The sequence below is a fragment of the Somniosus microcephalus genome, chromosome 19, assembly GCF_052327205.1.
Source record: "Somniosus microcephalus isolate GS21.2 chromosome 19, FLI_Smic_1.0, whole genome shotgun sequence".
Taxonomy (NCBI): Eukaryota; Metazoa; Chordata; class Chondrichthyes; order Squaliformes; family Somniosidae; genus Somniosus; species Somniosus microcephalus.
In genome coordinates this window covers 40,645,580-40,767,475 of record NC_141005.1, presented here as the reverse complement: position 1 = coordinate 40,767,475, position 121,896 = coordinate 40,645,580, and the positions used below count along the sequence as shown (strand labels likewise).

The 121,896-nt window shown below is 44.1% G+C and overlaps 3 protein-coding genes across 4 annotated transcripts in view; 1 reads left to right on the top strand and 2 right to left on the bottom strand.

The window, feature by feature from the left end:
* Positions 1-351: 351 nt before the first annotated feature.
* On the bottom strand, positions 352-46,399 carry ccdc62 (coiled-coil domain containing 62). 2 transcript variants are annotated; one of them, XM_085961680.1, is made up of 15 exons: positions 46,295-46,399; positions 41,259-41,352; positions 41,085-41,125; positions 34,898-35,059; positions 34,148-34,340; positions 31,216-31,382; positions 31,026-31,127; positions 30,314-30,485; positions 26,395-26,496; positions 25,471-25,559; positions 21,341-21,441; positions 14,556-15,509; positions 13,294-13,477; positions 12,325-12,465; positions 352-3,327 (listed from the first exon to the last, which is right to left on the bottom strand). In XM_085961680.1, exons 1-15 carry the CDS (start codon positions 46,334-46,336, stop codon positions 3,310-3,312), a joined length of 2,562 nt encoding a protein of 853 aa, XP_085817806.1. In that variant the 5' UTR covers positions 46,337-46,399; the 3' UTR covers positions 352-3,309. The 2 variants fall into 2 exon arrangements, with proteins under 2 accessions (XP_085817806.1, XP_085817807.1); XM_085961681.1 differs by lacking the exon at positions 14,556-15,509 and having other exon boundaries at positions 46,295-46,398.
* Positions 46,400-46,600: 201 nt separating this feature from the next.
* denr (density-regulated protein) lies at positions 46,601-98,230 on the top strand. Its single transcript, XM_085961682.1, has 8 exons — positions 46,601-46,742; positions 59,410-59,515; positions 60,922-60,941; positions 64,348-64,432; positions 71,904-71,981; positions 74,322-74,438; positions 74,775-74,914; positions 97,930-98,230. The coding sequence occupies exons 2-8, from the start codon at positions 59,419-59,421 to the stop codon at positions 97,972-97,974; spliced, it is 582 nt and encodes a 193-aa protein (XP_085817808.1). The 5' UTR covers positions 46,601-46,742; positions 59,410-59,418; the 3' UTR covers positions 97,975-98,230.
* A 23,296-nt stretch (positions 98,231-121,526) lies between these two features.
* LOC147104377 (hydroxycarboxylic acid receptor 3-like) overlaps positions 121,527-121,896 on the bottom strand; it is a 1,109-nt gene continuing 739 nt past the window's right edge. Inside the window, exon 1 of the mRNA XM_085962140.1 lies at positions 121,527-121,896. This exon is cut by the window's right edge and continues 739 nt beyond it. Coding sequence (XP_085818266.1) covers positions 121,527-121,896 — 370 coding nt within the window.

Here is a 121,896-nt window from a genome sequence, read left to right as displayed (position 1 = left end):
ACACTTGTCTATACAATGGAGGCAGAGTTCGAATGTTAGTTGAGGCTGGGATTTGAACTGTGCTGCGAGCTCAAACAGAATATTCCATCACTAGGGCGCTACTGGTTCCCTTAAAAAAATAAAATAACGTACTGCATTTGCAAACTGTCAAGTATAAGAAACCTCTTCAGTTTGAAAAAACAGTTGTGTATTTAAGCAGATTTACATTAATCATTAACAATAGTGAAATGATGCAATTTATTTATGTAGTAATGTAACTGATGGTGTGCCTCAGTTATTCAATTATGGGACCACATTACAATTTTTGCATCAAAAATAAACACATACTTTACAATTTGTACAAGGAGTTAAAAAAAAGTTAATAGTTCAATATTTACAGGCTCAATTTTGAAGACTAATTCCAAAATAAAGCGTACATATTTTAAAACCTCCATTAAAAAAAAATCATTCAGAAAGAGTAATTAAATAAAGCTCAGTTAATAATTCAGGGTGCTATGGAGCTGTATAGACCAAGAATGAACCCCATCAGTCCCTAGCCCGTGCTAAATTCCTGATCTCAGCCCGAACATTGGTGGGATCACTACAATTGGCCGCTAAGCTAGAGTGAGGGAAGAAGAAAAAAAATCAACTGGCAAGAACCCCACTCGTGATCACTATCCAGGACTCCTGCTGGAATGTGCATATATGAATATCAAGTGAAGAGAGGGTCAGGCTTGCCTATGATGCCCCGGCCTCTCTGTTGACCTGCCAAATAGCCTACTCATTTTCACATGTGGAGAACAACTTCTTGGACAGGGTATCGAAGGGCTACTAGTGCCCGTTTCCCCTGGCTGGAGAGTCTAGAACCAGGGGGTCACAGTCTCAGAATAAGGGGTTGGCCATTTAGGACTGAGATGAGAAGAAATTTCTTCACTCAGAGGGTTGTGAATCTTTGGAATTCTCTACCCCAGAGGGCTGTGGAGGCTCGGTCGTTGAGCATATTCAAGGTGGAGATCAATAGATTTTTGGACACTAACCAAATCAAGGGATATGGGAATAGGGTGAAAAAGTAGAGTTGAAGTAGAAGATCAGCCATGATCTTATTGAATGGCGGAGCAGGCTCGAGGGGCTGTATGGCCGACTCCAGCTCCTGCTCCTATTTCTTATGTAAAACCATACCTCAATACAAGTGACCACTTTCAGGAGAGGGAGGGAAAAGTAATTACAGCAAAGATTAAATCTTCCCTGTGGATCACTCACATTTTCAATAGAATGTAATGGTAAACCTCCAATATGGGTTTTGCATGCAAATATGTTTATGGTATTTTGCATAACGAAGTAGTATTTCATTAACTGACATGATCAATGGCCCAAGTGTACTGTCTTTCTGAATCAGAGTCCTTCCTTAAAATCCTTTCAATAAGTTACACATCAGAAATGGATTCATTTTGCAATGTTTACATTTCAATAATGAAAGCCAGAGGCTTAGAAGGACAATGTTATGGACAGAGCCTTTTTTTAAATATAGAAGAACTTAAAAAGTAAAAAGAAAATAAAAAGTTAGATTGCAGCTCAAAGAACAAGACTGCTGTTTACATCTAGAAATACAAATTCACATTCAACCCAGTTTTTTATAGGTTGAACTACAGCATTCAAAATGAACACAAATCTGGAAGATCGGGAACAGTACTTTTTCAAATGGATCACCCACACTGCAGAGAGACTCATCTGCTGGGACAGTAGCAGCAATGCAAAAGAACAGGAGAAGTCCTCTACACGTCGATGGTTCATTGGAGTTTTTCTTTTCAGCTGATGCTATCACACACGCTTCATAGCTATGGTTGAAACTGAAAATCTTCAAAGTGTAACCAGCTGATTTGCTTAGGCCTCCCAGAATTCCTCCCAGTGAATTTCAGCTTTTCCATTTATTGGAATTGTACCTGCACATTAGGAGTCACAGTCAGAAGCATGTAAAACCAAAAATCTATGGTAAAGGAAAATTCTTTTGACTCTCTAGTACAGGAAACTTTCTGGTATCCGGCACTGATGGGACCGAGCTGGTGCCGTCACATCAAAACTGCTGTAGAAACCAGCGCCAATGTTAAAACATACGGAGCTTCTGAGCTCCGTCTGAAGCAACAAACCCTGTGCTTCAAAACAGTCGGCGCAGCTTGCAAGCGTCTCTGTAGCTAAGCAACAGCTTCAGCTAGACGCTTGCAGAGCCTGACTGGAGGAAAAAAAGCGACTAAAAGTAAAAAAAAACTTATCTGCACCAACTCCTGAATTTTGCCGGTGGATAGAGCTTTCCGGACATTTAACCTCCGGTTAAACGAAAGTTTCCTGTACTTCCTCTCCCATTCATCACTGAACACTGTGGTATGTTGACCCAACTATTGGACTGTAATATATACCACAGTCCCTGAACTTTGTGAATTGATCAAACTGATGCACCTATTCTCCATACTTAAAATTGCAAATCATTAAACAACTTAGCTCGAATGGAGGTATTGGGCAGATTTTGAATCTATACATTCAAAGTCTGGTCTTTTGGACTGGACTGGGGGCATTCGCCATAAATTGATCGTATGGATTTAGTTGTCTCTTAGACTTAATTGTAAGTCATAATTTGAGGAAATAGATTGCCTATCTCACTTTCCTTATTTTCTTTTGCCTTCATTCACTTATAGGAATTGCAACTAACTATAATGACTAACAACTTCATACTGACTTCCTTATTGGGGTTGAACCTGCAGTGTCAAAGAATACTGACTCCATCATTTAAAGAAACAGGGCACTCCCTCAACATTAGCATTGTCAGCTCTTCATTTGCGTATCTTTTAAGTACCCCAATCATATAATCAAGTATTGATTGAAACAGATTACACAAACAATAAAAATTATATATCCTAGCTTGTAAACAGCAACCTCAGTTTGTAGAAATGTTGTGATATTGCTCTTAAAGCACCACTTTGAACATGATTTTTTTTCCACATCTAGTTTCAATAGAAATGCTACTGTTAATCTGATCAGTGCTGTGATATTCACATGAAAATGAAACGTCTGCAGCTTGAAATGCCATTAGTATAGTTATCATTGCACACAAATAACTGTTTCCATGTATTTATTTGCAATTTTCATATCTGCATCCTAAAACACATCAGAATCTAGTCCATTGGTAAATATTAAGTAATTGTCACCAAAACTGGCAGTGTAATGTCCTTTCCATTGCAGTCAAAGGATCTTGTTACAGCATTTACTCCACTTTGCAATTTTCTGTCATTTTACCTCGTCAAGCAGGAGTATCATTTATTGAATGGATTTTCTCCTATATTAGAGTGAACCGCCATCCTGCAAAAACAAGATTGTATCATAATATTTTAGTCGGAAAGGATTTAAATATAGATCCCACAATACCCAAATTTACAACACATTGAATGATGCAACCTGACCTAAAATATGCCAAACCTCTTAACCGAGTCGTACCATTTCCCCATAAGTAATCCTCTGACTCCGACACCTCTGCTGTCTGATTTTTTTTTAACTAAATGTAATTAAATAATATTAAAGTCCGGGCATGGCATCACAAATGGTAGGTAACAGGTTTGATTCCCCACTCAGCTAAGTTTCCCATCTCAGCTATTGTGTTGAATAAGTGTGAAGTGAAGGTTTGGTCTCACCCAAAGATACTGGGGAAGGGAGAAAGATGGTTATGAAACAAAAATAAATTAGTTGGAGAATCTGAACTGGCCGTTGTTAAACAGCATTAATTCTTTGGACTATGTTCTTCTTTACACGCCTTAGAATTCAAGGCTAAGTCCACTGGATTGCTCTCCTACCAATTTAGTTAACTCATCCAAGAATTCTAGTAGATTTGTGAAGTATGATACGTGACTTCTAAATCTATGCTGACTACAGCTATGGAATCTGTTCTCATTACATCAGCAATGATAGCATCCCCTAAATTAGCTGCTCCGCTAACATGAAAACCTCACTGCCAATTACCAATTAGCGAATATATACCAACAGTTGCTGATCATGGTATTATACTTGCTGATCATGGTATTATACTAAGTTTGTACTAAATAATTTTAAATGGGGTGATGTTTTCCTCAAAAAAAAAAGCATAAAATGTAATGATTACATTTATTGAACAATCCAGCTTCCAATACAACAGATGTCAACACTTATCTGCAATGCTACAGTACTTTTTTTTATATTCGTTCATGGGATGTGATAGTCGCTGGCAATACCAGCATTTATTGCCCATCCCTAGTTGCCCTCGAGAAGGTGGTGGTGAGCCACCTTCTTGAACCGCTGCACTCAGTGTTGTGAAGGTACTCCCACAGTGCTGTTAGGGAGGGAGTTCCAGGATTTTGACCCAGCAACGATGAAGGATCGGCGATATACTTCTAAGTCAGGATGGTGTGTGACTTGGAGGGGAACTTGGAGGTGGTGGTGTTCCCATGCGCCTGCTGCCCTTGTCCTTCTAGGTGGTAGAGGTCGTGGGTTTGGGAGGTGCTGCCGAAGAAGCCTTGGCAAGTTGTTGCAGTGCATCTTGTAGATGGTACACACTGCAGCCATGGTACGCCGGTGGCGGAGGGAGTGAATGTTTAAGGTGGTGGATGGGGTGCCAATCAAGCGGGCTACTTTGTCTTGGATGGTGTCGAGCTTCTTGAGTGTTGTTGGAACTGCCTTCATCCAGGCAAGTGGGGAGTAATCCATCACACTCCTGACTTGTGTCTTGTAGATCTTGGAAAGGCTTTGGCGAGTCAGGAGGCGAGACACTCGCCGCAGAATACCCAGCCTCTGACCTGCTCTCGTTACCACAGTATTTATGTGGCTGGTCCAGTTAAGTTTCTGGTCAATGGTGACCCCCCAGGATGTTGATGGTGGGGGATTCGGCGATGGTAATGCCGTTGAATGTCAAGGGACGGTGGTTAGACGCTCGCTTGTTGGAGATAGTCATTGCCTGGCACTTATGTGGCGCGAATGTTACCTGCCACTTATCAGCCCAAGCCTGAACGTCATCCAGGTCTTGCTGTATGCGGGCATGGACTGCTTCATTATGAGAAGTTGCAAATGGCACTGAACACAGTGCAGTCATCAGCGAACATCCCCACTTCTGACCTTATGATGGAGGGAAGGCCATTGATGAAGCAGCTGAAGATGGTTGGGCCTAGGACACTGCCCTGAGGAACTCCTGCAGCGATGTCCTGGGGCTGTGATGATTGACCTCCAACCACCACAACCATCTTCCTTTGTGCTAGGTATGACTCCAACCAATGGAGAGTTTTCCCCCCCGATTCCCACTGACTTCAGTTTTACTAGGGCTCCTTGATGCCATACTCGGTCAAATGCTCACTTGATGTCAAGGGCAGTCACTCTCACCTCACCTGGAATTCAGCTCCTTTGTCCATGTTTGGACCAAGGTCGGGAGCCGAGTGGTCTTGGTGGAACCCATAGTGGGCATCAGTGAGTAGGTTATTGGTGAGTAAGTGCCATTTGATAGCACTGTCGACGACACCTTCCATCACTTTGCTGACGATTGAGAGTAGACTGATGGGGTGGTATTTGTCCTGCTTTTTGTGGACAGGACATACCTGGGCAGTTTTCCACATTGTCGGATAGATGCCAGTGTTATAGCTGTACTGGAACAGCTTGGCTAGAGGCGCGGCTAGTTCTGGAGCATGATAGCAGGGATGTTGTCGGGGCCCACAGCCTTTGCTGTATCCAGTGCACTCAGCCGTTTCTTGATATCATGTGGAGTGAATCGAATTGACTGAAGACTGGCTTCTGTGGTGGTGGGGACCTCAGGAGGAGGCCGATATGGATCATCCACTCGGCACTTCTGGCTGAAGATGACTGAAAACGTTTCAGATTTGTCTTTTGCACTCACGTGCTGGGCTCCACCATCACTGAGGATGGGGATATTCATGGAGCCTCCTCCTCCCGTTAGTTGTTTAATGGTCCACCACCATTCATGACGTGGCAGGACTGCAGAGCTTTGATCTGATCCGTTGATTGTGGGATCACTTAGCTCTGTCTATAGCATGCTGCTTCCATTTTTTAGCATGCATGTAGTCCTGTGTTGCAGCTTCCCCAGGTTGGCACCGCATTTTTAGGTATGCCTGGTGCTGCTCCTGGCATGCTCTTCTACACTCCTTATTGAACCAGGGTTGGTCCCCTGGCTTGATGGTAATGGTACAGTGAGGGATATGCCGGGCCATGAGGTTACAGATTGTGGTGGAGTACAATTCTGCTGCTGCTGATGGCCCACAGCGCCTCATGGATGCCCAGTTTTGAGCTGCTAGATCTGTTCTGAATCAATCCCATTTAGCACGGTGGTAGTGCCACACAACACAATGGAGGGTGTCCTCAGTGTGAAGACGGGACTTCGTCTCCACAATGACTGAGGGGTGGTCACTGCTACCAATGCTGTCATGGACAGATGCATCTGCAACAGGTAGATTGGTGAGGACAAGATCAAGTAGGTTTTTCCCTTTGTGTTGGTTCTCTCACCACCTGTCGCAGGCCCAGACTGGTAGCTATGTCCTTCAGGACTCGGCCAGCTCAGTCAGTAGTGGTGCTACCGAGCCACTCTTGGCGATGGACATTGAAGTCCACCACCCAGAGTACATTCTGTGCCCTTGCTGCTCTCAGTGCTTCTTCCAAGTGCTGTTCAACACGGAGGAGTACTGATTCATCAGCTGAGGGAGGGCAGTAGGTGGTAATCAGCAGGTTTCCTTGCCCATGCTTGACCTGAAGCCATGAGACTTCATGGGGTCCAGAGTCTATGTTGAGGACTCCCAGGGCCACTCCTTCCCGACTGTACCGCCACCCCTGGTGGGTCTGTCCTGCCGGTGGGACAGGATATACCCAGGGATGGTGATGGAGGAGTTTGGGACATTGGCTGAAAGGTATGATTCTGTGAGTATGAATATGTCAGGCTGTTGCTTGACTAACCTGTGGATCAGCTCTCCCAATTTTGGCACATGTCCCCAGATGTTGGTGAGGAGGACATTGTAGGGTCGACTGGGCTGGGTGTGCCGTTGTCGTGTCCGTAGCCAGTGTCGAGGTCGATGCCGGGTGGTCCGTCCGGTTTTTTTATTCTTGTTTTTCGTAGCAGTTTTTTTACAACTGAGTGGCTTGCTAGGCCATTTCAGAGGGCAGTTAAGAGTCAACCACATTGCTGTGGGTCTGGAGTCACATATAAGCCAGAGCAGAATGGCAGATTTCCTTCCCTGAAGGACATTAGTGAACCAGATGGGTTTTTACGATAATCCAATAGTTTCATGTCGCCATTACTGATACTAGCTTTTTACTCCAGATTTATTTAATTAACTGAATTTAAATTCCCCAGCTGCCGTGGTGGGATTTGAACTTACGTCTCCAGATTATTAGGCCAGTCCTCTGGATTACTAGTCCAGTAACACCCACTATGCTACCATTCCCGTGAAAGGTGTGGAACAAATACAGCAGGAATTGTGATCATTCTGTACCTCTTTTGTGCCAAGAAAAAAACAACAGTATCTGCTAAGTAAGATGCTGTCTTACTGTTCATTTCTTTGCTTTCCATTTTGGGAAACATATTACAGGGAAAGGAGTGAAAGTACCTTTAAAAGAACAGCATCATAACAAGACTAATGCCATTGTTAAAACAATGGGATTCATATTTCACATCCCACATACAATGATATTACACAAGTAATTTGTTTGGAAATGACTTTTATAGCTATTCCTTTCCGATCCATTCTGTCCTGTATATTGTGACAGAGAATAGCACAGCACTGAAGGAGGCCATTCGGCCCGTCGAGTCTGCAGCAGCTCTTTCGAAGAGCAGTGACAATGACACACTAGCAGTGAAAATATGGAAAACACTCTTGTCTAACTCAAAAGGTGTAAATTTCAGTTTCATTATCTCCACCCAAACTAACTTCAACCTTTATGAAACCAGGGGAAAACAATCAATATAACTGGAAAATAGACATTCCCTTACAATTCAAAACCTGAAGGTTTTATAAAATGATAGTACCGATAATTGCATTAAACCAGCTTTAGGCAATTTCTATATTACTACAAGAAAAGTAACATGGCAGACATTTCCTATCTGTCACATCACATTTTCATCTCACACTTTGGCTCAAGTTTCTTAAATCAACAAATCAGAAGCAAAGCACCAACAAATCAACCATAAGCAGCAACCGTAATCAATAAAATAAAGCAGAACCTGTACCAATCAAATCACATAAAATCTATAATATTAAAAATCTTAGGTCTGCCCGCACTTCCCGTCAACCTTTTACATTATAAATTCCTATGTCCACACTTATAATGGAAACCACATATGTAAAACTTATCGTGCTGTAACTACATGCTCCCCTCCAGTGAAGGCAATGCAGTATGTTTTACATTATTCAAGTGACAGGTGGTTTCCAATAGGCACATAAGTAGGAGAGGTGGATCGTTCTGAGCACACCCATGTTTAAAATAAAGGCCATTTTAAACGAGTGAAAACTTACATTTGTTTAAAATCTGGGCACACATTTTTAAGTTATAGAGGCAATAAATTAATGTTCACAGCACAAACGAAATCCATCCCTCACACTTTGAGAGGAAATAAATGCTTCTAGTTGAAAATAGTTGCCAGCAGTGAGTTACAATCAAAAATTCAATCGAGTAATTTGGGAGCTAGCACCAGAAATAATGACCGTAAAAGCTGGCGGATTATCATAAAAATCCAATTGGTTCACTAACATTCATCAGGGAAGGGAATCTGCCACCCAGTCTGGCCTTAATGTATCTCTAGCCCAACAATATGTGGCTGACTCTTAATGCTTTCTGGAGTGAGAGTGACCTAGCAAACCATTCAGTTGCCAAGGCAACCAGGAATGGGCAATAAATGCTGCCTTGCCAGTGTCATCCATTTCCTGGAACAAATTTTTTTTTAGCAATTTGTGAAAGTTACAAACCAAAAAACTAAAGCTTGAGTGGAATTTGAGCAGGAGCAGAGCTCCAACTGAATGGCTGCCTAAAGTTATTTCCAAAGATACTATTCTTTACAATAGAGCCTCAATTTTTTTCTTCTGGTGGCAGATAGGAACTATCATCGATTTTGCAACAAATTTAAGATTTTTTTCCCCTTTGAACTCGCACCAAATAGTTAGAAGGTTTAGAGATTGGGCGTACTGTTTAATTCATTCATTTACAAATAAAATTACTGATTTCAGGTTCCATTAATTGGCACGACTGTGCCTTAACTAGATTACTGTTCAAGCTTTACAAATACAGTTTACCATTCCTACAAGTCCTCATCTAGCCAAAGCTTTAGAATCAAGAAATTTTAAACCACAGAAACCATACGCTATTACAAATCCCATGGGTAAAAGAAGACACCAGCTTTACACACTGAATGGAGAAAGACAAAGGAGCAAAAAGGTGAAACCATTTTCATTTATCAAATCCAAATCTTCCTAAAGTAGATTAAAAGAAGTCACACTGAAAGCAGCTTACAAAGATTTACCCAACAGATTTTGTTTAGGAAGTGACGAGAGGGAATACAATAAGAAAACTAGGTCAATGTGGTTTTAGGTTGCCGTTTCCTTTAAACAATAGACTATTATCTTCTAAGGGGACTCTGAAAATGAAATAAAACTTGAGTTGTATGGTAAATTATGTCAAAATTTGAGCAGTTTAGGTATCTTTCCCCATGACTGTTCACTCTCCTCGTCTCCAATCTCCCCTTCAAAATTAACTCCTGGAGTCATCATGATATTTTCCTTGGTCAAGGGCTCAGGATTGTCCAACCTGTGAATCTCCACAGAGTGTAATTTTTCTGCCTCAGTTGACCAGTCAGAATGTACTCCAGTGATGTGCAAGGGACCCCTCTTCTGCCATGAGTTTTGCAAATTTGCTTCTTAGGGGAAAACCCAACTGTAAGTGTCAGTCAATACTAGCATCTAATATCGATGCATTTAAGGGGAAGCTAGTTAAGTACATGAGGGAGAAAGGAACAGAAGGATATGTTGATAGGGCGAGATGAAGTAAGGTGGGAGGTGGCTCATGTGGAGCAAACACTGGCATAGACCTGTTGGGCCGAATGGCCTGTTTCTGTGCTGTAAATATGAGGTACAACTACGTAAACTCTGGTATCCTATTTTAGAGTGCAGGGCCAGAACAGTAGCTAACAAGTCACTTACTAAGCATCTATATTTTAGGAACCATTCATAAAGTTTATTTACATGAATACACTGAATAGCTAAAAACTTTGTCACCTACAAATAATGTAAAAAAATCTAATTTTGCACCTATATTTCAACATTTTCTTCCATACAAATTTCTAATATTTAGTGTCTTTTTAAAAGCTACTAGCTCATTACCTGTGTCAAAGTTCACAGATAAAAATTAAAATTAATTTGGGAAAATACTTTGTGGTATACTGTATCTCCTCCCTGTATTGTGATGTGGTGAAACATGGGGATCCAGGCAGTCTTTCTTTGGTTAAAATCCATGGTAAGCAGTAGCTCTGAAACTTAAAAAAGCACCTCCCACCCACTTTAAAAAACAAAAGACATGATGTCTCCCCACCCCAGTTGTTACTGAATGAAACAAAAGCAGAAAATGTAAAAGTACTCCATTTTCCAGGCATACCATACACAATATAAAAAATGATTTTACCGTATTTGTACCCGTTTCTCTAAAATCCACAAGTGTCCCAGTCTAGCTCTCACACCAACACTCATAAATCGGGTGGGGGAGAAGAGAAGAGGGATCTTGCTTTTTGCAGGGTTGTTTGGTCTAGTGAGTGGGTGGCATTGAGCAATTCTCAGGAATGGGGAGGAAACTGGTTTGTTGGGCAGAGGGGTGGTGATGGCATCTGTGCTGTGTTCATTAATGGCCCCTGAAGAGTGGGAGCACGTCTTAAGTCGGTGCACAGGTTGACTTCGGATCAGGATTGAGAAGACAGTCGAATTCTCGAGGCTGAACCGTTTGGCCAACGTTCTCACGAGCACTGCTGTTTTTTTCATTTGTTGAAATAAAACAAGCAGGTACCCTAGCTCTTAACATTTTGCTTTCCCTCAAATTTCCTTTTTTTGTACAAGGGATTTACACAATCTTTCAGGGCATGGGTTGATACAAAGTTATTTCTATATTACAGACTACATAAAACTTGCAGGTTGAGACATTTGCGGTCCACATATAGTTATATACTTGTGTACGTTATTGTGCTCGGTGATGGGGTTGAGGTCCTTCTAAGTCAGAGGGCTGAGGGTTTAAATGCTTACCTCCAGATTCTGTCTCCTTCTCAAGATGGTGCGTGAAACCAGGGCAGTAAATGCAAATGTTCATCAGCAACCACTTTTCCCTGGTTTGACTCATGATTTGGTGGCTAATCTGCAGTATTAGGATGGGAAGAGATGCCTTACAAACTTGAACTTTCCCTGGACAGGGAAATTAAAGTAGCGAGAGCTTGACAGCCCGATGTAAAGCAACTCATCGCCATCCGTGCACGCTGTGACATCGGTTTGGTCTTGCAATTCCACAGGAGCAATAAAACATTCACGGTCATGTGTTATTAGAGCCCAAATCAGATCCAAGAAAGGGGGTGGACAGAATATTTTAATTGTAGTATAGATACCAAATTTTCAACATAAATTAACTTTTAACTGGGATGGCAGGAATGACGTATGAGGAGAGATTGGGTCAATTGGGCTTATACTCACTGGAGTTTAGAAGAATGAGAGGGGATCTCATTGAAACTTATAAAATTCTAACAGGACTAAACAGACTAGATGCAGGAAGGATGTTCCCGATGGTGGGGGAGTCCAGAACCAGGGGTCACAGTCTAAAGATAAGGGGTAAGCCATTTAGGACTGAGATGAGGAGGAATTTCTTCACCCAGAGAGTGGTGAACCTGTGGAATTCTCTACCACAGAAGGCAGTTGAGGCCAATTCATTAAATATATTCAAGAAGGAGTTGGATATATTTCTTAAGGCTAAAGGGATCAAGGGATATGGGGAGAAAGCAGGGACAGGGTACTGAATTTGGATGATCAGCCATGATCTCATTGAATGGCGGAGCAGGCTCGAGGGGCCGAATGGCCTACTCCTGCTCCTATCTTCTATGTTTCTATACTTCAAATCATGCTAAAGAGCTGTTTGGGGAGGACAGAGTGAAGAGAAATCAAATAGTGGGAAGTTTAAAAAAAAAAAATCTGCAGTTTAATTATTGTGATGGCATCATTTTTTGGTCGCGAAGTACAGCCTATATGAGGTAGGTTTCTCAATTTACATATCATCGTTCTTTACCTTCAAAATACAGAAATAATTTTGTGGAAGCTCACTTACCCGTACATTGCTGTTGCTGCTCGTACAGGATGACAAGCCAAGAGGAAGCTGAGTGCTGCGCTCTAGGCTAGCGACCATCTGTCGAGATTCGGCCAGCAGGCGTTGCAGTTTAGTAGTTGGTGAACAGTCCTCTCGATAAGTCTTAAGAGAATTTGACAAGCCTCATTAACTTAGATCAACACAAAGGCACATTGTTTAGTAGTTCTTATTCACAAAATATATCTTGCATAATGAATGCAAGTTAATTTGCGACCCATCCTGTTCGTTCGAACAAAAAAACTGCACTTAACGTACAAGAGTATCTAGCTCGGCAAGTAAGGAATTCAAAGATTCCAAAATAAACTCCGTTCTAAGTTGATCACTGAAAGATTTTGTTAAACAAAAATAAGTTTAAATATCTGAGGACCCTCCCCCTCCCATTTAACACACAGTTATATAAATAATGCAAGCTTTGGCTTCCAGAAGCTGTTTTTCAGCAGTTACTGTATTAGCATGTAGTTTGTGTACATTCAGGTCAAAACTCAACAGGGTACAAGGCCTTTTCAAATACACTGTCATAAAGTAGAACATTAACTGCTTATATATTCTGACAAAGGGACGACACCTGAAACGTTACCTCGTCTGTTCTCTGCACAGATGCTGCCTGACCTATTGAGTGTTTCCAGCATTTTCTGTTTTTGTTTCCCATTTCTAGCGCATGCAGTTTTTTTTTGCTTTTTATTAACTGATCCTTGTTGGTTGGTTTCATGGTTGTATAATAAAAAATTCAGAATGTACTGTTTTGCAAATATTATCCATATAGGCCTTTTAAGATTGCCATTGGGCTATGTCTAAGCAATTGTGTACTGTACTTGAAAATTACCCATACTAGTAAATCTTTCTAAGGATACCAGTGCTGGCAAAGGCTCTTACTGATTATAATTGTTTCCTTCTCTAGTGATAAATCTTTAGTAGACTGTAAAAACTTACATTATTAGCAGACACCATTCCACTGTCCTCATTAGCATTCACTCTCACTGGTGAAACAGAGTCATTCGCGCAAAGGTCACCGTGGAGGCTGCTCTTTCCCCTTGGCCTTTCTCTGATTGGCGATGAATTCATGGAACGCAGTGGTGACTCCAGACCAAATGAGTTCAGTTCCAGCCTTTCCTCACTGTTAGTGGTATAGGAAGAATAAATGTAAAGGGAAACGTTGTTTCAAAGTTACTGAGTTCTATCTATCTCCCATAAATGGCCCCGATTTTAACTAAGTGGATTCCCCGCTCAGGCCCGAGTTAAAATTACAGTCGGGTCTCAATGGTGTCATTGGGCCACAACATGCATATGTAAAGAAGGACCCTGTGGCTCCAGGTGCCTGTCTTGCTGCCAGCTCAGGAGAGCAGGTTAAAATTGCAGATGTTGCGATTATGGCAGCTTTTGGACAGGTAAGAGCCAGGGTGATTTTAATTGTCCACCCGCCAGGTTTCTGCTGAGCGAGTAGGGTTAAAATTCCATCGACTCAAGTCATAAAATGCAACAACATGAGAAGTAATGCAGGGTGAAATCCAGCTAGAAAAGTTCAAAGAGCCAAACTCTGCTTGACCAGATCTCCTAGCTAATTTCTAAAGAAGCAGTGGCTTGAATTTTTCTCTCTCTCCAATGTTCTCTTATTGTCTGCAGATAGTGGTGACAAATTATAGAGTAAACAATTCCACAGGCACCTGGTAGCACTCCAATACCTAAGTGCTCATTCTTGATATGTGAGCCTAAACAGCAGCAGTAGGCGATTCAAACACAGAGGGAATGACTTTCAAATCCAATTAGTCCTCACCCAATGCTTCCAAAATGCACTTAGCAAAAGAGATTATGTGCTCAAGTCTCTAGAGTGGAGCTTGAACTCACAACCTACTCACTCAGAGGCGAGAGTGCTAATAGTGAGCGTAGTCTGACACCTAAAACGGTGATCAGTCAAAAAATTCATACAACTCAACATTCTCCCTCCCAATTAATGTACAGGGAATAAAGTAGTGCATCAGCAAATACAGGTACTTCCAAATAAGTGGTACATACTGCACTGAACCCATATACATTTGCAACATTTAGTCTGGATATGCCTTGCTGTGGTGCAGTTCAGAATCCTACTATGGCTTTCCTAAGATTTAAAATGAAAGTCATCCCAAAGTGCTCTGCTATCGATGGCTGCCCTTTTAATCCTTAGACAATTTTTTTTTTTACAACTGAAGTTATCGCACCTCTTTTTCTCCACAGTAGTAGGACTGTCTAACCCACGTGAGGATCCCGAACCATCATTTAGGTACAGCCACCACAAGTCCTTTACATCTACAGCTGGCTGAAAAGGCTTTATCCAATCTTGTTCTGTGATCAGAGGATCCTGTTCGGTGTCATTCCTTGTATGAGGCCGAATCATTTCTTCACTCATTCCACATTCATTCAGTTCATGACTGTATTTGTCTTCTGAAGCCTTCGCTGCTTCTTTGGATGACACAATAGAAGTTGCACTTGGCTTGGAACCAAGAGAGTGATGGTTATCTACTGAAATAGTGGTTAAGATGGCTTTGCAATGGCAAGAGTTGCTGCAGCTAGGACTGTGATGATCAGTGTTTATATAAGCTATATTATTATGTTGTTCCATACATTCTGTGATATTGGGATTAGGAGATCCTTCAAATTTCCATTTTTGCTTCTTTGAAGCTTGCTGTAAATTGTCATCTCTTGCCTGAGGTGAGCTACAATTGTTTGCAGTTGTATATTTGAAACTTTGTTTTGGCATAACATATTTTGTAGGTTTTTTAATAGAATCATTAGCATTAGTTTGAAGTGTATAGGTCTTGAATGTCAGATTTCCATTAGCAGACTGATCAAAGTCAATAGGAAAGATAGTTTGAGCATTTACACATTCGGACGAGGTACAAGTTCTGCAATTGAGAGTGTTGCCCACTTGTGTGACCAATAAGTGGCCCTGCTGTTTGGTATTATTTGGAATTAATTCACCATTGTGGTTCTGCATTGATTTGACTGTTTCTTCTTTGTGTCTATTGGTCATGCAATCTTTTTTATGTTCTTTGCTTGCCTCCTTTTTCCATTTTTTAATGACCATGTCATTTTTGTGTTCTTGTCCCTCTATCTCATTCTGTCCATTCCTGCTCTGTGCCATACAGTTGGAGCCTGAGAGAAGTCTACTTGAACTTAAAGAAAAAAAGTACATCAAACAGGATCAACGGCAAGAGCTCGTGATTAAGTTTTCATAGCCCCTTTATTGAATTTTTCAAATTTTAATACTGCACAACTCTTAAAAGCACCAAGTGAAGATCTTAAAAGTCAATTGGTGCTGAAAGAACCAGATAGATAAACATAAAAATGTCACTATAATTAGAAAATCTGTATTTGTGATTATACTATAAATTCAGAGAAAGTTTTCAGCTTTATATTCTACTAGCTGGAGTGCCCGGCGGTGCCGAGGCTTTTTCGAGGGCATGTTGTTGTTGGAAGAGAGAGAGGGGGCGAGCGGCTGGGGGGGAAGAGGGGGCGAGCGGCTGGGGGGGAAGAGGGGGCGAGCGGCTGGGGGGGAAGAGGGGGCGAGCGGCTGGGGGGGAAGAGGGGGCGAGCGGCTGGGGGGAAGAGGGGGCGAGCGGCTGGGGGGAAGAGGGGGCGAGCGGCTGGGGGGAAGAGGGGGCGAGCGGCTGGGGGGAAGAGGGGGCGAGCGGCTGGGGGGAAGAGGGGGCGAGCGGCTGGGGGGAAGAGGGGGCGAGCGGCTGGGGGGGAAGAGGGGGCGAGCGGCTGGGGGGAAGAGGGGGCGAGCGGCTGGGGGGAAGAGGGGGCGAGCGGCTGGGGGGAAGAGGGGGCGAGCGGCTGGGGGGAAGAGGGGGCGAGCGGCTGGGGGGAAGAGGGGGCGAGCGGCTGGGGGGAAGAGGGGGCGAGCGGCTGGGGGGAAGAGGGGGCGAGCGGCTGGGGGGAAGAGGGGGCGAGCGGCTGGGGGGAAGAGGGGGCGAGCGGCTGGGGGGAAGAGGGGGCGAGCGGCTGGGGGGAAGAGGGGGCGAGCGGCTGGGGGGAAGAGGGGGGCGAGCGGCTGGGGGGAAGAGGGGGCGAGCGGCTGGGGGGAAGAGGGGGCGAGCGGCTGGGGGGAAGAGGGGGCGAGCGGCTGGGGGGAAGAGGGGGCGAGCGGCTGGGGGGAAGAGGGGGCGAGCGGCTGGGGGGAAGAGGGGGCGAGCGGCTGGGGGGAAGAGGGGGCGAGCGGCTGGGGGGAAGAGGGGGCGAGCGGCTGGGGGGAAGAGGGGGCGAGCGGCTGGGGGGAAGAGGGGGCGAGCGGCTGGGGGGAAGAGGGGGCGAGCGGCTGGGGGGGAAGAGGGGGCGAGCGGCTGGGGGGGAAGAGGGGGCGAGCGGCTGGGGGGGAAGAGGGGGCGAGCGGCTGGGGGGAAGAGGGGGCGAGCGGCTGGGGGGAAGAGGGGGCGAGCGGCTGGGGGGAAGAGGGGGCGAGCGGCTGGGGGGAAGAGGGGGCGAGCGGCTGGGGGGAAGAGGGGGCGAGCGGCTGGGGGGAAGAGGGGCGAGCGGCTGGGGGGAAGAGGGGGCGAGCGGCTGGGGGGAAGAGGGGGCGAGCGGCTGGGGGGAAGAGGGGGCGAGCGGCTGGGGGGAAGAGGGGGCGAGCGGCTGGGGGGAAGAGGGGGCGAGCGGCTGGGGGGAAGAGGGGGCGAGCGGCTGGGGGGAAGAGGGGGCGAGCGGCTGGGGGGGAAGAGGGGGCGAGCGGCTGGGGGGGAAGAGGGGGCGAGCGGCTGGGGGGGAAGAGGGGGCGAGCGGCTGGGGGGGAAGAGGGGGCGAGCGGCTGGGGGGGAAGAGAGAGCGAGCGGCTGGGGGGGAAGAGAGAGCGAGCGGCTGGGGGGGAAGAGAGAGCGAGCGGCTGGGGGGGAAGAGAGAGCGAGCGGCTGGGGGGGAAGAGAGAGCGAGCGGCTGGGGGGGAAGAGAGAGCGAGCGGCTGGGGGGGAAGAGAGAGCGAGCGGCTGGGGGGAAGAGAGAGCGAGCGGCTGGGGGGAAGAGAGAGCGAGCGGCTGGGGGGAAGAGAGAGCGAGCGGCTGGGGGGAAGAGAGAGCGAGCGGCTGGGGGGAAGAGAGAGCGAGCGGCTGGGGGGAAGAGAGAGCGAGCGGCTGGGGGGAAGAGAGAGCGAGCGGCTGGGGGGAAGAGAGAGCGAGCGGCTGGGGGGAAGAGAGAGCGAGCGGCTGGGGGGAAGAGAGAGCGAGCGGCTGGGGGGAAGAGAGAGCGAGCGGCTGGGGGAAGAGAGAGCGAGCGGCTGGGGGGAAGAGAGAGCGAGCGGCTGGGGGGAAGAGAGAGCGAGCGGCTGGGGGGAAGAGAGAGCGAGCGGCTGGGGGGAAGAGAGAGCGAGCGGCTGGGGGGAAGAGAGAGCGAGCGGCTGGGGGGAAGAGAGAGCGAGCGGCTGGGGGGAAGAGAGAGCGAGCGGCTGGGGGGAAGAGAGAGCGAGCGGCTGGGGGGAAGAGAGAGCGAGCGGCTGGGGGGGAAGAGAGAGCGAGCGGCTGGGGGGAAGAGAGAGCGAGCGGCTGGGGGGAAGAGAGAGCGAGCGGCTGGGGGGAAGAGAGAGCGAGCGGCTGGGGGGAAGAGAGAGCGAGCGGCTGGGGGGAAGAGAGAGCGAGCGGCTGGGGGGAAGAGAGAGCGAGCGGCTGGGGGGAAGAGAGAGCGAGCGGCTGGGGGGAAGAGAGAGCGAGCGGCTGGGGGGGAAGAGAGAGCGAGCGGCTGGGGGGGAAGAGAGAGCGAGCGGCTGGGGGGAAGAGAGAGCGAGCGGCTGGGGGGGAAGAGAGAGCGAGCGGCTGGGGGGAAGAGAGAGCGAGCGGCTGGGGGGAAGAGAGAGCGAGAGAGACTTGGGGGAAGAGAGAGAGAGAGACTTGGGGGGAAGGAGAGAGCGAGAGAGAGACTAGGGGGAAGGAGAGAGAGTGAGGGAAGGGGCTGGACTCAGAGCCCGGTGGGTGAAGGGCGGCTGCCATTTTGTGAGGTCGGCGGGACGGTTGAGACTGCGGGGAAGGGCTTGGACTTAGAGCCCAGCCGCGATGACTGTGTTATAGGACAATTAATTGTTTATTAAAAACAATTTAATAAAAGCAATTTTTTTTTGCTGGAAATGTAGATTTGAAAAGAAACACGCAGAAAGCGGGAAAAAGAAATGAACAGTTTGGAATCAAGATGGCGGCCGCTCACCTTGGTTCAGAAAGATAAGGCCCGCCAACACACGCACCGATTGGTCGACCGTCATGTCACCGAAGCGTAGGATTGGTCAATCGTCCTGTCGCTCGACTCTAGGAGGGCCCGTCCGCACGCGTGACAAACCCGCCCCCGCCACGCAGCGATTGGTCGACCGTCGGGTCACTCGACCGTACGATTGGTCGACCTTAATGTCACTCTATGCTGTCACTCTATGCTAATGAGCGGAATTTTTAACGTTTTTTGGATACCGCGGCCGCAATTTTTGTCTCGCCGAAACGTAAATACGCTTATGACCGTTCTGGAATCGTAAGCTTTCTTTTGATGTAACGCACGTGTAGGTACGCTCTATAACTTTAGAGTGTATAGCCGGACAGACACACCAAAGGACGGACAGACAGACAGACAGACAGATCCTTTTATATATGACAAAAATATAAGCTTCAAGAACATTACAGACTGGAACAGGCAAAATGGAAGAGTCAAATCTGGATACAAGTGCAATTTTGGCAGTGTCTTGACATCTAATTTTCAAGTTGTTCTTTGTAGTCCAACATTCAGTGTCCAACACACATTAACATTAAACCAATTCTCCACTTTTATGAAAGGACATTCCAAATATAAAAATATATTCAAATATACACCATATATGTTTCACTAAAAAAGCAAACCACAATCATTCCCAAAACTACCGTTTCTTTTTGAAAGACATTTTCTACTGTCTTATGTTATCAGTTTAAATTACAAAAGTTAGGGACATTATGCCTTAATTATAATTGCTAAGTATTTAATAATTTAATGGACAATTGGCTTCAAAATTTCTGGACCCAAGAAGAAAAATATCAATCAGGGTTCCCATTCCCAATTGCTGTCCAGTGACCACTGCTAGAATGTGCACATGTGGATAACGGCAGAGGACAGAATTGTGCTTGGCCATGATCAGAGATGGACTGGCTCCACCAAAAGGGCATGGGATTCTTCAGGATTTTCATGGAAAAGGGGGGCGTTGGTAATACATAGTAACATAGAGATAGGAACAGGAGTAGGCCCTTCGAGCCTGCTCCGCCATTCAATGAGATCATGGCTGATCCTCGTCTGAGATCATAGCTGATCTTACCAGTTCAGTACCCCGTCCCCGCCTTTTCTCCGTAACCCTTAATCCCCTTAGCCTTCAGAAATATATCCAATTCTCTCTTGAAAATATTTATTGAATTAGCCTTCACAGCCCTCTGTGGCAGGGAATTCCACAGGCTCACCACTCTTTGAGTGAAGAAATTCTTCCTCATCTCTGTTTTAAATGATTTGCCCGCTATTTTTAGACTGTGACCCCTGGTTCTGTGCTCCCTGGCCATTGGAAACATTCTCTCTGAATTCAGCCTGTCCAGGCCTGCCATAATTTTATATGTTTCGATGAGATCCCCTCTCAATCTTCTAAACTCCAGTGAGTACAAGCCCAAACTATTTAATCTCTCTTCGTAGGTCATTCCCGCCATTCCAGGTATCAGCCTGGTGAATCGCCGTTGCACTCTTTCCATGGCAAGAACATCCTTCCGCAGATGGGGCGACCAAAACTGTACACAATACTCCAGATGCGGTCTCACCAGCACCTTGTACAGCTGTAGTAAGGTATCCCTATTCCTATACTCGAACCCCCTTGATATGAAGGCCAACATACCATTTGCCTTCTTAATCGCCTGTTGCACCTGCATGCTCTCCTTCAGTGACTGGTGCACAAGAACACCCAGGTCCCTCTGCACTTCCCCATCTCCCAATCTATTGCCATTTAGATAATCTACCCTCCTGTTTTTACCCCCAAAGTGGATAACCTCGCATTTATCCACATTATAGTGCATCTGCCACGTATCCGCCCATTCCCCCAACCTGTCCAAATCGCACTGTAGCCTCCTGACATCCTCATCAGAGCCCACCCCTCCTCCTAGTTTAGTGTCGTCAGCGAATTTGGAAATATTGCATCCAATTCCCTGATCCAGATCATTTATATATATTGTGAACAGCTGGGGTCCCAGGACAGATCCTTGCGGCACCCCGCTGGTCACTGCCTGCCACTCTGAAAACGAGCCGTTTATTCCAACTCTCTGTTTTCTATCCGCCAGCCAGTTCTCTATCCACGTTAATACTTTGCCCCCAATCCCATGAGCCTTAATTTTGCATGACAATCTTTTGTGTGGAACCTTATCGAAGCACCATAGAACATAGGAACAGGAGTAGGCCATTAAGCCCCACAAGCCTGTTCCATCATTCTAATAGATCATGGCTGATCTGTATCTCAACTCAATTTACACACCTTTCCTCCATGTCCCTTGATACTCTTACCTAACAAAAATCTATCGATTTCAGTCTTGAAAATTTCAATTCACTCAGCATCAACTACAACCTTAGGTTGTCATCTAAGACGCCCATATTGTGAGCTTCCACCTTTGGCAGAGAGGAAGCCACATGCTTTCCCCAGAGAGGGAGGGAAATATTGTAATGACCACGTTTTACAAATTTCCTAGCAGTTTACTATAGGACACCATTTTCAGAAGCCTAATATCAGGTTTCCTGAAGCCTTATTCACCCAGGATGGCTGCCTCACTGAGTTTTGCTAGCTTGTGAAGTTACATTTCATCAAATTATATTTATAGCTCAATGAGTCCATGTTCAATCCTTAGTTTGGGCTAGTTTCAACCAAGGCACGGTCGATGTGTCCCTTTTTATTATACGGTGCCCAAAATTTTTTTGGAAGTGGTGTGGTGGGGGTGTGGTAGTGTGAAAGTACAGTGGTTTTTAAACGACATAATCAAACCTTCCTGCCTACCTAATTTCAAGAATTTTCTCCTCCTGCTTTTGGATCAACTCCTGAGAACTTTCAAGATTCAGATGCAGAAGCTGCAAGTCATGTTGTTGCTTTTCATTTACCTGATCACAAGATATAGAAGCGACACATAAATGATAAAGATTAGATAGATACAAGTACATTACTTTCCACACAAACATCTGAGAAGACGGGTAAAATACTATATGCTAGAATAATTAAGAAAATAACTGGTTAATTTCATCTTAACAACTATTCATTGTTTATTATATGAAATTATGGATTTGTACACTGAACCACACTTTCTATTCACTATGCCAATGATGCATAAATGTATGACTGCATTGTAACCAAGAACAATTGTGATATTTTATTTTAAATAGTGCAGTTAAGCCACTGAGAAATCAATAACTGCGGAATCTCTATGTGCCCAACACAGAGTGCATACTCTTCCCTCCATAGGGAAATGCTCTTTACCTAAGCTAAGAGAGCTTAGGTATACAGGTTGGCAAAGCCCAAGATTGGGGACCTCCAATTGTACACATAGGTACTGCTGGAGATTAAACAGCTAAAAGTGTACAACAAAGCACTGGTAAGCTTCTTGTAACTTGCTCAGGTCGTACAACCTACCTGTTACTGCATTGGCTTGCATGGTTTTCTGGAGTGGAGTTGGAAAAATCCCAGCTCCCAGCAACAGGTCTAGTCCTCCAGGTTGAATTAGTGAGCCAGACTGGCTGGTCAATCCATTAACAGTGCCCCGGGACTACTGCAAAACTGCCTACTTACTGAGCCACTAACGAGGATTGACTTGGTTTTAAATTTCCATCATGTCATTTCAGAACCACCTAACACCAAAGAGATCCAGCTTGCCTCTCTCCCTTCCCTCCCAAAAGAATATAGTCACTGGTTGGTACACAAATAACAAGCACAGGTTTAAGCCATCACTAGCAGGTATCAGGATCTCCTCGCAAGCAGCACAACACATCATAAAATGTGCAAATGACATTGTCACAGCATCAAAACACACCATACCTGATGGGACCACTAATTTGAGGTGCGGAGGAGCTTCACCAGTAGCTGTTTAACTCTCTACATCCCAATCATGGTAGACCTAGATAAAGTGTGTGTTCTCATAACTGGCCTCTGGGTAACACCTACCAGCAGCAGTTGCAAGTCTCAGAGTTTTCTCTCACTTAAAGGAAGGAAATCTGCTTTCAGCAAGGTGGAAGGACCTAGACAGGGCAGTTTGATGTTATAGACATCCAAGTTCAGTGCCACGTACCAGACTTATTCATCATAAACAGTTTAAATCCAGATCCTTATGCAAGGGTCTTTTGGTAAAAAGGCAGTGAGGCTGACTTCCCCCTTCCAGGAGACTCAGTTACAGGTCAACGAAGGCTGCTTTCCCTTCTTGCCGTAAATCCAGCTTGGGCATGAGTGTCACGGATGAGCCAGAGGAACCCCTTCTGTTGCATGTTTAGAAGTTCTGAACCATGAAGAAAAACCATTTGGACACATCTCTTGGGCCACAAGCTTAATCTACATTGGAATTTTGTGGTGACCCACCATCATATCCCACACGTTAGCCCATTGTTCAAGATGGTAGGTAGACTGCATTAGAATTCCAGATCAGTCTGGCAAAAATGCAATGGGCCAGAAATTGCTGCAATGGCAGGTTTGGCGGTGAACATTACTGTAATTGGATTTTTATGCTCACCATTGACATCTCACCATATTTGTGCCGCCAATTGATGGAACGTCAATCCAATAACGGTAATGTCACATCTGGGACCTTGAGCCAATGGCTTATCTCCCTGACCAATGAAAGGAAGGAGAAAGAAAAAGAAATAAGGTGAGTTATAGTCAAACAAAATATAGAGACAGAAAGAGGAATAAAAAAAAGCAAGAAAGAGAATGGATTAAGAAAGAGAAAAAGAGAGACAGAAAGGAAAAAACTAAAAAGAACAAGCAAAAGAGGACGCTGTAACCCAGTTGTGTTTGAGAATTGCTGTACTGGTCCTTGAGAAGTTAATGAGTGAATGACAGGGTAGGTGTGCAAAATGCACAAACATTCTTGGTCCATGAACTGTTGAACCAGCAACCCTGTCCGTCATGATCAGGAACAGTAGAACATACCCCCTCCCCCATTGCACTGCTTTCATAGGAACATAGCAATTGCTAGAAAAAAGACCATGGTCCATCTAGTTCGCCTTCTACCATCCTGGTAGTCGCATGATACAATGATAATGGAGTTGTTGACCAATCATAGCAATCAATCTCAATCAATTATTCTACAACAGACCCAGAAATAACATGAAGAACATGGAAAGCTTTAGGAATTATAGGTCCAAAGTCACCATTTTCCTCCCAAGCATGCCACACTTACCACGTCATGTATCAAATTACTCATATACTGTAGCCCAAAATGTTACTTTCTGAAACAAATCTATGTAATTTGCATTTGAATGAGTGACCCTGTTCTAAGTGGCAAAATTGCTTTGCATCCTGAAAATTAATCCAGTAATGTCACCATCGGCCTTAAGTTCAATGGGGAGCCTAAGACTCTTATCGGCTTAGGCAAGGCCAACAATGGAGCCGGGCAAATTGCCCGTCAATTTGCGGAGGATTGCTGTTGCATGTAAATGATCATAATACTAGTGCTTGCAGGAAAGCACTGAGTGGATTAAGGGGAAGTCGGATGTTTAGACGACTCTTGCTCACCTGCTTCCAACTCAGGGCAGTATTAAGTGGCAACAGGCAATGTGTGTCCACAGAAGAGAATGCAGAATTTTTATGCCCAAACAAAATTACATAGCACTGGTACTAACATCCAGTAATGTTACACATCACTGGGAAAAAAAAGTATGAAATTATGTAGTTCAAAATATTTAACATTATAGTTTATCCTAACGCAAATCAATGTTGCGTTTACATCATGTAAACTATGGACTGCTATCATTGACTGCTATAGATAGTCATAGTGCATTTCTACACAATTTCAACAAGCTAATATTGTATATATTAATTTCTCCCCCATTGCCAATCTTTTCCTGAAGTTGTTAATTCCTTACTGAGGTATGGTTCCAGGAGCACCAGGTGCCCCTTACCCAAGTGGCCATTATCCATGTGTGAGCCTCAACAGGAAGTGTTGGCAGGCGATTTGATTTTGGGGCATCAAAATGAGCCTATTCCTAACATCACTGAACATTCACACACGCAGCCTTCTAGGAGGGCCCCTAGATAGCAGTCAAGAACAGGAACGTTGACCAATTTCCTCCTCCCTAACCCAAGGTTGTAGAGGCTAATTGTACTACCCACAGTGACACCCCAGCTAAGATCAGTTAACTTACTGCTGCAAACATCACTCCATTATTTCAGAAAGGACGGAGGGAGAAACCAGGAAACTACAGACCTGTCAGAATGATACCAGGGGTTGAAGGGTTAAATTGTAGGGACACTTTGCATAAACTTGCCTTGTATTCCCTCGAGTTTAGAAAGTTGAGGGGTTATCTAATTGAGATATTTAAAATAACAAAGGGATTTGATAAAGTAGATACAGAGAAACGTTCCTCTAGTGGGGGCACAATCTTAAAATTGGAGCTAGGCCATTTAGGAGTGAAATCATGAAGCACTTTTTCACACAAAGGGTAGTGGAAATCTGGAAATTCCTCCCCCAAATGGCTGTGGATGCTGGGTCAATTGAAATTTTCAAGACAGATCAACAGATTTTTATTAGGTAATGATATCAAGGGATATGGATCAAAAGCGGGTAAATGGATCGGAGATATAAATCAGCCATGACCTAATTGAATGTAGGAACGGGTTTGAGGGCCTGAATGGCCTACTCTTGGTTCCTATGCATAATCGATGATTCATTTTGGAAGCATGCTGGTTTGTATGGTTCAACCTTTACTCACTAAACTTGCTGAGGTATCAGTGATCTATTCATTTATTTTATACATTGAATCAAATAACTGAATATTCCACTGAACTTGGGAATCAATTATTCTTATGTACATGATGACTGAGTACAATTTTCTTCTTGTTTGTGTACACTTGATTGCTTCAAAGCAACTTTTTTGTCCTTCAATATTTAATTAATGATTACATTAACAGATTTCAAATGGTCTTACCTGCCGAAGACCATGCAGTTCAGTGTCTGCTCGCTCCCGTTTTGATCTTGCCAACTCCAGTATCTGATCTTTCCTCTTCTCCCGTTCAACTGAAATGGAATCGTAAAACAAGACACTGAATTTCTCTTTATGCAAACCCAGCATTTTGTATATAGAGGACCTCGAACTTATTATGGTTGCAAAATCACTAAAAATATTGGAAAATGTATCTTGCAACATTACCAGCTACAGTAATATCAAAGTTTTTTTGATTTGATATAAATTAACATTAGGTTGCAGTATTATGCATTAAATCACGGTTTCTTATAACTGGACAGAAAAAAAACAGGGAAAAAAAAGCAAAAACACATCCTGTACACCTAAACACTTCAGATGACAAAATGTTCTGTCATGTTGGTCTTTACTTAAGATTATTTACTAGAATATCTGCTTTTAATTTTTTTTTGAAGCTGTCTTTAATATAAAGTAAATGGCGGACAGATCACATGATGTTACAAAGACTGATGTGGTTAAATGGAGTGGGAGGGAAGCCACTACTTTGGAAACAATTGCTCAAGAAGGACACTGGAGGGTCTTATTGTGTTTCCCCCCCAAACCTCTGATCCTGAAACAGTGGAGCACAGTTCCATGGACAACACGAGCCCTCCAATACCGCCTGTAAAAGTTCATCCTTCATGTATGAACTGATGTAATTTGTGCTAGTTGTGAAAAGGAGGTAGGGATCACAATTTAGTCACTGGATAAGAAATCAAGTGCAGGAGCACTGTGTTTTTCTCTTCCTTAGCCCCAGAACACAAGGCCATTCATACTGAATTACTGCTACCCCAGCTAGGATCAGCTAACTTAGTCCAGACCAGAGACTGACCTGGAATCCTTGCTGGTCCACACAACACCCTCTGTATTTCTTTCGGGTTCTTAACTTACCTGCTAAAGTGAGCTCATTTCCTAGATACTGCCTTTCTTGTTTAAGGCGAATAATTTCTTCCCTTTGTTCATTATTTTCCACTGTCTTTTCATCTAACTCACCTAAATAAAAGAAAAGGGGGAAAGCCTCAGTTGATGGACTTTAACGGCGTCTCACTGCTGAAGCAGTTAGAAAACATGATTCTTCTCCTTTCACAATGGACAGAATTTTTTTTACAAGTTCAAAGTGGTAAAGAATCTTCCAGTATGATGTTTGTAACATAATTCAACTTTTAATATATTGGGATTCTCAATCCAGGGCAAAATCTGAGATAAATATATTTACAACATATTCAATGTGCTCGAGAGATTGCCAGTCAGTATTGAATTATGTGCTTTACAATAATTGGGACCCTTGTCTTAAGGGTATATTTAAAAAATAACGATTTCCAATTTCTCCCATTTTGTCCCTCCTCTCCTGACATTGCCGTATCATGAGGTTATGATCCCACAAACACCAGAAGCTGCCCTATACTTCACCCAAGTAGTTATCCTTCATGTGTGATTACAGACAGTGAATACTGGCAAGTTATATTTGACTGGAGGGCCTCACAGCGGAGCTCAGAACCGCTGTCAAACAAGCAATCAGGAACAGGAATCCTGCCTGATTTTCATTCTCTCAAACCTAGCGTGCCAGAGCTAACTGTAAAACTCCCATCACCCTAGCTGAAATCAGCTAACTCAGCCCAGACCAAGGGTCAAAACTAGAAACTTCCTCCCCTGTATAATTCAGTATCATGCACTGCAGTACATTCATCCAAACCACCGGGGGAGCTGTTAACAGTATACTGGAACAACATTGCCTGCATAAGCACATTTCAACCAGGCTGAACATTTCAATCCGACCGGTCATCATAGTCTTGAGAAAATTAACAGCAAACAGCCCACGTGTCATTACGTCAGCCTCCGTGATTGTTTTGTGATACGGTCATGCTGCAAGAAATAGTTTGGATACTGCTACTATTTGAAATTGTTTCAAACAACAAATATCTGCCTTAATGATAGGGAGCACAGTGAAGTAATTTCCTGAATTCCAAATGCAGCCACGGGTATTATATGTGGCAGGCTGAACACATGTATTTATAACATACATGTGCACCTGCATTTATATTCCTAATACTGTGAAAATGGGAAATACTAATTCAGTCAGATCCCTAACAGTACCCTACCCTACAGGCAACCTGGTCAACATCAGCTCTACTCTAATACCAAAAATTCGTTATTTTTCTTGTATAATCTCTGAAAGTCACAAGTAAACAGACTTCAGCACAGTGTAGCAATTATGAAAGGATAACTTCCGCAATCCCTGAAGTGGATTTATTATTCAATTATTGATCATGTACTTTGAAGACCATTGTGACATTTATAAACCAATCTTACATTTATCCAATTTTTTTATGTTTATACTATTAGATAAACTACAAAAAAGCTGGTATGAACTGCACCTGACTATATAAAGGGTGGGTATAAAAACAGAGACGGGAAGAGTATTTAAAAGCAAGGATAACATAAAACTTAAACCAAGCAGAATTTAGTTCTATAAAACTATCTTCACCTGTGCTGTCATATAATAAAATCAAGTGATCATTTTAAAATGTAATGCTTTTTAGGAACACTGGGAGTCTCTATGAGGCTATGTCAATCACTGGGTACCACATAAAAAAAATTATTGAATGAATTATTGGTTTTAAAACAGGCAAAATTTAAGTACTGAATTGTCATTGCAATTTTAATGGCTCGCCTATTTTATGTTCAATTAAGCCCAGAGAGTAACCCTCCCTTCCATTTCTAGCGATCCCATGCTTCCCATCAACAGAGCTTAAACTGTTCTCTTTTTCCCCACATTAAACAGGGGGTCTTGTCTGTTTCTCCCCACCTAAAGTACTATTCCCACAAGAACCCAATCTATAGTGTAAGCTATATCTCTCTGTCCCTTAGCCTACAGCATTATTGAAATAAAGTTATGTTTGACCATTTAGGACAGACTTTTGCACGTGTGCGTTGGCCAGTCATTGGTCCTATCAGTAGTTATCTAACATTTTTGGCTAGGGTCTTATATAATTTCATATTTTTCTCAAGCCAGACTCCACCAAGCAGTCTCACGATCTCTTTCCCTTCTGTGTTTCTCACTCTCTACTGTATCTCTATTTTCCCTTTTCCACCTCACTAGGTCCCTCTTCTCCCCTCCACTTCTCTCTGGGTCTCTCGCTTTCCCCCCTTCACTTCTCTCACCCGCCTTCACTCATTTCCAAATCAGCTATCCAAGCACTCTCACTATCTGGTGACCCCTGCTGGTAAGTATGTGTGTGTGGATATTTTGCAAGGCTCAGCTGTGATGCCCCCAGTCACATAGCCAGCCAATGTTACCTAGGATCACACTTGAAGAATGGCCACTTGGGTGAGCCAGAACCTTCATGAAAGGAGGAGGAGAAGGGAAGAGAAAACTAGAAAATACAATTTAAAAAAAAGATTTATCTAAAGAGGAAGAATAAATTGGCAGACTTGATGGTCACAATGTAGACAATGATCATAAACACAAGAAATTTTATTATAAAGATATGTGAACCATATTTTCTAACATCCACAAATATTACATTTGAAAATTTCCAAAGTTGTCAACCAGGAAGAATTCCATAAAGCACAGAACATTCGATAGTCTTAACCAAATAAAATATTAGATTCAAATCTTGATACATCAGAGAAATCTCTTGTGGGATTCTCCGAATTGGAATTAGGGAAAGGGAAATTGGAAATTAAATCGACCCATGTCACTCCACCACATCGATGAGTGTCTGGTTCATAAGAAATATTGGAAGAAGCATAGCTACCTGCCCATCTGCTCAATCAGGGACAATTTAAAGAGGTTTTTGGTGTGGAAACGTTACTGCGACCTTTTGAGAAAATAAAGCTGCTTTAATTTGGGTGTTAGCTTAGCTCAGTGGTAGTGTTCTCGCCTCTGAATCAAAAGTTTTATGGGTGCCAGCTGCACTCCAGGACCCAAGTACTTCAATGTCAGTACTGAGGGAGTGTTGCATTGTCAGACGTGACATATCTTGGATGAGGCATTAAACCAAGGTTGCATCTGACTTTCAAGTACACAAACGATCCTATGGCCCATTTTCGAACAAAAGCAGGGAAGTCTCCCAATGTCCTGGCCAACATTCACCCCTCAATCAACACCATCAAAACAGAATAATTGATCAGTCATTGCAGTGAAGTCTGTGGGAGTTCCTGTGCGCAAATTGCCTGCCACATTTGCTTATAAAATAACAGTGATTATACTTTATTGACTGTGAAGTACTTTAGAAGGACATGAGATATTGAAGTCAATATATTAATGTAAGCTCTTTACCCAATTTGTTTTAGATTATTTATTTTAATTTTTACTTCTAAAGTTGAGAGAGTTAGCATTTGTCTAGTCTAAGAGGTTGATTTTTCTGTTCCTGCGCCTGGTCACAGAAAAATTGATGAGGAGCACATGCTCCTAATGAACTCCTCATAGTTTCCATCCATTCATTTAAATGGACAGAAAAGTTGAGCAGGTTGTTATGGGTGTGCGCTCCTCTCACCCTGATTTACCAGCATTTGCTGCACCCAGGCCATCCAATTTCCCCAGGCACAGAACATGAAAATGTATCCCAATGTTTTCAATGGCACTACCATGCAGGTATATTGCACACTGGTCCATGACTGCACAGTGATGTAAGGTGAGCTGTGAAGTACACTGGTGAATAAGTAATCACATGGTATCATTACTGCATTGTGACTGGCTTATGATTACATAATGTATCATTTAAGTATCTATAACCAAATTGTTATCCTCCATAACAAACAGATTTATTAACGCTCAATATTTTAACAATGGTAACTCGCAGCTTACCCTTAAGCTTGCAGATTTCATGTCTTAGTCTCTTTGAATGCTGTTTGCAGTCATGCACCTCTTTTCTTGTGTTTGTCTCATTTAGCCTGGCTTCTCGCAGTGCACCTTCTAAGGTTTTAAACCTAGCTGTAAGATCCATGATGTGATTGGTAGCTTCCACCATATCTTTGTCCTAGACAAAAAGTAACAAAAACATAGTTATTGCGGCAAACAAAGTGATTTGCAGAAACCAAAACCTAAATGTTGATATAAGACACATCTTCATGCAGACTTTTATGTCCTTTAATACTGGGGTGCAATATAGATTTAACATAAATACTCCAGGGCCAGAATCACAAGTCACATCTGGGTGGATAACAACAGTATGCATTTATATAGTGCCTTTAACATTAAAAAGTCCCAAGGCACTTCATAAAATGAGATTAGAGGCGAGAGGTGTTGAATACTGTATTCACTGAAGTTACCTGAAATCGAAGGTCAATTATCAAAAATGTTATTATGTCAGACAAAGAAAACTTTAATATTCTTCCTTCAAAAAACTACTGGCTTCAGGTGCTGTATAATGACCTAACCGTGACATACTATTCATCCCATATACACCTGAATTTTATAATGAATGGAAGTTTTAAGATCCGCTTATAGTTGAGATTAGAGGACATTTTCTGAATATTCACTGAGCATTTGCTCATCTTTTGCAGCAGAATTTTAGTACCTTTAATTCCAGCATTGTAGTGAGCTCCTGTTCACGGGCCTGTAACTGTCCCAGCTGGGCAGAAAGCTCCCGCATGGAGGAATTCAGACTTTTGTTCCTGTCCTGGTTGAGGCAAGCAGAATCCATCAATATATTTTAAAGGGGCATTTACGAGGCAGACTAACTATGATGTTGTTACTGGCAGTCCTACCTCTAGCTCTTCCCAGTTGCCAGCTGCCTCTGCTGCTTTCTCAGACATTCCTTTCAGCAGTTGCTGGGTACAGGCGAGTGTTTTTAGACAATCAGCTTGCTGAGATTCCAAAATCTTTTGTTGCGCATTTAATGTTCTAATGATCTCATTCCTGTTTCGCAGTTCATCTATTAAAACACAATGTTACTAACTGTTTATATAGTAACTTTTTAAAAATTGGATTATGCATTCATCCATTCTCCCTTTGCACATTCCTGATCGGTAGAGAATGTTTTCCTTCTAATCCCCCCAAAAATTGATTTGATCAGGATGTGTTTTTAAAAAGAATAATTTATAACGAGTACATTATGCATCTTCACTCCTTTCTCTCTTGAAGGCATCGACCTATGCTGGGTTGGTTACTAATTCAATGTTACTGCACCTCGCCTGAGAAATGGCCAGTCAATTTGTGATCAGTTAATCAGAATAAATTATACGCAAGGCTGTCATTTTTCAGACAAATACTCAAGGCTATGGCATCTACATGGCCATATTATGGGAAATTCTTTTTTTCCTCTCTTCATTCATGAAAGCAGAGACTAATGCTGGGCTATAGTTCCACAAGTGTCACAGATATTCCCTTGTACTCCACTCTCTGATTTGTCACCCTGCCGGTCCGACATCCAGTACTAGATGAGCAGAAATTTCCTCCAACTAAATATTGGGAAGACCAAAGCCATTGTCTTCAGTGCTCACCACAAACTCCGTTCCCTAGCCACCGACTTCATCCCTCTCCCTGACAACTGTCTGAGGCTGAACCAGACTGTTCGCAACCTTGGTGTCGTATCTGACCCAGAGATGAGCTTCCGACCACATATCCATTCCATCACCAAGACCGCCTATTTTCACCTCTGTTCCATCGGCCGACTCCACACCTGCCTCGGCTCATCTGCTGCTGAAACCCTCATCCATGCCTTGTAACCTCTAGACTTGACTATTCCAATGCACTCCTGGCTGACCTCCCATCTTCCACCCTACATAAACTTAAGCTCATCCAAAACTCTGCTGCCTGTATCCTATCTCACACCAAGTCCCATTTACTCACCACCTGTGCTCGCTGACCTACACTGGCTCCCAGTCTGGCAACATCTTGATTTTAAAATTCTCATTCTTATTTTTAAATCTCTCCATGGCCTCGCCCCCTCCCTATCTCCGTAACCTCCTCCAGCCCTACAACCCTCCGAAATCTCTGCGCTCCTCCAATTCTGGCCTCTTGCGCATTCCCGATTTTAATCGCTCCAACACTGGCGGCCACGCCTTCAGCTGCCTAAGCCCCAAGCTCTGGAATTCCCTCCCTAAACCTCTCCACCGCTCTTTCCTCTTTTAAGACACTCCTTAAAATCTACCTCTCTGTCCCAATAGATCCTTATAAAGGCTCTCTGTCAAATTCTGTTTGATAACGCTCTTGTGAAGCGCCTTGGGAACATTTTACTTCATTAAAAGCACTATATAAATACAAACTGTTGTTGTTGTACAATAAATCCTGATATTGTTTGTCATAAAAAGTGATTTACAACATTCCCACTGGCAAAAAAAGTGATTTCAAGAAAAGAATTCCACTAATTTATCCAGAAGAGCACACAGTCTTATAGGGTGCTCTAAGGCAGTAACACATCTCAGGACCGAGATGATAAACTGCTGGCACTTAGCTTCTGTTGAAAAGTCGGCTGGATATAGAGTCATACAGCACAGGAGGCTGCCATTCGGCCCATCGAGTCCGTGCCCGCTCTCTGTAGAGCAATCCAGTCAGTCCCATTCCCCCGCTCTATCCCCGTAGCCCTGCAAGTTTATTTCACTCAAGTGCCTATCCAGTCTCCCCTTGAAAACATTGAGGCCTAGAAATTCAGTTAGGGGCGCCCAGCTCGCCTGGGCGCCGGAATTACCGCTGCGAGCGGAGCCACTTGCGCCAGCGGGAAATTCAGTTTCAGCGGCCCAAGTTGAAGCCGGCCGCTAAACAAGGGTTTCGGCGCCCCACTTGGGGCGCTGAAACTGAATATCGGCGTGTAAAGTGCCGCAGCGCCACGGCAGCCTGCGGTACTGCAGGCCTTCCTCTAATTCTTAAGGGGGGGGTGCCTGCAACAGCGCGATCCCCGCTCGCGAGTGCCGGCAAATGAGCCCGGCACCAAGGAGAAGTGCCGGGCTCTCTGGAAACAGCCGGCAATGCCGCGGCGGGGGGGGTAGGAGGCCGGGGAAGGAGGTGCGGGCAGGCGGCCGCCGAAAAAGCGGCCGGCCGCACCTCCACCTTAAATCGCCCCACTACCGGCACAGGTAGGCCCCGTGTACCGGTCGCTGTTTGCGGCCAGCGCGGGGGAGGCGGCAGCAACCAAATATGGCCAGCGGGGCGATAGCGGGGCGCTGCGCACACCGATGACATCATCGGTGGCGGCGCAGCGCTAATGGCTAACGCCGCCATTAGCGCCCCGCTAAATATCGCGGTAGGTTTGCACAGTGGCGCAAAAGCCCTCTGTGGGCGCAAACTGGTGGCGCAGGCCACTGAATTTCTAGGCCTGAGTGTCTCCACTTCCACCACTTCCGTCGGCAGCGAATTCCAGGTCCTCACCACTCGCTGCGTAAAAAAGTTTTTCCTCACATCTCCCCTGTATCTCTTGCCCAAAACCTTAAATCTGTGTCCCCTAGTCCTCTACCATCAACTAGTAGGAACAGCCTTTCCCCATCGAGCCTATCCAAACCCGTCATAATCTTGTACACCTCTATCAAATCACCCCTCAACCTCCTTTGCTCTAATGAAAACAAATCCAGCTTCTCCAGCCTGTCCTTGTAGCTAAGATCCCTCATCCCCGGAACCATTCTGGTAAATCTCCTCTGCACCCTCTCAAGGGCCTTCACATCCTTCCTGTTAGCTATGTTAGAATCTTTTTGAAACAGTACTAACATTCCGCTTTGGCACATCGTTCCTCTAGGCTGAGTATGCGCAGGCGATCTTCCTCCCAGGCCAGAAGCTGCTTCTGGTGTGCGGCCACCATTTCATTTAACTCTTTGTCCCGGTCTTTTAGTTCTGCAACAAGCAGCTGTAACTCATTGCGTTGTTTCTGAATGGTGGCATTCTCCAGATCTACGTTTCCATTCTGGGGATAAAAAGGTAATGTCATCAGAACTTTTTATCCAGTTTTTGTTAGAGTTTTAATAAAGTAAGATAATGTCAGAAAATTACATAAAGCTAGCTTATGGATGGAAATTATCAACAATTTTGCCAATTCAATTAACAGATTACTCTTTAGAACCATATACAATATTTTATATTCATCAGAATAATCATATTTCTCTTGTTGTGGGAGTTTTGAACCATGACTGACAGTATTGTTAGATTATCTTACTTTATAAAACAGGATATCACTGATCGTAATCCAATACTTTAATAAAATTTTGCGTTATAGATTAGTAAAACCCTGAACGAATAGGACTTATTTATAATCCATAATAATGGCAACTGTATACATAATTTCTACTACCAATCAGGGCAGCTCTCCTCACCAATTTACAAAGAATATATGAAATGCAAATCCACTTACTTTATCAGTAATGAAATGAAAACAGAAAATGAAAACAGGCACAGAAGAGAAGAAAGCGAAAAATATTTGGTCGCCTGGTTTGGCTCCGCTCAAACTCCACAGATGTTACTCACGTTTTTTGTACAACCATTCAATTTTGGAACTGGGTGAATGGCTTTTGTAGAGCAGGTTTTAAATCTTGCTGCATTTGCTAGAGCAAAATCTTGCATTTTCCCAAAGTTAATCTTTGAATCTCCAATAGATTTTGAACAGCTAACATTCTCTAATGATGAAGGCTGAGAATTAAATCAAAAATTAAATGTTAGTTTTACAAAATTTGCAGCCTGAGTGTATTTTTTTTTTTACATATCTGAAGAATATAAGGGGCTGTGGCATTATTGTGTTCACTATAAATTCATGGTAGGAGTCACCAAGGAATTAATGGGCACTAAGAGTTTTCTCTTTGGAGAATAGTGCGGACAGGACAGGAAAATTAATTATAACAGGCATCATATGTTATTTACTAGATCTCTAGTATGAATGTAAATTAAGCATTAAAAGGTAGACAAAAATATTCCAGCGGTTGGACACACATCACATCTAAAACGTGCACACAACCAAATCCCAATCTCAGCTATGTTACTGGGGAGAGATACTGGTCCCGATTTAAAGGGGGGAGGGCGGGTTGGTGTGAGAGTCCCAAATTGGGCAGCCAGGAGAGTCCAGCGACGTGGAGGCCCGGCTGATCTTAACGGTCCAGACTCATTTACATAAATGTTCCCAGAGTCCTGCCCGAACCCGGTTTGATCTATAACCTGGCCGGCGGGTGAGAACGGGAATCTGACCGCAGGAGGCCACAGCCGGAGGCTTGTGGGGGGAAAGGGTCTGGAGGCAATCGGTGGGTGGCTGGGTTCCTCCACGATTGGAGGGGAGGTGTCAGACAGAATAGGTGGGCGGCGGGGGGGGGGGGGGGGGGGTCTTGTAGACTCAATTGCAGTGGGGGGGCAGGGGTTCCACTACGATCCAGGGGAGGCCGGGGCTGAGGAGGCCCAAGGACTCCTTGCAATGCATGGAGAGGGGGTGGAGCACTCCTGTTCCTCCCGGCCCACAAGGAGTTCTCACATAAGTCATTTTTTTAACACTCACCTTTGTTGTGTCTGTACCTTTCTACCTAGACACAATTTAGGACTCAGAACTCAGAGATTCAAACATGAAGTGCTTTATTCAAAAGGAAAGGAAAGTTCTGGAGAGTACCAAACAAAGAGAGCTAAAACTTAACCAAGAGAACAACCTAACCATTTATCTGCTGTGACAGCGCCACCGCAGGTGGGAGGAGAACACACAATACATAACATATTCCTCCCCTCTTAAATGAAAGGTCCACATTATTCCTCAACAGGTAAGTTACTTTCAATGCACTCAACTAACCAAGGGTAGAGGTAGACTGCCTCAAACCCTGGCTTTACCCTGGGGTTTATTCTGCCCCAGTCTTGTGGGTAAGTCACTAAGCCTACAGATCCAAGCATCTTGGAGGCCGCCGCTCTCCGACAGGATATCGGCGGTCATCGCTGGCTTCCACAGCAGTAGGCATTGACACAGGCCTAGATAGAGAAGGTGCCTGTGTCAGTCGAAAGTCAGGAGTTTGCACAGGTGGAACAGTCTCTTTGACTTCGTGTGTTGGAGAAGAGCACTGTGGCAAAGGATGCTGGTTTGCGGTATCATCCGGAAACAGTTCAGGCCAACCAGCCGTTGGAGCCTCTGTGGCGGTCTCTGCTCCTAGCAACAGTTGATCTGTGTGTCTTCTCCAGACGACGTCCTCAGCAGTCTCAACCGTGTTAAGACACAGGGCCCGTCTGCGCGATCACCGTAGCAGGAACCCATTTCGGTCCAGTGTTGTAGTTTCGAGCTAGGACGTGCTCTCCCGGATGAAACCGTCTCTCCTTGGCTCTTTTCTCTCTCTTTTCAACTTGAGCTTGTTGTTGACGATGGACAACCTGCTCTGCCCTTGGAGGTTTGAGTAAGTCAAAACTTGTCCACAACTGCCTCTTCATCATGAGCAAAGCAGGGGAAGTTTTGGTTGTGGCATGCGGCTCGTTCCTGTAGGACAACAGGAAGCTGTTCAGACATTGGTGGATTGAGCCCTGACCTTGCGATGCCTTCAAGGCGTGCTTCAAAGTTTGCACGAACCTTTCTGCCTGGCCGTTAGTAGAGGGATGATAGGGCGCAGACCTGATGTGTTGGACACCATTCACATGCAGGAAGGTTGCAAACTCCTGTGATACGAATTGTGGACCGTTGTCACTTACGAGTTGTTCCGGTGGGCCATAACGGCTGAACATCTCACCAAGTTTCTCAATTGCTTTCTCTGCCGTGGTAGACCTCATCACAGCGACCTCCGGCCACTTGCTACGAGCGTCCACAACCACCATAAACATCATCTCTTCAAAAGGACCGGCGAAGTCCACATGTACTCGCTGCCACACTTCTGCAGGCCAATCCCAGGGTGTAGGGTTGCCAGCTGTGGAACATTCCGGACCCTTTGACATGGGGAACATGTTTTGGCTTTCTCCTCAATATTTCCATCGAGACCTGGCCACCAGAAGTAGCTTCTTGCCATTTCCTTCATCCGAACCATCCCACTGTGGCCTGTATGAAGTTGTTGCAGTATAGGTTCCCTCAGAGGTGGCGGAATGATGACACGGCGTCCCCAAAGAAGACAACCTGCCTGGACAGAGAGCTCATTTCTTTTTGAAACGTAAGGTTTCAAACTAGGAGAATCTCCTATAGCTCTCCCTCGAATGACATCGTCCATTACCTCAGACAGGACTGGATCGTTGCGGGTGTACCTTCGCACCTGAACTGCAGTGACAGGTGCTCCCTCCACTTGTCTAAAGTAGAAGATGTCTATCTGACGAGGCTTGGGGGAGTAACAGGCAAGGGCAGCCTCAAGAGACCGTCTGCGTTGCTGTGCAAGTCTGATTTGCGATATTTGATGTCGTATGTGTGTCCTGACAACAGTAAAGCCCACCTTTGCATCCTGCTTGCAGCAAGAGACGGAATTCCGGTGTGGGGCCCGAAGATTGAAGTCAATCGACGGTGGTCCGTCAGGAGTGTGAACCTTCTCCCAAACAGGTACTGATTAAATTTTCGAATTCCAAAAACGTTTCCCAAGGCCTTGCGCTCAATCTGTGCATAGTTACTCTCGGCCTTATTCAAGGTGCGTGATGCGAAGGCATTAGGTTTCTCTTCACCAGAAGGCATGATATGGGATATGACTGCTCCCACACCATATGGTGATGCATCACATGCTAGCTGCACGGGTAGCTTTGGGTCGAAGTGTGTCAGGACCTCTGACTTCAGCAATGCATTCTTTGCTTGGGCGAAAGCTTCGTTGCACAGTTCAGTCCATTTCCATGTTTTGCCTTGACATAGCAACTGATGTAACGGCTTCAGCAATGTTGCTAAGTCTGGAATAAACTTTCCATAGTAGTTAAGTAGCCCCAGAAATGAACGTAACTGGCTCACATTCTGGGATGCTGGGGCCCCACGATCGCCTTGACCTTTGACGGCGCCTTATGCAGGCCAGTAGCGTCAATCACATGCCCCAGGTACTCAACTGAAGACTTGAAAGAATTCACATTTGTCCTTACGAACTCTGAGTCCGTACTCTTTCAGTCGCTGTAGTGTCGCATCCAAGTTCAGAAGATGATCCTCATTTGTCCCAGTGACAAGGATGTCGTCCAGGTAGCACTGGACTCCTGGCAGTCCACTCAAAATCTGATCCATTGCCCTTTGGAATAGAGCAGGGACCGACGTAATTCCAAATGGAAGGCGGCAGTACCTGTATAGCCCCTTGTGTGTCACAATTGTCAGCGGCTCCTTTGATTTGTCATCGACATGCATTTGTAGATAAGCCTGCCATAAGTCTATTTTGCTGAACTTTTGCCCTCCGGCCAGGCCCGTAAAAAGATCACCAATGAGGGGAAGAGGGTACTGTTCCGCAGACAGCACCGGGTTAATAGTCACTTTAAAATCCCCGCAGATTCGAACAGATCCATCCTTTTTCAGGACAGGGACAATGGGTGTGGCCCATTTGCTCACGCTCACAGGCTCCAGGACTCCATTCTCGACTAAGGCCTGCAAGTTAGCCTCAACTTTTGGCCTAATTGCATAGGGTACAGGTCGGGTTTTGTGACACTTCGGCTTGCTGTCAGGTTTAATGTCCAGTCTCACGCTGATCTTTTTCATGCTCCCAAGTTCACCATTGAAGAGTTCTGCATGTTTGTTTAAAACTGCAGTCAGACCTGACTCACCTTTTGACATCATGCGGACTGCAGGCTAGTCCAGCGTGATTTTCTCTAGCCACGCACGTCCCAGTAGAGATGGATAATTTCCCTTTACTACATATAGTGGCAGTTTCGCAGTCTGTCCGTTCAATTTAACTGTCACCTCAATGGCGCCTCTCATGGCCACAGGTTCGCCGGTATACATCTTTAGCAAAATGTTTGTTGGCTGAAGGGTAAGATGCTTTAGCATTTTGTTGTAGACAGTGTCTGAAACAAGGGACACAGCCTCGCCTGTGTCCACCTCCATCCGCACTGATTGTCCCTCCACCAGTGGTGACACCCAGTAGCCATTTGGACCACCTGCAACCGTCAGTATGTGCACCTCTTCCTCCTCAGAGGTGTCGCTCCCCTCTGTTTTGCTTGTTCCATCATACTGCACTGAATGAACACTCTTTTTCTTCTCTTGTCCAAATACAGACATTTTGCTTCCATGCTTCCCAGCTCTGTCTGTTCTTTTGTTACCTCTACAGGCACGTTCAATGTGACCCTTTTTGCCACAATTTCGGCATTCCAGCTCCGTACACCAGCAGTCATTAGCGTGATGGCCCGTTTTCCCACAACGGTAACATGTGCCGTTCCGCGCACCTTTAGGCTCAGACGACACCTTGTGAACTCTCCCTGTTGAACTCAACTGGTGAGCCTCCTTTTCCGCCATTTCCATGGAGACACTAACTTCAATGGCCTTTTCAAGAGTAAGGTTGTCCTCAGTAAGAAGGCGCTTCTGTGTGGCTGCACTTTGCAGACCACACACAAGTCTGTCTCTAATGGTGTCATTCAGCACCTCCTTGAACTCGCAGTGTTCTGACAACCTTTTTAAAGCAGCAATAAACATAGTCACTGATTCCCCCTCCTCTTGGTTCCGTTTGTGAAATCTAAATCTCTCAGCAATAACCAGAGGTTTTGGTGAAAAATGTGCTCCAAGAATTTCCACTAGTTGTTTATATGTTTTAGTTCCTGGCTTATCTGGCTGTACAAGGCTGCGAATTAAGTTGAATGTCTTTGTCCCCATTATACTCAAAGGTAGGCACGACCTTTTCGTTTGCCACCGCATTTGCCAAAACAAAATAGTCAAAACGTTCCGTATAAGCGCTCCATTGCTCCACATTTTCATCAAAATCACCGATGTTTCCGAATATAGTAGTCATCTCACGTTTCAAATTAAAATTTCTGTTTACTCACTGCACCCGTCTCTGTTCCGAGTGTTTTGTAGTCGAAAACAAGAAAGTTCCCACAACGCAGACTCATCCGATCCTCGTCGCCACTTTGTTGTGTTTGTACCTTTCTTCCTAGACACAATTTAGGACTCAGAACTCAGAGATTCAAACATGAAGTGCTTTATTCAAAAGGAAAGGAAAGTTCTGGAGAGTACCGAACAAAGAGAGCTAAAACTTAACCAAGAGAACAACCCAACCGTTTATCTGCTGTGACAGCGCCACCGCAGGTGGGAGGAGAACACACAATACATAACAACCTTGACCTCCTCTGGACATTTGGCGCCTCTCGCTCTGCTCCGGCTGTCAGGCTTCACGCAGTGTGGGACCCCCCCCCCCCAACCACCCACACATTTAAATCATGTCATGGCACCGATGACGTCATCGGGCCATGTCTTTTCCATTTAAAGCAGGCCTGCCTGTAGCGGGAGCCTCGGCTGAGTATAAAGTCGGCGACAATGAAATGACACCGGGCGGGAGCGGAGTGACCTCAGGCCAGTAAGCCGACTCACCCCAAATTTAACCCCTCCCACGCACCATTCTTGCTGGGCAAGGAAGGTTAAAATCGAGGTCACTGAGTGGAAGCCAAGGAGGGAGGTGGGGAAACTACAGGGCCACCAGCTGTTTCAGAGAACACTAGTTGTAGGCCAGTTGGCTTTCCACTCTTATCAGTAGACAAAACCTCAAAAAGGAAAGGCCTCGCACTCAACTATAAATAAATAATACACAAATAATACCGTTGAAGTTTCTTTTATCTTCCTTACCTTAGGTTTTGGAGTGCTATGCCACTGTCCAAGGTGACTTTCTAGAAGAGGGTAAAAATACAATCCATTAATAGCTGCAGGAATTAATGCTTGGTAAAATCCATTCAATGTTATGGAAACAAGTATACATGACTTCTCAGGTTTAGAATCCATCTTAAAATGCATGCACAATACCTGAAGCAGAACTTGATGCATTTACTTTATTCCTGAGGTTAATAAGAGCCGAGTCTCCTGAAGGGAGGTCACCCTCCATCTCAACCCCCAGTACCTACATTCAATGAAATACAAGAAATTTAAAATCACATGCACTTTTTTTTTTTAAATACAGTGGCAATGCTGTGGTGATTGACAACCAAGCATCAATTCTTATTTCATCTGTATAAGTATGTAATTCAAAACCAAAGTCCAGAGCAGTGCATTAAGAGCTCACACAGTGCTGTAGTTTTTCATGTCTGCACCATTTTTAGGCCCAGTTTCTCAACGTAATTGTTGCAAAGGGTATTTTTCTTAAAAAAACAAAAAAAAGTACCAAATTCAGAGGAAAACTAGCAAGCCAGAAGGGGGAAGAGCAGGCAAATTTGAAAAATAACAAAACAAAAATGTGTTATTGTACTTCATTTAAAATATTAGTGTATGAATGTTCAACAAGGTATGAATAATTAAGAAATACTATTTCTCTCTTATTTCTGAGGCATCAATGTTTCATGTGAAGGGAGAGAAAAAGGAAACAGGTGAAGTAAAAATGGGGAAAAGGGAACAAATAATGCAGCTATTTTGGGGATGAACAAGGAACCACCAAAAAAAGGTCTTTGGGGGAAGTAGAGGAAGCAAGAGGGGAAATGACGTCAAAATGAGGGAAAACCCATGAGGAAAAGTAGCCTGGGGGAAGAGGTGAGAATTTAAAAAAAAATTAAACATATAAAATCATGCGCATCATTGTATTCACTTGAAAATAGCACATGTCCAAATGCAATTTAAAATTAGATCATGCAGTATGGTTAATTCCAATCTTGACTGATCTCTTTCCTTCTGGTTACCTGGCTTCAATCTTAAAAATACATGTATCTATAGAGAGAGAAATAATCTGCAGCTGATTACAGGGAAATGGTACAACTAGCCCATGTTATTAATAGATAGTATCCTGTTACAAGGCAGTCACACATCAAATTGGTCCGGATATTAACACAGAGATATTACTGTCCATAAACAATATAAATATCAATGCATACGCACCATTTTACAAAAGTTGAAGGCTATGGAATTTATAAGCAAATTCCCCAAAGTGAAAAACTGGGTAGCAGTTTAACGTATAAATATGCCTGTAAGCATGCAATATAGTTTGAACTGCAGTGATATTAACATAAGAACATAAGAAATAGGAGCAGGAATAGGCCAATCGGCCCCTCGAGCCTGCTCCGCCATGCAACAAGATCATGGCTGATCTGATCCTAACCTCAAATCTACTTCCACTCTCCATCCCACCCGAACCCATGTGATCTCCCGGGAGAGGCAAAAAATCAGATAAAAACCCAATGGCCAATTTGGGAGAAAAAAATCTGGGAAATTCCTCTCCGGCCCATCTAGGCGATCGAAACTCATCCAGATCATCACTCTGTCCCTGTATTTCCTGCAGTACTTACCTTCTGTAAAAAATGATCTCCACCCCAGCCAGGAACAGGCCCAATTTACCCTTGAAGGACTCCTAGCTGGCAGCCTGTTCCCGAGGTCTCCACTAATCCCTGTGAATAGAACCATCTCCTGAAATTTAACACAGAATTAGAACACAAGAAGTAGGAGCAGGACCAGGCTACACGGCCCCTGGGCCCGCTCCGCCACCCACAGGGCCATGACCGATCCGAACCTAGACTCGTGTCCAATTTCCTGTCCGCTCCCCGTAACCCCTAATTCTCTTTACTTCTAGGAAACTGTCTATTTCTGTTTTAAATTTATTTAATGATGTAGCTTCCACAGCTTTCTGGGGCAGCAAATTCCACAGACCTACTACCCTCTGAGTGAAGAAGTTTCTCCTCATCTCAGTTTTGAAAGAGCAGCCCCTTATTCTAAGATTATGCCCCCTAGTTCTAGTTTCACCCATCATTGGGAACATCCTCACCGCATCCACCCGATCAAGCCCCTTCACAATCTTATATGTTTCAATAAGATCGCCTCTCATTCTTCTGAACTCCAATGAGTAGAGTCCCAATCTACTCAACCTCTCCTCATATGTCCACCCCCTCATCCCCAGGATTAACCGAGTTAACCTTCTTTGTACTGACTCGAGAGCAAGTATGTCTTTTCTTAAGTATGGACACCAAAACTGTATGCAGTATTCCAAGTGCGGTCTCACCAATACCTTGTAGAACTGCAGCAATACCTCCCTGTTTTTATATTCTATCCCCCTAGCAATAAAAGCCAACATTCCATTGGCCTTCTTGATCACCTGCTGCACCTGCATACTAACTTTTTGAGTTTCATGCACCAAGACCCCCAGATCTCCTGAGATGAGGAGAAACTTCTTCACTCAGAGGGTGGTAGGTTTGTGGAATTTGCTGCCCCAGAAAGCTGTGGAAGCTACATCATTAAATAAATTTAAAACAGAAATAGATAGTTTCCTAGAAGTAAAGGGAATTAAGGGTTACGGGGAGCGGGCAGGAAATTGGACATGAGTCTAGGTTCGGAATGGTCATGGCCCTGTGGGTAGTGGAGTGGGCCCAGGGGCCGTGTAGCCTGGTTCTGCTCCTACTGTGTTCTAATTCTGTGTTAGATTTCAGGAGATGGTTTTATTCCTGTTCCTGGCTGGGGTGGAGATCGCCTTTACAGAAGGTAAGTACTGTAGAAAATATAGGGACAGAGTGATCTCCTGGAAGAATTTCGATCGCCTAGATGGGTCGGAGAGGAATTTCCCAGATTTTTTTCTCCCAAATTGGCCATTGGGTCTTTATCTGGTTTTTCGCCTCTCCCGGGAGATCACATGGGTTCGGGTGGATGCAGAGTGATAGAAGATTTGAGGTTAGGATCAGATCAGCCATGATCTTATTGAATGGTGGAGCAGGCTCGAGGGGCCGATTGGCCTACTCCTGCTCCTATTTCTTATGTTCTTATCCTTTTGTACTGCAGTACTTTCCAGTTTCTTGCCATTAAGATAATAACTTGCTCTATGATTTTTCCTGCCAAAGTGCATAACCTCACACTTTCCAGTATTGTATTCCATCTGCCAAATCTCTGCCCACTTACTTAGCCTGTCTATGTCCCTTTGCAGGTTTTTTATGTCCTCCTCACTCACTACTTTCCCTCCCATCTTTGTATCATCTGCAAATTTTGATATGTTACACTCAGTCCCCTCCTCCAAATCGTTTAGATTGTAAAGAGTTGGGGTCCCAGCACTGACCCATGCGGAACACCACTAGTTACTGATTGCCAGTCTGAGAATGAACCATTTATCCCAACTCTCTGCTTTCTGTTAGATAACCAATCCTCCACCCATGCCAGAACATTACCCCCAATCCCGTGATTTTTTATCTCGAGCAATAATCTTTTGTGTGGCACCTTGTCAAATGCCTTTTGGAAGTCTAAATACACTACGTCCACTGGTTCCCCTTTATCCACCCTGTATGTTACGTCCTCAAAGAACTCAAGCAAATTTGTCAAACATGACTTCCCCTTCATAAAACCATGCTGACTTTGTCCTATTAAATTATGTTTATCCAAATGTCCCGTTACTGTCTCCTTAATAATGGACTCCAAAATTTTACCAACCACAGATGTTAAGCTAACTGGTCTATAGTTTCCAGCCTTCTGTCTACTACCCTTTTTAAATAAGGGTGTTACATTAGCAGTTTTCCAATCTGCCAGGACCTTTGCTGAGTCCAGGGAGTTTTGGAAAATTACCAATGCATCCACAATCCCTACCGCCACTTCCCTCAAGACCCTAGGATGTAAGCCATCAGGTCCAGGGGATTTATCCGCCTTGAGTCCCATTATTTTACCGAGTACCAATTCCTTGACTGAATGATGCAGGGATATTTTACAAATGCAGTAATGATAAAATGATGTGTTATCACTTCAGTTATGATGCCACAGTAGTACCAGCCAGCCAATCAGCTCACAGCTATCATGCTGGGCTTATGCTGGCATTGAAAGCTCCTCTTCTGACTAGCAACCACTCGTCATTAACTTTTCTGATAGACTTAACTACAAACGCCAGCATCACAGCAAAGTAAATAAAACATGCTCTGGTAAACCTGACAGTACTGCACAGCATGAAACTTACACAAGCATGCTCTCAAACCTGAAATATTTAACTCAATGATCAATTCAACTGCCTGAGATTAGTTCTCAATATATCATCGCCTGATTCCCCCCCACCCCACAATTAGATCACCTATTTGTTGTAATCATCGCCAGTATAATAAAGGGTTTACAAAGAATGGGCTTTGGTCTAATTCTAGACCTCCATTATTACCAAAAGGTTGAATTTGAAGCCTTGGCAGGTTTATCAGAATATACAGACCAAGAGAATAGCAACTGTCTTTATATTAAGGGCTATAAGTACTGTACTGGGTACACTTTCAGCCATGTAATGGGACTTTCATTTAAACAGCATGAAAAGTTAAACATACCAGACAGTAAGTAGATCAGAGAATTTATTTAGGAAACTGAAAAGGGAAATTTTTAGTCATAACTGGAAAGTATAATAAATACTGATTTCTAGTGTCAGCACTCTAGAAAAGACTGGAGAAGTTGGAGAGGTGATTTTAGAGGTACATAGATAGAAAATGGTATAGAAAAGATTGATCCGGAATACTACTGTACTAAAATAGTGGAAGTAGAACAGTGGGACACAGGTTTAAACTAGTGAATGGTAGCTTGAGGACCGATATCAGGAGGTTTTTCTTCATGCAGAGAATGATCGACACTTGGAATAGACTTTCCGAGCAAAGTGGTGGAGGCGAAAGCCCTGGAATGGTTTAAGAAACAACTATCTGCAGCAATGGGGGAAGTGCAGGGATATCCTGGATGGGTGAATTAAGACCAGCCAAACGGCCTTCCTCGTCCAGACGTGTGTTTGTTTATTGTGATCCCGCTGCCCTCTCTCCCCTTCAATGGAGCGACAGCGGAGTTCACGGAAGGAGCCATTGTGATCCTATGTAAAAAAAAAAAATCAGCGCAAAGTCTGAAAGTATCCGTGCCAAACTAGAAAGAACTCGCACCCTGCATAGCAGCGGCTGCCCGCTCCGCCGGCTCGGCTTCATCCGCCTGTGGGGAACTCGAGCCGCACTCTGTGAGCGGCCGCCATTGTCCGAGCGACCAGCACAGGAGGGCCTGCCGCGGGCACCCGCGCCTGCACAGCAACCGCAAGAAATCACGCCAGAAATTCTTGCTGTAATTCACTTTTTTTTATCCGAGTAGTACTTTATGCCATAAAGAACACACCATCACAGATAAACAGATTTTGCTTCGCTATGATAGAAATGAGTTCAGGCACCGCATTCAGCTGCCCACTTCGTGCTCTCGCCGCGGCAGCGGGAGAGGAGGCCCCAGGAGACGTGCGCAGGGTTCGCCGTGGCCGAGTGGTTCATTGAGGCGGTGCGAGCACTCTGTGAACAACCTATTGTCGGCGTTACATGGTTATACTGGACATTGGTGACAATCGGCAAGGTATGGAGCTGGTGTAGTTTACTGTGAAAGAGAGGAAGGCTGGGCTGTACAGGTGTTAGTTCCAACACTCGTGGCGGGCAAAGGTGCTAATCAGGCCATCCATTCCTGGAATTATTTTATTTGATTTCTCCTCTCTTTTCCCCCCCCCCAAAATCGAGTATTTTGTAGATATGCTGTTGGACATCATTCACGTCATTTTTATAGGTTTTGCATAGGTTTATAGGTTGGCGGTATATATGGTTCTGTAACATAATTTTGTGCACAGGTCAACTATTCAGTTTCTGCATTTTATTATGCAAGACAGATTCCTGCAACATCCCACTCAAATTTTAAATACACCTTTCCTATATGTAAAATAAGTCTAAAACATTGAAGTGAGATGCACCCTGACTTGTAGCTGACTGTCAGCACACTCCACCCTCGTTTAACTGTAGGGCATTTCGTTTTGCCATCCTTTGCTAAGTGCAAAGCGCGGCAGGATAGGGATAGAGCAGAGGTTGAAGATTATGGCTGCAGTTCTGACGTTTTTGCTGATAAATTCATTTGAAATCTTAACTATTGTTTCTAACACCCATGTTGTGGTACTATCCTATACAGACCAGAAGATCCCATGTTTGGCACCTGATCTGTGCTGAACCAGCAGATCTCTGGCCTAGTGAGGGGATGGGGAGGGAAATCGGCCAGCTCCCGATCACAGTCCAGTGAGCCTTGCTGGAATATGTGCGTGTGTGGATGCAGTGGTGAAACTAGGGGAGGTCGAACTTGAGGTTTGACTGACTTGGCAGGAGAAGGACTGAGCTAGGAACTGGGGAATGCCAACATATCTAGTCTGAAGGCTGGGTCGGGAACTGCCCAGACTTGCAGGCTGAACCTGGAGGCCAGAGACATGTGACTGAGGTTCCTGAGAGTGAAATGGAGACAGACCTCCTCTCTTTTTGTGTGCCACCTAACTGCAAGTCATTAAAACGTCAAACAAGGCCCATCGACCTAAATCAAAATCACATCGGCCGGGGAGATGATGCACTGCAGTCCCCGCGGCGCCCACCTGTCTCGGAAGGCCTCGAGCGTGCCGGCGGACACCGCGTGCTCCATCTCCAGGGCCACCCAGGCGCGAACATAGCCGCGAAAGGGAGGCAGGCAATCGGGCCAGACGGCCCCCTGGAGACGGACTTCCAAAGCCATGTTGGCTAACCTCAAAATGATTGGAGGATTGTGACCCCGCCCCCTTTACTGGTAGATGTCCGGTTATTTTGGAGTTCCACTAGACTAGTCATGTAATGTGTTCACTCAGCAGCTTTGCAGTGTCATAGCAGGTGGTGAATCTTTGGAATTCTCTACCCCTGAGAGCTGTGGCTGTTCAGTCGTTGAGTATATTCAGGACCGAGATCGATAGATATTTGGGTACCAAGAGAATCGAGGGATATGGTGATAGTGCGAGAAGGTGGAGTTGAGGTTGAAGATCAGCCATGATCTTATTCAATGGTGGAGCAGGCTCAAAGGGCCAAATGGCCTACTCCAGTTCCTAATTCTTATGTTCTCATCAACTAACTGTCTGCTAAAACAAAGCAGCTGGTCAAATATGAGCAGATTGTGGTACTGTATTAACTTGCAAATAGGCTGTGCTTTATTAAAACAATATTGGTTTAATCTGGGGGTGTGACCTAAATACAAGTCAATTTTTTGCAGGCTGGGGCAGGCAGAGTGCTCATATTTGACGTGTGGTCTATCTGAACAGGCAGGACATAGAGCTTGCATTTATATAGCACTGTATCACACCCTCAGGATGTCATAATGGGTTTTACAATCAATTAATTACTTTGTTTAGTCATTATTATTATGTAGGCAAATGCAGCAGCCAAATTGTACTCCGTTAGGTCCCGCAAACAATAAATGAATGAATGCCCAGATGATCTGTTTGGTGGTGTTGGTTGAGAGAGAAATCTTGGCTGAGACACCAGGAGAACTCCCCACTCTTCAGATCTTGCCATGGGATCTTTTACATCCACTTGAGCAAGCTGATGGGGGCCTTGGTTTAACATCTGACAATGCAGCACTCCCTCATTACCGCACTGCTGTGTTCACCTAGATTATATGCTCAAGTTTGTAGTGGGGCTTAAACCTGCGCACTTCTGACTTTGAAGCAAGAGTGCTCCCAACTGAGCCTTGCTGAACACATCTAGAAGCATCTTCTGGTGTCCGCTTGGTTCAAAAAAGATTGTGGGTTCAAGTCCTAGTATGGATTTGTGAACATAATTTAGGTTGACACTCAAGTACAGTAATGAGAGAGTGCGGCATTGTCAGAGATACCATCTTTAGGATGAGATGTTGTCTGGTGAACTTTAAAGACCCCATGGCACTATTTGAAGAAGAGCAAGCGAATTCTACTGATGTCCTGAGCAATAATCCCTCCTAATTATCACCACCAAAACCAGATTAACTAACTGGTCATTCATTTCATTTGCTATGCTGTTTGTGTGCAAAATTTGGCTGCCACATGATGGTGACTACGCTTCAAAAGTACTTCATTGGCTGTGATGTGCTTTGGGATACCCTTAGAACTTGAAAGGTGCAATATAAATGCAAGTCTATATATAGATATTAATGATGTAAATCTTGATTGGGGATGCAGGGTTCAAACTATTCTATCCCTATGAAAAAGTATTTGCCAATAAGTTGAGGATACAACAGTGATGCAAATTGAAACATAAGAACAGGAGTTGGCCATTCTGCCCCTCAAGTCTGTTCCACCATTCAGTTAGATCATGGCTGATCTGTATTTTAACTCCATCTACCCGCCTTGGTTCCATAATCCTTAATGCCCTTGCCTAACAAAAATCTATCACTCAGTTTTTAAAATGTTTAGTTGACCTAGCCTCAACAGCTTTTTGGGGGAGTGAGTTCCAGACTACCCTTTGTGCTTTCTGACATCACCCCTGAATGGCCTAGCTCTCATTTTAAGGTTATGGCCCCTTGTTCTCTATTCCCCCACCAGAGAAAATAGCTTCTCTCTACCCTATCAAATCCTTTAATCATCTTAAACACCACAATTAAATCACCCCTTTAATCTTTTATATTCAAGGGAATACAAGCCCAATCTATGCAACCTGTCCTCAATTTAACCCTTTTAGCCCCGGTATCATTCTGGTGAATCTGTGCTGTAACCCCTCCGAGGCCAATATATTCCTGAGGTGTGGTGCCCGGAACTAAATGCAGTACTCCAGATGGGGTCAAACCAGAGCTTTTGTACAGCTGTAACATCACTTCAACCCTTTTGTATTCCAACCTGCTTGAGATAAAGGCCAACATTCCATTCGCCTTTTAAATTTTTTTTATATACCTGTCTTTTAGTGAGATATATCGTTGGACCCCTAAATCTCTCTGCTCCGCCACAGTTCCTAGCTTCTTGCCATTTAGAAAATACTCTGATCTATCTTTCTTGGGTCCAAAGTGGATGACTTCACACTTCCCCACATTGAACTCCATCTGCCACAGTTTTGCACACTCACTTAATCTATCAATGTCCCATTGCAAATTTCTGCTCCCATCTACATTATTTACTGTGCCACCATAATTGCATTAATACACAATTATGCCACTTAACTGGACCAGCCACACACATACTGTGGCAACAAGAGCAGGTCAGAGGCTGGGTATTCTGCAGCGAGTGTCTCACCTCCTGACTCCCCAAAACCTGTCCACCATCTACAAGGCACAAGTCAGGAGTGTGATGGATTACTCTCCACTTGCCTGGATGAGTGCAGCTCCAACAACACTCAAGAAGTTCAACACCATCCAAGACAAAGCAGCCTGCTTGATTGGCACCCCATCCACCACCTTAAACGTTCACTCCCTCCACCACCGGCGTACCGTGGCTGCAGTGTGTACTAGCTACAAGATGCACTACAGCAACTCGCCAAGGCTTCTTCGGCAGCACCTCCCAAATCCACGACCTCTACCACCTAGAAGGACAAGGGCAGCAGGCGCATGGGAACACCACCACCTACAAGTCACACACCATCCTGACTTGGAAGTATATCGCTGTTCCTTCATTGTTGCTGGGTCAAAATCCTGGAACTCCCTCCCTAACAGCACTGTGGGAGTACCTTCACCACACGGACTGCAGCGGTTCAAGAAAGAGGCTCACCACCACCTTCTGAAGGGCAATTAGGGATGGGCAATAAATGCAGGCCTTGCCAGCAACGCCCACATCCCAGGAATGAATTAAAAAAAACTTGCAGATGATGCCACTATAACATGACATGCATTGCTTCCTCAAACAAAGTAGTTTGCCACATGTTTTCATGTGCATAGAATTTATTTGAAGTTAGTTTGGTCATGCCACTATAACATGACATGCATTGCTTCCTCAAACAAAGTAGTTTGCCACATGTTTTCATGTGCACAGAATTTATTTGAAGTTAGTTTGGTCAATGAGCCATCTTCATCAACTCCAAACAGCCTATGGGTCAATAGGTTGTGGGTTCAAGTCCCACTCCAGAGACTTGAGCACAAAATCCAGGCTCACACTCCAGTGCAGTACTGAGGGAGTGCTGCACTGTCAGAGGTGCCATCTTTCAGATGTGACGTTAAACCGAAGCCCCGTCTGCCCCCTCAAGTGAACGTAAAAGATCCCACAACACTATTTCGAAGACGAACAAAGGAGTTCTCCCCGGTGTCCTGTGCAATATTTATCCCACAACCAACACTCACTGAAACAGATAATCTGGTTATTATCACATTGCTGTTCGTGGGGCCTTGCTGTGAGCAAATTGGCTGCTGCGTTTCCTACATTACATCAACTACACTTCAAAAGTAATTCATTGGCTGTAAAGCGCTTTGGGACATCCTAAGGATGTGAAAGGTGCTATATGAATGCAAGTCCTTTTTATTGAAATGAGATTCCCTATTGACATAATCAGCTCACTGTGAAAACATACTTGAAAAATTTATTAAAAGCAATGCAAACTGTAAGCCTTTGATTTTTTTGTGAAGGGTATTGATTGCAAGAAGTCCCACTAATGGAGATTTTTTTGATAGTCTTGGAGACCACCAGACTGCTTTTTTAATTGAACCCTCAAAGTTAGAACATAGGAAAAGTCAGGAATGAGAAAAAGCCTTTCAGCTCCTTCCTCTAGTACGGCAACGACTCTAACATGATATATAATTGCATTTTGAATACCCCAATGTTTTTGTTGTTATCTCACTTGATAGATTATCTAAAAATTTATCACTGTGTAAATAAACTTTTCCTGATAAGCTAATTTTCAATGGTTTTTATTTCTATCCTTTGGTCCTACTTTCCTGGTTTTGATGTGATAATCTGGTTTACTTTCTACTCTTTGATATTTTATATACTTGATGAAATCAATTTTTGCAACTAGAACTTGCATTTATATAGTGCCTTTTAATGTAGAAAACATTCTACGGTGCTAACCTAGGGGGAGAAGAAAAAATAGATAAAAGGAATAAGAGAGTGGATGCTGAGCCATGGTGTGAGAGTTGGGAGAGGTGATCAAAAGCTTTGCCGAAAAGATGGGTTTTGAGAATGTTTATAAAGGTGGAGATACAAGTGGAGAGGGATAGGGGCTAGGCAGGGAGTTTGAGAGGAGGGCAGAAGCATCTGAAGACCCTACCACCAATGCTGTAACAATTGGGGGGGGGGGGGGGAAAAGAGAGCACAAAAAGCCAGAGTTGGAGGACTGAATGATATAGGTGGGAATGTAAGGCTGAAGAAGATTTTTTGAAGAGGTGACTAAAGTAGTGGACAAGGAATGTCTATATGGATGTTATTTATATGGACTTCCAGAAGGCATTTGATAAAGTCCCACGTAAGAGACTGTTGGCTGAAGTTGAAGCTCATGGCATTGAAGGCAAATGATTGACCTGGTTAGGAAATTGGTTGAGCAGCAGGAGACAGAGAGTAGGGATAATGGGCAGGTACTCTAATTTGCAGGATGTGACTAGTGGTGTCCTGTAAGGATCTGTGTTGGGGACTCAACTATTCACCGTATTTATGGATGATGGGATAGAGAGCCACATATCCAAGTTTGCCGATGACACAAAGATAGGTGGCATTGTAAGCCGTGTAGCTGGAAGCATAAAATTACAAAGAGTTATTAATAGATTAAGAAAATGGGCAAAATTGTGGCAAATGGATTTCAGTGTAGGCAGATGTGAGGTCATCCATTTTGTATCTAAAAAGGATAGAACAGAGTACTTTCTAAATTATGAAAGGCTAGAAACAGTGGAGGTTCAAAGAAACTTGGGGGTCCATGTACATAGATCATTAAAATGTCATGGACCGGTACAGAAAATAATCAAAAAGGTTAATGAAATGCTGGCCTTTATATCTAGAGGTCTAGAGTACAACTTGTAGAAGTTATGCTACAGCTATACAAAGCCCTGGTTAGACCACACCTGGAGCGCTGTGAGCAGTTCTGGGCACCACACAAACTCGAGTTGTTTTCCCTGGAACTTAGAAGATTCAGGTGTGATTTGATAAAAGTTTTCAAGATATTAAGGGGTAGATAGAGAGAAACTTTCTTAAGGCTAAAGGGAATCGAGGGATTTTTTTTTTTTTAAATTCATTGATGGGATGTGGGCGTTGCTGGCAAGGCCTGCATTTAGCGCCCATCCCTAATTGCCCTTGAGAAGATGGTGGTGAGCCGCCGCCTTGAACCACAGCAGTCCATATGGTGTAGGTACACCCACAATGCTGTTAGGAAGGGAGTTCCAGGATTTTGGCCCAGCAACAGTGAAGGAACGGTGATACAGGTCCAAGTCAGGATGGTGTGTGGCTTGGAGGGGAACTTGTAGGTGGTGATGTTCCCATGCGTCTGCTGCCCTTGTCCTTCTAAGTGGTAGAGGTCGCGGGTTTGGAAGGTGCTGTTGAAGGAGCTTTGGCGAGTTGCTGCAGTGCATCTTGTAGATGGTACACACTGCAGCCACAGTGCGCCGGTGGTGGAGGGAGTGAATGTTGAAGGTGGCGGATGGAGTGCCAATCAAGCAGGCTGCTTTATCCTGAATGGTGTCGAGCTTCTTGAGTGTTGTTGGAGCTGCACTCATCCAGGCAAGTGGAGAGTATTCCATCACACTCCTGACTTGTGCCTTGTAGATGGTGGAAAGGCTTTGGGGAGTCAGGAGGTGAGACACTCGCTGCAGAATGCCCAGCCTCTGGCCTGCTCTTGTAGCCACAGTATTTATATGGCTGGTCCAGTTCAGTTTCTGATCAATGGTAACCCCCAGGATGTTGATAGTGGGGGATTCAGCGATGGTAATGCCATTGAATGTCAAGGGGAGATGGTTAGAGTCTCGCTTGTTGGAGATGGTCATTGCCTGGCACTTGTGTGGTGCGAATGTTACTTGCCACTTGTCAGCCCAAGTCTGAATGTTGTCCAGGTCTTGCTGCATATGGACACGGACTGCGTCAGTATCTGACGAGTCTCGAATGGTGCTGAACAGTGTGCAATCATCAGCGAACATCCCCACTTCTGACCTTATGATAGAGGGAAGGTCATTGATGAAACAGCTGAAGATGGTTGGGCCTAGGACACTGCCCTGAGGAACTCCTGCAGTGATGTCATGTGATTGAGATGAATGACCTCCAACAACCACAGCCAACTTCCTTTGTGCTAGGTATGATTCCAACCAATGGAGAGTTTTCCCCTTGATTCCCATTGACTTCAGTTTTGCTAGGGCTCCTTGATGCCACACTCGATCAAATGCTGCCTTGATGTCAAGGGCAGTCACTTTCACCTCACCTCTTGAGTTCAGCTCTTTTGTCCATGTTTGGACCAAGGCTGTAATGAGGTCAGGAGCTGAGTGGCCCTGGCGGAACCCAAACTGGGCATCAGTTAGCAGGTTATTGCTGAGTAAGTGCCGCTTGATAGCACTGTCGACGACACCTTCCATCACTTTGCTGATGATTGAGAGTAGACTGATGGGACGGTAATTGGCCGGGTCGGATTTGTCCTGCTTTTTGTAGACAGGACATACTTGGGCAATTTTCCACATTGCCGGGTAGATGCCAGTGTTGTAGCTGTACTGGAACAGCTTGGCTAGGGGCGCAGCTAGTTCTGGAGCACAAGTCTTCAGTACTATTGCCGGAATGTTGTCAGGGCCCATAGCCTTTGCAGTATCCAGTGTCTTCAGCCGTTTCTTGACATCACGTGGAGTGAATTGAATGGGCTGAAGACTGGCATCTGTGATGCTGGGGACCTCAGGAGGAGGCCGAGATGGATCATCCACTCGGCACTTCTGGCTGAAGATAGTTGCGAATGCTTCAGCCTTGTCTTTTGCACTCACGTGCTGGGCTCCACCATCATTGAGGATGGGGATATTTTTGGAGCCGCCTCCTCCTGTTAACTGTTTAATTGTCCACCACCACTCACAACTGGATGTGGCAGGACTGCAGAGCTTTGATTTGATCTGATGGTTGTGAGATCGCTTAGCTCTGTCTATCGCATGTTGCTTCCGTTGTTTGGCATGCAAGTAGTCCTGTGTTGTAGCCTCACCAGGTTGTCACCTCATTTTTCGGTATGCCTGGTGCTGTTCCCGGTATATTCTCCTGCACTCTTCGTTAAACCAGGGTTGATCTCCCGGCTTGATGGTAATGGTAGAGTGAGGGATATGCCGGGCCATGAGGTTACAGATTGTGGTTGAATACAATTCTGTTGCTGCTGATGGCCCACAGCGCCTCATGGATGCCCAGTTTTGAGTTGCCAGATCTGTTCGAAATCTGTCCCATTTAGCATGGTGGTAGTGCCCCACAACACGGTGGAGGGTATCCTCAACATGAAGACGGGACTTCGTCTCCACAAGGACTGTGCGGTGGTCACTTCCACCAATGCTGTCATGGACAGATGCATCTGCAACAGGTAGATTGGTGAGGACGAGATCAAGTAGGTTTTTCCCTCTTGTTGGTTCCCTCACCACCTGTCGCAGGGACAGGGTACTGAATTTGGATGCTCAGCCATGATCTCATTAAATGGCGGAACAGGCTCGAAGGGCCAAATGGCCTACTCCTCCTATCTTCTATGTTTCTAAACTATTTCTGCAGTCTAGGACTGGGGGCATAGTCTAAAAATTAGAGCCAGGTCTTTTAGGAGTGAAGTTATGAAACACTTCTACACACAAGGGGTGGTTGAAGTTTGGAACTCTCCTCCGCAAACAGCAATTGATGCTATGTCAGTTCATTTTAAATCTGAGATTGATAGAGTTTTGTTAACCAAAGGTATTAAGGGCTATGGGGCAAAGGCGGGTTTATGGAGTTAGGTTGCAGATCAGCCATGATCTCATTGAATAGTGGAACCGGCGCGAGAGGCTAACTGGCCTACTCCTGTTCCTATGGGTTCCCTGGATTCAGGAAAGGTCCCAGCAGATTGGAAAACTGCTAATGTAACGCCCTTATTTAAAAAGGGAGGTAGACAAAAGGCTGGAAACTATAGACCAGTTAGCCTAACATCTGTGGTTGGTAAAATGTTGGAGTCCATTATTAAGGAAGCAGTAACAGGACATTTGGATAAGCATAATTTAATCGGACAGAGTCAGCATGGTTTTATGAAGGGGAAGTCATGTTTGACAAATTTGCTCGAATTCTTTGAGGAAGTAACAAACAGGGTGGATAAAGGGGAACCAGTGGATGTGGTGTATTTGGACTTCCAAAAGGCATTTGACAAGGTGCCACACAAAAGATTACTGCACAAGATAAAAAATCACGGGATTGGGGGTAATATACTGGCATGGGTGGAAGATTGGCTATCTAACAGAAAACAGAGAGTTGGGATAAATGGTTCATTCTCGGGTTGGCAATCAGTAACTGATGGTGTTCCGCAGGGGTCAGTGCTGGGACCCCAACTCTTTACAATCTATATTAACAATTTGGAGGAGGGGACCAAGTGCAACGTATCCAGGTTTGCCGACGGTACAAAGATGGGAGGGAAAGCAGTGAGTGAGGAGGACATAAATAACCTGCAAAAGTGAGAGGGCATAAATTTGGCAGATGGAATATAATGTTGGAAAGTGTGAGGTTATGCACTTTAGCAGAAAAAATCAAAGAGCAAGTTATTATCTAAATGGAAAGAAATTGCAAAGTGCTACAGTACAAAGGGATCTGGGGGTCCTGGTGCATGAAACACAGAAGGTTAGTATGCAGGTACAGCAGGTGATCAGGAAGGCCAATGGAATCTTGGCTTTTATTGCAAGGGGGATGGAGTATAAAAGCAGGGAAGTCTTGCTTCAGTTATACAGGGTACTGGTGAGGCCACACCTGGCATACTGCGTACAGTTTTGGTTTCCATATTTAAGAAAAGATATACTTGCTCTCGAGGCAATTCAGAGAAGGTTCACTCGGTTGATTCCGGAGATGAGGGGGTTGACTTATGAGGAAAGGTTGAGTAGGTTGGGCCTCTACTCATTGGAATTCAGAAGAATGAGAGGCGATCTTATCGAAACATATAAGATTGTGAGGGGGCTTGATCGGGTGGATGCGGGGAGGATGTTTCCACTGATGGGTGAGACTAGAACTAGGGGGCATAATCTTTTTCAAAACTGAGATGAGAAACTTCTTCACTCAGAGGGTAGTAAATCTATGGAATTTGCTACCTCAGAGAGCTGTGGAAGCTGCGACATTAAATAAATTTGAAATGGAGATAGACAGTTTCCTAGCTGATAATGGAATTAAGGGTTATGGGGAGCGGGCAGGGATGTGGATGTGAGTCTAGGTTCGGATCAGCCATGATCCTATTGAATGGCAGAGCAGGCCCGAGGGGCCGTATGGCCTACTCCTGCTCCTACTTCTTATGTTCTTATGATTGCAAAGATAGGGTGCAGCAAGGCCATGGAGGAAATTGAAGTGGACCAGGATTTTAAACTAACATGTTGGGGGACAGGTAGCCAATGTAGGTCAGTGAAGACATGGTGATGAGCAAGTGGGACATAGGGCAGTATAGGATACAGGCACTATGTTTTGAAATGTTGGAGTTTATGGAGAGTGGAGGATGGGGGAGCCAGTTTGGAGACCGTTTGAGAAATCGAATCTCGAGGTGACCGTGGCGTAGATAAGAGTTTCTGTAGCAGTGGAGTAAGGTAACATCATTGATGGGCAACATTGTGGAGCTAGAAGCAAGCAGTATTGGTGATGGATGTGACGGGGCAGTTTGAAGCTGTGGCCTGGTCTAACTGGATGCCAGGGTTCACACTCTTTGCTTCAGCCTGAGCAGGTGGCCAGGCCAGGGAAGGGGATGGAGTCAATAGTAAAAGGAGTTTATGGTGGCGACTGAAAATTATGCCTTCAGTCTTGGCGTTCAGTTAAAAGAAATTTTGATTCATTCACAACCTGATGTCAGACAGGTAATCTGACATTACAGATGCAGTTGTGGGGTCAAGTGAAGTAATATAGAGGTAGAGTTGGGTGTCAACAGCACATGGAAGTTGATCTTGTCCCTGTAGGTTATGTCACTGAGGGACAGCATGTAGATGAGGAAGAGGAGGGAGTCAAGGATAGATGCTGGCGGGACTCTAGAGGTAACGGTGAAGGGGCGGCGAGAAACCTTTGCAGAAGATATACTGACTGCATTCAGACAAATGGGAGTGATACCAGGTGAGGAAAGTCCCACAGAGCTGGATAATGGAGGAGAGATGGAAGAGAATGTCATTGTCAACTATATCAAATACTGCAGAGAGGATCAGGAGGAATAATGCACTACAGTCACCATCACAGCGGATGCCTTCATGACTTTAACCAGGGCAGTCTCAGTGCTGTGAGCCAGGTGGAAGCGAACACCTTTCCAGATTGTAAAGCTGAAATTTCTCCAATCTTTTCTCATGGCTCATCCCCATTACAATCAGTTTTGTTTATCTTTTCTGCATTATTTCTAATACAAATAGATACTTTTTGCAACCAAGTGACCAAAGCTGAACTCAGTATTCTAAGTGTGGTCTGGCCAGTGAGTTCTGTCTATATATCCTAGCATTCTGTTTCCTTGTGTAATTGGCTTTGCCACATTGTCTGGACACTGAAAGTGATCTATCTATTGTTACTCCCAAGTCCTTTTCTAAGTTGCCCTGTGCTAGTTCAGTTCCAGTCATGCTTGTGTATCTGGTTATACAACTAAGCATTCTAAATTCTTTTTATAAATCTTTTGCTGCAACATTCTCTTCTATTTTTGTCCTCACCCTGGTTTGGCATTACCCTCTTGCAAGTCCTGTAATATTTGAGGTGCTGCCAGTGCACTTCTGAGCATAAAGCTGGAAACAATATTTGATGCCCACATTTTTGTGGGTTCTGTGAACTGCCATCAGGTTTCCACTTCTAGGAATAGCAGTAGGCCATTCAGTCCCTCGAGCCGATTCTGCCATTCAGTCAGATCATGGCTGATCTGTACCTCAACTCAATTAATCCACCTTTGCTCCATATCCCTTGATACCCTTGCGTAACAAAAATCTATGGATCCAAGTCTTAAAAATTTCAGTTGACCCAGCATCCACAGCCTTTTGCAGGAGGGAATATTTAATGACTGAAACAAGAAAGTGCCAGATTCTGGATCCGTTCACAAGTTACATTTTTAGGTGTCTTCCATTAATGAATCTTGTATTTAAAAATATATTTGATTAGGATCAAGAAATACTTTTAATGCTGTTCATTCTTTTGCTTGCACCTGGTCTTTAGATTTATGAGATGGCCACTACTGAAAACGCAAACTCGGAAAACAAAGGAGAAGCAAAACCAGCCAGCAATAAGACACAATGTCCATTAAAAGTACTCTACTGTGGAAGTAAGTTTGTCAGAAAGAAATAACTTGTACTGATTGCTCTATAGTACAAATGCAGTTAGAGAAACCTTGTTATTTTGATGTGACAAATTACTACAGGATAAAATATTCTGGGTTTCATTTATATTATCAGTACCTTTTTTTTTTTTATAAAAGAGTTGCACTTCTGCTAATATGTTACTCCCATTATTCTTTACATCTAATGGAAACTAGTGTTCTATATAGCTCAATAGCCTGTCAGCAACCCTCAAGATTGCGGGCTTGTGTCTTAAATTTACCTGTCACTCCACTCACCAAAAAGAACATCCCAGACAGCCACCTCCCAGATAGAAGTATGTGGGTTGGTTGATTAGATGGATGAAGATATGAACTATTTAATCACAGAATTTTGCTCCCTTTTTAAAAGGTGGTCCTGCATGGCAGATGGATGATGATTTCAATTTGTTGTGAAAGTATTTTTTTTAAGTGGATTTAGTCAGATTGTCAAGTAATATGTGGAAGTGCAATGTTTCACGTCAGAGGGCAGGAGATGAAAATGTGACCTAGTTCCAATTTGCATCAATTACTGTGATCGCACACAACAGGATCCATGGTAGAGTTCATAGCTCAGACTGTTTTGCTATGTTGGCTGGAGGAAGATACGTGTATATAGGAAGAGGAGCAAAATGGAAAAAATATTGAATGCCTTAAAGACCAAAACTTAAAGCAAAGTTACACAAGTAATAAATTGTAGGCAACAGTTTAACCCCAAATAGAATCAAATGCCAGCAGTTGAATTGAATGTGATGATGCTCTAAGTAGGAAGTTAATGTTTGTATGTCATTTAAAAAAAAAAAGTACTTAATGCTGAAGCTGAAAAATGTGTAGTCAAAGTTGCTCAGTGCAGATAAAATAACTTGTTAACAGTATAATATGTGAGCTAGATTTTCTGCTCATTTATAGTCAACAGGTAAAAAATCTCACCCATAGTGATCACAAAATTGACTGTTTTCACTGTTGGGAAGTAGCTCTTTTTACAGCTTTGAATTGCACCCATTCTGAAAACAGATTAAAAATCTATCTTTTTAAGAAAATTGAAGTATCCAGGAAAATGACTTCCTAAATCACTTACTCTACATGTACAGACTCTGAATTATACCTCGAGTTGAAGGCTTTTTTCTTTAAACTGCGTTTGCTAATAAAGCTGCTGTATATTTACAGCATTTTCTAGTTTTATTTAATATGCCCAGCTTTTTTTAAAATCAGTTGTTCAGTTAATTGCTTTAATTGTACGCAAGGACTTTTGAGATCTTTGTATTATACTTGTTCTGAAATTTCATAAAATTAAGTTTTTGTGGCTGAAAAATATGCTTATATTTTTGTTAATTGTTCTGAAAAGTTACTATTGTATTTTTTTTTCCTGTTTCTAGTCTGTTCATTGCCAACAGAGGTAAGTGCAATGAATTACATCAAATGTATTTACATCTTCTGGTTACTTTCTCCCCTTTTTGTTTTTCCCTTTAATTTATCCCTTTTCTCTTTACTTCTACTTTGGAATTAAATATGGTACTTATCTTTTATGGAGTCATATTTGAGCTCCTCTTGATTTAGGTGGTGTCAGTACATAGGACTCTACAGTTAATGTACTCTACAGCTGCAGTACTTGGAAGAAAAGGTAAGTATAGGAAGGATTACCTTTGAAGTCACCCCCATCTTAACAAATACATTAAAAAAAAAAAAACATTACTCCCTTGGGGATATTTAATGCTTCGTGTAATAGCCTCTCCTTTGTAGAAATGACTTATTTTCAGTCTTGGGTTCACTAGGGAATCATTCAGCTGACGTCAGTTACAACACCCATCAGTGAATGACTCGATAGTTCATAACTCAGGCTTGAATATACGTCTGAAGGTATCCTTGCCAGGAAGATTTGGTACCAGCTGAGTATTAGTGTACACAGCCAGGATAGGAATTTGAAGATTGGAATATTTAGAGATTAGCATTCAAGACCAGAAAAAAAAAATGGATCAATGAAGACACTCATTGATGTGAGTCAGACCTCCCGTTTAATGTATGTTTACCTGCTCTCTGAGTGTAGGGAACTTGAAATATTGAGTCTCCGCAGAAGAAGGGAAATTGTACCAAATTTCAAATTTCTCTTTAATTTTATTTGCCAAGATTTTGGGGAGATGGTGGTTATCATTCAAAGTGCTCTTATCTACATTTAAGCTTTACAAGTATTCAGTGTTAACAAACTAAGATTCATTATATATAGATGGTATTTTAAGGCAACCCATTAGATATGATTTATATCCCAATCATGGAGACCGGCATGATAAATTACTCAAGTCATGGTCAATGCCATGAGTAGGATATGCATCAAATATTCTGTTTATACCATATCTTAAAAGTAAAGATATAGAAAGGTGGATTTAACGTACCTTGAACATTATCTTCAAAAAGTAGCTCCAGTAATTAGAATGTGGTGTCTTATTGGTGAAATATTAATACATGATCATTTTAATATGTGGGTGTCCTTTTTGATCTGCCTTCCTCTTCTTCCTCCTCCTCCTCTTTCACCTCCACCTCTACCTCTTCGGCCTCCTCTATCTCTTCCTCCACATCTTCTTCCCAACATCCAGTCTTGTGCACAAAAACAAAACTCTAGCCAGCATGTAATTCAGATCTTCAAAGCCTTCTTGTCCCAATTGATTTTAAGTATAAAATTGTGCCTCCAAACTTAACAGTAACAATAATGTGCGTAAAGGTGTAATAATACATAACATTTCCTGGTGTCCCGCTTCAGGCCTCATTCTATGTCCTAGTTTTGAGAGAAAACTAGAAATTGTTATTGTAATTCACCAAGATGCTTACTTCAAAGAAGCAGTGAGAACAGCAGTTCCAAAAATAATCCTTTGCTCTTTTACTTAATTTTATATGTATAAGTGCTGCATTAACAAATTGCTTGTGCATTCTCATTAACAAGCTGCAGACGTCTCCTGGTTTTACAGATTCCACATGTGATCAGTTTATTCAAAGCTACATAGTAAGACACATGATGAGTACCCCAAAAGAGCAGGCTTCAAATCAATGGATTATTCATTCCTGCTCTACTTTATTTGTGTAATTGTAGTAGTGTTGAATCCTAGTATTTACATCGCTCCATGCTGTGAATATCTAAATGATTTCTAGGAATACAAGTTTTAAAAAAATATCTAGGAAGTCATGAACTTTTTGACCGAAAAGCTAGTAGGTTTGTGCAGTAAATTATCAGGGAAGGCCATTGAAGCGGACAGCAGAAATGGGTCCAAGAGGCAATTGGATATATTTGTGGACAGAAGGGATTGACTAATATGTTGAGAAGAGGAGTAGCTGGCCTTGGCCTTTTAAAAGGGATAGGTTTGCTGGGCTTAATGGCTTTTCATTGTTCTTAATCTTAAATTTTGATTTTATTACTGTTATGTGACATTTCTTTGGTTTTAGATAAAAATAGTTCAGTAATTATACATTCACATTTACTTATTTTGCTTTTCACTCATGAGAAAAGGCGGTTTAATTGACGACTTCAGTCATCCACAAAGTACTTTATTTCCTTTTTACCTTCTGTCTTAGCTATTTGGTTAAGAAAAATCTATGTATTCATATGTATTTAATATCTTTTAGCATACATGAAATGCAACCGTTGGAGTTTTCCAATTATACTTGCATTAATTCATAACTCATTGTTACCATGTTAATTTACACTGATGTATTTCTTGTGGCCACCTTTCTCAAAAAGCTACGTTGCCTATTTTCTGTCACTAGGGGTCAGCAATGTGCCTTTTAAATCTTGCACCATTGAGTAGTAATGTGGTCTGCCATCCAGGTGGTGTGGAATCTTAATAACTGTTTAGAACATCGATACCTCCGCTCTACTGAATCTGAGATGGCAGATATTTGTTTAAGACATGCAGATTTCCAAAATTTTGGAATAATTGTACTGACTAAGCGGTGAGGGGAGGGCGGGGTTAACTAAAACGTCAACATCCATAAATGCGAATAAGAAGTTACAGCAGGATTCCCAATTAGGTTGTGATTTTTCATTGCTTTATACTAAATGATGGTTTACTGTGCTGTTTGCTGCTCTGTTTCTTCCTTCATCACTGCTTCTAATCTGGATTAATGGGGAAGCTAATAACGAATGTTCAGAAGAGTCCTATACACTATACAATATTTTATTTGTTTGGTCTGATCTTGTGTCCAGACCAAACAAAATCCCAGTTGAGTTTTGAGTTCTTGTTACACTAGGCCAGATGTTTAATTCTGGAACACATCATCAGTGAGAGTGGTGATTTTAAAACCTCTACCTAACCATAGTGCAAATTAAAAAGAACACCCTAAAACTATGTTACAGCAGTTCAAATGTCGTTCTTTCAGTCTAGTTTTTAATCCATAAATCCACACCATATAATCAAAAATGAAAACCAACTGAACTTAAATGGCACTCTGGGTGTTAAGTGCAATACGTTCTGAATCCCTTTAGCCACGCTTGAACCAAACTGGTGATGCAGTGGCAGGACATGAGCTCAAGGACCTAATTTGTTACATATTTGAGTTTTGGCATAATCTGCTACTCTGACCCTCGTGATAAGTTGTAGCATCCATTGGTTCTTCCCAGGGTTATATGGCACTGTCTAATGTACCACACTGATGGCAGACCACACTGATAGCAGACCAACATTTGTCAGTATATTTTCTGTCACTCAGCCAATATTGATTACTTGTTTACATAATTCTTCCTTCTGGACTTGCAGTGGCAGACAGAAAGACTCTCAGTTATGTTCTTCCAATGTTTACATACATGTGCTTTCTTACAGTATTGTGAATACATGCCCCAGTATACCAAGTGCAGACAATGGCTGGAAAAGAATTGCCCAGAGGAATTTGCAAAACTCAGTATAGGTAACAAAAGAAAAAAACATTTCTCGTATAATATTTTTCATTGTATAGGAGCAATGCTTCAGGATGTGAATGCGGAGTCTTCTGGGAAGCTGCAGAATTAAGTTAATGCTGTATTTTGCACCAGAAAATCATTTTCCTACCATCTTACCATCGGCACGGGCTCGACGGACCAAATGGCCTTCTTCCGTGCTGTAGCCATTCTATGATTCTATTAGTGGTGCATGTGATGTGTACAGCATCTGCTAAGGATGTATTAATACAGCACTACATTCTCCTGCAGTGCTGTAACATTTTAAGGCATGCACTGGCCTCCCTACCTTCAGTCACAGTAATATGTTACTCTAGCTTTAAAAAAAAAGGTAAAGTGATATAAATGACAGACAGGAAAAGACCAGCTTGTCCATCAAGCCTGTCCCATACTATCATGGTGCAACTGAGCACATGATCCCCAATGGCCCCTCCCCACCCACCAACAGCCATGTAATCTCCTGGGAGATGCAACAACCAGAGAGAAAAATCATAGACCAATTCAGTGAAAAAAATCTGCTATGAATTTGTTTTAAAATGAAGATGAAAAGCGTTTCATTTCCTTTTCAAACTACATTTTCACTTAATAACATTGTACCAAGAATGAAATGACCAGTATAACATTGTGTATTTCAACAGAGAATGTCTGCATCATTTATGGAGAATATTGTGCTTCTAGTAAAAACGAACTAGTCTTTGCTCTATACGTAGTGTGAAACCTGATTTTAAGTGTTCAGGAACTAGCTGGTCACTTTGACAAGTGAAGCCACGGAAAATTTATTCAAATGTTGTTGTTTAACGGAATAAACTGTGACTTAGTATCTGTAATACTATTACAATATGGGAGCTCTGCTGGTGCATGTTTTGTAGCTACGTTATGTAATATTTAGCCTTATAAATAATGTCTAACTCCATTGTAACAAATAACCCACAGCTATTTATTTGATTTTTTTTTTCTGAATCTTCAATTTGATCAGTATTGGTACCCAAAATAGACATGTCGTGCAAAAATATAAATCAACTACATTAAATTTTGTGGTTTATAGTTGCTAAGGTCTCTGTTGTGTAACGGGGACTGCTGGTAAACAAGAGCCCTTGAGTATATCATTTAATTGTAGTGTAATTGGTGGGATTGATTTGATTTAATTTGAATTAATTAAAGGGTAAGTCATGGCAGTACAGCTCGGCGCCGTGGTATGCTCCTCCTGCACTATGTGGGAAATCGGGGACACTTCCTATGTCCCTGATGACCATGTGTGCAGGAAGTGTATCCAGCTGCAGCTACTGGCAGACCGCATTGTGGCACTAGAGCTGCGAATGGATACATACTGGAGCATTTGCGATGCTGAGGACGTCGTGGATAGCACGTTTAATGAGTTGGTCACACCGCAGGTAAAGGCGGCACAGGCAGGAAGGAATGGGTGACCGCCAGGCAGAGTAGTAGGCGCAGGCAGGTAGTGCAGGGGTCCCCTGTGGCCATCCCCTTCTCAAACAGATATACCAATTTGGGTATTGTTGAGGGAGATGGCTTATCCAGGGAAGACAGCAGCAGCCAACTTCCTGGCACCATGGGTGGTTCTGCTGCACAGGATGGGAGGAAAAAGAGTGGGAGAGCTATAGTAATCGGGGATTCTATTGTAAGGGGAATAGATAGGCGTTTCTGCGGCCGCAAACGAGACTCCAGGATGGTATGTTGCCTCCCTGGTGCAAGGATCAAGAATGTCACAGAGCGGCTGCAGAGCATTTTGGAAGGGGAGGGTGAACAGCCAGTTTGTCGTGGTGCATATAGGTACCAACGATATAGGTAAAAACCGGGATGAGGTCCTAAAAGCTGAATATAGGGAGTTAGGAGGTAAATTTAAAAAAGGACCTCAAAGGTAGTAATCTCAGGATTGCTACCAGTGCCACGTGCTAGTCAGAGTAGAAATAGAAGGATATTTCAGATGAATACATGGCTAGAGGAATGGTGCAAGGGGGAGGGATTCAAATTCCTGGGACATTGGAACCGGTTCTGGGAGAGGTGGGACCAGTACAAACTGGATGGTTTGCACCTGGGCAGGACCGGGACCAATGTCCTAGGGGGAATGTTTGCTAGTGCTGTGGGGGAGGGTTTAAACTAAAATGACAGGGGGTTGGGAACCTGTGCAAGGAGACAGAGGAAAGGGAAACGAGGATAGAAGCAAAAGACAGGAAGGAGAAAAGCAAAAGTGGCAGTCAGAGAAATCAAGGGTTTAAATCAAACATGGCCACAGTAAATAATAATTCTAAAAGGTCTAAGAGTATTAAAAAAACAAGCTTGAAGGCTTTGTGTCTTAATGCGAAGAGCATTCGTAATAAGGTGGATGAATTAGCTGCGCAAATAGATGTAAACGGATATGATATGATTGGGATTACGGAAACATGGCTCTAGGGTGACCAAGGCTGGGAACTCAACATCCAGGGGTATTCAATATTCAAGAAAGACAGGCAAAAAGGAAAAGGAGGTGGGGTAGCATTGCTGGTTAAAGAGGAGATTAACATAATTGTAAGGAAGGATATTAGCTCTGATGATGATGTATGGGTGGAGCTGAGAAATGCCAAGGGGCAGAAACCGTTAGTGGGAGTTGTATACAGACCCCCAAACAGTAATGCGGAGGTTGGGGATGGCATTAAACGGGAAATTAGAGACACGTGCAATAAGGGCACAGCAGTTATCATGGGTGACTTTAATCTACATCTAGATTGGGCTAACCAAATTAGTAACAATACTGTGGAGGAGGAATTCCTGGAGTGTATACGGGATGGTTTCCTGGGCCAATATGTCGAGGAACCAACTAGAGATCAGGCCATCTTAGACTGGGTATTATGTAATGAGAAAGGAATAATTAGCAATCTTGTTGTGCGAGGCCCCTTGGGGCAGAACGATCATAATATGACAGAAATTTTCATTAAGAAGGAAAGTGAAGCAGTTGACTCAGAGACTAGGGTCCTGAATTTAAATAAAGGACACTATGATGGTATGAGGCGTGAGTTGGGTAGGATTGATTGGGGAATGCTACTGAAAGGGTTGACGGTGGATAGGCAATGGCAAACATTTAAAGATCGCATGGATGAACTACAGAATTTGTTCATCCCTGTTTGGCATAAAAATAAAACAAAAAGGTGACTCAACCGTGGCTAACAAGGGAAATTAGGGATAGCATAAGATTCAAGGAGAGGACATATAAATTGGCCAGAAAAAGCAGTAAACCTGAGGATTGGGAGCAGTTTAGGATTCAGCAAAGGAGGACAAAGGGATTAATTAAGAGGAGGGAAATAGAGTAAGCTTTCAGGGAACATAAAAACTGACTGTAAAAGCTTCTATAGATATGTGAAGAGAAAAAGATTGGTGAAGTTAAGTGTAGGTCCCTTGCAGTCAGAATCAGGGGAATTTATAATGGGGAATAAAGAAATGGCAGACCAATTAAATACATACTTTGGTTCTGTCTTCACAAAGGAGGACACAAATAACCTCCCAGAAATGTCGGGGACCATAGGGTCTAATGAGAGGGAGGAACTGAATGAAATCAATATTTGTAAGGAAATGGTGTTAGGGAAATTGACGGGATTGAAGGCCGATGAATCCCCAGGGCCTGATAATCTACATCCTAGGGTACTTAAGGAAGTGGCCCTAGAAATAGTAGATGCATTGCTGGTCATCTTCCAAAATTCTATAGACTCTGGAACAGTTCCGATGGATTGGAGGGTAGCTAATGTTACCCCACTATTCAAAAAAGGTGGTAGAGAGAAAACGGGGAATTATAGACCGGTAAGCCTGACATCGGTAGTGGGGGAAATGCTAGAGTCCATTATAAAAGATGTAATAGCAGAGCACTTGGAAAACAGTGACAGGATCAGACAAAGTCAACATGGATTTACAAAAGGTAAATTGTGCTTGACTAATTGTGGTGATTCTTTATGTTTAGTAAGAAGTATCATGATTGGTTGTTTGTTTCCTGCCTTGGGATATATGTTGTAATCTCATTGGTAGTTGATATCATGTGATTTGTGGTGGCCATTTTAAATTCAGTTCTTTCCAGCCTTTAGTTGGGACTGGGTGTTGAAGATGTGCTACAGGATTTTTAAGTTAATAAAGCCTAGATTAGAAAGGCAAATCTATTCTTTATTTCACTAATCTACTGGAATTTTTTGAGGATGTAACTGGTAGAATAGATAAGGGAGAACCAGTGGATGTGGTATATTTGGACTTTCAGAAGGCTTTCGATAAGGTCCCGCATAACAGATTAGTGTGTAAAGTTAAGGCACATGGGATTGGGGGCAAGGTACTGACTTGGATAGAGAACTGGTTGGCAGACAGGAAGCAAAGAGTTGGAATAAACGGGTCCTTTTCCGAGTGGCAGGCAGTGACTAGTGGGGTACCGCAGGGATCGGTCCTAGGACCCCAGCTATTCGCAATATATATTAAATTAATGATCTAGACGAGGGAACTAGATGTAATATCTCCAAGTTTGCAGACAACACAAAGCTGGGTGGGCGTGTGTGCTGTGAGGAGGATGCCGAGAAACTCCAGTATGATTTGGACAGGTTGGGTGATTAGGCAGATGCATGGCAGATGCAGTATAATGTGGATAAATGCAAGGTTATCCACTTTGGTGGCAAAAACAGGAAGGCAGATTATTATCTGAACGGCAATAGATTGGGAGAAGGGGAAGTGCAACGAGACCTGGGTGTCCTTGTGCACCAGTCGCTGAAGGTAAGCATGCAGGTGCAGCAGGCGGTTAAGAAGGCAAATGGTATGTTAGCCTTCGTAGCGAGAGTGTTCGAGTACAGGAACAAGGATGTCTTGCTGCAGTTGTACAGGGCCTTGGTGAGACCACACCTTGAGTATTGTGTGCAGTTTTGGTCACCTTATCTGAGGAAGGATGTTCTTGCCATGGAGGGAGTGCAGCGAAGATTCACCAGACTGATACTTGGGATGGCAGGAATGACGTATGAGGAGAGATTGGGTCGATTGGGCCTATATTCACTGGAGTTTAAAAGAATGAGAGGGGATCTCATTGAAACTTATAAAATAATAACAGGACTAGACAGACTAGATGCAGGAAGGATGTTCCTGATGGCGGGGGAGTCCAGAACCAGGGGTTACAGTCTAATGATAAGGGGTAAGCCATTTAGGACAGAGATGAGGAGGAATTTCTTCACCCAGAGAGTGGTGAACCTGTGGAATTCTCTACCACAGAAGGCAGTTGAGGCCAATTCATTAAATATATTCAAGAAGGAGTTGGATATATTTCTTAAGGCTAAAGGGATCAAGGGATATGGGGAGAAGGCAGGGACAGGGTACTGAATTTGGATGATCAGCCATGATCTCATTAAATGGTGGCGTAGGCTTGAGGGGCCGAATGGCCTACTCCTGCTCCTATCTTCTATGTTTCTATAGATTACTTAGAAATTGGAACACAGAAACACAGTGTTTTCCCAACCAGCCCGTGTTGGTTTTTATCCTCTGTTGTGTCAACATCCTTTCTATATTGTGGAGCTCAAACTGCACATAATCTTCCAACAGTGGCCTTACTGAGATTTTATATAGATTCATAATTACATCTTGACTGTTCTATTCAATGGGGAGAAATTCAACTTGGCCTTTGCCTGTTTCTCGGGCATAAAATGGTGGCTGGGCCTGCAAATTTCAGGTCGCGACCTCCTGCGCCTAATCTGCCCTGTAAGTGAACCAATTGCAATATTGGAAGCAGGCGCCTTTTCCGTGTCCCTGCTCGCCTGAAACAGGTGTTGGGCGCCTCGCTAATACGACTCGCTCTCCTAACGCCGGTGCAAAATTCGGGTACAAATGGGCAGTGTTTACCAGGTCTTGAACAGCCTAACAAGCAATCTTTAAAGGTACTCTGCAGGCCGCTAAAGAAATGGCCACAAAACTTTAAAGTTTCATTTCTGGATCCAGGAGTAGCAGTAATGCTCCTCCCAGCTCCACAACAATGGGGCAGGCTGCTGCCGGTCTAGCGTAGATCTTTCCGTTCCTCTAATTTGAGTCTTGCAGCTTACAGTATATCTCCTTTCACTGCTCATTTTCCAAAAATGTATCTTCACATTTCTCTCCATTGAACTGCATCTGCCACCTACCTTCTGCTCTACTAACCTGTTTATGTTCTCCTATATTCTTCCTCACAATTTGCCATGCTCCCTAACATGGTATCTTCAGCAAGCTTCACAATGATTCCCCTTGTGTCTATGGCCAAATCACATTCATAGAAAAGGAAAACAAAAGACACTGCACAGATTCCTGGGTAACACCACTAGCCACATCCTGCCAGTCTGAAAAATGTCTATTTAATCCTCTTGGTTTTTTGTTCCCTACCAATCCCTTTATCACCTTTTAATAGTGTCTTTGTTTTCATTTTTCAAATTGCACCTTATCAAACACCTTCTGAACATACATACAGCATCCATCAGATTCCCTTAGTTATACATCCCATGATTTCCTCAAAAAATTAAAATAACTTTTACAAGCACGACTTGACCTTTTCAGATCCATGTTGACTGTTCCTGGTTAGCCCAAGCCTTGCTAAGTGTGCACTAATTCATCCCATATTATAAGTCTAGAAGTTTACCCACAACAGAGGCAAGACTAATCAGCCTAGGATTTCCTGGTTTATCCTTTTCCCTTTTTTGAATGGGGGTGTAACATTTGCTATCCTCTAGCTCATTGGCACAATTCCTGTTTACAACTAATACATCCTCCCCAACCTCCTCCAGTGTTCTGGGATGCATACCATCGGGACCTGGTGACTCCCATTTATAGTACAGTAACTTTTGTAAGAGTGTCATTTTGAATCTTTAGTTCCAATAGTGGCTCTTCCCAATCTTCAGAAACTCTTATACAGGTAGACTATCCTTTATCCGAAAACCTCGGGACCAGCCGTGTTTCGGTTTTCAGAAAATTTCGGATTTCGGAAGGTATTTTATAAGACTGGGAAATTTGTCGGGGGTGGGTCAGCGGGGGGGTCGGGGTCGGCGGGGGTCCGCGGTGGGGTCGGGGTCCGCGGGGGGTCGTCGGTCGGGGTCGTGCGCACGACTTACGCTGACCCTCTGCTCAGCGTAAGTCGTGCGCCACTCTGGTCATGTCGTGCGCACGACTTACGCTGAACAAAAAAACCTTCGGTTTTTAGAGGGTTTCGGTTTTTGGAAGTTCGGATAAAAGGTAGTCTACCTGTACTTCTACTTTCACCTTCCTCTAATGAAAATAGTTATTTAACGTTTGTTTTCATTTACGGCCCGTTACATGAGCAGTCTTGGCCAGCTAGTCCATGCCACAAGGTGTATGACTGAAAATCGGGGACCTATATCTGAAATTATTTTTATATCTCATCTGCTTTCATCATGGTTCGCTGTTATTTCTAATTTTCAATGGGAATTCAACAGGTTACTTCAATTTTTTTTTAAAAAACAGATCAATGCCCACAACAGGATGCAGGAGGGGGAGAACCACCAGTCGGAGAGGAAGAAGAAAAGAAGAAACAAAGACGAGGTTACTGTGTCTTTATTTTAAATTTTCATAATTTAAAATAGCCTGATTTGTGGGAACCAACTGCAATTAACACTCCTCTATCTTAGTTAGCCATCGAAGCTGAATTTTTCAAAAAATGTACTTGCCTTTTAAGCATTTCTGCAAGTCTAACTTAACTAAGTACCTGTCTCATTAGCTTGCATTTTTGCAAGGAATGTGACCGGTACTTAGTTAAGTAATTGATGGGAATAAGTGTCATACAATGGTTATAGAATTATATAAAGGTTACTGAGTGAGATGGACATTTTAACAGTTGTAACGTGCTTCCTGGTATAGCAGATCACTTCCCTAAATTTGTAAGTAATTTGAAACATTCATTGAATTTAATTGTAATTGTCCACCCATAATCATTTTGAACTATTTTAATATATTCCCCCATGTATATGCAGATTAATTAACACATTCCATCCTATTAAATTAAACTTTATTTGCTCTTTCCACGTGCTCTCGAGCCCTACTCACTGCATTCCAGACTTTTTAGATTTCTTCTTCCACTTCAGTAGCACAGATCTAATTGACCAGATATAGGTACCAGAGGCTGTAGGAGTTTTGGGGGCCAGGAAACCATCCAGTAACTGGTGCAATTATTAGTAACCAGTTGATTAGCTACAAATTAAACATTCTTACTTTAGTATCAAAACTGCTCACTTCCTATTTGGATATGGTCAGCGTAAGATAGCTCAGTGTTCTGTTCTGCAGCTACTTTGGCTTCCTGTTAATACCATAGCTAATATGTTAACCCATGGAAGACTGCAGCAACATCTCTGCAAAACAAAACTCTCAAAGAGAACAATTCTGAATCAAATGTTCTAGGTTTCCAAACATTTTTCCAATTTTCAAGATTCAAGGAGATTTTTTATCTAATTGTCACACAATCTGATGGCATTACAAATGGGGATGGTTGGCAGAAGGCAGCTCTCTTCTTCACCGTGTTACTATATCTGAATTTTATGTTGCTGCGGTTTAACTTTGTTGCTCCTTGCCATTTTTCTCCTGAAGGTGTTGACTCCTTGCTGGGATATGTTTTCATGGATAGGCAATCTCCAGTACATTGCCCAAGTAACCATTATTCATATGTGAGCCTAAATAGTGAATGTTGAGTATTCAGGTGTAGAGAGGGGCATTGAGGTCAGGCCCAATCTTGACATCACCCAACGTCCACACTTAAGCACTTCCACAGGCTCACTGGATCGTAACCAGAAGTGGGGAATCTGCACCAATTTCACTCCCCCGCTCCTCCCAGTTTAAGGCACTGAGGCCAATTGTAGCACCGTTGCCATTTCCTGAGTTACGATCAGCAAACTTATTGCATACACTGAATTGATCCTGGGTCTTTCTGGTCTTGCATGGACTAACTGTCCACTGGGTAAACTCACTGAGGCTTGCAAGCAAGCTTTGTATCAAATGTCTATTCTCAGGCTATCTATGGTCAATAGTTTTAAAGTTATAATGCAAGTCTGCAGATATATCTCTTTGTATCACATTTGTACACGTTTAGACCAGGACAGCTGGGTGCCGAATGCTGAGATGGCATCCCTTCAGCCGCTAACGCCATGAGGTCGCTGGCTGTTTTGCCCACGGCCACCAGCAACCCTTCCACGCTCAAGGTGTCGAATCTCCTCGCCACCCATCCGGCTCCCTCGCATCAGATGCTGAATCAGTTCAACATTTAGTATATTCAAGACAGAGATTGTTAGACTTTTGGATACTAAGAAAATCACGGGACATGGGGGTAGTGTGGGAAAGTGGAGTTGAGGCAGAAGATCAGCCGTGATCTTGAATGGTGGACCAGGCTCGAAAAGCCGAATGGCCTACTCCTGCTCCTATTTCTTATGTTCTTATATTTGGGACTATGTGAACGTACAATAAGTTATTTTTTACAGCATTACAGAAATTCTGGATATGTTGACACCTTCAAAAGAAATTTTGCACTTGAAATATTCTTCATTTATCTCCATTTTCTTTTTAAAATGTAGTTTAGAAAGTCAGCAAAGATCACTGATGTGTTATATTCCTGCCCCTTAAATATGTTTAGTTAACATATGATGTGCACAATGTGGTTTACACATGGAAGTGGACTTCTTGAGTGGCAATATTTATAACTTTAAATGTCAAATGAAGATGCAGAACATAATTCCATAACTGTTTGTGATCATCTCAAAAATATACCAGACTTTCTTTATATATTTGTTAAATTACCACGTGTGAGATCTCTCTCTATACAAAGCAAGAATAGTCCTAGGGATTGTGTACTATTTTGACAAACATTTTCTAAATAAATGTTAAAATATTATTTTTAAGGTGGCAGAGGTATAATTAAACAAAAAAAGAAGACTGCACCCCAAAAGGTTACAATAGCCAAAATTCCAAGAGCAAAAAAGAAATATGTAACAAGAGTCTGCGGCCTTGCAACTTTCGGTAAGTATTTAATGTTACAGTACTTTGTTTTACTGTCATTTTACTTTTTACTTTTTCTTGCATTGTGGGGAACATGAAAAATATGAATTGGGATATTCCACAGGTTGTATTCTTTCCTATTTACTATAGGTTGCTTTTACCTGGTCTAAAATTCATAACGGTTGAAAGGCATCATGTAATAATTAAATTATTACGAGGACAAACTGACTCGGAGATGAATTAAACTCCTAGATTAAATGGATGCCCTTCATTCCTGGCACTGTTGTTCCAAACCTGAACTCAACGCAAAGATTTGGTTGATATAATTGCTAATGGATCTTTTTTTGCATAAAACAGAGATAGAGCTAAAAGAAGCACAGAGATTCTTTGCTCAGAAGTTCTCCTGTGGAGCATCAGTTACAGGAGAAGATGAAATCACAATTCAGGGTGATGTTACAGATGATATTATGGATGTTATTCAAGAGAAATGGCCAGAGGTAAGACTATCCATCTGCCCTGAAACGTATCAGTTTGTGTCTTTGAATACCTTCATTAAGAGTTTTACTTGGAGACCTAAGCATCGTTTAAATGCCTGGGTTTGAAGTTGATACATTTTCTGAGAGCTGTCACTCTACTAGCTGAAGGAAGTGCAATCTGAGTGTGTGCAGTGCAGAAGAATTTCTCGGCATGCATCTTTTGGTGTACAACTTGAAAGAGTAGCTTTCTCCCTGCTGTCTGAGTCAACTACTTCACTCTCCATCTTAATGAATAATTCTATCATATTATGATCGCTCCTCCCCAAGGGGCCTCACAACAAGATTGCTAATTAATCCTTTCTCATGCATCTTTCGGTGTACAACTTGGAAGAGTATCTTTCTCCCTGCTGTAACAGGATTTGAGTTTCTGTATTTTCAAAGGACTTAAAGCAGGTATTTCAAAAGTACGAGAGAGAATTTTAAAGTCAAACAATGATCAGATACTTTATTTTACATTTGAGAAAAAAGCCTACCTTAGAGACGAGAGAAAAAAGGAAGTGGTTTATGTTAAGAAATTGTTCATTATTTACAGAAAATGTATGTATTTTTCTCGGTACGATTTGTTTTTCCAAATGAAAAACTGGAAAATTAATTTTAGAAGTTATTTTGAGGAAACTATGTTCAACTTGTTTTTTACTTCAGAGAATCTAACTCTAGGAGACAATGTTTGACCTCCAACTGGCCCGACAGGCCCAGCAATTATACCTAGTGATCTTTAAAGAGACATATTTTAAGTATACATAGCTATCCTTCAGCAGTATATGTTGTACTAAAGCAAAATACTGTGGCTGCTAGAAATCTGAAATAAAACAGAAAATGCTGGAAACACTCAGCAGGCCACTCGGCATCTGTGGAGAGAGAAACAGAGTTAATGGGCCGGATTTTCCAACCTCCACGGGTGCGTATGAGGTGTGTACGCGCTCGTAGGGGCTTCTTAAGTGCCGGTTTCAGGCATGCGAAGCGCATGCGCTGAAAACCGGCACTTGCGATCTGTCTTTTGACAGATCATCCGCCTGCCCGGGAGAAGGGCCTCTGCGGGTGGAGAGTTGCGCTTTTTGCACAACTTCCGCCCGCTGAAAGGCCAGAGAATTCTTAAGTGTAAGGCCTACTTTTACCAGCTTGAGTGTTCAAAAATAGAAAAATTAAATTTGATAACTCATTTATAAATTAAAAATACTCTTCAAAAAGTTAAGTTTATTTTTATCCCTGTAAAAACATTTAATTTTTTTTTCAAAGAAAAACAAATTTAACTGGATTTTTAATTCATTTTAATTATGTAATTTAAAAAAAATGTATTTAATGTTTTAGTGTGTTTTTAAATGTGATCCCCATTCATACTTTTGACAGTTCTGTGTGTTTTAACCTGTCAAAAGTATGAAGGGGGGTTCCCTGCTTTGATTGGTTCGCCTGGCCCACATGATCTCAGGGGTGGGCATCTGTGCATTTCCAACAGGAGAGGCCCAGGATCGCAAGCCTCTGGTTCTATGGAACCAGCAGGTAGGTTCGTAGATTTTTTACGATCGGAGGCATCCGCCCGAAGGAAGCCTCCGATTGGAAATTCAGGGCCAATGTTTCAGGTCAATGAACTTTCATCAGAACTGGAAAAAGTTAGAGATGTAACAGTTTTTAAGCAAGTACGGGGCGTGGAAAAGGGTGGGGGAGTGCAAAGAACATAAGAAATAGGAGCTGGAGTAGGCCATTTCGCCCTTCGAGCCTGCTCCGCCATTCAACAAGATCAAGGCTGATGATCTACCTCAACTCCACTTTCCCGCATTATCTCCCATATCCCTTAGTTCCCAAAAATGTATTGACCTCTGTCTTAAATATACTTAACGACTGAGCATCCACAGCTCTCTGGGGTAGAGAATTCCAAAGTTTCACAACCATTTGAGTGAAGAAATTTCTCATCTCAGTCCTAAATGGCCGACCCCTTATTCTGAGACTGTGACCCCGTGTTCTAGATTCCCCAGCCAGGGGAAACATTTTCTCATCATTAACCCTGTCAAGCCCCTTAAGAATTTTATATGTTTCAATTAGATCACACCTCATCTAAACTCTAGGGAATATAGGCCCAGTCTACTCAATCTCTCCTCATAGGGTAATCCCCTCATCCCAAGAACCAGTCTAGTAAACCTTCATTGCACTCCCTCTAAGGCAAGATCAGAACTGTACACAGTACTCCAGGTGTGGCCTCACCAATGCCCTGTATAATTGTAGTAAGACTTCTTTACTCATATATACTCTAATCCCTTTGAACAAAAGCTATTTGCTTTCCTAATTGCTTGCTGTACTTGCATGTTAACTTTGTGATTCATGTACAAGAACACCCAGGTCCCTCTGAATGCAAACATTTCCCAGTCTCTCACCATTCAAAAAATATTCTGCTTTTTTGTTTTTCCTACCAAAGTGGATAACTTCACACTTCCCCACATTATATTCCATTTGCCATGTTCTTGCCCACTCAGTCAACCTGTCTATATCTCTCTGCAGCGTCTTTGCATCCTCCTCACAGCCTACTTTCCCACCTAACTTTGTATCATCAGCAAACTTGGATACGTTACACTCAGTCCCTTCATCTAAGTCATTAATATAGATTATAAATATCTGAGGCCCAAGCACTGATCCTTGCGGTGCCCTGCTAGTTACAGCCTGCCAACCTGAAAAAGTCCCATTTATTCCTACTCTGTTTTCTGACCATTAACCAATCCTCAATCCATGCTAATATATTGCCCCCAATCCCATGAGTCCTAATTTTGTGTAATAACCTCTTGTGTAGCACTTTATCGAATGCTTTTTGAAAATCCAAATACACTACATCCACTGGTTCCCCCATATCCATTCTACTAGTTACATCTTCAAAAACTCTAACCGATTTGTCAAACACAATTTCCCTTTCATAAAACCATGTTAACTCTACCTAATCATATTACAATTTTCTAAGTGCCCTGTTACCACGTCCCTAATAATAGATTCTAGCATTTTGCCTACTACTGATGTCAGGCTATCTGGTCTATATAGTTCCACTTTTTTTTTCTCTTCCTCCTTTCTTAAATAGTGGGGTTATGTTTGCTACCTTCCAATCCTTGGGAACTGTTCTAGAATCTAGGGAATTCTGGAAGATTAATACCAGTGCATCCACTATCTCTGCAGCTACCTCTTTTAAAACCCTAGGATGCAGGTCGTCAGGTCCGGGGATTTGTCGCCACTTAGTCCCATTAATTTCTCCAGTACTATGTCTTTACTTATACTGATTTCTTTAAGTTTCTCATTCTCACTAGACCCTTAATTCCTCATTATTTCTGGAATTTTTTTGTGTCTTCTACCGTGAAGACAGATACAAAGTATTTATTTGTTTAATATCTCTGCCATTTCCTTCTTGCCTATTATTTCTCCTGTCTCTGCCTCTAATGGGCCCACATTTACTTTCACGAATCTCTTCCTATTTACATACCTATAGAAACATTTGCAATCTGTTTTTATGTCTCTTACTAATTTACTCTCTCTTACTAATTTACTCTCAATTCTATTTTCTCTTTCTTTATCAATTTCTTGGTCCTCTTTTGCTGAATTCTAAAATCCTCCCAATCCTCAGGCTTACTCTTTTTGGCAACATTATAAGCCTCTTCCTTTGATGTAATACTATCTTTAACTTCTCTTGTTAGCCACAGTTGTACCACTTTTCCTGTGGGATTTTTGTGCCTTAAAGGAATGTATATTTGTTGTAAATTATGTATTAATTCTTTAAATGCTAGCCATTGCTTGTTTACCGTCCTACCTTTTAATGTATTTTCCCAATCTACTTTAGCCAACTCGCCCCTCATACCTACATAGTTTGTTTTGTTTAGATTAAAGCCCCTCGTTTTGGACTTAACTAAATCACTTTCAAATTCAATATAAAATTCTATCATATTATGGTCACTCTTCCCTAAAGGGCCCTTTGCTACAAGGTTATTAATTAACCCTTTCTCATTGCACAATAATACACTGCACATCTAAAATAGCCTGTTCCCTGGTTGGTTCCTCAACATACTGATATAGAAAACTATCTTGTATATATTCCATGAATTCGTCCTCCACACTATTACTGCAAATTTGTTTTTTCCAGTCTGTATGTAGATTAAAGTCCCCCATGATTAATGTATTACCCTTGTTGCATGCGCCTCTAATTTTCTGATTTATACCCTGTCCTGTATTACAACTACTGTTTGGGGGCCTATAAACAACTCTCACCAATGTTTTCTGCCCCTTGCTGTTTCTTAGCTCCACCCAAACTGATTCTACTTCTTGATTTTCTGAGCTAAGATCCTTTCTCTCTACTGTCTTTATCCCATCATTTATTATCAGGGCTACCCCTCCTTTTCCATTTTGCCTATCTCTTCTAAAAGTTAAGTATGTATCCTGGAATATTTAGTTCCCAACCTTGGTCACTTTGCAACCACGTCTCTGTAATGGCTATTAGATCAAACCTATTAATTCATCTATTTTGTTGCGAATGCTTCGCGCATTCAGATATAGTGCCTTTAGCTTTGACTTTTTATTTTTCCCTGATGTCACCTTCGTCACTGATGCCCTATTACCTTTGTTACTCTCTCGCCCTTCCTGACCCATTCTGCCTTTTTTTACCCCAAACTCTGCTCTAGAGCCTTGACATTTCCCTTGCTGCTTTTAAATTTACTCTTTCCTGAATCATCGCACCCACCCCCCTTCATTAGTTTAAAACTCTGTCTACTGCCCTAGTTATTCGATTTGCCAGGACATTGGTTCCAGCCCGGTTTAAGTCCAGCCCATCCCAATGGAACAGCCCCCTCTTTCCCCAGTACTGGTGCCAGTGGCCCATGAAGCGAAACCACAGCCTCCCACACCATTCTTTCAGCCACGCATTTAACCTTCTATTCTGCTTATCCCTATGCCAATTGGCGCGTGGCTCAGGTAACAATCCAGAGATTATTTGGACTCCAACTCCTCAAACTCTCTAAGCAGAACCTCATTCCTAGTTCTACCAATGTTGGCGGTTCCTACGTGGACCACGACAACTGGATCCTTCCCTTCCCACTCCAAGTTCTTCTCCAGCCGCAAGGAGATGCCTTTAAACCTGGCACCGGGCAGACAACACAGCCTTCGGTACTCCCTGTCGCGGCAGCAGAGAACAGTATCTATCTTCCCTGAATATACTGTTGCCTACCACTACCACATTTCTTTTTACTCCCTGCCCCCACTTGAATGGCCTCGTGTACCACGGTGCCGTGGTCAGTTTGCCCTTCCTCCCGGCAGTCCTTGTTCTCATCCATACAGGCAGCAAGTACCTGGTACCTGTTGGACAAGGTCAAGGGCTGAGGCTTCACCATCACTATATCCTGGTCCTCATGTCTTCCTGACTCGCAGTCACACCCTCCTGTCCCTGACCATTGACTAACTCTAAAGTACTACTTAACCTAAGGGGTGTGACTGCCTCCTGGAACAAATTGTCCAGGTAACTCTCCCCTTCCCTGATGCATCGCAATGTCTGCAGCTCGGACTCCAGCTCAACAACTCTGAGCTGAAGTTCCTCGAGCTGCAGGCACTTACCGCAGATGTGGTTGCTTAGGATCTCATTGGTCTCCACCAACTCCCACATGCTGCTGTTACGACACATCACCTCTATCTAACCTTATTTTATTTATATAATTAGTTTTTTATTCAAATATTTGTCGTTTTAATTAGTTAATTTAGTTTATTAGTTCAATAAAGTTATAGTAGTTAATACTCTCCCAGTTCTGAATTTAATTCACTTACCTAACCTAGAGAAAAAGAGCTGTAATACTCACCAACCAATCACATACCTGCTGTCCTGTGACACCACTCCTTGTTTTTCTTGTTGTTAAGTCGCCGCTCAGCTCCCTTTTACGCTGCCGCTGCTCCTGCTCAGCTCCGCGCAGTGTCCTGGGCCTTCTCCAGTGCTCCCTTTAAGCCTCCGCTGCTGCCGCTCCCACTCAAGTCCGCACTGTGTCCTGGACCTTCTCCGGTGCTCCCTTTAAGCTGCTGCCGCCGCTCAGGTCCAAGAACAAAAGAAATATTAATAGATTAAGTGAATGGGCAAAACTGTGGCAAATGGATTTCAATGTAGATAAATGTGAGGTCATCTACTTTGGACCTAAAAAAGATAGAATGGAGTACTTTCTAAATAGTGAAAAGCTAGAAACAGTGGAGGTCCAAAGAGTTTGGGGGGCGGGTGGGGTGAGTCCACGTACATAGATCATTAAAATGTCATGAACAGGTACAGAAAATAATCAAAAAGGCTAATAGAATGCTGGCCTTTCTATCTAGAGGATAGCAACAACTTATATTTATACTAGCTGGGGGGGGCCCGGCGTTGCCAGGGCAATTTTGCCGGGCGCTGCCGCTCCCCCGCTCTGTGTCATTCTTTCCCTCCCTGACCCCCTCTCTCTCCCTCCCCCTCTCTCTCCCTGCCGCTCTCTCTGTCCCCTCTCCCTCTCCCCCCTGTCTCTCCCTGCTTTCCTCTCTGTCGCTCCCTCTCCTCTCCCTCCCTAGCACCTCAGGCCCGGTGCCGTTGTGATAATTTGGCACCCGGGGAGGCGTGGTGGCCGTGAGGGGCCTAGCGCTTGAGGCCCACCCGGGGTCTCGGGCTGAGACGGACCCCAGCTGATTACCCGGTGCGCCGGGCTGCCGCGCCGCGGTTGGCGCGGTTTACGGCCGGCCGCTGACGCTCCCCCGCCCGCTCTGTGTCTCGGGCCGAGCGGTTGTGAGGTCAGGCCCGAGTGACTCCAACTCACCTCCTGCTCCCGGAGCCGCAATGTGGGGGTTTGTTTGGCTGGTGCTGTCGCTGTGGGGATGAAAAAAATGGCGGCTAAGTTTCAGGAGGCTGCAGGATTAGGCCCGCCCACAGACGGTGGATTGGTCAACCATCAGCTCACTGAACTGTAGGATTGGTCAACCATCACGTCACTCAACGCTAATGAGCAGTGGGATTGGTCAACCGCTAATGAGCGGATTTTTGAACGTTTTTTGTCTACTGCCCGAACAATTTTTGTCTGACCAAACAGTAAATACGCCTATTAGACTCCCCTGATCATAACCTTTCTTTTGATATAACATACGTGTAGGTACGCTCTATAACTTTTGAGTGTATAGCAGACAAACAGACAAACCAACCGCTTTATTATAGATATAGATAGATAGCACGTTTAACGTAATAAAACGTCCCAAGGCACTTCACAGGAGTGTTACCAAAAACAAACAAAATTTGACACTGAGCCATATAAGGAGATGTTGGGGCAGATGACCAAAAGCTTGGACGAAGAGAACATAAGAACATAAGAAATAGGAGCAGGAGTAGGCCAATCGGCCCCTCGAGCCTGCTCCGCCATTCAATAAGATCATGGCTGATCTGATCCTAACCTCAAATCTACTTTCACTCTCCATCCCACCCGAACCCACGTGATCTCCCGGGAGAGGCGAAAAACCAGATAAAAACCCAATGGCCAATTTGGGAGAAAAAATCTGGGAAATTCCTCTCCGACCCATCTAGGCGATCGAAACTCGTCCAGGAGATCACTCTGTCCCTGTATTTCCTGCAGTACTTACCTTCTGTAAGAGGTGATCTCCACCCCAGCCAGGAACAGGCCCAATTTACTCTTGAAGGACTCCTAGCTGGCAGCCTGTTCCCAAGGTCTCCACTAATCCCTGTGAATAGAACCAGCTCCTGAAATCTAACACAGAATTAGAACACAAGAAGTAGGAGCAGGACCAGGCTACATGGCCCCTGGGCCTGCTCCGCCACCCACAGGGCCATGACCGATCCGAACCTAGCCTCATGTCCGATTTCCTACCCGCTCCCCGTAACCCCTAATTCCCCTTACTTCTAGGAAACTGTCTATTTCTGTTTTAAATTTATTTAATGATGTAGCTTCCACAGCTCTCTGGGGCAGCAAATTCCACAGACCTACCGCCCTCTGAGTGAAGAAGTTTCTCCTCCTCAGTTTTGAAAGAGCAGCCCCTTATTCTAAGATTACGCCCCCTAGTTCTAGTTTCACCCATCATTGGGAATATCCTCACTGCATCCACCCGATCAAGCCCCGTCACAATCTTATATGTTTCAATAAGATCACCTCTCATTCTTCTGAACTCCAATGAGTAGAGTCCCAATCTACTCAACCTCTCCTCATATGTCAACCCCCTCATCCCCGGGATTAACCGAGTGAACCTTCTTTGTACTGCCTCGAGAGCAAGTATGTCTTTTCTTAAGTATGGACACCAAAACTGTATGCAGTATTCCAGGTGTGGTCTCACCAATACCTTGTACAACTGCAGCAATACCTCCCTGTTTTTATATTCCATCCCCCTAGCAATAAAAGCCAACATTCCATTGGCCTTCTTGATCACCTGCTGCACCTGCATACTAACTTTTTGTGTTTCGTGCACCAGGACCCCCAGATCCCTTTGTACTGCGGTACTTTCCAGTTTCTTGCCATTAAGGTGTAAAGTCTGTAGGTATTATAGCGAATTAATACACAGACTACAAGAGTAACTTTAACAGGACTTTACTATTCGAAGGTCAGGGCGAATCTGCCCAATAAATCCTGACACAGCACTTATATACCGGTGTGGTCACCGTCGGTATTACAGTATACAGCAGCCAAGATAAAGTAGTGCCACACCTAAAATAGTTCTCTTAAAGGTGAACGGTTACATACAATAGTTCTCTTAAAGGTAGAACAGTTACATACACTACAATCCTCCCTTTTTAGCTTACAACATACTTATTCCCCATTAAACATAACATCATAACATATATCCAACTTCATGTTAAAACAGTTCACAGATGTAGTCTCTGCGGAAACAGTTCACAGATTCAGTCTCTGCGGGAAACAGTTCATAGATTCAGTCTCTGCGGAAAACAGTTCACAGATTCAATCTCGGTGGATGCGCCTTCCGTGCTTCTTGACTCGGTCCTGACAACACCTCAGTGGTGTAGCAGTTCCCTGTGGTGTAGTCGGTTCACGTTGCTGGAGTGACTCATCTAATAGTCCTTCACTGGACTTAACAGCTTGAACTTCCGTCCTTCTGAACCAGCATTGTTGGCTTGTAAAAACTTGAGTACCTTGGGAAGTTTTTCTACTTCCAAACTGATTTGGCTCCGTTTGAAGGGACCCCGTGCGTGATCTAGTAGTGATGATGATGGTCCAGGTGATCATCATCTTCTGCTTCGTCTTTTCCTTTTCTGCTTCTTGGAGACTCTCTGGGCTCCACTGTCAGCTGCCAGCTGCATGCACAGTTCCTCCTTCTCGTCCTCCTTTTTCCGTAGTAGCGCCACCATCTCCCGATGTTCCTTAGACTTTTTGTGATTCTTCATGGTTTCTGCACTTTGGGAGTTTTCATCACAAGCTGGGCAGAACAGGTCATCGTAACATTCGATGTCGTCCAACAGGTCATGGTAATATTCGGTTTCATCTTGAGCTAGGCCAGTGAGAGGGTCTTCTATTTCCTCCATACCCAGCTGGACATTAGCCAGCTTTTGTTCCAAATCCAGACATCTTTCCTGAAGAGACTTCTTCAGGTGTTCAGCTTCATCCAGCTTTTTCTGGGCTTCCTGCAAGTCTTTTACTAATGACGTCATTTGTGATTTCAATACTTCAACTTCATTCGGAGATTGGTTGATCGGACTATTCAATCCCTCTACTGCAGCAGCTGTTTCAACCTTCTGTTGTTCAACATTGATGTGAGTCAGCGTACTTTTGGCATCCAAGGGTTGCTCTGCTGCCATCTTCTCAGTCTGTGTTGCAACCTCAGCTATTTCAATAACTTTTGGGAGCTCCAAACCCCTCTCCTTTGAAGATTTAAACTCCTGTTCAATTTGTTCCCATTTCAGAGTCTTGTCCTTCAGCATATGAAAGAGTTGGCTGACCGTTAACTCTTCTGACCTCATACGTTTCCCAGTAGCTGCAGGGCTGTTTATAACCTTGCCCTGGGGCTCCTTTGCTGTTTCTACTTCGCCATCATCCGCAGCCTCCACCATTCGAATTTCCGCACTTGAATCGTCCGGTGATGCTACACCCAACTTCAGTAGGAGCTCGGAGTTCATGGCGACCAAATCAGTCTTTTCTGCCTGCAATCTGCTAACAAGCGCTTTCAGTTGCTGAACCTCTTGCTCCACCAGATTAACGCACGCACCTTCTGAAACCGAATCAGCTTTGATTCGTTTGGCCTCCTTGCCCCGACGGTTTGTGTGCTCCTGCTCCTTTTTCTCCATCAGCTGTTTCTGTTGTCTTTCCAGGTTCTCCCACTCTGTGTCACAGAACTTTTTCATTGCTTTCATCTCTTGTTCGAGACGGCAACTCAATTGTTCTAATTGCTGTTGTAATTTGAAATGGAGTTGAGTTCGAGCCCGGTGTTCCTCAGAATTGTGCATATCTGTAAACTGGACAGACTCAGAATTCTCTGTCAAACTATGTTGTTGTTCAGTGGAATTCTGTTCTGAAACTTTGTTCTCCTCTGAAGCATAAGCATTTATGCACTCCTTCGTTTTTCCAACCTTAGTCAGCAAGTCCATTTTAAACTTGTCTTTCGCACCTGGGCTGGTCTTCTCGTCATCCGTTTCAGAGTCTGAGCTGATTGTCTTCACCGAGTTCTCACTCATTATTGCTTTTAAATAGTGCCATTCCTTGTTTATTTCCCAGATCCACTCCCGTCCCAGAAGTGGTGGACCTCCCTCAGGTAGTACATATAAATACATTCCTTGGTGTTCTTTGCCCCTGTCTCTCACCTTGACTTTTATCTTTCTCATGGGGTATACTTTCTGCCCCGTGTATGTCTGCAATACGATCTTGGTATTTCTCAAGGGTATGTGTGAGAATAGCCGGTTGTAATCCCTTCGATTTATGACTGATAGGGCTGATCCTGTGTCCAATTCCATTTTCACTTGGACTCCGGCTATTTTTAGCATGACCCAGATAGTTTGCAGGTCAGCTTCCTTACTCACATTGTGAATTCTCAGACTACCCAGTTCCTGAACGGTTGGGTCTGAATCCGAATTCTGTTCATCTGAACTCTTCTCAGCCACCTTGTGTACCTTATTGTACTTTTCCTGCGGTGACTTTTTTTTGTTGTTGTTGGTCTTCTTTCCTGACCGGCATACCTTAGCTATGTGACCAAGTTTGCCACATTTTCTACATTCCTGGTTTTTAAACCAGCATTGGTTCTGGTCGTGTGTTGTCTTCCCACAACGATAACATTTCGATGTACCCGAAGTAATTTGATCCACACTGAGTACCGCTGCCTTCAGCTGCATTTCCACTGTGCCTCTCGCTGCGGCTTCGTGCGATGCTGCAATAAGGACAGCCTTATCAAGTGTGAGATCGTTCTCTTCTAGCAGACGCTTTTGTGTTCCTTCCTTCGACAACCCGCACACGAACTTGTCTCTCAATGCCTCTGTCAGATTTTCCCCAAACTGGCAGTATTTCGCTAGTCTACGCAGTTCGACCAAGTATTCCGCGTTGCTTTCCTCTTTCCGTTGCGTTCTCGCATAGAATTTGAATCGTTCCGCCAACATCAGTGGTGTGGGGTTCAAATGATCCTTCAGGACAGCAACAATATTAGCGAAAGTCTGATCCGCCGGTTTAGCTGGTGATAGAAGATGCTTCAATAGCCCGTATGTCTTTGCCCCCATTGCGTTTAATAAGGTGAGAGCTTTATCATCATCTGCTATCTTATTGGCCTCACAATATATCTCGATACGTTCTACGTATGTGGCCCAATCTTCCACCTCGGAATCGAAGTTGTTGATGTTACCATGCTTAGGCATCTTCACTATCTCTCACTATCTTTCTGCGAAACAAACACGAAATTTTTCTTTAACTTTTTTTTTTCAAAATGGCGGTTTCCCGCGCTTGTCTTCGTCCCCCGCCCACTTTCAAAATGGCGGTTTCCCGCTTCTGTCGCCTTCCCCGCCTACTGGCGGCTTCCCGCGTTTCTTCCCCTGGCGGGAGGGGTAAGCTTTTCCCTCTGCCCAATAAATCCTGACACAGCACTTATATACCGGTGTGGTCACCGTCGGTATTACAGTATACAGCAGCCAAGATAAAGTAGTGCCACACCTAAAATAGTTCTCTTAAAGGTGAACGGTTACATACACTGCATAAGGTAATAACTTGCTCTATGATTTTTCCTGCCAAAGTGCATAACCTCACACTTTCCATTATTATATTCCATCTGCCAAATCTCTGCCCACTTACTTAGCCTATCTATGTCCATTTACAGGTTTTTTATGTCCTCCTCACTACTTTCCCTCCCATCTTTGTATCATCTGCAAACTTTGATATGTTACACTCGGTCCCTTCCTCCAAATCGTTAATACAGATTGTAAAGCGTTGGGGTCCCAGCACTGACCCCTGCGGAACACCACTAGTTACTGATTGCCAGTCTGAGAATGAACCATTTATCCCAACTCTCTGCCTTCTGTTAGATAGCCAATCCTCCACCCATGCCAGAATATTACCCCCAATCCTGTGATTTTTTTATCTTGAGTAATAATCTTTTATGTGGCACCTTGTCAAATGCCTTTTGGAAGTCTAAATACACTACGTCCACTGGTTCCCCTTTATCCACCCTGTATGTTACGTCCTCAAAGAACTCGAGCAAATTTGTCAAACATGACTTCCCCTTCGTAAAACCATGCTGACTTTGTCCTATTAAATTATGTTTATCCAAATGTCCCGTTACTGTCTCCTTAATAATGGACTCTAAAATTTTACCAACCACAGATGTTAGGCTAACCGGTCTATAGTTTCCAGCCTTCTGTCTACTACCCTTTTTAAATAAGGGTGTTACATTAGCAGTTTTCCAATCTGCCGGGACCTTTGCTGAGTCCAGGGAGTTTTGGAAAATCATTACCAATGCATCCACAATCCCTACCGTCACTTCCCTCAAGACCCTAGGATGTAAGCCATCAGGCCCAGGGGATTTATCCGCCTTGAGTCCCATTATTTTACCGAGTACCACTTCCTTAGTGATTTTAATCGTATTTAGCTCCTCCCTCTCTCCCCCCCCCCCCCCCCCCCCTATAGCCCCGTGTTTGTCCAGTGTTGGGATATTCTTCGTGTCCTCTACTGTAAAGACTGATACAAAATATTTGTTCAGCGTTTTTGCCATCCCCATATTTCCCACCATTAATTTCCCGGTCTCATCCTCTAAGGGAACAACATTTACTTTAGCCACCCTTTTTCTTTTTATATACTGTAACTATAGAAACTCTTGCTATCTGTTTTTATATTTTTTGCTAATTTACTTACATAATCTATCTTCCCTTTCTTAATCAATCTTTTAGTTATTTTTTGCTGTCTTTTAAAGACTTCCCAATCTTCTATCCTCCCACTAGATTTGGCTACCTTATATGCCCTTGTTTTTAGTCGAATACTATCCTTTATTACTTTACTCAGCCATGAACGGCTGTCTTTTCTTTTACACCCTTTTTTCCTCCATGGAATATTTTTTTTTTGAAAGTTGTAAAATAACTACTTGAATGTACACTACTGATCATGTACCGTCTTACCCTTTAATCTATTTTCCCAGTCCACTCTAATCAATTCCGCTCTCATACCTTCATAGTCTCCTTTATTCAAGCTCAGTACGTTTGTTTGAGATCCAACCTTCTCACCCTCTAATTGAATATGGAATTCAACCATGTTATGGTCACTCATTCCAAGGGGATCCTTTACTAGGACATTTTTAATTAATCCTGTCTCATTACACAGGACCAGATCTAAGGTTGCTTGCCCCCTGGTCGGTTCAGTTACATACTGTTCAAGAAACCCATCCCTAATACACTCAATGAACTCTTCCTCAAGGCTGCCCTGCCCAATTTGATTTGTCCAGTTAATATGATAATTAAAATCCCCCATAATTATAGCTGTTCCCTTATTACAAGCCCCAACTATTTCCTGATTAATACTCCGTCCAACAGAGTTGCAACTGTTAGGAGGCCTATAGACTACGCCCACCAGTGTTTCTTTCCCCTTATTATTCCTTATCTCCACCCAAACTGTTTCATTATCCTGATCCTTTGACCCAGTATAATTTCTCTGTATTGCAGTGATTCCTTCCTTTATTAACATAGCCACCCCACCTCCCCTTCCTTCCTGCCTGTCCTTCCTGATTGTTAAATACCCTCGTATGTTTAATTCCCAGTCATGGTCACCCTGCAGCCATGTTTTTGTAAGATCATACCCATATGTAGTTATTTGTGCCGTCAACTCATCCATTTTGTTACGAATGCTACGTGCATTCAGATAAAGAACTTTCAAATATGTTTTGTGACACTTAGTTCCTGCTTTTTCCCCTTTTACTACTTTACCTTTTACTCCATACATTCTGTCCCTTCCTGACACACTCTAGTTTTTAATTCCTCCACTGCTACCTAGGTCTATGACCTTCTCCGTTGTCATTTTTATTATTTGCTCTCTAGAAACCTCCCCCCCACTAATTAGTTTAAAGCCCTCTCTACAGCCCTAGTTATATGATTCACCAGGATTCTAGTCCCAGCACTGGCCAAGTGAAGTCCGTCCCAATGGAACAGCTCTCTCCTGTCCCAGTACTGGTGCCAGTGTCCCAAGAAGCAAAACCCGTTTCTCCCACACCAGTCTTTGAGCCACGCATTTAACTCTCTAATTTTATTTATCCTAGCCAAATTCGCTCTTGGCTCAGGGATTATTACCCTTGAGGTTCTGTTTTTTAATTTGACCCCTAGCTGCTCATACTCCTTTAACAGAACCTTCTTCCTTGTCTTATCTACGTCGTTGGTACCAACATGGACCACGACAACTGGATCTTCCCCCTCCCACTCCAAGTTTCTCTCCAGCCCAGAAGAGATGTCCTTAACCCTGGCACCGGGCAGGCAACACAGCCTTCGGGACTCCCGCGCTCAACTGCAGAGAACCCTATCTATCCCCCTAATGATACTATCCCCTACCACTACAACATTTCTATTTACTCCCCCCTCTTGAATGGCCCCCCGTTCCATGGTGCTGTGGCCAGGTTGCTCATCCTCCCTGCAGTCCCTGCTCCCACCCCCACAGGGAGTAAGAACCTCGAACCTGTTTGACAAGAGCAAGGGCTGCGGCTCCTCCAACACTACCTCCTGGATCCCCGTACCTGCCTCACTCATAGTCACACCGTCCTGTCCCGGACCACGGACTACATCTGAATTAATTAATTTCATAGGTGTGACTACCTCCTGAAACAGAGTCCAGGTACTTCTCCCCCTCCCTGATGTGTCGCAGTGTCTGAAGCTCGGTCTCAAGCACATCAATACGGTGCTGGAGTTCCTCTAGCATCAAACACTTACTGCAAATGTAATCACCGTGAGCATCAATGGTGTCCACCGGCTCCCACATTTCGTAGCAGTAACACATCACCTGCTCACCCATTCTACATAATTAATTAAATTTCTTCTTATTAGTTATGAAGACCCTCTGCCTCGATATAGATGATAATATCACACCACTATTTAATAGGACTTACCAACTTCACAGAAATCACAGAAACCCCACAGTGCAGATAGAGGCCATTTCGGCCCATCGAGCCTGCACCGACACATATCCCACCCGATCCCCGTAACCCCTACACCAACACATATCCCACCCTATCCCCGTAACCCCACATATTTAATCCCCCTAACACTAAGGGTCAATTTATCATAGCCAATCAACCTAACCCGCACATCTTTGGACTGTGGGAGGAAACCGGAGCACCCGGAGGAAACCCACGCAAACACGGGGAGACTGTCTGTGTGGAGTTTGCACAGTCGCCTTTTTACCTTTTTAAAGGTATAAAAGAGAAGGAAGAGGATCTACCAACCAGCTGATCACCTACCTCCCTTTTGAATGCTGTCTGTGGGGCCTGTTAGGTTGATTCGCCTCGCTGCTCCGCTTCCGCAGTGCTGGCTAAGCCTGAGAGTGGGAAATAAAACAGGGCAAAAACACCCCCTCACCTCCCACTTGCCCGAACACACTCGCTTACACTCAATGCCGACCGCACTCGCGCTGCCGCACTCGGCCTGCCCCTTTTTAAACCCGGATTCTACTTCCAGTTTAAACTCCCCAACAATTTAATTTACTTTAATAAATTAAACTTACTTCAAAAAATTAAATTTTCCCTTCACTTAAATTCTCTAAATAAACTTAAATAACTTTTCTCTCTCTTACCAAACTCTCGCTTACACTCAACGCCGACCGCACTCGCGCTGCCGCACTCGGCCTGCCCCTTTTTGGTGGGTTTTAAGGAGTGTCGTAAAGGAGGAAAGAGAATTGGAGAGGTGGGGAGATTTAGGGAGGGAATTCCAGAGCTTTAGGACCTAAGCAGCTGAAGGCACCGCCACCAATGGTGGAGCATTTAAAATTGGGGATGTTCAAAAGACCAGAATAGGCAGAGCACAGAGGTCATGGGGGATTATAGGGCTGGAGGAGGTTACAGAGATAAGATGGGGCGAGGCCATGGAGGGATTTGAAAACAAAGATGAGAATTTTAAAATCAAAGCATTGTTTAAGTGGGAGCCTATGTAGGTCAGCAAGCACAGGGGAGATGGGTGAGCGGGACTTGGTGCAAGTTAGCACACAGGTGGCAGAGTTTTGGGCGACCTCAAGTTTATGGAGGGTAGAACTTGGGAGGCCAGCCAGGAGTATATTGGGATAGTCAAGTCTAGAAGTGATAAAGGCATGGATGAAGGTTTCAGCAGCAGATAAGTTGCAGTATGGGCGGGGACGGGCGATATTCCGAAGGTGGAAATGGGCAGTCTTAGTGATAGAACAGATATGAGGTAGCAAGCTAGAATATAAGGGGGAAGAAGTTTCTGCTACAGCTATACAAAGTCCTGGTTAGACCACGCCTGGAGTACTGTGAGCAATTCTGGGCACCACACCTTGGAAGGATATATTGGCCTTGGAGGGAGAGCAGCGTAGATTTACTAGAATGATACCTGGACTAAGGATTAAATTACGAGAAGAGATTACACAAACTAAGGTTGTATTCCCTGGAATTTAGAAGGTTAAGGGGTGATTTGATTGAAGTTTTCAGGATATTATGGGGAACTGATAAGGTAGATAGAGAGAAACTATTACTGCTGGCTGGGGAGTCTAGGACTGGGGGCATAGTCTAAAAATTAGAGCCAGGCCTTTCAGGAGTGAAGTTAGGAAGCACTTCTACACGCAAAGGGTGGTTGAATTTTGGAACTCTCTTCCGCAAACAGCAATTGATCAATTGTTAATTTTAAATCTTGAGATTGATAGATTTTTGTTAACTAAAGGTATTAATGTACAGGAAACTGGTTTATCCGGAGGTTGTATGTCCGGAAACCTCGATCTAACGGCAGAAATCAGCAGCCGTTTTGTTAGGTTTTTTTTCTTCTCCTAGCATTTTTTTTAAACAGTCAGTCTCTGGAAAGCCTCTCTGAAGCTGTTGCTAAGCTACAGAGACGCTTCCAAGGTACGGGCCGACTGTTTACAAGCTGTTGCTAAGCAACAGTGTTTGTTGTCAGATACGGAGATGAAAACCTCCGTATCCTTCAACATTAGCGCTGGTCTGTCCGGAAGTTTTCATAGATCGGCATCACGCCAGTCCCGTCGGTGCCGGATATCGCGAAGTTTCCTGTATATGGAGTTAGGTCACAGAGCAGCCATGATCTCATTGAATGGCAGAACAGGCTCTAGGGGCTAAATGGCCTACTCCTGTGTTCCTATAAAAGGGAAGGTCTGATAAGGGATGATGGTGCAAGGCAAACTAAGGTTAATGGGACAAGTAAAGAAACAAAAGATGGGTCTAGAGGAGCTGTAAATGGCAACAGCAGAATCATTACCAGCACCTGCTCTCCGAAAAAATGGAGCAGAGGTTATGATCAGAAATTGTTGAACTCAATGTGGAGTCCGGAAGGTTGTAAAGTGCCTAATCAAAAGCTGAGGTGCTGTTCCTCGAGCTTCTGTTGAGCTTCATTGGAACAGTGTAGGAGGCCAAGTACCAAGAGGTCAGAGTAGGAGTGGGACGGAGAATTAAAATGGCAAGCGACCGGAAGCTCAGGGTCACGCTTGTGAACTGAACGGAGGTATTCAGCAAAGCGATCACCCAATCTGCGTTTGGTCTCCCCAATATAGAGGAGACCGCATCGTGAGCAGCAAACACGGTAATACTAAATTGAAAGAAATACAAGTAATTCACTATTTCACCTGGAAGGAGTGTTTGGAGCCCTGGGTGGTGGGAAGGGAGGAGGTGAAGGGGCAGGTGTTGCATCTCCTGCGCTTTTGTGGGAATCGCAGTGGGTGCTGGGGGTGATTGAAGAGTGGACCAGAGTGTCATGGAGGGAACGATCCCTTCGGAATGCTGAGAGCAGGGCAAGATGTGTTTGGTGGTGGCATCACGCTGGAGGTGGTGGAAATAGCAGAGGATGATCCATTGAATGTGGAGGCTAGTGGGGTGGAAGGTGAGGACGAGGTGAACCCTATTGTGGTTCTGGGAGGCAGGGGAAGGGTTGAGAGCAGAAGTGCAGGAAATGGGACAAACAATCAAGGGCTTTGTCAACCACAGTGTAGGGGAAAGGAAGACATATCAAAAGCACTGGTGGAAGGTGGCATCGTCGGAACAGATGCGATGGAGACTGAGAAACTGGGTGAATGGAAGAGCGTCCTTACAGGAAGCGGGGTGGAAGGAAGCGTAATGAAGGTAGCTGTTGGAGTCATTGGATTTATAGTAGATATTGGTTGACAGCCTATCCCCAGAAATGAAGATAGAGAAACATAGAAAAATAGGAGCAGGAGTAAGCCATTCGGCCCTTCGAGCTAACTCCGCCATTCAATATGATCATGGCTGATCCTCTCAATACCATATTCCCGCTCTCTCCCCATACCCCTTGACGCCTTTTGCGTCTAGAAATCTATCTATCTCCTTCTTAAATATATTCAGTGACTTGGCCGCCACAGCCTTCTGTGGTAGAGAATTCCACAGGTTCACCACCCTCTGAGTGAAGAAATTTCTCCTCATCTCAGTCCTAAATGTCCTACCCTGTATCCTGAGACTGTGACCCCTCGTTCTAGACCCCCCAGCCAGGGGAAACATCCTCCCTGCCTCCAGTCTGTCTAGTCCTGTCAGAATTTTATACGTTTCAATGAGATCCCCTCTCATTCTTCTAAATTCTAGTGAATACAGACCTAGTCGACCCAATCTCTCCTCATACGACAGTCCTGCCATCCCAGGAATCAGTCTGGTGAACCTTCGCTGCACTCCCTCTATGGCAAGTATATCCTTTCTTAGGTAAGGAGACCAAAACTGCACACAGTACTCCACCCTTCCCCCTCCCTCCCAGAACCTCCACCAAGGCCCTGTATAACTAGTAAGACATCCTTGCTCCTGTACTCAAATCCTCTTGCAATGAAGGGCAACATACCATTTGCCTTCCTAACTGCTTGCTGCACCTGCATGTTTGCTTTCAGTGACTGGTGTACAAAGACACCCAGGTCCCTTTGTACTTCAACATTTCCCAATCTAGCATCATTTAAATAATAGTCTGCCTTTCTTTTTTCCTACCGAAGTGGATAACTTCACATTTATCCACATTATACTGCTTCTGCCATGTATTTGCCCACTCACTCAACTTGTCTAAATCGTCTTGAAGCCTCTTTGCATCCTCCTCACAATCCCACCTAATTTCATGTCGTCAGCAAACTTGGAAATATTACATTTGGTTCCCTCATCCAAATCATTGATATATATTGTGAATAGTTGGGGCCCAAGCACTGATCCCTGCGGAACTCCACTAGTTACCGCCTGCCACCCCGAAAAAGACCCATTTATTCCTACTCTCTGTTTCCTGTCTGTTAACCAATTTTCAATCCATGCCAGTATATTACCCCCAATCCCATGTGCTTTAATTTTGCACACTAACCTCTTATGTGGGACTTTATCAAAGGCCTTATGAAAATCCAAATACACCACATCCACTGGTTCTCCCTTATCTATTCTACCAGTTACATCCTCGAAAAACTCCAGTAGGTTTGTCAAACATGATTTCCCTTTCATAAATCCATGTTGACTTTGTCTAATCCTGTTGATATTTTCTAAGTGTCCTGTTATCACACCCTTTATAATAGACTCTAGCATTTTCCCTATCACCGATGTTAGGCTAACCAGTCTGTAGTTCCCTGTTTTCCCTCCTTTTTTAAATAGTGGGGTTATATTTGCCACCCTCCAATCTACAGGAACTGTTCCATAATCTATAGAATTTTGGAAGATGACAACCAATGCATCCACTATTTCCATGGCTACCTCATTTAGTACTCTGGGATAGAGATTATCAGGCCCTGGGGATTTATCAGCTTTCAGTTCCATTAATTTCCCCAGCACACTTTTTTTTACTAATACTGTTTCCTTTAATTTCTCCTTTTCACTAGACCCTTGGTTCCTTAGCATTTCTGGGAAGTTATTTGTGTCCTCTACCGTGAAGACAGAGCCAAAGTATTTGTTTAATTGCTCTGCCATTTCCATGTTCCCCATTATAAATTCTCCCATTTCTGACTAATCACTAATCTTTTTCTTTTTACATACTTGTAGAAGCTTTTACAGTCTGCTTTTATGTTCCTTGCAAGTTTACTCTCATACTCTATTTTTCCCCTCTTAATCAATCTCTTGGTCCTTTTTTGCTGAATTCTAAACGGCTCCCAATCCTCAGGCTTGCTACTTTTTCTGGCAACTTTATATGACTCCTTTTTGGATCTAATACTATCCTTAATTTCTTTTATTAGCCATGGTTGGGCTGCTTTTCCTTTTGTGTTTTTGCGCCAGAAAGGAATGTGTAACTGTTGCAATTCATGCATTCATTCCTTAAATGTTAGCCATTGCCTATCCACCATCATGCCTTTTAATGAAGCTCCCCAATCTATCATAGCCAACTCTCTCCTCATACCTTCGTAGTTTCCTTTGTTTAGATTTAGGACCCTAGTTTCGGATTGGACTACTTCACTTTCCATCTTAATGAAGAATTATTTTGTTATGGTCACTCTTCCCTAAAGGACCCTGCACAACAAGATTATTAATGAACCCCTTCTCATTGCACAATACCCAATCTAGGATAGCCTGTTCCCTAGTTGGCTCCTCAATGTACTGGTTTAAAAAACCATCTCGTACACACACCAGGAATTCATCCTCCACAGTATTATTGCTAATTTGGTTTGGCTAGTCTATATGTAGATTAAAGTCACCCATGATTACTGTAATACCCTTGTTTTCTGTTTGATGCCGTACCCTACATTACCACTACTATTTGGACGCCTATATACAACTCTCACCAATGTTTTCTGCCCCATGGTGCTTCTTAGCTCCACCCAGACTGATTCTGCATCTTGATTTTCTGAGCCAATAACCTTTCTCACTATTGCTCTGATTTCATCCTTTACTAACAACACCACCCCACCTCCTTTTCTTTTTTGCCTGACCTTCCTAAATATTGAAGTTGAGGAATGGAAGGGAAGAGTTGGAGATGGACCATGTGAAGGTGAGGGAGAGGTGGAAATTTGAAGCAAAGTTGATTACATTTTCCAGTTCTGGGCGCAAGTAGGAAGTGGCACCGATACAGTAATCAATGTACTGGAAAAAGAGGTGTGGGAGGGGAACCCGAGTAGGACTGGAACAAAGAATGTTCCATGTATCCCACAAAAAGGCAAGCATAGCCAGGACCAATACAGGTTCCCATAGCGACACCTTTTACTTGGAGCAAGTGAGGGGAGTCAAAGGAGAAATTGTTCAATGTAAGAACAAGTTCAGCCAGGCAGAGGCGGGTGTTGGTGGATGGGAACTGCTTCATGATGAAAAGGAGATGGTTAGGGCCAGGAAACTGGAAACTGTTAAGGTGGCGAAGGGCGTCAGAAGAGTCACGGATGTAAGTCATTGGAGACTGGACAAGGGGTGAAAAAAGAGTCGAGATAGGAAGAAATAAATTCTGTGGGGCAAGAACAGGCTAAAACGATGGGTCTACCAGGGAAGTCCTGTTTGTGGATCTTGAGAAAGAGGTAGAGTTGGGGAACTATGAGGCTTGAGGCCATGGGGGGTGGGTGGGGGAAGATCTCCAGAGGAGATGAGGTCAGTGACAGTCTGGGAAATGATAGCTTGATATTCGGTGGTGAGGTCATTGTCCGGGAGAGGTAGGAGGAGGTGTTGGAGAGTTGGCGTTCAGCCTCCACAAAGTAGAGATCTGTTCGCCAACAGCGCCGCACTTGTCAGCCGTTTAAATGACTGTCAGGGTTGGACTTGAGGGAATGGTGCAAGTTCAGAGGGAGGTAGGCTAGAGTGAGTGGGGGGGTAGTAGAGAAATTGAGACTGCCGACGACACGCCGGCAGTTCCCAATGAAAAGATCGAGGGTAATTGTCCAGGTGGAACGACAAGTCTGAAGACTGGAGAAAGGGCAGGGGTAGACTTCTGGCCAAAGAAGTGGGCGAGGAGACAGAGCTCAGCATCATGCCGTGCTCAATTCATTGAGGTGGGGCTGTAAGGGGATGAAGCTGAGGCCTTATTGAAACTGTATCATCAGACCTAACATAAGCAGCACCACAGAAGATCTGCTGCTGTAAGGTTTGGAAGTGATCTCTTGTCTTGGCTCATCAAACTTGTTCTCGGCCATAACAGCTACTTCATCAATTGAATGTATAGCAGTAGTTAAGGACTACCCGATAACATTTAAGCTTGCAGAATATTTTTTTCTTGGTTGTTATTTAGCTGCCCTACGTAAAGCAAAACTGACTACAGAGCTGTTAATTAATTTTCATACAAAAGCAAAATACTGTGGATGTTGGAAATCTGAATTAGAAACAGAAAATGCTGAAAATACTCAGCAGGTCAGGCAGCATCTGTGGAGAGAGAAACAATGAACGTTTCAGGTCGATAACCTTTTGTATTTCTTTTCTAGTATTTTAAACAGCTTCAACTTTCTAGTTACTGTAGATTATTCTTGCAGGTGGATGATGACTCCATTGAAGATCTTGGAGAAGTGAAAAAGTGACCTAGCAGACTACACTTTTATTGTTCAATTCAACTGGCAAAATAAATTTGGCCAAACAATAAAAAGGCTTTTTATTACAGACATCCTCTCTTGTCAAACATCCTCAATGGATTTGAGGCTATTTTCTTGTACTTTGGTTGCCAAAGCTCCTGTGAAATTTCTGGATTATGTTTTAAAAAACATTTGTGTGCACTAAAGAGATCCTTAGTTTAATAAAATATCTGTTTTGATCTCTTGTGGATCATTATATTTGTGATTTGCTTTCACCTGAGTTTTTATATTGTTACTTCGACACATTGTGGTTCTGTAACGTGTACCAGGCAGCACAAGGATGTGAATTTTGTCCATACATACAGGCATCCACCGCACGAGCCGACAGCCTGTTCCAGAGGTCCACTATTCTCTGGGAAAAGAACCACCTCTAGATCTGGCCTTATAAAACTTTAAATTGTGAGCCCTGGTCCTCCCTAACCTATTTAGTTGGAACAAACTGTCTAATCAAATACAATCTATTCCCTTCATCATTTTATAAACCTCAATCAAATCACCCCTCAGACTCCGCTTCTTTGTAGCATCCCAGCTCTTTTAGCCTATTTTGATAACTAAGATGCTTTACTCTGGGAATTAGTCTAGTAGCCCTCTTCTGCACCCTTTCTAAAGCCTCAATAGCACCCAGCACGTGAGGAGACCAAAACTAGACACAGTATTCTAACTGAGGCCTGACCAAGGTCTTGTACAAGGACAAAGCAGTATGCTATCGTCAGTTGTCCTATAAATGCACCCCAACACCCTATTCACTCGGCATTGCTCATGAACCTTTAGAGATCTATGCACTAGAATGCCCAGATCTTTCTCCACCTGCTTTAAAGTTTTTCCCTGAAGGGTATATGTATGTTCAGCATTCTCCCTGCCCTCATGCGTAACACTGCACTTTTCCAAGTTGAACATCATTTGCCAGTCACAAGCCCAATCCCCCAGTGCATCAAGATCTGCCTGAAGCAGTTGAGCATTGTCTATAGTCCTGACAGTATTGTCTGCAAACTTGCAGATTGTGCTCCCCAGCACCTACTGTAAGAATATTTGTAGACAGAATTGATTTGAACTGTGTACTCTCAAAACCTATCATTTCCCTACAGTGACACTGATAACATTGGAGAGGATGAATTTCAGGGCCGAAGACATTGTTCTGTAAAGATAGGCACATATAGATTATTAAGGTCAAAATCCTGGAACTCCCTACCTAACAGCACTGTGGGAGTACCTTCACCACACGGACTGCAGCGGTTCAAGAAGGCGGCTCACCGCCACCTTCTCGAGGGCAATTAGGGATGGGCAATGAATGCTGGCCATGCTAGCGACGCCCACATCCCATAAGCGAATTAAAAAAAAAAAGTAAATAAGCTAGTTGGATAATATGGGGCTAAAGTGGTTGTTGTGTTTTAACCTAAGTGTTTGATCACAGTAGGCGGAGTGTAAGAGATGGAAATTACTGCAGTATAAATCAGGCAGTAGGCTCCTTTTACAATTAAAACAAAATGCTGGAAACACTCAGCAGGTCAGGCAGCGTCTATGGAGAGAAACAGTTAACGTTTCAGGTGAGGACCTTTCATCAGAACGCTTTCATCAGGTTCCTTTTACTATAGAGCATAGCATCAAACGTTTGTACAACAAAGACAATGGCTCGGGAAAAGCAAGGACAGGACCTGATGGCATGGTGCGACAGGGTATGAGGCTTCTCATTCTTGTCCAGCAATCTGTTCAATGATCTAAGGGTCCTAAAACATGCAATAGAGTTTGATTCCAGCAGGAAGCCAGGTAATGAAAGGAAATGGTGTAAAAAGAGATACACATTTCGTTCAGTTGGAACTTGACTACCTTCAAGATCGGGTAGTGTGAACAGTCTTGGATAAGCTATGCTCACGATTTTTCATTAAAAATCCTGTACATGCAAGTTTTAGACATGGAGCTCGTATGTACTGCTCTGTATGAAATTTTAAGATGAATATTTTGAAACTATAATAAATTAAGATAACTGTCAGACATATTACTGTCTCTAGCTTTACAAATCTGTTAAATGGATAAGAAAGGAATTATCCAACACCTGCATCTAGATTATTAATAAAAATAGTAAAGAGCTACAGTCCGAACACTGATCTCTGTGGGACACCACCGGTGACTGGTCTCCAAACAGATCCAGATCTACCTACACTACTTTCTGCCTACAGTTTTCCTACTAGTTATCAATCCAGCTCAATATATTACCACTAATACCAGAGGCTTTGATCTTGTACAGAAGCCTCTTATGCGGTACCTTGTCAAAAGGTTTTGGAAGTCTAAATAGACGATGGCTTTCCTCATCCACCATCTTGATGATTTCAAAAATACAATCAAATTTGTAAGACATGACTTCCTTTTTTTGAAGCCATGTTGGGTGTCCCAAATATGTCCCACTCTATCTAAGTAGACATATACTGCATCCCAAATGATTCCCTCAAGCATCTTTCCTATTACTGATGTCAAACTAATGGGCACATAGTTACCCGGGTCTGTCCTGTCTCCTTTTTTAAAGATGGGGACTACATTAGCCGCCTTCCAGTCTGAAGGAACCACCCCCAAGTGCAGTGAGCTATTAAAAATACAGGCAAGGGGCTCACACAGCATGTCCCATCTCCCTTCCACATGTACAAGGCAACTGGAATGTTGGCCTTTATTACAAAGGGAATGAAGTATAAAAGTAGGGAAGTCCTGTTACAACTGTACAGGGCAATGGTGAGACCACACCTGGAGTACTGCGTACAGTTTTGGTCTCCTTATTTAAGGAAGGATATATTTGCATTGGAGGCAGTTCAGAGAAGGTTCATGAGGTTGATTCCAGAGAGGAAGGGGTTGTCTTATGAAGAAAGGTTGGGCCTATACTCATTGGAGTTTAGAAGAATGAGAGGGGATTTTATTGAAACATCAAAGATTCTGAAGGGGCTTGACAGGGTAGATGCAGAGAGGATGTTGCCCCTCGTGGGGGAATTTAGAACTGGGGGTATTTCAGAATAAGGGGGCACCCTTTTAAATCAGAAATGAGGATGAATTTCTTCTCTCAAAGGGTCGTGAATCTTTGGAATTCTCTTCCCCAGAGAGCTGTGGAGGCTGCGTCATTGAATATATTTAAGGTGGAAATAGACAGATTTTTGAAAGGTAAGGGAGTCCAGGGTTATGGGGAGCGGGCAGGGAAGTGGAATTGAGGCCAAGATCAGATCAGCCATGATCTTATTGAATGGCGGAGCAGGCTCAAGGGGCCAAATGACCCACTCCTGCTCCTACGTCTTATGTACACAGAAATTATAATTTAAAAATACATATTTTATCTGGACACGCTAACTAAAATACAACAATTTGTATGAATCAGTATTTACTTAACAGTAATTAGACTTTGTGGCCCTAAAGGGACATACATCTCCACATTATCAGAATATTATTTGTATTGTAAATGCCACAATGGTCCTGTCCTTATAAAGCAACTCATACTCTGACCTACTGTGTGCACTGCCACAGCAGATCTATATATATTTGAAGAACGGTAGGTCAGTGTGCACAGACATCATACTTCAGCTATCACATATTGTTACAGATCCAAAACCATCTTTAAAAAGAAGATAAACCAGTGCTTTAATGCTGCCCGCTTCTGACCTGCATCTGAAACTCACAAACACTTTTCAATCTGAAATTACCTGACCAAACCTGCAAAATTACGATTAAATTCTGATTCACCCAGCCTCTGTTTATTTAATAATTAGACTTTGAGACATTTAATAAACACTTTAAAAAGGGAATAAAGCCAGTCTGACCTATAACAGACCCAACTGTTAATTTCAAGAATGTAGAACCTTAAATGGACAAATTGCTGCACTTTAGATGCAGAATAATGCATTGTGCATTAAATGGTATGATGTTCCATTTCTAATCAAACAATGCGTCCTCTGACTTACCATGATCAGTGCTAAAAGAGAGCCACTAGTAATATATTAAAAAGGGTACATCAATGCACACAGATATTATACCTTAGATGTCACACTTTGTTACAGATCTTAAAATACTGGATGCTTCTCAGCTGCAACTTGAAACTGACAAGCACATTCTAACCTGCAAAGTTCCCTAATCAAACAACAATTAAACTTCAGAGCCTGTGGTTCGGCTGAGTGAGGTTGCTGGCACCCTGTGTTATATGTCGCAGAAAGCTGAGATCTAGTAAGCACCCAGTTCATATGGTACACCATAGTATGACCCAGAAATGCCTATAGTACTGAGAGCTGCGCTCCTGTCATGAACTGGACACCTGCCCTTATACCTCCCCCCTCCCCACTGTCCAGGGCCCCAAACACCCCTTCCAGGTGAAACAGCGATTTACTTGTACTTCTTGCAATTTAGTATACTGTATTCGCTGCTCACGATGTGGTCTCCTCTACATTGGGGAGACCAAACGCAGATTGGGTGACTGCTTTGCGGAACACCTCTGTTCAGTCCGTATGGGTGACCCCGAGCTTCTGGTCGCCTGTCATTTCAATTCACCGTTCTATTATGTCCGTGTATAATTGAGACACGGACTGCAGGAGTTGATTATAACAAGTCTTTACTGAATGGAGACAACCTGGAAACTGAAACTACAGAAGCCTGCTAGGGCCTTTTATACAGGGGTGGTCACTGCCGGCACTGCAGTCTGAGACCAGTTATTCCCTTAAAGGTACATACACAACAATTCCTCCCCTTTTAGATAAACAGTACATAACATTCATTTAACAACTAAATAACTAATTACAATTACAATTACGGTTGCTAGATACATTGGTTGAAGTTAAGCAATTATAAGTTCAGTCTTTGAGGAGGCTTCCTGATTCTGTCTGGATAACGCCTCTTTGGGATATCAGGTTCTTCTGGCAAGGTTGCGTCGGGATCAATGTCGTTGTTTGGTTCGTCTGCTTCCAATATCACCGATTCTGCGGTAGATGCAATTGGTACTTCGGTTTCATCGCCAGGTGTATCAGATCGTGGTGTGGAGTTGACGCTTTCCAGTGACTCTAGAATCTGGTCAGCATAGCATCTTACAATGCTCTCTCCAACATCCATGGTATACATTAGAGGTCCTTGCCATGTACAGATCGTTCCTGGCTGCCATTTCTCTGTACGGTAGTCCCGGGCCAAAACTGGTTGACCTATCTTAAAACTCCTGGTCGGCCTTTCATTCATATTCTGAAACTGCCTGTTCTCCACATCTCTTCTGACGTTTGGCTTAACCAAATCCAAGCGGCATCGTAGTCTTTGATTGAAGAACATCATGGCTGGAGTTTGGTTGGTAACCGCATGTGTCGCATTCCGGTAGGCAAACAAGAAGTTATCTACCTTGTGTTGTAGGGGTATATCTTCATTACACATTGCCTTGATAGCCTTCTTGAATGTTTGAACAAACCTCTCGGCCAATCCATTAGTGGCTGGATGATATGGGGCGGATGTGTAATGCTTAACACCATTGTTCTTTAAGAACCTCCGGAACTCTTCAGACACAAACTGTGGTCCATTGTCAGAGCAAATCTGTTCAGGCAGCCCATTCCTGGCGAATATGGTTCATAAAACTGTGATAGTTTTTTCTGTGGTGGTTGAGGACATTTTGATTACCTCTGGCCACTTTGAATGTGCATCCACCGCAATTAAAAACATCGAGTCCATAAAGGGACCAGCAAAATCAATGTGCACCCGTTTGCCATGGAGATGAGGGCCACTCCCATGGATGTAGCGGGGCTTGTGGTGGGGCGTTTTGGACCTTCTGGCATCCTGTACAGCTCTTGGTCAACTCTTCGATTTCTCTATCGATTCCCGGCCACCACACAAACGCTCTGGCTAAGTTCTTCATTTTTACCCCTCCCAGATGACCCTCATGAAGCTCATTGAGCACTCTATCCTTCAATTTGGGTGGAATTACTACTCTGGATCCACACATCAAGGCTCCTCTGCACACTGACAGCTGTTCTCTTCTCGGCAAGAATGCTGGCAGCAGTGGTTCGCCATGTGCTGGCCATCCCTTCATCGTTAAATCATAGACCCAGGAGAGTGTCGGGTCATTTCGTGTTTCCTTTTCTATGTTTGCATTCGTCACAGGGAGACATTCGACTATAGTCGAGTGGAATAACTCCACTGGATCCACTGCCAGTTCTTCTTCTACCATCGGCAATGGTAGGCGCCACAATCCATCAGCATTCCCATGCTGTTTAGTTCCTTTGTACTCGATGTCATATTGGTGTGCCCCTAGGAAAAGGGACCACCTCTGTAGCCGTTGTGCCGTCATTATCGGTACGCCCTTCTGAGGGTTGAAAATGGAGACGAGAGGTTGATGATCAGTTAGTAGAGTAAATTTCTGACCGTGCAGGTAGTGATTGAACTTCTTCACCCCCCACACCAGGCTGAGGGCCTCTCTGTCAATCGGGGCGTAGTTACGCTCGGCTGAAGTTAACGAGCGTGACGCAAAAGCTATCGGCCTCTCTGAACCATCAAGGAATTTATGTGACAGTACCGCCCCAATGCCGTAGGGAGACGCATCACACGCCAGTCTTATCGGTAGTGATGGGTTGTAGTGAGCCAATACTTCTCTTGAAGTGATTAGGTCCTTACTCTTCTGAAAGGCCCGCTTACATTCATCGCTCCATTTCCATGCTACTCCCGTTCGTAGTAGGGCGCTCAGTGGATGCAGAATTGTGGACAAATTCGGCAAAAACTTATGGTAGCAATTCACCAATCCGAGGAATGACCTCAGTTGCGACACATTTTCAGGCGCTGGAGCCTTAACTACCACTTCAATTTTGTCAGGGGACTTATGCAACTCCTCTTCATCAATCACGTGGCCACAATACGATATCTGTTTCTTAAAAAACTCGCACTTGGGGCGATTGGCTCGTAGCCCATGTTCACGTAGTCTAGTGAGCACCTGATCTAGGTTGGCAAGGTGTTCACTGTCATCTTCACCTGTCACTAGGATGTCATCCAAGTAACACTGAGTCCCCGGAATCCCTTGCAGGACTTGTTCCATCGCTCTTTGCCATATCGCCGGAGCTGATGCTACTCCGAATACCAGTCGATTATACTGGTAAAGACCTTTGTGAGTGTTTATCGTGAGATACTTCCTAGAGGATTCTTCAACCTCCATCTGCAAATATGCTTGTGCTAGGTCAATTTTTGTAAAACGCTTCCCTCCAGATAGTGAGGCGAAGATATCTTCTATCCTTGGAAGAGGATATTGTACTGTGTGAAGGACTGGGTTCACCATTGTTGAAACGGATTTTTTTGGTCCTCAATCTGGTTCAGTACAAACACTGAGTCGAATACTGGTTTAGTTCAACAGTTGTTTTATTCTGTTGTCCCGGGAGACTTACTCTGATACAGCACCGTTCTGACTCCAGCAGAGTCTCGACAGGTTCCACCAGAGCAAGCAATCTTTCATACAGTGGGTCACATTATTATACTTTACTTTTGAAAAGACATTAACACATCGTACATTCTACACCAATCCCGAGCGAGGCACGTACACAGTTTAAAGTGATGTCCTGGCCTGGCAGTTTGAAATAAAGAAGTCACAGTTCACTGAATGGTTTATAATATAGAAAATATGCAGGTAATGGTTTCACGATCACCTAATCATTATGGTAATGCATGGTAATGTGTTTTCGGATCGCCTATTGTCAGTATACCCTTTGCACTCCACCCTACATTGTTCCACCAGCAAGGTGTGACATCGTGGGTGCCAGCCATATTAGCATTTTACTTCCTGCTGCCTTCAGTTTCTTGAATTAACATGATCATCTCTCACAATATGCAAGTGACTCAGCGATGTCGACATTGCACCACCATTTTAGGCTAACAGGGTCCTCCATTTTAGGTTGGCAGGGTCCTTGGCCATGCGGAGCGAGTTGTTACCTTATTTTTGCATTCTATATTCTCACCATCACCTTGAAGTCCCCACAGATGCGAACCTTCCTTGGCTCCTCAGACTTATTGTTTAACGTTTTCTTCATGACAGGAACGATGGATGTCGCCCACTCGCCCCAGTCTACCTTAGATAACACGCCTGCATTCTCCAGATTCTCCAGCTCTGCCTCAACAGCTGGGCGAATTGCATATGGTGCCTGTCTTGCTTTGAAAAGCTTGGGAATTGCATTCTCCTCTATTTTTATCGAGGCGGTTACGCCTTTAAGAGTGCCCAGTTCTTGTTGAAATACCTCTTTGGCGTCAGCTAAGATTGTTGACAATCGTCCAGGAGTGACATCGTCATCCTTTTTACCAGCCACCGTCAGTGCCTGAATGGAGTGCCAGTCTAAACTTATCTTTCTGATCCATTCACGTCCCAATAACGGTGGTCCACCATCTTGCAGAATGTAGAGATACAATTTCCGTATTTTCTTGCCTTTGTATTCGACAGGCACCCTTATTTTTCCTCTGGGGTATACTTTTTGCCCCGTATACGTCCTCAAGACAATGGATGTCTCTCTCAAGGGTATGTGTGAGAATAGCCGCTCGTAGTCTCGTCGATTCATGATGGTTAGCGCTGATCCTGTATCCAATTCCATTTTGACTTGGGACCCTGCTATCGTGAGGGTGACCCAAATGGTTCGGTGATCCTCCTTTGCGATTACGTTGTGAAGTTTGAGACAGCTTAGTCTCTTGTTCCCGGATTCACTATCGCTCATCTGGTCTTCGGAACTACTGTCCGTCATCTTTTGTACTTTCCTGTACGGTTCCTTAGTAGCCTTTTTGTTGTCGTTGGTCTTCTTCCCAGACCTGCAAACTCGTGCAATGTGTCCCATCTTTCCGCATTGCCTGCATATTTTGTCCTTGGACCAGCAGTCCTTCTGGTCATGGTTTGTTCTGCCGCAGCGATAACATTTTGCAAATCCCCGTGTCATTTCGTGGGTGCCGTATTCCTGTGGCTTTTGTTGTATTTCCGCAGCTCCCCTCGCTGCTGCTTTGTACGATACTGCCACGCTGAAAGCCTTATCTAGCATCAGCTCTTTCTCTGAGAGTAACCTCTTCTGGGTTCCTTCACTCAGGAGTCCACAGACAAATTTGTCCCGTAAGGTATCTGCCAGTCCTGCTCCGAACTGGCAGTGCTTTGATAGCTTGCGTAGTTCCGTAAGGTAATCAGCATTGCTCTAATTTTTATGCTGATTTCTCCTGTGGAATTTAAATCTTTCTGCTATCAACAGCGGTGTAGGATTTAGGTGTTCCTGTAGGATAGCAACAATTTCGTTAAAACTCTTCGCCTTCGGTTTGGCTGGAGTAATCAGGTCCCGCAATAGGCCGTACGTTCTTGCGCCCATTAAATTTAGCAATACCGATGCCTTTTTCTCATCGGCTATTTCGTTTGCCTCGCAATATACCTCGACTCTTTCCACATACGTGGTCCAGTCTTCTATTGCATTATCGAAGGCAGTGATATCGCCAGTCTTTGGCATCTTAAAAATCTAAAATGGCACCTCCCGCGCTTTTCCTTCGTCCCCGATGGATCAAAATGGCGCCTCCCACACTTTTCCTTCTTCCCCGCCGAGTTAAGATGGCGCCTCCCGCGCTTTCCCGCTGCTGCCGCTGCTGCCAACGCTGTGCTCCGCGGTATTTTTATTTTTCTATCGCGCTTCAATATTTGCTCCGTTAATTGAAAAACTGTTCCCGTCGTGGAGCGGACCCTCTGGGACACTTCCCTCCCTCTTTTTAGGTCCGAACGCTGCCCGGCTGCGAAGCACCGGCCGCGCCCTGTGTGCTCCACCCTCTCGCTCTCTCTTTGCTTCCCGACTCGCTGCCCGGCCCCGTTGCAGAGCCACCCGATCGAGCTCTAGCCCGCCGCAGCCCAGGAAGGATCAGTGCACTACCTGCCACCAGCCCGATTAGCTGGGAAACCACAGACTGGAGAACCAAGCCTGGCTCTTGACAGTCTCTCCTGCAAGTTTTCAATCCGATGATTTGGAGGGCGGTTGCCCACGGTCGGCGCCCGTTTCTCGAGTTTCTTTGGATTATTTTTTTTTTTCTTTCTTCTGGCTTCGACCTTCAATAACATCGTCTGAGGTGCTGCCGAGTTGCAGGTAAGTTCGTTTCTTACTCGTCGCCAGTATTAGATCCGTGTGTTAATGGAGACACGGAATGCAGGAGTTGGTTTAACAAGTCTTTACTGAATGGAGACAACCTGGAAACTGAAACTACAGAAGCCTGCTAGGGCCTTTTATACAGGGGTGGTCACTGCCGGTACTGCAGTCTGAGACCAGTTATTCCCTTAAAGGGACATACACAACAATTATCATCCTTATCCTCATCGTCCTCCTCCTCGTCATGTTGTTGTGAAGTGCTCAGCAAACTACGGCGATTCTGGAGACCCTGGCAGGGCTCCATCTGATCTATCCAGGCATCTGAAGCGCATCTTCAGCAAACCGATGGTCTGGTGGAAATGTGGCTGGAGTTGTAGCACTCCTCAGCTTCATTGGCTGGCCTCCTCAACGCGTCATTAGCCACATCCTCAGGGGATAGCCCTTGTCTCCAAGTAGCCATCTGTTAAGTTGGTCAGGCGGACTGAATAGCAGAGGCACACTAGATTGGCGCAGTATGAAGGAGTCATGGCAACTGCCAGGGTACTTGGCACAAACATGCAAAATTTCCTTCTTGTGGTCACACACCAGCTGAACGTTGAGGGAGTGGAAGCCCTTGCGGTTGACAAAAATACCTGGATTGCGATGGGGTGCCCTAAGGGCCACATGTGTGAAGTCAACGATGCCCTGCACCCTTGGAAAGCCTGCCAGATGAGCTAATCCAACCACTCGCGCCGTGACACTTGCTCGATCCTTGGTGAAATGGATGTGATTGTGCGCGAGGGCAAAGAGGGCATCGGTTACCTGCATGATGCAAGTGTGTGCGGCCGCCTGGGAGATGCCGCTGATGTCTGCTGCTGATCCCTGGAATGAGCCTGAAGCAAAAAAGTTGAGTGCGGTGGTGAATTTGACGGCCACTGGTAATGCTTATCCACCTGGTCCTCTGGGCAGCAGGTCTTGCTGTAGCATTGCGCAGATGTCAGTCACTAGCTCTCGCGAAAGTCGGAGCCGCCTTTGTCACTGCTGCTCAGACCTGTTGAGATAGGTGACTCTGCGTCTGTAGACCCTGTTTGGGGGGTATCTCCTGCACCGACGGGCTTCCAGGTGCTGGCCCCTTCTGGCCTGTGCAGCCTCAGGCAGGTGAGCAGCAGCCTGGTGCTCCTGCTGCTGGTACTGCTGTTGTTCCTGGTTCTGCTGCTGCCGCGGCTGGTGCTCGAGCTCCTCTAATGCCCAGATGGGAAGGAAATAAATGGCTCCCATGCTTCTGGTATATGCCTCCGTTGAGGAAGCACTGAGTGAAGGTGGCGAGAGGGGTTTCCCAGGAGGCCACACTGGAGATGGGTGTGAGGCTCCAACCTTCCACAGGTGTGGTTAAGCCTTCTAAAAGTTCCCCCAGACCTGAGACCACTAAGTCCTGCCACTTGCAAATGATGGCTGATCAAATCTCCTCTTTAATGGTTGACCTGCAGTTGATAGTCAGCAATCCAATAGTGCTCCCGCCAGGTTTCACATTCGTGATTCCCACCAGGTGTGTTTTATGTGGGAAAAGGGTTAAATTTACAAGGGCCTTTCAAAATAGGATTATAGAGGCCATTTAGTGGTAATTAAGGGTCTTAAAGACCAGTCCCGCTTGTTGGATGTGGGACAGAGTCGGGACCATCAAACACGCCCGAGTTAAAATTGCTCAGAGTCGGGAACCAGGCGGGGCGGGGGGGGGGGGCTGGCGCCCACCAGTTTTTTTGCAATTTTAACCCCCCGCACGCCTCCAAGCCCGCCTCCACGGCTCAGTGAAAATCGAGCCCACTAAGTTGGGAGACACAGTAAGTAGTGCAGATAGAAGCAGGAAGTTACAAAGGGACATAGATAGAATAAGTGAGTGGGCAAAACTGGCAAATGGAGTTCAATATGGGGATGTATGACGTCATCCACTTTCAATCCAGGAAAGTCAAATTATAAATGGTGAGAAATTAGGAACTGTGAAGGAGCAAAGAGATTTGGGTGTCCATGCACAGAAATCACTAAAAGCTAGTAGACAGGTACAGAAAGCAATCAAAAAGGCTAATGAAATGTTGGCCTTTATCTTCTGGGGGCTGGAATACAAAGGGGAGGAATTTATGCTTCAATTGTATAGAGCCTTGGTCAGACCCCATCTAGAGTACTGCACTTAGTCTGGGCACCGCACCTCAGGAATGGGGCATAATATAAAAATTAGAGCCAGGACATTCAGGAGTGAAATTAGGAAGGGCTTTTCACACAAAGAGTAGTAGAAATCTGGAACTCTCTTCACCAAAGGCTGTGGATGCTGGATCAATTGAAGCTTTTAAGATTGAAATTGACAGATTTTTGTTAGGTAAGCTTACCTAGGGATATGGATCAAAGGCAGTAAATGGAGTTGAGGTACAAATCAACCATGATAGAGGGAAACTATTTCCTCTGGTGAGGGAGTCCAGAACAAGGGGGCATAACCTTAAAATTAGAGCTAGGCCGTTCAGGGGTGGTGTCAGGAAGCACTTCTTCACACAAAGGGTAGTGGAAATCTGGAACCCTCTCTCCCAAAATGCTGTTGAGGCTGGGGGTCAATTGAAAACTGAGATTGATAGATTTTTGTTGGGTAAGGATATTAAGGGAAATGGAACCAAGGCAGGTAGATGGAGTTAAGATACAGATCAGCCATGATCTAACTAAATGACAGAACAGGCTCAAGGGGCTGAATGACCTACTCCTGTTCCTATGTAGATTAGGCTTGACTGTGATGTCTTTAACAACCAAGTTGGTTGCTGACACTCACTGTCTAGGTTCATACAAAATAAATGATAATTGGGCCATGTACTGTACCCTTGCAATCCCCACTGGAAAGTGTATCTGTGTTACCCTTGGTTGAGGATAAGATTAGGCTTGGCTGTGATACCCTCCACAGTTGAATAGTAGCAAACCTCACACATAAAGACTGGCAGCTTGGGTAAGGTACTGTGGGGCTGACAGCACCCTTGAAGCTGTGGCTCAGTTGGTAACACTCTTGCCTCTTGAATCAGAAGGTTGTGGATTCAAGTCCAACACAATGAAGCTTGAGCACAAAAATCTAGGCTGACACTCCCGTGTGCAGTACTGAGGGAGTGCTGCAGCTGTTGGAGGTGCCGTCTTTCATGTGACGTAAAAGATCCCATGACACTATTTCGAAGAAGAGCAGGGGAGTTATCCCCGGTGTCCTGGCCAATGGTTATCCCTCAATCAACATCAGTAAAAAAAAAACAGATGATCTGGTCATTATCACATTGCTGTTTGTGGGAGCTTGCTGTGCACAAATTGGCTGCTGCGTTTCCTACATTACAAAAATGACTACACTTAAAAAGTACTTCATTGACTGTAAAGCGCTTTGCGGCGCCCTGGGGTCATGAAAGGTGCTATATAAATGCAAGTCTTTCTTTCTTTTCATACCGCAGCAGGAGTTGAGGACTTCATGAAAAGGAGAAAATTAGCAAATAAAATAAATTATTTGGGTTATCCAGTGACTGAAAATTCTTTAAAATAGATTGTGTGAAACAAATTTGACATGAGAAAGCAGCATATCTCTGACTGATATCATCAGTCTCATCTCGTGGTTAACAACATATTTCTTTTTTACACAGCACAGTGGCTGCCAGGAACAGATGACTAATCACACAACCAAATTTGGCTATCTACTGCTGTGACCCCACTTCCTCTTCACCTGATACTTTATTCAAAGTTAAACTTTGCTCAGACGTAAGGCAATGTATTATTTCAGCTAATGCCATCGAGTGCACCCTAGGCCTTGGGGAAGCCAGAAATTGGTGAAACTCAATGGCCTTGGCTGTGAAATTCGGCACCTTAGTGTCGGCTGTTAAGGTTGGTTTTGGCAAAAAAAATGGCAGCCATCCACTTCCAGCGCGTCCCGCGGCAACCACCATTTTTGGCAGGTCGGCAGCACGGCTGTTGCCCGTTTGGAGCTTTCTACGGTTATTTAAAGTTAGAAACATAGAAACATAGAAAAATAGGAGCAGGAGTAGGCCATTTGGCCCTTCGAGCCTGCTCCGCCATTCAATATGATCATGGCTAATCCTCTATCTCAATACCATATTCCCCCTCTCTCCCCATACTCCTTGATGCCTTTTGTGTCTAGAAATCTATCTAACTCCTTCTTAAATATATTCAGTGACTTGGCCTCAACAGCCTTCTGTGGTAGAGAATTCCATAGGTTCACCACCCTCTGAGTGAAGAAATTTCTCCTCATCTCAGTCCTAAATGTCCTACCCCGTATCCTGAGACTGTGACCCCTCGTTCTAGACCCCCCAGCCAGGGGAAACATCCTCCCTGCATCCAGTCTGTCTAGCCCTGTCAGAATTTTATACGTTTCAATGAGATCCCCTCTCATTCTTCTAAACTCTAGTGAATACTCTAAACTCTAGTGAAAGTTGATGAGGTGACAGAGAGTGGTGCTGCAAGTGGAGCAGGCCTTGCTTCCGAGTTCAAGGGTTCTGCTCAGACCACTTGCTCCCATTCATGGGGGCTCTACTTGCAGTCCCCCTCATGCTGGAGTATGACAGGGAGATGGAGCAGAGGCAGCAAAGAAGAGGAAAAGCTGCTCGCAGGAGGTGGAGGAGGAAGGGCAGGAGGGCTCTCAGCAGGAGGCCTTACCCACCGAGGGTCTTCAGGGAGCACTTCTCCTACCTGCACCTAAGCCTGGAGCAATGTATTCGGGGGCTCCGCTTCTCCAAGGAGGTGGTCACAGATCTCTGCCACCTCCTGCAGGACTTCAACTGTGCTGCCAGTGGCCCTCAAGGTCACTGTGGCCCTTAATTTTTTCACCACCGGATCCTTCCAGTCTGGAGCAGGAGACATAGCTAACATCTCCAGGTTGGCCGTCCATCGCTGCATCTGGGAGGTCACAGATGCTCTGAACTTCAGGAGAAGGGATTTTATTGATACTCTCTGAATAGAGAGAAGCAGGAGGAGTGTGCACGTGGCTTTGCCAGGATATTGAGCTTCCCCATGGTGCATGGCTTTGCGGCCACTGCATATCAATCCTAAGATGTACCGAAACCGCAAAGGCTACCACTCACTTAATGTGCAGTTGGTGTGCGACCACACCCAGCACATCATGATACCTTCATCCTGTACCAGTCCAGTGTGCCAGCAATCTTCCAGCCACCACGTCGAACCTGAGGGAGACTGATTGGAGACAAAGGCTATCTGCTCTAAACCTGGCTGATGACTCCCTTCCGTAACCCACTACTCATGGCCAGCAATTATATAAGGACAGCCATGCTGCTACGAGGAACCTCATTGAGCAGACCATTGGGTGTTAAAGCAATGGTTCCGCTGCCTTGGCCGCATTGGAGGAGCTCTCCAGTACACGCTGGAGCTGGTGTCCCATTTCGTGGTGGTCTGCTGCATCCTCCACAATTTGGCCATCATGGGGGTGCAGCCCTTGCCACCATGGGTTTCATAACCATCTCAGAGGGAGGAGGAGGAGGAGGAAGGCAGCAGAGCCCTGTTCTGGGTGGGCTGTCCGTGAGCACCTCATCAGAATCTGATTCCCCTGAATGAAACCCCAGCTCCCCATTGCTTACCACTTCTCCACCTTACCATCCCTTTGTCATGGAACATCACAGCATCCTCTTGGGCACAAAGCTGAAATGAGAGCCACCACAAAACAAACATTCCAAACATAATTTATAAATGAATCAATCCAAAGCTACATAACAAAGTCAACCCTTGTGCATTCCCTTAATGTCTGTGTTCCTTTGCCTACCCTAGTGCTCTTACGCAGTGCTACCCCAGTGACTGGTGGTAGGCTGCTGACTTTCAGTGGGGGACACTGCAGATGGCCTTGCAGGATGACCTCAAGCAGCTCTGGGCCTAGAAGGCCCGGCTGTAGACTGTACCACCTCAGCATGGGCAGCAGCAGTCTGGGCTGGCCGGCTGTCAGGCAGCAGCAAGCAGGGGTGGGAGTAGGAATGCTGTCATCCTGAGAGAGGTCAGCGGGTTCTTACTCGACAAAGCCACGTCCACTCCCCTGGGGCGGTGCCTCAGCATTCCTAGCCATCTATTGGAACCCCTTTTCACACTCGTAAACCCAGCCACAATGGCATCAGTCTGAGCTTGCGTGGCAGCAAGCTGAGCCTGCATGAGAACAGTCTGAGCTTCCACTGCAGCACCCAGACTTTGGGTCACTTTCGCTTGTGCTGCAATGGAACCTGCGACATTGCCAATCACACCCAGTATCATTGTTGGGTCCACAAGTGTTCTAATGGAGTTGGCCATCACTTCCATCCTGGAAATCATGGGCTCCAAGCGCCATGCAAAACCCTGTGCAATGTTGGAGCTGGACTCCTCCATGCTCCTTGACACTATGAAGAGGCTATCTGGCAAGCCTGCCATTGCACCAAGCATTTCTGTGTGCATGCCCATCACCCTTCTTCTGAAAGCCAGCCCATCGAGGTCATCATCTGAGTCGTGTGCAGCAGAACCTGTGCCGAACTCGTCCTCCAGGGTGCTGGCACCCGAGCTACCCTTTCCCCCATGCCTGGCTGCAGCCCACTCGTGCCCGGTGACTCACCATGTGCAGATACTGCCTCTATACTACCCTCTAAAGTACACACAGTGCCATTTTCTGAGCTGGTGCCTGGGGGTGTCAGATCAAGTGACCGTGCCTCCTCTTCTCCTTCAGTTTCCTCCTTTACTATGTCGGGGACATGCTGGGCTGCTCCAATCCTTGTGTACCTGAAAGGAGAACGGCACAAGGGTCGGGTTGTGTTGAAGGGAGGGGGGAGGGGTGGGAAACAAGATGTGAATGCTTACACCACGAGCAACTTGTAAGTGAGAAGAGCTTGTGTCATAAGGAGGAAGTGGGGATGTGAGAAGAAGGACTAGGTATGAGCATACCGTCATCAGCAATGCTTTCAACCTCACCGCTCACCATGGCCTCAGTGATGACCCCTCCAATTATCTCTAGCACCATCTCCTCCAGCTCAGCGAGGTTCTGAAGACGTGCTTCCCTCCACCTGTCTGCTGCTGCTCACGTCTGTTATGCGACACCTTGGCCTGCAAGAGAAAGGCAAGCGTGACAATGAGTGTAGTGCAATGTGTTTGGGTGATGTGTCTGTCATGTTTGAATAGCTGGCAGTGTATGCAAGGGTGTGAGATGTGGGTGGGAGGCTTGCAGAAGTGGTAAGTGTGTGAGGGTGATAGGAGGCTATGATTGTGAGGTATGAGTCATGATTGCCAGAGTTTGTTGGTAGGTGAATTATGGGGGTATGGTGCATTGAGCAGTGTGTGAGGCTCGTGGTGCAGTTGGTGGGATATGGCATTTGAAGATGCATTCACTCACCTTGACCACTCATGTAAACTTCTTCTGGCACTAGATCCAGGTCCTGGGGGACAACACACATGACACTGACAGCTTCTGTTATCTCCTCCCACTGCCTTCTGGTGTTCTGCCTGGAAGGCCTCCTGCACCCTGCAAATAGAGGAATTGTCTTCTTCTGTGCACCCCCAAGGCCAAGGCCTCCATTGCTGCATCAGCGAATCTCCTTGCCATTTCTCTTCCCTATTGAGCTATGGCTGCATGCAGAGTGACAATGAGGTGCTTCTGCAACAAAGCACCTCCCCTTTAAGAAGTGCAGAGAGCCTAGGCAAAATGTTACTGGCCAGTAGACTGCACCGATATTGGCCCCCCTCTTGAGCACTAAGCCAACCAGCAGCACGTTTAGCGCTGAGCTCAGTGCTCCAATCATTATAATGAGCAGGCAGCATGAATTTTGCATGCTGCCTGCATCACTTTGAACGGACACGGGAAGATCACGCTTCATGCTCCCCTCACCCATTTCCAGGCCTAATCAAATTCTCTCCTGCCTTGCTATGCTGCCAAAGGTGATGAATTCTCCATCTCTCTTGTCAAGTGCATCAGTCACCTGATGAACTTATGCCCATACTGCAATGCAGCTGATATTACAGAGATCACCCTGAAATGAGCCAGTGTCATATAGGTTGAGTGTTTCGGTCACCTTCACAGCCACAAAGAGCACAGTGTTGGCAGATGGGCCTGGCCGCAGGTCCTCATCCAGTAGGTGACAGAGCTGCCCTATTGCCTCTTTGGTGTAGCGCACTCTTATACACATCTCCTCAGTAAGGTCCTCTTATGACCTGTGGTGCCTGTATATTCTATGAGGAGAGAGTAATATTTATGGCTCATGGGATTGGGGGTAATATATTAGCATGGATTGAGAACTGGTTAACAGACAGAAAACAGAGAGTAGGAATAAATGGGTCATTTTTGGGTTGGATGGCTGCAACTAGGTGGGTACCGCAAGGATCAGTGCTTGGCCTCAGCTATTTACAATCTGTATCATGAGTTAGATAAGGGGACTGAGTGTAATGTATCTAAGTTTGTTGACGATACAAAGCTGGGTGGGGAAATAAGTTGTGAGGAGGACCCAAAGAGGCTGCAAAGGGATATAGACAGATTAAGTGAGTGGGCAAGAACATGGCAGATGGAATATAATGTGGAGAAATGTGAAGTTAGCCACTTTGGTAGGAAAAATAGAAAAGCAGAATATTTTTTAAACGGTGAGAGATTGGGAAATATTGGGATTGAGGGACCTGGGTGTCCTTGTGCATGAATCACAGAAAGTTAACACGCAGCAAGCAATTAGGAAAGCAAATGGTATGTAAGCCTTTATTATAAAAGGATTGGAGTACAACAGCAAAGAAGTCTTACTGCAATTATATAGGGCACTGGTGAGACCACACCTGGAAAACTGTGTATAGTTTTGGTCTCCTTACCTAAGGAAGGATATACTTGCTTTAGAGGGAGTGCAACGAAGGTTCACTAGACTGATTCCTGGGATGGGGGGATTGTCCTATGAGGAGAGATTGAGTAGACTAGGCCTATATTCTCTAGAGTTTAGAAGAATGAGAGGTGGTCTCATTGAAATGTATAAAATTCTTAAGGGGCTTGACGGGGTAGATGTTGGGAGGATGTTTCCCCTGGCTGGGGAGTCTAGAACAAGGGGTCACAGTCTCAGCGTAAGAGGTCGGCCATTTAGGACTAAGGTGAGGAGAAATGTCTTCACTCAAAGGGTTGTGAATCTTTGAAATTCTCTACCCCAGAGGACTGTGGAGGCTCAGTCGTTGAGTATATTCAAGACAGAGATCAATAGATTTTTGGATACTAAGGGAACCAAGGGATATGGGGATAATGCAGGAAAGTGGAGTTGAGGTCGAAGATCAGCCATGATCTTATTGAATGGCGGAGCAAATTCAAAGGGCCAAATGGCTTACTCCTGCTCCTATTCCCTATGTTCTTATGTTTTTAATATTTGGGGTAAATCCTCCTTAAATATGGTCTGACTCTTTGCTTCATCCTGAGCTACTCCTCCTCCTCCATCATAATGGGCACAAGGATATGCCCATAGGGAATGCCACATCTGCTCCTGAATAGCTCTTATTGTGAATAGAGGTCAGGGTGAAAATCCACTGGTGATCTGACTGTGTCAGAAGCAAGTCCAGGTCTGTATAGGCAGAATGGCAAAAAAAACAGTCGTTGCAAAAAATATTTCCCAGCTGCAGAAGTTTCTAATGAAATTCACCAGACTCTTCAAGCTCAGATACTCCTCACTTCCACCTGTTTCTGCTGATCCTGGCAGCAGCTGCACCTTAGAATTCTCAGTCTAATCTACCCCAAGTGCATTGTGAGTGTATAAGCAGGAAACCTGGAGCTGTAGTGCCACTGGTCCTCATTATAATATATGCAGTTGTGGGCACTGGAGACTCGGCTGAGGATTGACAGAGACCACCTGTTCTGTATTGTTCAGTTTCACACTGGGCAGTGTCGTTCTCAGGTACTGATCTAAATCACCTGTTGTGCCATAGTGCTGTAGGCAGCCAATGGGAAGAAAGAGCTTTCCTTGATAAGTTTACACAGAAAGGGCAATAGTTAAAAATACTCAGATGGAGTCAGATTCAACTATATTTTAAGCTTTTATTAATTGCATATTAATACAAAAATAATTATAGCTGGTAAGCATATCAAAATACAAAGTCCAGGTAAAATGAATAATATATAATAGTTAGCTTTGACTAGAATCTCAGTCACAGATGTATGTTAGGTACTCATTATTAGATGCATAAAAGAAGGTCAAAACAAATGTGCAGCATTTCACATTTATGGCAAGTTAGTCATTCCACAAAACTGTTTAATAATTTTTTAAAAATCTAAACAAAATTCTTTTGCTGCTTGTTAGTTTCTGTTGTCACACTCTGGTAGTATTATTGTTATTCAGTGGCGTTTGCTGAACTACCCAGTGAATTATTCCTTACTGTAAAATTTGATGCATTACCCATAGGTTCAGCTTTTAGGGCCTGTAATTCTCAGAGTGCAACTTTTACACCAGTTTGAACAGTTTTTGGCCAGGCTCACCTGGCATTAAAGTCACACGTCCAAATTCTATACCCATGCTAACAGTGCTTGGATTTTGCAGCAGGTTTTGCTCCACATAGTTCATTCCATAATGACTGGAAACATTTTGTTCACAGAATAAATTCTGGTTACTTTCAATGGTAACTTTCAAAAGGGAATTGGATATATACTTGAAAGGGAAAAAAGTGCAGGGCTATGGTGAAAGAGCAGGGGCGTGGGACCAATTGGATAGCTCTTTCAAAGAGTCAGCACGGGCATGATGGGCCAAATGGCCTCCTTCTGTGCTGTATGATTCTATGATTCTATGAAATTGAATGTAGTAATAGCAAACAGGAAGGTGAAGATACCTTTTTTCCCCAAAGTTTCAAATCAATTGAAAATTCATATGCTCATAACGATATACCTGTATTGCTATTATAGTTTGCAACTATATAAAAGTATAAATAAAAAGGATGAGCTGAGATCATATCACTGCTTGTGCTGAGATTTATATATATATAAATCCTAAGTAGATATGTGTGCGCACATAAACACATACACACTTTGCCTTTCAGTGAGAGAGCAAAAGTGTAAGTGGACAAATCAAGAGACCATGTTCACTTCTGCATGTAATTATACACCTTATGAAATAACTATATGCATCTATTTACTTTATACTTGGCTGCTTGTTTCAATAGACAGTTGAAAAAATAAGGATATTTTGTCTTAGTAAGAACATAACAACATAAGAATTAGGAGCAGGAGTAGGCCAGACAGCCCCTCGAGCCTGCTCTGCCATTCAATAAGATCATGGCTGATCTTCGACTTCAACTCCACTTTCATGTCTGACCCCCATATCCCTCGATTACCCGAGAGTCCAAAAATCTTTCTATCTCAGCCTTGAATATACTCAATGACTCAGCATCCACGGCCCTCTGGGGCAGTGAATTCCAAAGATTCACAACTCTGAGTGAAGAAATTCCTCCACATTTCAGTCTTAAATGGCCAACCCCTTATCCTGAGAATATGCTTCCTAGCTCTGAACTCTCCAGCCAGGGGGAAAAAACTCGCAACTCTTCTCTTCTAAGCTCCAGAGAGCATCGGCCCAATCTACTCAATTCCTCCTCATAGGACAACCCTCTCATCCCAGGAATCAATCTAGTGAACCTTTGTTGCACCGCCTCTAAGGTAAGTATATCCTTTCTTAGATAAGGAGACCAAAACTGTGCACAGTACTCCAGGTGTGCTCTCACCAAAGCCCTGTACAATTGTAACAAGACTTCCTTACTCTTGTACTCCAAACCCCTTGTAATAAAGGCCAACATGCCTTCCTAATTGCTTGCTGTACCTGCATGCTAACTCTCTGTGTTTCCTGTACCAGGACACCTAAATCTCTCTGAACACCAACATTTAATCGTTTCTCACCATTTAAAAAAGATTCTGTTTTTCTATTCTTCCTCCCAAAGTGAATAACCTCACATTTCCCCACATTATACTCCATCTGCCATCTTATTGCCCACTCACTTAACCTGTCTATATCCCTTTGCAGGCTCTTTGTGTCCTCCTCACAGCTTATATAACCCATGACCTCTACCACCTAGAAAGACAAGGGCAACAGGCACATGGGAACACCACCACTTGCAAGTTCCCCTCCAAGTCACACACCATTCTGACTTGGAAATATATTGCTATTGCTTCATCGTCGCTGGGTCAAAATCCTGGAACTCCCTCCTTAATAGCATGGTGGGAGTACCTTCACCACACAGACTGCAGTTGCCCTTGAGATGGCGGCTCACCGCCGCCTTCTCAAGGGCAATTAGGGATGGGCAATAAATGCTGGCCTTGCCAGCGACACCCACATCCCGTAAACAAATAAAAACAATGTAAATGAGTGGCCCAATGCCTCAAGCTTACCCCGTTCAGGGTTCTTCAGCGATTGCTGTGGCCTAAGCCACAGCTACATACAAAAGGTTAGTTGTTTTTTTAAATAAAACTTTTCCAAAAACTTTGCTGTGGAGCCAGGAGGAGCAGGAGTGCAGATCCCCTTGTGACCTGCCCAGGCAGCAAAAGCACACATTCAACACCCTAATGATCCTCTATACTACCAGCCTCATTGCGTTTGCCTCATTGTAGCACTCCTCTTCTGCTGTTCGAGGCATTCCGTTTGGGGTCGTCGGCTATGGGAGCAGAAGGTGTGCTTTATCACCCAGAAGCCACCCGTGGAGCTGATTCTCTTCCTGAAGAGGTCATAGAGGGCTGAATGGCAAAGGATGAATCCATCATGGTGAGTTCCTGCATGTCGGGCATGACACGAAGGATCCTTTGATTGCTGTCACACACTTAGGGAGTGGAATTCCTTCTTTTTTAGCTAGTTGACTAGTTGTTCTGTGGATGCCATCAATGCAACGGTGGTGCCATTGATTGCGCTCTGGACCTTGGGGAAGCCAGCAACCCGTTCAAACTGAACCTCTATCTCTCACCTGACTTTCTGTATTTCCAAAACATGAACCAGGCTGCTGTGCTGTAAAGGGTGTCGGTGACTTGATGGATGCCTGGACTGCTTCCTGGCTGATGCTGCAGAGATTCCCCATGGCTGTCTGAAAGTGACGATCTTCAGAGCCACTGAGAAAGCAATGCAGGCAGATGAGCTTGGCTTCAGGTCTTCCTGCAGCAGGTCACAGAGGTGGGCGATTGCATCTTTGGAGAGCCATACTCTTTCCAGGGCTGCTCAGGAAGGACCTCCTATAACTCTTGCATACCTTCTTTGGGGAGCGTAACATCTGGCGGGCTCACGACTATGACTCATCTTATTCTGCAAACCCTGTAGAAGTCTTTCCTTTACTTTAAATAATTTAAAGAGAGGCATTTTGGAGGTGTGTAACTTGACCCTAGTCATGGAAAACTGTTGGTTCTTTCAGCACATACTCACTGGAAAGCAGATTACCTGATTTAAAAATATTTCATACTGTACACGACCACACAGTTTTTCCCAGACCATACTTGAATTAGGAAGCTGATAATTGGCAGGTACTTCATATAGTCTCTGTAGATTCGGTTTGGAATTGATCGCAGGTATTGGAGACTGATGAAAATTTCAGAGGTTCAACAACTGTTTTTGCCTGCCTTGGGTGGATTGTGTGGTTTGTTCCCGATCTGAAAAGGCTTAAATTCAGACGAACAAGAGCTTTCTTCAAAGCATCTTTAAATGTTGAACTTAGAAAGTAGTAAATAACTGGGTCTAGCACGCTGTTCAGATATGTTATGCATAATGTATCGTAAAATATCTGAACCGCTGTCTGATATGATTCGCAGTCTTTTGTGCTTCTTTGCTTCGTAATTAAAACAGCGACTACAGCAACGTTTGTGGGCAAGAAACAAAATATAAAAACTGCTGCCACCGCT

Coding starts and splice junctions, on each gene's coding strand:
- ccdc62 (XM_085961680.1), bottom strand. CDS start 46,336: ATGAAGCCGAGCCGGCGGAGCGGGCAGCCGCTGCTATGCAGG. Junction 31,383..34,147: donor ACGATGTGCCAAAGCGGAAT/GTTAGTACTGTT, acceptor GTGTTTTAATAG/ATGAACTGCGAAACAGGAAT. Junction 31,128..31,215: donor GCAACTGGGAAGAGCTAGAG/GTAGGACTGCCA, acceptor TGCCTCAACCAG/GACAGGAACAAAAGTCTGAA.
- denr (XM_085961682.1), top strand. CDS start 59,419: ATGGCCACTACTGAAAACGCAAACTCGGAAAACAAAGGAGAAGCAAAA. Junction 59,516..60,921: donor AAAAGTACTCTACTGTGGAA/GTAAGTTTGTCA, acceptor TCCTGTTTCTAG/TCTGTTCATTGCCAACAGAG. Junction 60,942..64,347: donor TCTGTTCATTGCCAACAGAG/GTAAGTGCAATG, acceptor GCTTTCTTACAG/TATTGTGAATACATGCCCCA.